Source organism: Pseudophryne corroboree, chromosome 10, assembly GCF_028390025.1.
Source record: "Pseudophryne corroboree isolate aPseCor3 chromosome 10, aPseCor3.hap2, whole genome shotgun sequence".
NCBI lineage: Eukaryota > Metazoa > Chordata > Amphibia > Anura > Myobatrachidae > Pseudophryne > Pseudophryne corroboree.
Window position 1 is genome coordinate 254,964,412 of NC_086453.1, and position 144,179 is coordinate 255,108,590.

The following is a 144,179-nucleotide window of genomic DNA, read 5'->3' on the forward strand; positions in this document are numbered from 1 at the left end:
CCTCCTTGTGGGGTCACTGGTGAAGACCAGTGCCCCATTAGTCTCCATACTTCTGGGTAATCTGCGTCAAACCAGCACTGACAGAAAAGAATCCTTCATATTACTATGACACCCTGACAGGTGATTGATAATGGGGGTAATTCTGAGTTGATCGCAGCAGCAAGTTTGTTAGCAATTGGGCAAAACCATGTGCACTGCAGGGGGGGAGATATAACATTTGCAGAAAGAGTTAGATTTGTGTGGGTTATATTGTTTCTGTGCAGGGTAAATACTGGCTGCTTTATCTTTACACTGCAGTTTAGATTTCAGTTTGAATACACCCCACCCAAATCTAACTCTCTCTGCACGTTATATCTGCCCCTCCTGCAGTGCACATGGTTTTGCCCAACTGCTAATAAAGTTGCTGCTGCGATCAACTCAGAATTAGGCCCAATGACAGTTGATAACTTTTGAGTTGTACTGTGTTATTTAATTTATTGCTACATTATTTTTGTTCCCTAAGCACTTTATAGCACTTAAAGACCATACACACTAGCCGATTTTGAGCTCAAACTAGCTCACTTTTGGCATTTTGAGCTCAAACCTGGCAAGTGTGTATGGCCGGGCGAAACATTGTTGAACCCTGCTAAGAACATAATATTATTGTGAATACACCAAAATAACATGAAAAAAATGCAGCGTTCATCATGCATGTAAAGCCAACATTTCTCTTTAAATATTCATAAAATCCTGCACACATTGTGGATTTTGGGGGTTATTCAGGTTTGTTAGCAACTGGTCAAAACCATGGTGCACTGCAGGTGGGGCAGATGTAACATGTGCAGGGAGAATTAGATATTGTTTCTGTGTAGGGTAATTACAGTCTGCTTTATTTTTACACTGCAGGTGTGGCAGATGTAACATGTGCAGAGAGAATTAGATATTGTTTCTGTGTAGGGTAATTACAGTCTGCTTTATTTTTACACTGCAAGTGTGGCAGATGTAACATGTGCAGAGAGAATTAGATATTGTTTCTGTGCAGGGTAAATACTGTCTGCTTTATTTTTACACTGTAATTTAGATTTCACTTTGAACACACCCCACCCAAATCTAACTCTCTCTACACATGTTACATCTGCCACACCTGCAGTGCAACATGGTTTTGCCCATTTGCTTGCTTTTCTGGTTTGCTAGTAAACCTGAATAAGGAACTTTATTAGGTGTGAAGAGGGACACATGTTTTACAGCAGTGGTTCCCAACCTCGGTCCTCAAGTACCACCAACAGTTCACATTTTCCAGGTCTCACATAATCACAAGTGAAATAATTTGCTCCACCTGTGGGTCTTTTAAAATGTATCAGTGAGTAATGATACACCTGTTCAACTGCTAGGTGGCCTGGAAAACATGAACTGTTGGGGGTACTTGAGGACCGAGGTTGGGAACCACTGTTCTACAGTATGCATCTGATTAATATTGGTATACAGTCTGAAGCCTGGAAGAGACAGCGACACACATAGGGTGGAATTCAATTAGCTGCAATCTGTTTTCACTTTAAAAAATTGGGGTAAATTCCCGTTTTACCATAATCTATTTTTGAGGTAATTCGAACACACTCCTCCCCCCACGACACACACATTCACAGAGCAAACTGGCAATGGAAAGAACAAGGTGTCCAAGTCAAAAATATTACATAGAAAGAACAAACAGACTACATGCATTATGAGTCGCTATGCTTGCAAATACGCTCAGCGAGCACAGCAATATATGGTAACACACGCATTTACACGGACATGCCACAGAGATGGATTCGACACTTATTTCATACAGCACATAATTATAATAATATCAAGCACCTGACATCATAATGATTTAAAATTATATAATGGAGTAATGTCATGTATGTGTATTTTTGGAACGAAGCAAGATAGACCTGTCATATTTGGTATTAAAGCAACCAGATTAATGTGTAGATTCATTTGATACTTGTTATTAAGTTGTAGGACATTGCAACAAGTAGTTATGATTAAATGTATGAAAGCTAAAATCACTCTTATTAGGACAATAGACATTTACAGAAACAGGTGGTGGACAGGAAACTCAGGCCAGCCCCTTTTGATGTCTTCAAGGCTGAACCTGTTTAGCAAACGAACAAACCAGTGACTCATCATGAATTAGAAAGTTCCCTCCCTTAGACTAGATGTGGGCACTGCCCCAAAACTAGATAACACATTTGCTGAAGAGATATACAGGAGTCTATGTCCTTCCCTGGGTACTGTTCGAGATGCTGTCTGCCCAGTTTCTGTATTTATTTACAGAGAGAGAAAGAGTGATATAGAGGGACAAATTTATATGAGAAAGATATGGTAATTGTATCGCTGGCCTGTAACTGTATGTATTAACTGCTTACTGTATAAATGGTAACCATGTAACTATATGTATACTGTACATTGTGATATATTGAATACATATCCTTTTAATAACAAATATATACATCAATGAGCTTTGGAACTCAGATAATGTGTGGGTGTATTGTTTTCTCTTATGGAATGCAGTGTTTTGCGATGTATAGCGCACATTCATGGCACATGGTAATAAGATGTGCAGGCGTCTACAATATATATTAGAGCGGTCATTTTAAATATTTGTGTGTAGATAATGGTACCCCTAGAAGTAAGAGCAAAGCTTGAAATTGTACTATTGTGATCATAGATACTGCCACTAGTATTATGTAGCATCGGAACCACTCCCAGATCTTCACTTAACGAATCACCCTCTTCAAAATTTGTTTTGGTTTTGGTATTTGTGTTTTTTTTTTTGGAAGACAACCTCATGTCATGATTGATCCGCACAATGATCAGAAATACACCAATGAGGTGACAGTACAGTACTTTATCGAGATGAGCCAGCATTTGAGAACTTGACAAAAGAACTTGAAACTGTTGATTGCTGGTATGCCAAATACTAACTGTCTTGATTGTGAACCAAGAGACTGTGTGATTGTTCTTACGCTCAGGTTTATGAGTGGCTCTCCCCGAACTCCGAAGGTTTATGTTATTTAGGAAGGACACTACTTATAACCCTTGTTCAATTATTAAACAGACCTAGCATACGTTCCAGAAATGGAAACAATGTTCAGAAAATGATAGGAATATGTAGATCATGAAAATGTTATATGTCACTTTCACGATTTATTTGTGTCTTCTTCATCTACCCAGCAGAACCTCAATCGAATCCAAACATCAGTGTACAAAGATGTAGGTACATGTATGTGTGAAATGTTTGTCGCAAATCAGACATTATAGGCCAAAGCACTGTCCCAACATACTCTATAGGTTGAATGTTGTCCCACACCCAACCAGTGGTCCTGTGACCGTCGAGTGCATATAGAGGATGTCTCGTCCTCCTCCCTGTCTTCCCCAAATATAGTGAAGTGTCTGATTTGCAAAATGAATACATACTTGTGTCTAGGTCACCGATTATTGTCTGAAATATTTTTTTTCTTATGTTAATAATTGATGGCAGTTATTGTTTACTGCCAAAGGGTGGACTGACGAAGTCAAAAATATTACATAGAAAGTACTAGTGATGTGCACCGGACATTTTTTGTGTTTTGTGTTTTGGTTTTGGATTCGGTTCCGCGGCCGTGTTTTGGATTTGGACGCGTTTTGGCAAAACCTCACCGAAAATTTTTTGTCGGATTCGGGTGTGTTTTGGATTTGGGTGTTTTTTCAAAAAAAACCTAAAAAACAGCTTAAATCATAGAATTTGGGGGTAATTTTGATCCCATAGTATTATTAACATCAATTACCATAATTTCCACTCATTTCCAGTCTATTCTGAACACCTCACACCTCACAATATTATTTTTAGTCTTACAATTTGCACCGAGGTCGCTGGATGGCTATGCTAAGCGACACAAGTGGCCGACACAAACACCTGGCCCATCTAGGAGTGGCACTGCAGTGTCAGGCAGGATGGCACTTCCAAAAAATTGTCCCCAAACAGCACATGATGCAAAGAAAAAAAGAGGCGCACCAAGGTCGCTGTGTGACTAAGCTAAGCGACACAAGTGGCCGACACAAACACCTGGCCCATCTAGGAGTGGCACTGCAGTGTCAGGCAGGATGGCACTTCCAAAAAATTGTCCCCAAACAGCACATGATGCAAAGAAAAAAGGAGACGCACCAAGGTCGCTGTGTGACTAAGCTAAGCGACACAAGTGGCTGACACAAACACCTGGCCCATCTAGGAGTGGCACTGCAGTGTCAGGCAGGATGGCACTTCCAAAAAATTGTCCCCAAACAGCACATGATGCAAAGAAAAAAAGAGGTGCACCAAGGTCGCTGGATGGCTAAGCTAAGCGACACAAGTGGCCGACACAAACACCTGGCCCATCTAGGAGTGGCACTGCAGTGTCAGGCAGGATGGCACTTCAAAAAAATTGTCCCCAAACAGCACATGATGCAAAGAAAAAAAGAGGCGCACCAAGGTCGCTGTGTGACTAAGCTAAGCGACACAAGTGGCCGACACAAACACCTGGCCCATCTAGGAGTGGCACTGCAGTGTCAGGCAGGATGGCACTTCCAAAAAATTGTCCCCAAACAGCACATGATGCAAATGAAAAAAGAGGCGCACCAAGGTCGCTGGATGGCTAAGCTAAGCGACACAAGTGGCCAACACAAACACCTGGCCCATCTAGGAGTGGTACTGCAGTGTCAGGCAGGATGGCACTTCAAAAAAATTGTCCACAAACAGCACATGATGCAAAGAAAAATGAAAGAAAAAAGAGGTGCAAGATGAAATTGTCCTTGGGCCCTCCCACCCACCCTTATGTTGTATAAACAGGACATGCACACTTTAACGAACCCATCATTTCAGCGACAGGGTCTGCCACACGACTGTGACTGAAATGACTGGTTGGTTTGGGCCCCCATCAAAAAAGAAGCAATCAATCTCTCCTTGCACAAACTGGCTATACAGAGGCAAGATGTCCACCTCATCATCATCCTCCGATTCCTCACCCCTTTCACTGTGTACATCCCCCTCCTCACAGATTATTAATTGGTCCCCACTGGAATCCACCATCTCAGGTCCCTGTGTACTTTCTGGAGGCAATTGCTGCTGGTGAATGTCTCCATGGAGGAATTGATTATAATTAATTTTGATGAACATCATCTTCTCCACATTTTCTGGAAGTTACCTCGTACGCCGATTGCTGACAAGGTGAGCGGCTGCACTAAACACTCTTTCGGAGTACACACTGGAGGGAGGGCAACTTAGGTAGAATAAAGCCAGTTTGTGTAAGGGCCTCCAGATTGCCACTTTTTCCTGCCAGTATACGTACGGACTGTCTGACGTGCCTACTTGGATGCGGTCACTCATATAATCCTCCACCATTCTTTCAATAGTGATAGAATCATATGCAGTGACAGTAGACGACATGTCAGTAATCGTTGGCAGGTCCTTCAGTCCGGACCAGATGTCAGCACTCGCTCCAGACTGCCTGCATCACCGCCAGCGGGTGGGCTCGGAATTCTTAGCCTTTTCCTCGCACCCCCAGTTGCGGGAGAATGTGAAGGAGGAGCTGTTGACGGGTCACGTTCCGCTTGACCTGACAATTTTCTCACCAGCAGGTCTTTGAACCTCTGCAGACTTGTGTCTGCCGGAAAGAGAGATACAAAGTGGGTTTTAATTCTAGGATCGAGCACGGTGGCCAAAATGTAGTGCTCTGATTTCAACAGATTGACCACCCGTGAATCCTGGTTAAGCGAAGTAAGGGCTCCATCCACAAGTCCCACATGCCTAGCGGAATCGCTCTGTTTTAGCTCCTCCTTCAATGTCTCCAGCTTCTTCTGCAAAAGCCTGATGAGGGGAATGACCTGACTCAGGCTGGCAGTGTCTGAACTGACTTCACGTGTGGCAAGTTCAAAGGGTTGCAGAACCTTGCAAAACGTTGAAATCATTCTCCACTGCGCTTGAGTCAGGTGCATTCCCCCTCCTTTGCCTATATCGTGGGCAGATGTATAGGCTTGAATGGCCTTTTGCTGCTCCTCCATCCTCTGAAGCATATAGAGCATAGGTCTTCAACCTGTGGCCCTCCAGCTGCTGCGGAACTACACATCCCAGCATGCCCTGCCTCAGTTTTACCATGCCTTAATAGCAAAACTGTGGCAGGGCATGGTGGGATGTGTAGTTCCGCAGCAGCTGGAGGGCCACAGGTTGAAGACCCATGATATAGAGGGTTGAATTCCACCTCGTTACCATCTCTTGCTTCAGATGATGGCAGGGCAGGTTCAGGAATGTTTGGTGGTGCTCCAGTCTTCTGTACGCGGTGCCTGAATGCCGAAAGTGGCCCGCAATTCTTCGGGCCACCAACAGCATCGCTTGCACGCCCCTGTCGTTTTTTAAATAATTCTGCACCACCAAATTCAATGTATGTGCAAAACATGGGACGTGCTGGAATTTGCCCAGATGTAATGCACGCACAATATTGCTGGCGTTGTCCGATGTCACAAATCCCCAGGAAAGTCCTATTGGGGTAAGCCATTCTGCGATGATCTTCCTCAGTTCCCGTAAGAGGTTGTCAGCTGTGTGCCTCTTATGGAAAGCGGTGATACAAAGCGTAGCCTGCCTAGGAACGAGTTGGCGTTTGCGAGATGCTGCTACTGGTGCCGCCGCTGCTGTTCTTGCTGCGGGAGGCAATACATCTACCCAGTGGGCTGTCACAGTCATATAGTCCTGAGTCTGCCCTGCTCCACTTGTCCACATGTCCGTGGTTAAGTGGACATTGGGTACAACTGCATTTTTTAGGACACTGGTGACTCTTTTTCTGAGGTCTGTGTACATTTTCGGTATCGCCTGCCTAGAGAAACGGAACCTAGATGGTATTTGATACCGGGGACACAGTACCTCAGTCAAGTCTATAGTTGCCTCTGAATTAACGATGGATACCGGAACCACGTTTCTCACCGCCCAGGCTGCCAAGGCCTGAGTTATCTGCTTTGCAGCAGGATGACTGCTGTGATATTTCATCTTCCTCGCAAAGGATTGTTGGACAGTCAATTGCTTACTGGAAGTAGTACAAGTGGTCTTCCGACTTCCCCTCTGGGATGACGATCGACTCCCAGCAGCAACAACAGCAGTGCCAGCAGCAGTAGGCGTTACACTCAAGGATGCATCGTAGGAATCCCAGGCAGGAGAGGACTCGTCAGACTTGACAGTGACATGGCCTGCAGGACTATTGGCTTTCCTGGGTAAGGAGGAAATTGACACTGAGGGAGTTGGTGGTGTGGTTTGCAGGAGCTTGGTTACAAGAGGAAGGGATTTAGTGGTTAGTGGACTGCTTCCGCTGTCACCCAAAGTTTTTGAACTTGTCACTGACTTATGATGAATGCGCTGCAGGTGACGTATAAGGGAGGAAGTTCCGAGGTGGTTAACGTCCTTACCCCTACTTATTACAGCTTGACAAAGGCAACACACGGATTGACACCTGTTGTCCGCATTTGTGTTGAAATAATTCCACACCGAAGAGGTGATTTTTTTTGTATTTTGACCAGGCATGTCAATGGCCATATTCGTCCCACGGACAACAGGTGTCTCCCCGGGTGCCATACTTAAACAAACCACCTCACCATCAGAATCCTCCTTGTCAATTTCCTCCCCAGCGCCAGCAACACCCATATCCTCATCCTGGTGTACTTCAACAGTGACATCTTCAATTTGACTATCAGGAACTGGACTGCGGGTGCTCCTTCCAGCACTTGCAGGGGGCGTGCAAATGGTGGAAAGCGCAAGCTATTCCCGTCCAGTGTTGGGAAGGTCAGGCATCGCAACCGACACAATTGGACTCTCCTTGGGGATTTGTGATTTAGAAGAACGCACAGTTCTTTGCTGTGCTTTTTCCAGCTTGTCTTTTCATTTTTCTAGCGAGAGGATGAGTGCTTTCATCCTCATGTGAAGCTGAACCACTAGCCATGAACATAGGCCAGGGCCTCAGCCGTTCCTTGCCACTCCGTGTCGTAAATGGCATATTGGCAAGTTTACGCTTCTCCTCAGACGATTTTAATTTTGATTTTTGGGTAATTTTACTGAACTTTTGTTTTTTGGATTTTACATGCTCTCTACTATGACATTGGGCATCGGCCTTGGCAGACGACGTTGATGGCATTTCATCGTCTCGGCCATGACTAGTGGCAGCAGCTTCAGCACGAGGTGGAAGTGGATCTTGATCTTTCCCTATTTTAACCTCCACATGTTTGTTCTCCATTTTTTAATGTGTGGAATTATATGCCAGTATCAATAGCAATGGCCTACTACTATATTTACTGCGCACAACTGAAATGCACCACAGGTATGGATGGATAGTATACTTGACGACACAGAGGTAGGTACAGCAGTGGCCTACCGTACTGCTATATATAGTATACTGGTGGTCACTGTGTCAGCAAACTGCAAAACTAAAATGCACCACAGGTATAGAATGTAGATGGATAGTATACTTAATGGATGACGACACAGAGGTAGGTATAGCAGTGGCCTACCGTACTGCTATATATAGTATACTGGTGGTCACTGTGTCAGCAAACTGCAAAACTAAAATGCACCACAGGTATAGAATGTAGATGGATAGTATACTTAATGGATGACGACACAGAGGTAGGTACAACAGTGGCCTACCGTACTGCTATATATAGTATACTGGTGGTCACTGTGTCAGCAAACTGTAAAACTAAAATGCACCACAGGTATAGAATGTAGATGGATAGTATACTTAATGAATGACGACACAGAGGTAGGTACAGCAGTGGCCTACCGTACTGCTATATATAGTATACTGGTGGTCACTGTGTCAGCAAACTGCAAAACTAAAATGCACCACAGGTATAGAATGTAGATGGATAGTATACTTAATGGATGACGACACAGAGGTAGGTATAGCAGTGGCCTACCGTACTGCTATATATAGTATACTGGTGGTCACTGTGTCAGCAAACTGCAAAACTAAAATGCACCACAGGTATAGAATGTAGATGGATAGTATACTTAATGGATGACGACACAGAGGTAGGTACAACAGTGGCCTACCGTACTGCTATATATAGTATACTGGTGGTCACTGTGTCAGCAAACTGTAAAACTAAAATGCACCACAGGTATAGAATGTAGATGGATAGTATACTTAATGAATGACGACACAGAGGTAGGTACAGCAGTGGCCTACCGTACTGCTATATATAGTATACTGGTGGTCACTGTGTCAGCAAACTGCAAAACTAAAATGCACCACAGGTATAGAATGTAGATGGATAGTATACTTAATGAATGACGACACAGAGGTAGGTACAGCAGTGGCCTACCGTACTGCTATATATAGTATACTGGTGGTCACTGTGTCAGCAAACTGCAAAACTAAAATGCACCACAGGTATAGAATGTAGATGGATAGTATACTTAATGAATGATGACACAGAGGTAGGTACAGCAGTGGCCTACCGTACTGCTATATATAGTATACTGGTGGTCACTGTGTCAGCAAACTGCAAAACTAAAATGCACCACAGGTATAGAATGTAGATGGATAGTATACTTAATGAATGACGACACAGAGGTAGGTACAGCAGTGGCCTTCCGTATCGTACTGCTATATATAGTATACTGGTGGTCACTGTGTTAGCAAAACTCTGCACTGTACTCCTCCTATATAATATTAATTATACTGGTGGTCCCCAGTCCCCACAATAAAGCAGCACACTGAGCACAGATATGGAGTGTTTTTCAGGCAGACAACGTATTCTGGTGGTCACTGTCAGCAAAACTCTGCACTGTACTCCTGCTATATAATACAGCTGCTCCCCAGTCCCCACAATTAAGCAGTGTGAGCACAGATATATTATGCAGCACACTGAGCACAGATATGGTATGGAGCGTTTTTTTCAGGCAGAGAACGGATAAAAACTGGTGGTCACTTATCAGCAAAACTCTGCACTGTACTCCTCCTAACAGCTGCTCCCCAGTCCTCCCCACAATTAAGCAATAAAGCAATCAAGTTCAACAATAAACGGAGAAGACGCCAGCTACGTCCTCTCCCTATCATCTCCAATGCATGAGTGAAAATGGCGGTGATGCGCGGCTGCTTATATAGAATCCGAATCTCGCGAGAATCCGACAGCGGGATGATGATGTTCGGGCGCGCTCGGGTTAGCCGAGCAAGGCGGGAAGGTTCGAACCTGCCTCGGACCCGTGTAAAAAGGGTGAAGTTCGGGGGGGTTCGGTTTCCGAGAAACCGAACCCGCTCATCTCTAGAAAGAACATACAGACTACACACATTATGAGTCACTATGCTTGCAAATACGCGCAGCGAGCACAGTGATATATGGTAACACACACATATACACGGACATGCCACAGAGATGGATTCAACACTTATTTCATACAGCACATAATTATAATAATATCAAGCGCCAGACATCATAATGATTTAAAATTATATAATGGAGTAATGTCATGTATGTGTATTTTTGGAACGAAGCAAGATAGACCTGTCATATTTGGTATTAAAGCAACCAGATTAATGTGTAGATTCATTTGATACTTGTTATTAAGTTGTAGGACATTGCAACAAGTAGTTATGATTAAATGTATGAAAGCTAAAATCACTCTTATTAGGACAATAGACATTTACAGAAATAGGTGGTGGACAGGAAACTCAGGCCAGCCCCTTTTGATGTCTTCAAGGCTGAACCTGTTTAGCATACGAACAAACCAGTGACTCATCATGAATGAGAAAGTTCCCTCCCTTAGACTAGATGTGGGCACTGCCCCAAAACTAGATAACACATTTGCTGAAGAGATATACAGGAGTCTCTGTCCTTCCCTGGGTGCTGTTCGAGATGCTGTCTGCCCAGTTTCTGTATTTATTTACAGAGAGAGAAAGAGTGATATTGAGGGACGAATTTATATGAGAAAGATATGGTAATTGTATCGCTGGCCTCTAACTGAATGTATTAACTGCTTACTGTATAAATGGTAACCATGTAACTATATGTATACTGTACATTGTGATATATTGAATACATATCCTTTTAATAACAAATATATACATCAATGAGCTTTGGAACTCAGATAATGTGTGGGTGTATTGTTTTCTCTTATGGGATGCAGTGTTTTGCGATGTATAGCACACATTCCTGGCACATGGTAATAAGATATGCAGGCGTCTACAATATATATTAGAGCGGGCATTTTAAATATTTGTTAGAAAGCAATTTAATATTTACAAAGGTTACCTCCCCCACCCCTCAACTAAATTACAGTTAAAAATATCAAATATAATACTAATATCATCAGTAGTCTCTTCACTCCTCTAACCAGACTCCTGCGCTTGCATCGTCTATTGACTCACCGCACTCGCCACGCAGCGGGCTCGGTGGCTCACTGCGCTCGCCACAGATTCTATTCCCACTCTATAAGTGGGAATAGTCCCTGTTGGTCGGCGTGCCAACCGGCAGGATTTTCAGATGCCGGGATCCCGGCATCGCCATTGTGATAGACCGCCGGTCACATAAACGTATCCTGTACATACACAAAGTGGATCACATACAGAGATACACACAAACTGTATACACAGGGAGGGGAGTTATTTATAGAGACAAATATAGGGCCGGATTCAAATTATATCGCACCCGCTATCTCCTGTCTAAAGTGATGGAAGATAGAGGGGCGATATTCAAATGTGCCCCGCTATCGTGCTGATCGCGCTCATTACAGTCTGGGTTAGGCGCATAAAGCACATAAACCTGACTAAAATAATGGGGGTAGCGAGCTGTAATGAAGTTGTCGCGCCCGTCGGCAGTAACATTAGAATACCGCCGGCGGACACAATAGGGGGTAGGAGGGAGGAACATTTGAATCCTGCCCATAGTGTACATACACAAGGTGGGTCACATACAGAGAAATACACGTATACAGAGAGGAGGGGGTAACATATAGAGAAAACATACATACAAGGAACTGTCACATATAGAAACATATTCTGTACATGGAGGGTCACGTACAGAGACACACATATACCGTACATTGAGGGTCATATATAGAGACACACATATATATATATATATATATATGGGTATGGGACTCAGAATCGACACCCATTAGGTCAACACCCATTGGTCAACATTGGCAAGGTTGACACTAGAAATAGGTCAACACTGCCATTAGGTCGACATGAACAAGGTCCACATGAGTTTTTTTTATTTTTTTGGTGTCGTTTCTTCCTTCAAGTGACCGGAACCTCAATTAGTGCACCGCGTCCCCTTGCATGGCTCGCTTCCCATTCGTAGTCCACGTGGATCATAAAGTATGAAAAAGTCCAAAAAAAGAATGTGAAAAACTCATGTCGACCTTTTTGCATGTTGACCTTGTTCATGTCAACCTAATGGCCGTGACGACCTATTTATAGTGTCTACCTATCCACTGTCGACCAATGGGTGTCAACCTAATTGGTGTCAACCCAGAGTCTGGAAACCATATATATATGGAGGGTTACATTTAGACCATAGGTCTGCAAACTCGGTCCTCATTACCCCACGCAGTGCATGTTTTGCAGGTCTCCTCACAGAATTACAAGTGAAATAATTAACTCCACCTGCAGACCTTTTAAAATACGTCTGTGAGTAATTATTACACATGTGCACCTGCTGGGTTACCTGCAAAACATGCACTGTGTGGGGTAATGAGGACTGAGTTTGCAGACCTATGATTTAGACCATTGTCAATTTTGACAAGGATTTTCAATTTAGTTTTCGTCTTAGTATCTGACTAGGGTAAATTGTAGATTAAAGTCACATTTTACTCTTTTTTTTTTTTTTCATTTTAGGCAAGAGTTACAGTAGTTTGTGGATCTCTGTTTTCATTTTAGCCTAAGTTTAGTCCATGTTTTAGTTCTGTTTTGCAAACAATTTAATGATACTGTAGTGAATTATGCTGAATAACATCTTATATATAACATTCATTGGACTGTTTGTTTGACACCCCAGCACCGATTGGGATGAAACAAATGCAAGCTGGTCCAGCTGGATCCTGGCCAGGTATTAGGGGTATTGGGGTCCTGGTCGGACCTCACGGTGGAAAGTGCAGGCCAGAAATTTGACCCAGGGAGCCTGTTCTGGGCCTTGCACTGGAAGGATTTGGAAGAGTGGTAATATTGGATCCCAGTAGATATATTAGGGGGTTCGAGTTCCAGTCAGAAAATGCAATCAGGCTCCTCTCTTGACCCCAGCCACAGCAGCCAGAGGAGGAAGTGTCATGTGGCGTCATGACGTCTCCGTTGCGCTCCCATTAACCCTGACAAACATGTTGCCAAGTACCATGGTCTTGTTACTTTGTGGTGCATTATAATTGTGGTAATGGCGGTCACAGGTGCAAAGTGTGTGGCAGGTGGTACTGAGTACCCGCTGCCATATTCTTAAGTGTACTCCGTACCCGAGCGTACCCGCATACTTGCACCACTGGACCTAATGGCAGAATGCGCAGGGCAGAACTTTGACCCTGGGAGCTTGTTCCCAGAAGACATACTAGGGGTTGGGGTCAGACAGACCTCATGGTGGAATGCGTCAGTCAGAACTTTGACCCAGGGAGCTTGTTCAGTGCCTGCCACTGGATGGATTTGGAAGAAAACTTCACAGAGTGGTAACATTGTATCCCATAAGACTTACTAGGTGGTTGGGGTCAGTCAGACCTTATGGTGGAATCCGCTGGGCAGGACTTTGACTCAGGGAGCCTATTCTTGGCCTGCCACAGGATGGATTTGGAATAAAACTACACATTGGATCTCAGAAGATATATTAGAGGTTTGAGTCCCAGTCGGATCTCCCGGTGGTATGTGCAGGCCAGAACTTTGACCTGGGGTGGCTGTTCAGTGCCTGCCACTGGATGGATTTGGAAGAAAACTTCACAGAGTGGTAACATTGCATCCCAGAAGACATACTAGGGGGTTGGGGTCAGTCAGACCTCATGGCGTAATGCGCAGGGTAGAACCTTGACCCAAGGAGCTTGTTTTGTGCCTGCCACTGGATGGCATATTTATTTTCTGCAAATATCTAGAACACATAATTTTTCTTTAAAAATGTAAAACCTTACTTCCAGTGTTCATTTCAACATGGATTTTAAATGTAGTTTTAGACTTCTACTCCATAGTACCCCTTTGACGGTACCAAATCCCTCAGTTTTCAGCCAACCTGATACTTATTTCAGTGTCGTCTGCTGATGTAGCTGTGTTTATATACCCTGTACTTGTCCTATACGGTCATCAACTGTAAGTCACTGTTTTCTTGTTTGGCGTATTTGTTTATGTACTCTGTAAATGGACGCTACAGATCCCTTGTGGTGCTATATACATAAAGGATAAAAATAATAATATTGACACACACACATATACATGAAGGGTCACATATAGAGACACACATTCATGAAGGAACATATATAGAGACACACAAATATGCATATAGAGTCACATTTGGTTAAACACATATAGAGCCACATACACTGAGGGTCACAAATAGAGACATACACAGGAAGCATTATTTATATATATATATATATATATATATATATATATATTATATATATTCCAAGTTGTTCGCTCGTTGCCGATTTTTGCTATGCTGCAATTTGCTGCTAAATGCGCATGCGCATGGTACGCAGAGTGCATGCGCTAAGTTATTTAACACAAAACTTAGATTTGCTGGTGTTCGTGCGACGCTTTTCAGTCGCACTGCTGATCGGTGAGTGATTGACAGGAAAGGGGCGTTTCTGGGTGGTAACTGAGCGTTTTTACCGGGACTGTAGGCGTGTCAGGCAAAAACGCGGGAGTGTCTGGAGAAATGGGGGAGTGGCTGACCGAACGCAGGGCGTGTTTGTGACGTCAAAGCAGGAACTAAACGGACTGAGGTGATCGCAATCTAGGAGTAGGTCTGGAGCTACTCAGAAACTGCAAAGAATTATTTATTAGCAGTTCTGCTAATCTTTCATTCGCTATTCTGCTAAGCTAAGATACACTCCCAGAGGGCGGCGGCCTAGCGTGTGCAATGCTGCTAAAAGCAGCTAGCGAGCGAACAACTCGGAATGAGGGCCAATGTGTTTTGGTTTTGGTTCTGGTTCCATCCTCGTGTTTTGGATCTGGATTGGTTTTGCCAAAGCCACCCTTTCGTGTTTTGGTTTTGATTTTTGGAAAAAAACAAAAAACATAAAGACAGCTAAAATCAAAGAATTTGGGGGTAATTTTGATCCTACGGTATTATTAACCTCAATAACATTCATTTCCACTCATTTCCAGTCAATAATTATTTGGAGTAAATAATATACAGCACAGGACACCATCACTGGACTTATGGCAGCACAAGACACCACAACTGGACTGGACTTATATGTCAGTACCCCTGAACTGATAAGGCAGTACCCCTGGAGTTGTACTGCAGGGTCAGACAGGATGGCACTTTAAGAAACTTATCCCCAAACAGCACATGATGCAAAGAAGAAAAAGAAGTGCAAGATGGAATTGTCCTTGGGCCCTCCCACCCACCCTTATGTTGTATGTACAGGACATGCACACTTTAACAAACCAATCATTTCAGCGACCGGGTCTGCCACACAACTGTGGCTGAAATGACTGGTTTGTTTGAGCCCCCACCAAAAAAGAAGCAATCAATCTCTCCTTGCACAAACTGGCTCTACAGAGTCAAGATGTCGACCTCATCCTCATCCTCTGATTCCTCACCCCTTTCACTGTGTAAAACCCCCTCCTCACAGAGTATTAATTCGTCCCCACTGGAAACCAGAACCTGTGTACTTTCCGGAGACAATTGCTGGTCAAGGTCTTCCCGGGTGAATTTATAATTCATTTTGATGAAATTCATCTTCTCCACATTTTGTAACCTCCTATGCCAATCGCTGACAAGGTTACCGGCTGCACTAAACACTCTTTCGGAGTACACACTGGAGGGGGGGCAACTTAGGTAAAATAAAGCCAGTTTGTGCAAGGGCATCCAAATTGCCTCTTTTTCCTGCCAGTATACATACGGGGATGCAGTCAGTTTACCTCCAATTAAAATCCCGACGTTTAAAATCCCGACACCTATTGACTGATGGTCAAAATCCCGACATAGTTAAAATACAGACAAGGTAAAAATACCGACATGGGTTTTTCATGATTTTTTTCATTGAAACCGACTTGTTCATACTTTACCATCCCAGTGGACCAGGCGGGGGAATATAATAGTGTGCCGAGCGCAGTGAGGCACCGTGCCCGAAGCATGACGAGCGCAGCAAGCCATGCGAGGGGACGCGGTACACTTTATATGGTGTCTATGTTGACTTATGTCGACATACACACACAAAAAAACAACAAAAAATGCATGTCGGTATTTTGACCAGTCAGCATTTTACATGTCGGTATTTTGACCTTGTCGGTATTTTAAATGTTGGGATTTTGACCTTGTCGGGATTTTGACCATCGGTCAATTGGTGTCGGGATTTTGAACATCGGCATTTTGATTGGAGGTATTTCATACCGATTCCTACATACGGACTGTCTGACATGCCTACTTGGATGCTGTCACTCATATAATCCTCCACAATTCTTTCAATGGTGACAGAATCATATGCAGTGACAGTAGATATGTCAGTAATCGTTGGCAGGTCCTTCAGTACGGATCAGATGTCAGCACTCGCTCCTGACTGCCCTGCATCACCGCCAGCAGGTGGGCTAGGAAATGTTATCCTTTTTGCTCGCAGCCCCAGTTGCGGGAGAAAGTGAAGGAGGAGCTGTTGACGGGTCACATTCCGCTTGAGTTGACAATTTTCTCACTAGCAGGTCTTTGAACCTCTACAGACTTGTGTCTGCCGGAAAGAGAGATACAACGTAGGCTTAAACCTAGGATCGAGCACGGTGGCCAAAATGTAGTGCTCTGATTTCAACAGATTGACCACACTTGAATCCTGGCAAAGCGAATGAAGGGCTCCATCCACAAGTCCCACATACTTTGCGGAATCGCTCCGTATTAGCTCCTCCTTCAATTTCTCCAGCTGCTTCTGCAAAAGCCTGATGAGGGGAATGACCTGACTAAAGCTGGCAGTGTCTGAACTGACTTCACCTGTGGCAAGTTCAAAGGGTTGGAGAACCTTGCATAAGACAGAAACAATTCTCCACTGCGCTTGAGTCTGGTGCATTCCCCCTCCTTTGCCTATATCATAGGTGGATACATAGGCTTGAATGGCCTTTTGCCGCTCCTTCATCCTCTAAAGCATATACTATAGAGTGTTGAATTCCACCTCGTTACCACCTCTTGCTTCAGGTGATAGCAGGGCCGGTTCAGGAGTGTTTGCTGGTGCTCCATTCTTCGGCACGCGGTGGCTGAATGCTGAAAGTGGCTCGCAATTTTCGGGTCACCGACAGCATCTCCTGCACTCCCCTGTAATTTTTAAAAAAAATTCTGCACCACCAAATTAATTGTATGTGCAAAACATGGGACGTGCTGGAATTTGACCAGATGTAATGCACGCACAATATTGGTGGCGTTGTCCGATATCACAAATCCCCAGGAGAGTCTAATTGGGGTAAGCCATTGTGCGATGATGTCCCTCAGTTTCCGTAAGAGGTTGTCAGTGGTGTGCCTCTTACAGAAAGCGGTTATACATAGCGTAGCCTGCCTTGGTACGAGTTGGCGTTTGCAAAATGCTGCTACTGGTTGCTGCTGCTGCTGTTGTTGCTGTGGGAGGCAATACATCTACCCAGTGGGCTGTCAGTCATATAGTCCTTAGTCTGCCCTGTTCCACATGTCCACATGACCGTGGTTAAGTGGACATTGGGTACAACAGCATTTTTTAGGACACGGAGGACACTTTTTCTGACGTCTCTGTACATTCTCGGTATCACCTGCCTAGTGAAGTGGAACCTAAATGGGATTTGGTACCGGGGACACACTACCTCAAACAATTCTCTAAGTCCCACTGAACTAATGGCGGATACCGGACGCACGATTAAAACACCAACATAGCTGTCAAGGCCTCAGTTATCCGCTTTGAAACAGGATGACTGCTGTCATATTTAATCTTCCTCACAAAGGACTATTGGACAGTCAATTTTTTACTGGAAGTAGTACAAGTGGTCTTCCGACTTCCCCTCTGGGATGATGATCAACTCCCAGCAGCAACAACAGCAGCGGCAGCAACAGCAGCAGCAGTAGGTGTATCACTCAAGGATCCTCCGGAGGAATCCCGGTTAGGAGAGGACTCCTCAGTCTTGCCAGTGACATGGCCTGCAGGACTACTGTTGTTCCTGACTGAGAAGGAAGTTGACGTTGAGGGAGTTGGTGGTGTGGCTTGCGGGAGCTTGGGTACAAGAGGAAGAAGGGATTTAGGTGTCAGTGGACTGCTTACACTCTTACCCAAAGTTTCACAACTTGACACTGACTTCTCATGAATGCGCAGCAGGTGACGTATAAGGGAGGTTGTTCCTAGGTGGTAAACGTCCTTACCCCTACTTATTACAGATTGACAGTGGCAACAAACGGCTTGACACCTGTTGTCCGGATTTGTGGAGAAAAATTCCACACTAAAGTGGTGGCTTTTTTGGTATTTTGCCCAGGCATCACAATGGGCTTATTCATCCCATGGACAACAGGTGTCTCCCCCTGTGCCTGATTTAAACAAACCACATCACCATCAGAATCCTCATCGTCAACTTCCTCCTCAGCGCCAGCAACACCCATATCCTCATCCTGGTGTACTTCAACAGTGACATCTTCAATTTGAATATCAGAAACTGGCCTGTGGGTGCTTCTTCCAGCACTTGCAGAGGGTGTGCAAATGGTGGAAGGAGCCACCTCTTCCCGTCCAGTGTTGGGAAGGTCAGGCATCGTAACCGCTGACACACTTGGACTCTCCTTGGGGATTTGTGATACCATTTTAGAATGCACAGTTCTTTGCTGTGCTTTTGCCAGCTTAACTCTTATCATTTCTCTAGCAAGAGGATGAGGGCTTCCATCGTCATGTGAAGCTGAACCACTAGTCATGAACATAGGCCAGGGCCTTAGCCGTTCCTTGCAACTCTGTGTCGTAAATGACATATTGGCAAGTTTATTATTCTCCTCAGACCATTTAAATTATTTTTTTTGGGTCGTTAAACTGAACTTTGGCTTTTTGGATTTTACATGCTCTCTACTATCACATTGGGCATTGGCCTTGGCAGACGACGTTGATAGCATTTCACCGTCTATGTCATGACTAGTGGCAGCAGCTTCAGCACTAAGAGGAAGTGGTTCTTGATCTTTCCCTATTTTATCCTCCAAATTTTTGTTCTCCATTATTTTTCTGGAGCTATATAACAATATGCAGTACAGGAGAGCATACCTCTACATCACACAGGACAAACCCTGTGAAAATTATTTGGATTACATATTAATAACCCCTTTATTCGGAGTAAATAATATACAGCACAGGACAGCACCACTGAACTTATATGGCAGCACCGCTAGACTGTACTTATATGGCAGTACCACTGGAATTATACGGCAGTATCATTGGATTTATACGCCAGTACCACTGGAATTATACGGCAGGATCACTGGAATTATACGGCAGTATCACTGGAATTATACGGCAGTACCGCTGGACTTATACGGCAGTATCACTGGACTTATATGGCGGTACCACTGGACTTATACGACAGTACCACTGGACTTATACGGCAGTACCACTGGACTGGATTTATACAGCCGTACCACTGGAATTATAGGGCAGTATCACTGGAATTATTCGGCAGTACCACTGGATTTATACGGCAGTATCACTGGACTGGATTTATACGACAGTACCACTGGACTTATACAGCGGTACCACTGGATTTATATGGCAGTACCACTGGACTGGAAGTATATGGCAGTACCACTGGATTTATACGGTAGTACCACTGGACTTATATGGCAGTATCACTGGACTGGATTTGTATGGCATTACCACTAGACATATACGGCAGCATCACTGGATTTATACGCCAGTACCACTGGATTTATACTGCAGTACCACTGGACATATACAGTAGTATCACTGGATTTATATGGCAGTACCACTGGACATATACGGTAGTATCACTATACTGGACTTGTACGCCAGTACCACCGGATTTATACTGCAGTACCACTGGACATATACAGCAGTATCACTGGACTGGATTTGTACACCAGTACCACTGGAATTATACGCCTGTACCACTGGAATTATAGGGCTGTATCACTGCAATTATATGGCAGTATCACTGGAATTATATGGCAGTACCACTGAACATATATGGCAGTATCACTGGACTGGATTTATACACCAGTACCGCTGGAATTATACGCCAGTACCACTGAAATTATACGGTAGTATCACTGGACATATATGGCAGTATCACTGGACATATATGGCAGTATCACTGGACATATACGGCAGTATCACTGGAATTATATGTCAGTACCAATGGACATATACGGTAGTATCACTGGACTGGATTTGTACGCCAGTACCACTGGATTTATACTGCTGTACCACTGGACATATACGGCAGTATCACTGGAGTTATACGCCAGTACCACTGGACTGGATTTATATGCCAGCACCACTGGAATTATACTCCCGTACCACTGTAATTATACGGCAGGATCACTGGATTTATACGGCAGTATCAATGGACATATACAGCAGTATTACTGGACTGGATTTATATGCCAGTACCGATGGAATTATACGCCAGTACCACTGGAATTATACGGCAGTATCACTGGATTTATACGGCAGTACCGCTGGACATATACGGTCGTATCACTGGACTGGATTTATACGCCAGTACCACTGGAATTATACGCCAGTACCACTGGAATTATATGGCAGTATCACTGGATTCATACGGCAGTACCGCTCGGATCCGGGTTCGGGACATGAAGTTCGGTAGGGTTCAGTTCTCAGAGAACCGAACCCGCTCATCTCTAATATATATATATATATATATATATATATACAGTATATATATATATATATATATATATATATATATATATATATACTCTAAGTGTATGCACAAGCAGGAGATCACAGCCAGACAGACCGGGGCACACAGCACTGTGTTTCCTCCTACAGTGCTCTGCTGATGGCAGCAGCTCACTCCTCATCTATGATGTCTGTCTGATGTAACCACAAGCCAGTGTAGCCCCACCCCCTGCTTGGGCAGAGAAACATGCACTGGGCTCTGCCAATCAGGGTTAAGCACATGATCATGGGTGTCTTAACAATAGTGCACTGCAGCAAGATGGAGCTGTTATAAGTTGTATCTTCCAACATTACTTCTTCAGGCACTCCAACATGTCCCCTTCCACTAGATATTCTCTGTTGCTGTACAGCCCACCAAATTTATGATTACAGTCATCTGTGTTAAAAAAAAAAATCCTTCTCGTCAATTAATCAGTTCAACATAGGTGCCTGCAATCCTAAATTAAGTGGGAAGTCCAGTAACAGAGCATTTTGCACCTAGTAGAAGGGGTCATGTTAGAGAATATGCTTCTTCTCTAATTCAGTTCTCCCAAAATTGGGGAAACTGCATGCCCCCTGATACTTGGAACAAGAAATGTTTTTATAAGTCTTGGTGGGGAAATAATGGCTTGTAGCGGGAAAGCTCCCTAGGGCTTGTACTGCCTTACTAGTAATCCGGCTGTGCAGCGCAGGCCCATTCTGGTGGCAAGCATTCAGCATAGAGGCCATTATTTGGTTTGTCCCAACAACAATCATGTAATGAAGAACACCTCTTGCAGATACGTTGGATAGAGCATTGCAATGCCCTAACTTATGCTGGTTACATGGCACGCATCTGCTAGTGTTCAGTGAAAGACATTACATTATAATTGTGCCATCATGAAATCTGTCTCGAAAACTTCATTACAAAATATAGGTCTAAGGGGGCAGCTGAAATGACACACCCTACAAAATCTGAATTAGTATAGATCACATTATAGAATCCAAATATTGTTACATTAATCATTATGAGACCTGCCAATAAGATATATATCCTAAATTAGGAACAGTAAATGTACATTTTAATCACTGATATCCGGAATCGTGTTACCGCCCTGAAGCCCAGCCTTCTAAAACTGATTGCCGGTGAAGGGTAAATAAAGGAATGATGACAGCTGCAAATTCACAGAAACGAAACTTAGCCGTTTAGTTGTTTATAAACCTCTCTGGTATGTCACTGCTCTTACTGTCCTGCAGCAGATGTGTACTGTCTGGTGAGTACATTCCAATACTTCATTCTTGGATAATGCGAAGACCATAAACTTATAATTATTTCCTCCTATTAGTAATAATGTAGATATTGGAGAACATAGTGTTTATTTATTACATTACTTTGTTGCTGAATTTTAAATGAATGTTTTTAAATATGAAATAATCTTGGACAACATTAATGTAAGCTTTTGTGTGGTCCTGAGTATTTATGTGTGGTAGGGTGAGTAACAGTGTGAAAAACTCAATTCAAGTCTTGTACTTCAACAAATCTCGCTAGTAACCGTTTTCCTTAGCCAGGTTCTCTTCTTCAGGCAGAGAGGTGAAAGAGTAAGGGTGTGTACACACGGTGAGATATTTTCATCCGATTTTGACTATAAAGTTAAAAATCACAAGAAAAGTTAGTGCAGATCGCTAGGTGAAAGTCACCTTACGATCCCGATGCGCGGTCCCGCCAGGTCGGCATCGCAAGAAAAGATAGACTGTGCAGGCAAGTCAATCCTTGCTAGATCGGTGTACTATCTAGTTCATCTCACATGTCAATGACATCTCACATAAGCCAAAATCGTAAGCACACATAGTCCATATCTCAAGAAAAGTAAGTCAAAATCTGTGCTATCTGGGCTCCAGGTTGTTCAAGGGAAATTGCAAGTGAAAATCGGGCATAACAAAGAACTCACCGTGTGTACACACCCTAACTCTCTCAGGCATGGAAGTTCAAGTTTGGAAAAAAATGGAGTGTTCAACGCTTGGTTTTTCCCCACTTTTTAATTTTCCATGTTTGAACAGGTTTGGTTATCCTAGGGGATTTCCTGCTGCTGGACTTTTAAATGGGAAACACAGGGTATATATCTGTGTTGAATAAAAAAAGGAAATTACTGTATGATAGCTGCAAATTCACAGAAACGAAACTTAGCCGTGTAGTTGTTTATAAACCTCTCTGGTATGTCACTGCTCTCACTGTCCTGCGGCAGAAGTGTCTGTCTGGTGAGTACATTCCAATACTTCAGTCAGGGATAATCTGAAGTATATAAAGTTATAATTTCCTCTTATTAGTAATAATGTAGATATTGGAAAGCATAGTGTTTATTTATTACATTACTTTGTTGCTGTATTTTAAATGAATGTTTTAAAATTTGAAATAATCTTAGACAATATTAATTTAAGCTTTTGCGTGGTCCTGAACATTTATGTGTGGTATCTCCCCTCATTCCCAGTTATGTTTGACTCCTTAGTCAGTGTAATGCTATAGTAGATATCAACTCTGTGGGGGTTATTCAGAGTTATTAACAAACCAAAACAAGTTAGCAATTGGGCAAATCCATGTTGCACTGCAGGCAGAGCCGTCTTAACAGCAGTGTAGGCCCCTGGGCACAGCAATGCACTGGGGCCCCTACCCACCCATCAGCGGTAGGAGTGGGGGGTGCTATCAGCGGCAGCTTTGATGTCCGCAGGCGGTAGGGGGTGTTCTATCTTTTGATCAGCATGTAGGACCTGGAGAAATAATTTCTGATAATTATTCCTTTTTTGCACAAATGGGGCGGGAAGGAGAACACTAAACTGTAGAAGGGGACATTGGGCTGAATGAAGGGGCCTGGTACATGACTTCCAGGGTGGTAGGGGGTGTTTAATACACAGAGGAGGGGTGGATAGTGGAGTGGGCTTAATATTCATAATTTTCCTGGGGTCAGGGCAGCTTGCTTTACTGCAGATATCTCCAGTTCCTGGAAATAGATTTCTTAGCTTTAATGGGATAAAAAAACTAGAGAGTCCCACCTTTCAGGAGTTACTGGGGACTTGGGGAACAGAGTTTAGGAGCCAGAGCAATCCACCAACAAAAATATAAAACTGCATATTAAGCGTGTGGAGCTGGAGCAGGGACCAGCTGCTTGAAGGCTGATATCTCTGGTTCTGGGCATAGTAGAGACAAGAGGCCAGTGTCCACTATGTCAGACAGAACCCGAGATATCTGGCTGGTAAGAACAATTAACAGGCTTGGATGGGGACCACTGCTTTGAAGTGAGATATCTCCGGTTCCCCAGGGCCGATTTTCAAAAAACTGGTACCCCTGGAAAGAGGGGACCCTCAGCTATCAGCCTAGGACCCTTTTACTCCTGGGGCCCTTGGGCAAGAGCCCATTGAGCCCATACGAAAAGACGGCCCTGACTGCAGGTGGGGCAGATGTAACATGTACAGAGAGAGTTAGGTTTGGGTGGATTATATTGTTTCTGTGCAGGGTAAATACTGGCTATTTTTACACTGCAATTTAAATTTCAGTTTGAACACACCCCACCAAAATTGAACTCTCTGTGCACATGTTATATCTGCCCCCCCTCCCCCCCCCCCTGCAGTGCAGCATGGTTTTGCCCAACTGCTAACTTTTTTACTAACTTTGGTTGCTAACAACTCTGAATAACCGCCTGTGTCCCTCTCTTTGCACCACCAGTGAGGGGGCAAATTCTCATCAAATTGTTATGTTAGAGGTGGTTGATGTTTCTTCTACATCAATGAAATTTAAAACAAACTTGAAGCAAATAATAAAGAAAAATGGATATCACTCCCTTAAGTTAGCAAAATCAGGGATGTCCAATGCTTGGGATTCAAATGATTCGCACGGGAGGAAATCAAGGATACTGACGCCGGCATACGGACACCTGGTGAAATTTGCCCGGTATCCCCACTCAGGTGGTGGTCCATGCCACCACCCAAGGGGGAATATAACCCTGTGGTGACTGAAGCGTGGCGTGCGCAGCAAGCACACGTGGGGACTCGCTGTGCTCGCCGCCGGGATTCTGGCTGTCAGGATCCCGGCGTCGGTTTCCTGACCGCTGGGATCCCGACAGCCAGGATATCATGCTGAATCAGATTCGCACCTGTGTTGAATGTTGTTTATATGATTGATTGCAAAACTGCTCCATCTGTCCACTTACTGTATGATTACAGTTGCCCAAAGTAGAATATATACTGTACTTTCAAATTGTGACATATTTTTAATCCTGAAAAGCAAGTGTTACCAGGGCAGGAAGGGGGCACTATGTCAGTTGGATTAAAAAAAGGGGAGGGGTCGGGAATGGTAATGTTTTTGTTTTCCAAGGCTTTCTTCAATTTAAAAAAAAATGGAGAAAACAATACATTTTATTCTTTGTTTTTTATTTGTCAGTTTTTGTATAATTTCCTTCGAAACACACAAACATAACACATGCAGCAATACAGTCCATTCACTGATATACTGTAGTCAATTTGCAATATATATGAGTCTAATTGGTCAGGAACATCTTACAACTCAAAATACAAATACAAATAAAACCCTAAAGCTGTATCTCACATAACATGTGACATCACATTATGTGGCGCTGGCACTGTGTGGAGGCAGTAGTCATTTTTACTCTTCACAATAGTCATTGTTAACTGTGTTTAAAAGCATCATATGAAAGACTGACAGATACTACAATAAGCATGTAGCCCTAATGTAGAGAATAGAATAAGTCATGGAAACATAGAATTTGACAGCAGAAAATAATCTCTTGGCCCATCTAGTCTGCCCTTTAAAGTCCAACTAGTAGGTGACATTTGGCCCTTGGTAAAAACATGCTGTGCTGCTTGTGGGTGGGGGAAATGGAAATGGACAGACTTAGGGGCAATCCAGTTGTAGCAAGTTACCGGCATCCAGGGTAGGCCTGGCCCACAGGGGTACGAGGGAAACCACCGGTAGGCCCCACTGCCTGGGGGCCCACTCCTTCCTCTAGGGATCAGGTTCCAGACTCTGCACTTGTATTATACATGGTAGATATGTTGCATTGCACTGCACTAAACTATTGTGTATTTTAAGCCTCTGTGGAGGCTGGCCACACCCCCTTTGTAAGCTGGCCACACCCCTAAGTATGGGCCCCATTCACTGCATTCCCCCGGTGGGCCCTTCATGCCCCAGTCCGACACTGCTGGCATCCAGATAGTTTCTCCAACAACTGGAGGTTAGTAACTTTAAGAGTTTTCCTTCACAGTTCATAGAACTCAGGAGCAGTTCTTGGTGCGGGCAAGCAGTGCCTGCGCCCGGAGCGTTGCGGCCTGGGGATGCGTCCTCAGTCACCCCGTAGGCACCGCCGCCTACCCACACCCCGCTTCCCGGCTGCAGCAGACGCCGTGGGCTGTGTGGGCGTCCGCTGCAGCCGGCTCCAGTGACAGACACTAGAGGTCAATATTGACCACTAGTGTCTGTGCGGCGCTGCTATGGGAGAGACGTCATGATGTCTCTCCCATAGAGTTGAGCCGCGGGAGGCCAGACGGAGCAGCAGCAGCAGCAGCGGTCGGGAATCAGGAGCGGGGCAGTGGTAAGTATTGTTTTTTTATTGTTGTGTGTGTTTGTAAGCGGATTATAAGGGGCACAGAGACAGGGGGCACAACTACTGGGGCAAAGCAAAGGGGCACAGCAACAGAGGGCACAACTACTGGGGTCACAGCGACAGGGGGCACAACTCCTGGGGACACATCAACAGGGGGCACATCAGCAGAGGGCACAACTACTGAGGGCAAAGCAACAGGGGGCACAACTACTGGGGCAAATCTACTGGGGGCATAGCTACAGGGGGCACAACTACTGGGGGCAAAGCAACAGGGGGCACAGCGACAGGGCACAACTACTGGGGAAAATCTACTGGGGGCATAGCTACAGGGGGCACAACTACTGGGGGCACAGCTACTGGGGCATAGCTATAGGGGGCACAACTACTGTGGCAAATCTACTGGGGGAATAGCTACAGGGGGCAGAGCTACTGAGGGCACAGCTACAGGGGGCAAAGCAACTGGGGGGCACAACTGCTTGGGGCAAATCTGGGGGCACAGCTATTGGGGGCATAACTGTGGCCACGCCCCTCCCCTCCCCTATGAAAACATGCCCCTATTTTTTGCCGTGCGCCGGGGGGGCGCCATTGGAAACTTTCTCACTCGGCGCCACAAGGTGTAGAACCGGCCCTGATAGAACTGAATAGAATAGAATACTAATTTTTATAAATAGGCATATATATGATAGTATGTTAATTGCTTTAGTAATCAGCAACATCATCACCTTTGTGGTACCATTGGTATCCCTTAGTTATCTGTACTTTGATAGTATTCTGTAAGTCATTAATAGCAAGGATATGCCAGTTATTATAGAATTACTGTATAGTAGTTCATATATAACTTAAATGGTTTGACAATGTGACCTGTTTGTGAATTATTGTGTTAAATGTTTTATTTTTGTAGTGTCAAAGTGGAAATTAGTATTGTGATTGAAGTGTGAGATAGATATCCTAACATTGGAATCTGAAGACCCACAGAAATACAAAGTAAGTTTTAACTGCGTAATTGTAAATGTGTATTTTTTTTTTATTAATAGTGGTAAGGAAATTCATGTTACTGAAACTGTGTCCTCTCAAAAATGAATGTAAAAATAAAAAAAGAAGAAAACATTTTTTTAAAAATTTTGAACAATGTTTATTTGGGATACGTTCAGGATGCTGGCGGTTGGGATGCCGTCAATATAAATCCCGACGTAGGAATCCCGACATACGGCCAAAAGAGCAGCGCCAGAATTGTGACATCTGTCGAAGTGCCCACGCCAGAATCACAACAGCCAGCATCCTTATCTTAAGTATGCCGGGGACTGTTAGGTTTAGGCCACAGGGTGGGAGGTTTGGTTTAGGCACCACCGAGGATGGTTAGGGTTAGGTTGCGGGGATTAGGATTTAGGGTTAGGAGGGTAGGGAGAGAGGGTTAGTATACTTACCAAACCCTAATCGGGATTGTCTCCATCAGGGTGCCGCTCTTCTGACCACCGGCATCCCGATCACCGGTCACGCATATCACGCCCATTTATTTGCAGCCAAGTTCAGGCACCTGTGATTTAGATTATACTATATTTTAACACACCAAACACAATGGTCATTATAAAAACATGAGTGTCAGGAATTACATACCTTCCAACATTTTATTTACTATTTCTGTGGGACAAGCCTCTTATACAGTAAATCAGTACAAAGGGTAAAGGTTTGGCATTTATTTCATGTGGCCAAAGTAAATTTGGGACAAACTATACAGGGATCGACTGGAAGTGTTCAAGTTTCCAAATTGTGAGGTAAGACATATTGAGGGGGAATTCAAATGTTTGAAAAGTCGTTCGGTGTCTGTTTTTTCCTGTCTATTAGATAGGAAAAACACAGACTCCCAACTGACTTTTCAAACAATTGAATCTCCCCCATATCTGATATTAGAGATAAGTGAGCCATATTTCCTAATGTATAAAAGCGTCATAAATAGCATTCTAGCTATGCAATGGTATAAAATAAGTTATACCCCTTTTCCACCAAAATCCTGGGTCTGACCTGGGAATTGAAATATGGTTCAAATCCGGATTAGTACTGGGTACAGACCCCATTCACACTGCGGCTCTGACACTGCATATCGGTGCGGTTCACACTGCACATGGGTGCAGCCTCTCTTCTTCCAGCTCTTGGGGATGACATTATCTCCATGTGCCAGGAAATCTCAGCATGCTGTAGATGGGACCTAGGTCGGATGACCCGGGTTACCCGTTTACACTGAGCTTTACCCGGATCCTTTCTTTGACCAATCCTGGTAGCTACCAGGGAAGGAATGCCAGGTAACTGGACCTAGGGCAGGGGTTATCAGCTACCTTTGATAGTTATTTGGTTATGTAACATACTGTAATGATGACATGCAGTGATTAATTTAAGTAAATCCATCATGTGTCATATAGTCTGTATATGGAATAATATGTGTACTCAATAGAATATTCAAAGGTCAAAACAGCATAAAAAGTTTGATGCAATGAGTATAAATGAGTATAAACAAACATGCTACTGTAGGTATTTAATCTACAGTATACACCCCCCCCCATCCCGAGTTTTCAACTCACTTATTATTATTATTATTATTATTGTATTTTCATTTTTATGTTGATTGGAAGTGGCTATTATATTGTACTAACTGTTCTACCCATTCTTCACACGGGAATTTCTGATTTTCATGGTTGTACATATAAATGAGTGTTAATAATCTGGTAAACCTATAGAGCTGTAAATTTGAGACGTCTTAATGTAAGTAAATATTAATCCATGGTTCTTGGCGTTACCCGAGGAGCACCCGTAGCAGATATGGTAAAAAGTGACAGGACCATTTTTGTAGTTTACTAATTCTACCCACAGGAGGTGCAATCCAAATTTTGATCCAATTGTCCATTTGGGCGTTATCATTCACGCAATGCAAGCCAAGCATCGGTAATGACGTCAATATGTCAACTCCATTTTCATCCCCTAAGGGGAGGTTTATTAAATTTCTAATGACGTACTTTTCCTATTTCCCACCGGTTGAATACCTATGTTAAATTTCAGCTTCCTAACATAGTGGGAAGTAAGTTTTAAGGTGATGATGGATGTGACCAAGCCATGGCGAAACGTACGTCATCCTCCACCTAGACGTACACCTTCTCCAGATGGGCGGGACACAAACCCGATCCGGCATCTAGCTTCTTAGCGGCTCCCTGCTTCAGATGCGGTTTTTCCACTGCAGCAATTCATCACTATATGTCCGTCTCCACACAGGTATTCAGAGCGGCTCTCTCATCCCTCATTGTGTGCCTGCCCCCCTGCAATATGTTTTCATATCAGGGGTGGGGGCATGTGATTGCGGGACAGCAGAAGCCGCTCGCTCTGCACCTATCTTTCTGTCACGGTGCCGGTATCGCTCCCCACTCTCATTGACCTCATTCACTGCCCAGGCACATGAGGCAAAAGTAGAAGGGGGGTCCGCCACACGCATCAAGACACCTCTGCATTTTTCTCTGGTATATTTCTTTTTGATGCTCTATAACTTCTTGCAAGCATCAGGTTAATGGATACACCAGCATACAATATTGTACAGAAGTTGATGTGACAAGTGTATTATTTATCAATCCCTGCTGGGATATAGATTCACATGACCTATTCTGCTATTTGAAAAAGTGCACACAAAGGTTGCATGAGTTAAAACATTTTGTTTATTTTGAACATATATTACGCAAAAGTGTCTTCTAATCACTGTGTTGATAGATGCAATAACTTTGGATGCAAAAGTGATCATAGCTTTACACTAGAGTTACTGGGATACTAAATAGGCCCTGAGGGGATCAAAACTATATACTATAACTACTGGGAAACCAACAGGCCCTGAGGGAATTTGATCTCTCTCACCACAGGTTGCCATAGGCCATTTAGGGACATGTGCAATATATAGCACTTTCTTGTGGATATATGACCAAACGGGCATCCACTTTGAAATTTGCCCGAATGGTTGATGTAATTTCTGTCACTGCTTTGGTAAAACATTTAGTAAGCAAGATGCATGTTTTGAGCAGCACAATCATCACTCTCATTTTGTGCTAAACAGATGACAAAATAATAATTTATCATCACAGCTTTAATAAGCAGTAACAGTTCAATTCTCAAATGTGATCATTGGCAACGTCTATGTACATAAAGTGGCAACATTTTTGTGTAGAGGTTCCCATTGAATGGCAACAATTGTAACTGCGTAGTGCTTTCCAACTCTAATCAATTTACTGACATTGTCTTTGTCAAACAGTAACCATTTCACTGGAGTTTGAACTCTTGCATCAATTTGACTGTTATCTGTGTCCCTATTAAAGGGCAAATATCAATAATTGTATAGTGATTTTCAGCTGGCTTATTATGTGATTAATAATTGATACTATTATTAAGAGGATTACCGCTCAGGAAGCCGCAGGCAAAATTCTATTTCTGGAGCAAAAAATGAATTACAACAATTTCTCCAGACGTTATTGAATACAGAATATTGCCACTACCTACATTTATGTATTTATTTGTCAATCTTATATTTTGCTGTATTTATATGGCTCTCACCCTTACTTCATACATGTATATAATGAGGACCAATTATGGTCAAGAAGTGTATTGAATTTTGATATTACAAGAGGGCCATAGCACATTGTTATATGTCATTTTTCTATCATCATATATAGATTTTTTCTGAAAAATAAAAAAATTATATAAAAATAAAAAATAATGATAAAAAAATTTAATATAAAAATGTATCACAGTATAAAATAATATTTCTGGATTAGCAGGAATGTTGAATTTCACAGTTGGTCACAGTATCGCTGTGGGGTACCCCAATCTGGACAGTGGTGGGATGAGGTGAGCAGGGTGAAGGTAAAATTAAATATCCCCGGACTCCCCGCTAACCTCCTCCGTCCTGTGCAGCAGGAGACGTCCGCAAACACAGACGTCTGCCAGTGTTCAAAACCGGAGGGACGCGGTCATTCCTGCTAATCCAGAAATATTATTTTATACTGTGATACATTTTTATATTACATTTTTTTATCATTATTTTTTATTTTTATATAATTTTTTTATTTTTTATTTTTCTTTATCATCATTCTTTGCCTAACTTCATGATTATCACTATCATTTTTTTCATGTATTTGGGTAAATGAAAATTTTGACCCTATACTATTTATATACAAATAAACGTCAGTTTTTTTCATACTACATATTATTCCGTGGTTCTTTCACTTAAACTGACAATTTATTTTGCAAGCAGGCGCAGTTGTGTAAATCCTGTTTGAACTTTAATTACTGGAGGTTTCTGGGTTTAACCTCTCACACGTACTGCTGCCACCCCAGTATTACTTATATAAGTAGAGCGTTGGTCACATTTACAAATAAACAGCCTCTACATATTATATATAACTTAGTGGCGCACCTCCAACCATACACAATCTTTTGCTCTTTAATAAGACTAAATTATATTTATAGGTTGGTTCTCATGTAAATAATCCTCGTATATCATCGAACAGACCTGTGCATCGTCCCTTTGGACGGGTTGCCTTCCCCAGAAGCAGTCATTATATCACAACAGGATGCTCTAATTATCACATAAGATAATTGAGAGTCCCAGAAGCAGACTGGGAGCAACCCATCATGTACTTTGTGACAGAATCAGCTTCTCTTATAAATGGGGGATTTAACCCTGCACCTGGCAAAGGAACCAATGTACATACAGGAATGGGGTGCACTGGAAATAGAGAAAGGATTTAATATATCAGAGTACTGTACAGTATGTCTAACACCTTTATCAATGTAGCAATTGCACCAGCTAGACAGGAAAGGGCATATGAATCAACTGGCCAGAACCATGTGTCCTCCTCTGCTACAGAATGTATTTGGACAATTCCCTTTTTAGGTGATTTAAGCCTCTTTCTGACATACTGTTGGGAATTTGTCCAAACCCTGGTAAATAGCAGGGTTTAGGACCCGTACACACTAGAAGATTTTTTCCAGCTATTTGAGCGATAACTACGGCTTTGAACGATCTATCATTCAAACCATCTAGTGTGTACACAGCCAACGATGAACAATCCGCGCACCCGAGCTCGTTTGAAGTGGGTCGTCAGTCGTCCATGAAGGCAGCTCAGTCCCCTCAATCTCAGCAGGTCGTTCGTCATTCAGACCATTTGTAAAATCGCTCAGTGTGTACACTCAATATTGTTTGTCAGGGAGTTCAAGGGAAATCGCTCATCTTCCAAATTGTCCATCTTTCACATCTTTCAAGTCTTCTAGTGTGTATGGGCCTTTAGTCACGGGTAGTTTGCATTCAGACATGCAGAAATCCCAGGTTGATGCATGTTCATGTTTAATACATTAAGGGAACCATAGATATTCTTTTTTTACCCTGGTACCCACCAGCCACAAGTACCAGGATGGGAACAATGGTACTTAGCATTGGCCTACGTAACACTAGGTGCAATGGCCCAAATACATGAACTCTTCACCTAAAACAGCAAGTGATTAGTATTTCTAATTTTCACTCATTGATGCTCATCAACAGTCATTTGCATTTTTTAATTTAAAAATGTTTCTAATGTCAAAGATAACGCATAGAAAGTAAAAACAGTGAAACAGCAAAAATGTGCAATACAAACCTACAACACATTTTGTGAAGAAGAAAACTGGAAATACTTTTACTGTAAATGAGAGGGAGGAGAGAGGAGTGGTAAGGGAGATTGGCAGCAAATTAATGAGGGAAGGATGGGGGTTACGGAGAGGGAAGAATCCAAAGACAGAGGAATAGTTGTGTTTAAGAAGTAAAGAAGACCTCAGAATTACAGATTTTTTTTTAAAAAAGGACATTTCAAGGTTGTGAAGTAGAGACCAGGGCTCCCAGACTTCTTGAAGGAGTGGGAGGAGTTCTGTAAAGACACTCATGATAAATTCCAGGTGATTTGCATTTTAAGCATACAAATAGATGGATTCAGTGTTTTAGAGGGCAAAATTGAGTTGGTGCAACAATTAGAAAGTGAAACGCTCCAGACAAAACAGCTTTGATGAACTATGCCCATAGTTGGTAATACCCCTTTTAGACATCAGACTCGGGAAATTGCTGGGTATATCACGCCGGCAAATTCCCCGGTCTCAGCTCATTGACCCTGGTCGGGAGCAGAGTCGCGGTCCCGGACTTAGTCTTGGGTCATTTGCATTCAGACCTACCTAGATCCCAGGTTGATGCGCATTCACGAGCAAAAACCTGGATTTTGAAGTAAGCCTGAGAAGGTTATAAGACAGCCAGGGCCTGCGCCACCACTAGGCAGCTTTAGGTAACTGCTTATGGGCGCCGGCACTTGGAGGGCGGTGCTGAGTGAAGCAACAAAATCAATGATGTCACAGACTCACAGGATCTGCACTGCGCTCACCATGAGGGATGTATGGCGCCTGCTCACCCGGTGTCATTGTTTTTTGTGTGGAGGAGCCGGAGCTGCTGCAGTGCAAGCTGTGTAACGTTGCAGCTGCAACCATGGAGGATGTAGCAGGGGAGGACAAATCCTGGCCCTGCCTGCTCTGCCCTGGTTGGCTCTCGATTTGCGGGTATTTAGGGGACGGGGCCTAATGCCACGAAGTCCCAGCCCCATCATAGACCTGTGCACCTCTAGTCGGTATCCTCCTTTACAGATGTGAGTCTCTAGTTATATATGTGCTGCAGTGTGATTACACCGTGTGTCCTGCCGACTTATACTGTATACAGGATGTATATATCACCCAGTGCATTATATGTGTGCATTATATCTTATATTCTGTACTGTGTATATTATATATGCAGCAGTGTGATTACGCTGTGTGTCCGCTGTGTTATATACTGGGGTGGTCTTCAGGTTGCCGGCGGCCGGGCTCCCAACGACCACCATACTGGCGCCGGAATCCCGACCGCCGGCATAAGTCAACTTTCTCCCTCTTGGGGGTCCACGATCCCCCTGGAGGGAGAATAGATAGCGTGGCGTGCGTAGCGCCACTGTGCCCGCATCGTGGTGAGCGCAGTTGTCGGTATGCTGGCGGTTGGGATTCCGCCGCCGGTATGCAGGTCGCTGGGAGTCCGACTACCAGCAACACATACTACACCCATATACTGTGTGTATATATAATACATATATAAGTAATATGAAGATATGCACTCTCCAGGCTCTCATTAGAATTTTAAATATTTTATTAAGGCATAGATACAATCAGTATTGATGACGTTTCGGTCCTCACAGTGAAGACCGAAATGTCAGCAATACCGATTGTATCTGTGCCTTAATAAAAGATTTGGATTCTAATGAGAGCCTGGAGAGTGCACCCCTTCATATTACTTATGCACCTGGAATGAGGAGTTTATCTTCTGAACATGGTAAGTAGCTCTCCAGCACATTGTTGGATTTACTGTGTGTGGACATTTCTCACATATATATATATATATATATCTCTATCTCTATCTCTATCTATCTATCTTTCTCACCCAGCGTACTGTAAGTGTACATTATACTATATGTACTGTGCATATTATGGGGGTCATTCCGAGTTGTTCGCTCGTTATTTTTTTTCACTACGGAGCGATTAGTCGCAAACTGCGCATGCGCAATGTACGCAGTGCGCCTGCGCCAAGTAAATTAGCACAAAAGTTTGGTATTTTACTCACAGCCTAACAAAGTTTTTTCATCGTTCTGTCGATCGTAGTGTGATTGACAGGAAGTGGGTGTTTCTGGGCGGAAACTGAGCGTTTTCTGGGAGTGTACGGAAAAACGCAGGCGTGTCAGGGAAAAACGCGGGAGTGTCTGGAGAAACGGGGGAGTGGCTGGCCGAACACAGGGCGTGTTTGTGACATCAGACCAGGAACGAAACTGACTGAACTGATCGCTATTTGTGAGTAGGTCTGGAGCTACTCAGAAACTGCTAAGAAATTTCTATTCGCAATTCTGCTAATCTTTCGTTCGCTATTCTGCTAAACTAAGATACACTCCCAGAGGGCGGCGGCTTAGCGTGTGCAATGCTGCTAAAATCTGCTAGCGAGCGAACAACTCGGAATGACCCCCAATGTGCACTGCAGGGGAGGCAGATTTAACATGTGCAGAGAGGGTTAGATTTGGGTGTGGTGGGTTAAATCTGCAATCAAAATTGCAGTGTAAAAATAAAGCAGCCAGTATTTACCCTGCACAGAAACAAAATAACCCACCCAAATCTAACTCTTTCTGCACATGTTATATCTGTCTCCCCTGCAGTGCACATGGTTTTGCCCAACTGCTAACAAAGTTCCTGCTACGATCAACTCAGAATTACCCCCACTATATCCCATCCACAATCTCATATATTTGCCCAGATCTGTGATTCTGTGTATAATGCTGGGCGGGGCTCTAGCAGGGTCTGCCCTTCTGAATCACATATCACTGTGAGCGAGAAACAACCCCCCCTTACACACACACACACACACACACACACACACACACACACACACACACACACACACACACATCATTACTAGCCCTGGGCCAGATACACAGGCTGCAGCCATATGCCACGGTGGTGACAGCTCCATAAGCAGGGGGGGAGGGGGGGGGGGGGGGAGTGTAACTTGTAACTGTGCGGTTCCCCCTCCTCTACCCCCCTTCCATTGGTTACATAGCCAATGGGCCACATACACAGGCTGCAGCCTTACCTGTGGGTTACAGCGCAGCTCCCCATCCCGGGAACAATTACGGCAGCTGTTAGATGTGGCATGCAGAGGGCGGCAGCGGTGTTGCACCGTGCCACTGATACTTGGCCCAAATCCCAGTGGAACACACAGCGCGGAAGCAGCGACGCGAGGGCCGGCCGCAGCCAATGGCTTTTCAGCGGCGGCCAGTGATGTCACGGAGTAGGGCCTTCCGCTGTGCTCTGGCGGCTGCTGCTGTACACACAGTGTGGTGGCTGCCGGGTGCTGCTGGGGGCAGCGGTGACATCATGGGGGTGGGGTTTCCAGTGTGCTCTGCCTGCTGCTGCTGTATACACAGCGTGGTGGCTGCCGGGGCTATGGTGTAGTGGGGACAATATCATCACTTCAGGTACTATTAGATAGCAAACATGTTATTGCATAGTCTTTGTACTGCTGTGGTACAGCCAATGGGGTGCAGTTGTTAACAGGGTGTCACACAGTGGCGTAACTCCCGGAGGCAATGGAGACTTTCGCCGCCGGGCGTCAGCCATCAGAGTGGCACAGACGAGCAGGCACTGAGGTTCTAGATGAATCCATAGATGAATCCATCTATAACCGCTGTGTGTTTAACCGGCGCTGACCATGTAGCGCATCTGCCGCTGCTGATGCTGTCTCACAGCATCAGAGTTCTGGGATCCCGTCACCGCTGCCGCGCCGCCGCTGTCACAGCAGAGTCGTGCATAGACAAACTAGGCTTTTGCATTGCCTAGGGTCTGGCTCTGCTTAGAGTGATGGTGGTTCGAGGGACAGCGGCTCTGCAGTGATTTCAGCTGTCCGTCTCAGCTGAAATCGGGCAGCAGGATAGCTCTGCAGGAGGGAGGGAGTGCTAGCGCCAGCTGGCTGGCTGCCTACTATAAACATGCCGTTCCGTTCGCATGGCCGCCAGCAGTACAGATCGCTGGGATTGGACACAGCATGGTGAGTGACCGGGTTGTCCTGTACCCATCTAACCACCCCCCCACCACCACCACCACCACCACCCCTGTGTGTTACCGCCCTGTACCCCTATCAGTCTGTGTGTGAGTGACCCCCCTGTATTCCTCAACCCCTGTGTGTGACACCTTGTGCCCCCTAGTCCTTCCCCCGATGTTTGACACCCTGTACCCACTACCTTTGTGTTTATGTCACCCTGTACCCCCTACCTTGTGTTTTGACATTTTGTACTCCCCTGTATGACAGTTTACACCCCCTACACCTGTGTGTGTGACCCTGTGCCCCGAACCCACCATGTATGACACACTGTACACCCTCTACGTCTGTGTGTGTGTGTCACCCTGTAGCCCCCATCCCCCCTAATGGTGAGTATATTTTTTTATCTGTGGAAGGGTTAAATTGGCTTTTTTATTGTATTTTTTCCATGCCCTTCTCTCCCCCATTCATATAATTTGTCCCTGGCTCCTAGTCAGCATCCACCAATTCCTCTGTCCCCTGGTCACTGCCCGTCACCCACACCCATTGTCCCCAATCAAACAGCCCATTACCCCACACCCTTTGGCCCAGCCTTCTAAGCCTGTCACCCCAAAACTTCTGCCTCACAGTCACTGCCCGGCACCTGTGATCAAAATATACTCACCCCTGTCCCCCGCTCACAGACCATAACCCCAAAACCTCTGCCTTACAGTCACAGCCGGTCATCCTACACCCTCTAACCCTGCTCACAGGCTATAACCTCACACAATCTGCCACGCGTTGGGTATGGGTGACCGGTGGCCGGGATATCGGCGGTCAGCATACTGACACCGGGATCCCGGCCGCCAGAATGCCTGCAGGGGGCGATCGCAATGAAGTGTCCAAGTCCAGTGAGGAACGCCACACAGATGAATATGTCTGTAGTATCTGGGGCCCCTGGGTCCAGAGGGGGCCAACACCACACACATTGCACCCATTTCTTCTATACTTACCTTTCTGGTGTCCATGTGTGGGCCCCTCATCTCCCGTAGCCAGCAGCGCTCTGAGCAATAGAGACTTTAGCACAGTGCCAGAGTTTACAGCGCATGCACAGGTCTCTGAAAAATTGGCTGCCGCGCAATTTTTTCGTAGACCTTCGCATGCGCTGTAGACTTTTGCACTGTGCCAATCTTTAGTGCTCAGAGCGCTGCTGGCTACAGGAGAGGAGGGGGCCCACACACGGAGATTGCACATGGGTCCCCTCCTCTCTAGATACGCCGCTGACAGTAGCATATGGGGGTCACCATTGCTGTGGGGAGGAGGGGGGGGCACCACCGTCTATATCGCCTCCGGGCATTTGGTATGAACTTACGCCACTGGTGTCACACATAGTATTGTGCCAGCCGGCAGCCCAGGTGTATGAGGCATTACATAAACATTACCAAACACTACCCTGCTGCATGCATGCCCACAGGGTACAGGGCAACCCCGGGTGGGTCCCACTGCCAATGGCCAGCCCTTTCTCTATGGATCAGGGTCTGCATTGTGCAACTATACATATGATACATTATACTGCACAGGACTAGGGTGCATTCTCTACAGTGCATTGCTGCTACTAATCTGAGACTTTATCATGCATACACTACTAACTCATTTTATAACGCTGGCCGGGCCTGTAGCAGGGACTGCCCTTCTGCGTCACAAACCAGCGACTATACTACACTATGTGTTTCATCGTGGCCTGCAGCCACTACTCGCGCTGTTACAAAGAGCTACACCCCGGCCCATAACCATCGCACGCCCTTTGTCCATGCAATATTTAACCACTAACACAATTATGATTGCAGGTAATACTCCATATAATACAAATATAGCACGGCCAAAGGGCGTGCAGGGGTTCAGGGGGTGTAGCCTGCTGCATAAGATACAAAAAGTTCAAACACAAGGGTGTGCAGGGGTTAAGGGGGCGTAGCCCCTTACGACAGTGTGAAGAGCGCCCGTAGGGCATGATGAATCACCTAGTATGTTATATATCTTCTACAGGTAGTTTGCAATATGGGTGTAAGACGAGACACCTGAAAAAAATTATATATTTTAGCATCAAAGACACGTCAAAGATTAAAAAAAACTAAAGATAGAAAACAAAAAATACTACACATACTTTATATAGACATGTCTCTGGAACACAGAATGCTAACTAGCATTGCATGAGGTTTGTCCTTTGACAAAAGGGGAGTGGGATAAATTAGCCTTTTAAGGAATTCAGAGTTTGTATATTCTCCCCGTGCTTATGTGGGTTCCTCTGGGTACTCCGATTTCTTCCTACAATCCAAAAATATACTGGTAGGCTAACGGGCTTCTGACAAAAAAGTTAGCCCTAGTGTATAAGTTTGTATTTGTATGTACATGTGTTTAGGGCAGACTAGATGGGCCAAGTGGTTCTTATCTGCTATCAAATTCTATGTTACTATGTTTCTAAAAAGCATTCCATACATTCCCACCAGTTACAGTGGAATACATATGTTTGTTTATAGGTAACATGGCCTGTGCATATGATGAAGATTTTTGGGAAGAGGAGACCTTGCCACACTTTCGTGAAGTTACCCTTCAAAGTAATGCGAAGCCAAAGAATGGGAAGATCTATGTTATGTACCATGGCACTACTTTATCTTCAGCAATTCAAATCATTGAGAATGGGTTCCAGAGATCAAGAAATGGCATGTTAGGGAAAGGTATCTACGTTAGCAGAGATATAGACAAAGCAGCACGGTATCCTCTGGATGATCATTGGGATCAGGTCATCCTAAAGCTGAGAGTGAATGTAGGTAAAGTCAAGAAGATAGATTACCAACAACATCCACTGCAGAAAAGATGGCACAAAGAGGGGTATGATACGGCCTGGGTACCCGAATACTCTGGAATGGTTAATAGTGGGTTAGAGGAAGACTGTATCTGGGACCCTGAAAGAATCAAGGTGGTGGGATTTGCTAAAGTCCCACCATTGTCTGTACATAAATATCTTCACAGATTGCTTTCGGAGTACACAGAGGATGATGATGAATAGTGATTACTGCCAAATTGTATATTTTCTCTATAATCCTTGTTTTGTACCTCTTGAGCATGCCTTATATATCTGTCACTTGAATGTACTTATTAAACAGTTCTGCCCATTTGTATCACTAGAATCATTTTGAAAGGGGAATTCATGGTGTGGATGTCGCTGATGCTTAAACACATCACAAATTTTATTCACCTCATGTAGTATAAGCAACCCGTTATATGTAATGACCATTGCTAGTTTTCAGCAGGAACTGCAGATGTAACATGTGCAGAGAAAGTTAGATTTGGGTGTGGTGTGTTCTAACTGAAATCTAAATTGCAGTGTAAAAATAAAGCAGCCAGTATTTACCATCCACAGAAACAATATAACCCACCCAAATGTAACTCTCTCTGCACATGTTACATCTGCCCCACCTGCAATGCAACATGGTTTTGTCGAATTGCTAGCTTTTTTGGTTTGCTAGCAACTCTGAATATCCCCCATAATCAGGAACTGGGTTTCTGAACCTGTCCTGTGCCAAAATGTATTATAGATAAATATGTGTCAAGTGAATCCATAGTAGTTTGATGCATGGAGTGTTTCAGGGCTTGATGGTAAAAATGTTTTAGGAAAATAAAAACCAAAGTTTTACTGTAGACTGTTGCAGGTAATAGGAAGCACTGGTCAGTACACATGTATAACGAACTGGGGGAGTTTTATCAAAGCTTTGAGAAAGATAAAGTGGAGAGAGATAATGTACTAACCAATAAGCATCAGTCACTTTACAGGCTGTGCTTAAAAAAATAGTTAGGGGCTGACTGGATGGTACTTTATTTCTCTACACTTTATCCAACTCTAAGCTTAAAAAACATTCTTAGATGGGGAGAATGTTTGCTGCCTACACTTGATTTTATTTCATAGCTGTTTCATAACTACTACAGTCAAACTAGACTTGAGGGGAGGGAGGTGTAATACTACTTAGCAGGAGAGTAATGCTTGAAGTGACAACTTTACTAACTAGTGGTCAGTCACACTAGTTACTAGAAGCAAGTAGAAACCAGCCTGAGTCATCAGTAATTGTGTAGTACCCCCAGATTTTGTGGAACTACAAGTCACAGCATGTCTGCTTGAGAATTGCTGGGTGGTCTGTACATAACCCAGCACAAACTTTTCCCTAGGAGAAAGTACAGGGACAGCATGGGATAATGCAGCTGAGAGTGTTATACTGCTGATCATGAACTGGTCTCCTAGTTTGCACCTGATTGGCTCCTCCAAAAGCGGCAACCCTGTATATGGAATGTTGGCCCAGACAGAGGGAGATCATATATTACAGAGCAAGATCATATATTACAGATCATGGGATTACAGAGCAAGGTCCCGTGTCCTAAGTGTACAGCAGCGTGACTCAGGGAGAGGTGATAGAGTGTGGAGTGTCAGTGGTAACTGGTGGTGGAACGGAGGGGACAGTGTGCCAGGAGAAGGGTGACGGCGTCCTCAGTGTTCCATGCCCCGCGGTCCTTGCTAGCAGCAGTGTCAACGTGACCATCGGAGAGCAGCCTCAGAGGTATGGAGCAGAAAACAGGGGAAACCACTGTATCAGCATGCAGCTGGTATAGAGTGGGAGGCCCTGCACACACAGAGAGATCCCGCAGCTAGATGCAGCAGTGTGTGGGAGGCCAGAGTAACCAGTACATACGCTGAGTACCTGCCTTCACCATATAGTATAAGCCCGGGGCCAGTGCCGTAACTAGGCATTTTAGTGCTGTGTGCAAGAAACGGCATTGGCGCCCCCCCCCACCACCACCACCTTATGCAAAACATGGGCAGTGCGCACCTTAGGCGTGCGCAAAAAAATTAGGGACGTGGCTTCATGGGGAAAGGGTGTGGCCACAAAATAATACCAATTCATACTACGGTGCACAGTAGTCTCCATTATTCAAATTACACCGCACAGTAGCGCCACTACACCAGGTAGAGCCCCTTTTACACATTACGGCAGACAGCGTCCCCCTTTTTACACATTACAGCAGACAGTCCCCCTTTTTACACATTACGGCAGACAGCGTCCCCTTTTTACACATTACGGCAGACAGCGTCCCCTTTTTACACATTACGGCAGACAGCGTCCCCTTTTTACACATTATGGCAGACAGCGTCCCCCTTTTTACACATTACAGCAGACAGTCCCCCTTTTTACACATTACGGCAGACAGCATCCCCTTTTTACACATTACGGCAGACAGCATCCCCCTTTTTACACATTACGCCAGACGGTGTCCCCTTCTTACACATTATGGCAGACAGCGTCCCCTTCTTAAACATTACGGAAGACAGCGTCTCCCTTTTTACACATTATGGCAGACAGCGTCCCCTTCTTACACATTACGGCAGACAGCGTACCCCTTTTTACACATTATGGCAGACAGCGTCCCCCTTTTTACACATTACGGCAGACAGCGTCCCCTTTTTACCATTACGGCAGACAGCGTCGATAGAGACAGACACTTACTATCTCTCCCCGCTGTCCTCTGTGACACTGGCTGGTGCTGCTGTGCTGTGCTGGGGCGGGATGCGGCTCGGCAATTGAGCTGAGCGGCGCTGGCGGCTGGAGCATGCTTGCGGGTCCTCCCCGCTCTGAAGCTCCGTACAGTGGAGCTGAGGCAGAGCTGGATTAAGGCTTTGGGGGGCACAGGGTACTTAAGACAGGGGGGCCCCAAAGCCTAAAATAAAAATAAAACAGATTGCAATGGTGGCGGGCACTCACGGTTATGCAAGAAATGTAATGCAAAATGCAACTTTTTTTAATAAACGAAAATTAGAAGCATTTAACATTACATTTCTTGCATGACCATGAGTGCCACTGCCATTACAATCTATGTATGTATCGTGTATATATATATATATATATATATACACACACATACACACACACACACACAGTGTATATATATATATATATACACATACACACACACAGTATATATATATATATATATATATATATATACAGGTTGAGTATCCCATATCCAAATATTCCGAAATACGGAATATTCCGAAATACGGACTTTTTTGCGTGAGAGTGAGATAGTGAAAACTTTGTTTTTTGATGGCTCAATGTACACAAACTTTGTTTAATACACACAGTTATTAAAAATATTGTATTAAATGACCTTCAGGCTGTGTGTATAAGGTGTATATGAAACCTAAATGAATTGTGTGAATGTACATACACTTTGTTCAATGCACAAAGTTACAAAAAATATTGGATAAAATGGCCTTCAGGCTGTGTGTATAAGGTGTATATGTAACATAAATGCATTCTGTGCTTAGATTTAGGTCCCATCACCATGATATCTCATTATGGTATGCAATTATTCCAAAATACGGAAAAATCCCATATCCAAAATACCTCTGGTCCCAAGCATTTTGGATAAGGGATACTCAACCTGTATATATAAAACTCATAACCTAAACTTTAAGGGCAGCCAGCCTTACTTTTTTTTTTACTTTGCTGGCAGGCTGCTAGCACACATAGGAGAGCAGCAGTTCTTCTCTCTGGCTGCACACCACAACCCCTCGCTCCAAAGCTCCAGAGGCCGTCCGACTCCTCCTTGTTCCCTGCAGCCTTCACAGATGATTGGGCAGCTGAGCCGTCGCTCAGCTGCCCTGCTTGTAGCTCAGCTCCCTTGTGGCATCACTGGCGTGCGGCGCTGCGCCAGTGTTTTGTAGTTGCAGACGTCACAGGAGCCAGGAGAGCCGGGAGCCTGGGACAGCCATCGCCCAGCTGCCTGCCCTGCTTGTATCTTGCAGTGCAATGGGAAGCCGCTGCCGGGAGCACAGCACCGCAGATCGGATCAAAGATCCGCTCTGTGGTAGGTGGCGGGGCTTCGGGGCGGATCCTTTTAAAAAATCGGTCTCTGAGCTGAGGCGGATTGCAGATGGGGCATGTTGGTGGGTCCTCCCCGCTCCCATGCTCCGTAGTGCGGAGAGAACCCGCCAACATGCCGCAAGCCGCCTCAGCTCCACTGTACAGATGCTCCGTACAGTGTTCAACAGGGCCGTGACTGCGCTCCCCAGGGCTCTGCGCTGTGTGCGAGGCCCCCCTCGCACACACCTAGTTACGGCCCTGCCTGGGGCCCTGGTCAAACCATTCACAGGGAATGTTTGGGACAGTTATGGGACAATCAGTCTGTTATTAAATTAAAGGAGACTTACACCAATTTATGGAGAAGCACTTACCAGTTTGGGAGGAAAAGTGTATTATTATTATTACCGCCCGGGACCACGCCTGTCACTGTGTTCATTCTCATAATTAACTTTATACTTTGGGGCTTTATATACTGTATATGCATATATATCCCTATTTCAGCCACTTTGCCATATATTGGGAGACTGTTATTCTACCCTGAGCTCAGGTATATTTGAACTCTGCCCCAGGAACATTGGGGGTCATTCTGAGTTGATCGCTAGCTGCATTTGTTCGCAGCACAGCGATCAGGCTAAAAAAATGGCAGTTCTGCGCATGCGGCGCAATGCGCACGCTCGACGTACGGGTACAACAAACAATGTATTTTCACACAGGGTCTAGCGATGCATTTCAGTCGCAATGGCTTCCGCAGAGTGATTGACATGAAGTGGGCGTTTCTGGGTGTCAACTGACCATTTTCAGGGAGTGTTTGAAAAAATGCAGGTGCGCCAGGGAAAACGCAGGCGTGGCTGGGCGAACGCAGGGCGTGTTTGTGATGTCAAATCCGGAACTGAATGGTCTGAAGTGATCGGAAGCGCTGAGTAGGTTTTGAGCTACTCTGAAACTGCACAAAAAATTTTTGCCACTGCTCTGCGATCCTTTCGTTCGCACTTCTGCTGAGCTAAAATACACTCCCAGTGGGTGGTGGCATAGAGTTTGCACGGCTGCTAAAAACTGCTAGCTAGCGAACAACTCGTAATGACCCCCATTGATTCAGAGAATTACTTCAGTGTTATGCTAAGAGACACTTATAAACTACATGGTTAAAGTACTATTAGGTTGGGAAGCTACCCATGACCATAGAGTGGAATATTTGCATTGTGATATGTGCTATTGTATGTGGTATTTTCAGAGTGACATGTGTTATTGACCACCAGTATTTCGAAGTGGTATATGTGCCGTACTTATCAGTATTACAGAGTTACAGACATCATTGGCAGAATTGTTAAGAAGGATTATTGCTGCACTCAGATCTTCTGCATAAACATGTTACATTTGATTGTTGTGAACCCGGCATACGGGTAGCGTTCCCTCATCTAACTTACCTCTTCCATATTCAAATAAACTGGCTTCAGTGAGGCCGGAAGTGTCATCGCACACAGTTTTGGTCCGTGTCTTAATACCACGTTACTATCTAGCGAACCTGAAGCAGGAGCCATCTTTCAGGTGACTCAGCAGAAGTGCCGGGAAGATCAAGAAAGGTCAGTGAGTAACCCCTATACCGTGAACCGTACTTACCAGTGTACCACAATTGGGTCTGGCTAAGGAATTGGGAGGATGGCATGCTGCACTATTTTAAATAATGTATTTTATTTTCCTACTTTACTCGGTGCATGTGCACACAGGAACTTTAAGAGAGGTAGGAGCCCGTGTGAACTCTCCGATTGGGCCCGCTCCTCTCCGGCGGTGCAGTAGACTTTGGCATTGTGCCAGAGTCTCCTGCGCATGCGCAAGACCCCGGTAACATGGTGCCCACGTCGCATTCCCGGGGACATCTCAATCGTGCTTGCATGAATCACCGGAAAATAGCTGCGGCAGCCATTTTCAGAGTGATATTTACAGCTGCGCCGCAAGTAATGGGCCGACGGATAGGTGAGTATAGTTAAATGGGTGAACCCATTATAGATATGCCAGTGCACATGCATCTAAACTGTTTTGTGTCGCTAAGTATAGGATGAAGCCTAGTGAAAAATTTAATAGTCTGTGACTTGCAAACATCGGCAAGATTTCTGCAAGCATGCCCAATGTTTGGAAGTGGCAATCAGTTATAAGGCAAGACCAATTGAAAACATTGGGCAGACTCACCAGAACCTTGTGGATACTGTCAGGCCCGTCATCAGGGGGGTGCTGGGTGCACAAGTGTGCCGGGCCCGGCTTCTCTTAAGAGAGAGGAGGGCCCGGGATGCTCATGCAGCCGCCTGCCTGCCCGCCGCCATACCGTTGTCATCCCTGCTGTTCTGACGATGCCCCCGATCCTCCAGCAGCTCTGTACTGAAAAAGTCTCTCCCAAAATGGCCACTGCAACAGAGGAGCCCTCTAGTATCTTTAATAACTGTCTCCTTTGAGGCGGCGGACATTTTGAGAGGGACATTTTCAATACAGAGCTGCAGGAGGACGAAGGACAGCAGCAGAACAGCGGGGACAGAGGCAGGCAGGCAGCAGCATGAGCATCTTGGGCCCTCCAGACAGCGGCACATGTATGTATGCATGTGTATATAATATATATGAAAGGAAGAATGTCATTCCCAAAGCAATGGGTGATGATCAAGCCGGTGCCCTCACATATACAACGTGTAGCAGAATGGAGGTGCGGCACTCACTGCATTAATAACGGACAAACAGCGGTCACGTATCTCAAACAACGTTTCAGTGACCCAGCACTGTCGTCAGGCTTTAATGAAGAATTAAAAACAAGAACATACCTTTATAGTGAACAGTGTACAGGTGAAAACCACGCCGAACTCCGAGATCGGGACCAAACACCCGCCCAGTGGCGGCATATAATGACGTCATTACAAGAGGACCATGCAACAGAGCGTCATATGACAGAAGTAACCATGGTGATACAATAAACAGTAAGCTGGCAAGGGATTAAATAATAGAAAATGAGGCTAGCATATACAAAATATACATAGCAAAAATAACATGAACATAAACACAATGCAGCATTGAAAAATCAATAAAAGCGTGCATAAGAAATGGCATCGTTAAGACCTTTAGGAGCAAGTACTCCCAATCGCATGATCCAACGTGTTTCACACTGCAATAATTTACAGGATCTATCACCCCCCATAATAGAAGGAGGAATGTGGTCGATCATGCCCAAAGCATCAGCATCCTGGGATAAGGATGAGACAGCTTTCTATACATGTGGGATTCTCCTGATGACGGTCTGTGTGGGACCGAAAACGTTTGAGAGGACTTATGATATAACTTCTTGGACTGCAGTGAGCAGTTGAAATTGTGTTGTCTATTTAATAAAAATCGGCGATGTTTACTGAGCCTGGTGAGTGCTCCATCTTTTGTCTCTATAAGTGGATGCTCGGGAGAGCACTTGCGGATGACACCCCAGCTGATGATTTCTGCTATGTACGTGATTGCGACCTATCTTTATATATATATATATATATATATATATATATATAAAGAAAAATGAGGTGAGATCTTAAGGTGTCTGATGGCAAATTTAAAAGTTTCAACAAGAATATATGAATAAGTAAATAGATATTTGTATTTATTATTTTTGGAATATATATTTATTTTTATTTAACTTTTTTTTCAGGAAGGGGGTCCTTCCTATTTTGTCAGTCCCGGGCCCCACAGTTTCTGATGGCAGCCCTGGTTACTCTACCTGCAAGTCGCAGGCTATTACATTTTCCCGCTAAACTCCTCAAGCTCTGAAGTATGTCTTTGCATTCAACAATACAGTATTATTTACCAAGTCAGCTTCATGACAAAATAGACTTGTTGCCAAATGTTTAAAAACGTTCCTTGCAAAACATATACATTCAGTAACACACAGATTATTGCACAAGGTATATTTTATACTTTTGTAGTTGGAGGTATATGAATTACATAGCAGCAGATATATTACAAAAGCATATAGCACAGGAGAGAGTAGGAGCCTAAATGCAATGCAACCTAGTGGTCCAATTTAAATTGGGCAGCAATATCTTATATGTAACTCCACCCATTTTGTCATAAATGGTGGAGTTTTCATCCCAATGAGGACATAAGCCCTTTCTCACTTGTGTATCTTTTTCCTTCGATGGTTCCAACATCAATAGTAGATTTCTAATTATCATTGGAAACCCATGACTTTGCATGCACAGACTGTGGCCACGCATGCTTAAAAATCCACAATAAGACTTCCACAACAGATGTGCAGCAGCAGTCCTCATACATCTATGGTAAAAACCGTTGACAGCAAACCATCAATAATCGCGGATACTGTGAGCTCCTACCGCTTTGGTCACAGGGGCTGCACAGACTGCAGATCGCATCGGCCCCAGCAGCTATAATTGAGTAGGACTTATCTAGTGCACATGTGTGAAAAACTCTGACAGTGAAGAGGAAAAAAAAAAATTTGATGAAAACCCAGCTTCTAGGAACTGCATCATCTGCAGCCCCTAGAAGCCAGGTAATGCTGGTGTACTGCTGTAGCATCAGAAGCAGCTCCTATTGGAAGTGCTTTCTGCTAATGGGAGTTGGGGCTGGCAGTCCCTGGGGTAGAAAGCATCTCCCCCTGGGATTGACAGTCTGGCATGCATCTAGCAGAAGAAAGGGCTTCCAATGTGAAGAAAACGTTCAAAGAGTGTAATATATTTAAACATCCAGGTGTGTATATGTAACTCCAGCACTAACACCAAAGTCCCCTGAGAGTAAGAAACAGACCCTGTAATCAACTTTGGTGAACTTTTACAGAAAAAGGTTCAGAGGCTGAAGGGGTCTCATTATCTAAGGTGGCACACAGACGTCTTCATGATTAATAGGGAAATTCACTTACCAGTGATGTATATAGCCGCAATGTACATATTTGAATATGAGTGGTCATTCCGAGTTGTTCGCTCTGTAAATTTTTTCGCATCGCAGCGATTTTCCGCTTAGTGCGCATGCGCAATGTCCGCAGTGCGACTGCGCCAAGTAAATTTGCTCTGCAGTTAGGAATTTTACTCACGGCTTTTTCTTCGTTCTGGTGATCGTAATGTGATTGACAGGAAGTGGGTGTTACTGGGCGGAAACTTGCCGTTTTATGGGTGTGTGCGAAAAAACGCTACCATTTCAGGGAAAAACGTGGGAGTGGCTGGAGAAACGGAGGAGTGTCTGGGCGAACGCTGGGTGTGTTTGTGACGTCAAACCAGGAACAACAAGCACTGAACTGATCGCAGATGCCGAGTAAGTCTGGAGCTACTCAGAAACTGCTAAGAGGTGTGTAATCGCAATATTGCGAATACGTCGTTCGCAATTTTAAGAAGCTAAGATTCACTCCCAGTAGGCGGCGGCTTAGCGTGTGCAATGCTGCTAAAAGCAGCTTGCGAGCGAACAACTCGGAATGAGGGCCATGATCACTAATCTTGTTTAAAAGCTGATTCTGTAGCAAAGAAAAAGGGAATATGACTGAGATCAGGTGTTTAAATTACCTGAACCCCCTGCTGCTGTTTTACAAGGGATACTCCTTCCTTCAAATATGGCTATAGTAAACCAAAAATACAAACAGTGCCTGGGAGTAGTTAATTTAATAATATATTATATTTAATATTAAAAACGCAACATACATACACCGGCCGGTATACAGTAAAATACAATTATCAGAGAAAAATATATATATATTAAAAAAATTAAAATAACCTTGTAAGCCAACAAGTAGAATTTTCCTTGTTTTTTTTTTTTTTTGTCAAAGAACAACTATTTTATATTCGATCCAACATAGCGTAAAGGCAATATAGATGTTAATAATAACTTTTCTCCTTCATCAGCAACGATGTTAGTAACAATATAATATTGTTGCAGTAATTAACAAGCACATGTAAATACCAACAACCATTGACCGACGGACAAAATAACGACAAGGTCAAAATACTGATTTGGTCAAAATACCGACATTTAAAATGTCGACAGGTCAAAAAGTCGACATGAGCTTTTCATGATTTTTTTTCATTGAAACCAACTTCTTCATACTTTACCATCCCAGTGGACCTGGAGGGGGAATATAATAGTGTGCCGAGCGCAGCAAGGCACCGTGCCTGAAGGATGGCAAGCGCAGCGAACCATGCAAGGGGACGCGGTACACTTATACGGTGTCTATGCCGACTTATCTTGACATACACACCAAAACAATGGAAAACTTGTGCCGACTTTTTGACCTGTCGACATTTTAAATGTCGGTATTTTGACCTTGTTGGGATTTTGACTGTCGGTCAATTGTTGTTGGTTGGTAGTTTGTCCGTCTGGATTTTGATTGTAGGTATTTCATACTAAACCCCTTTAAACCATATAGTAGCAATATACCGTAGGTACATGCAGACAGTCTTATTGCAGCTAACCCTGTCAGGAATCGACATACTGCAGCTGCATCTGTCCGCCGGTGCGGTGTCCGTCTGGGGCTTCCGTGTCTCGCTGCCACTGGTCACCTTGTCGCCAGATGTCATCCTGGGCCTGGGGACACTCCTGTTGTCAGCAGGCGTACATGCACGCCGCGTTCCCGCCGGGCCACGGCATGGGCACCGCCATGACAGTTCCCATCAGCTCCTTCGCATCGGCCAATCCGGAGCTTGACCGCACCTCCCCATTCACTCCCAGCCAATACCTGCAGACCGGGGGGTATATCAGGAGCAGCATGGAGAGTCAGTCCTTGCCTTGGACTTCGTGTCATTCCTCTGACCTGTGTCACTGGCTCCGTTCTCCAGTTCCTCTGAGTTCCTACTCTGCCTTCCAGTCTGAACCTGCACTGCCGTGGAACTACAAGCACCAGCAACCTGGGTACCTGTGATCAGCAGTGCCAGATTAAGGTCCACTTGGGCCTGGAGCTGAAATTTATGAAGGGCCTATTGTGTGCCTCGCCAGGAGGTGTGACAAGCGCTGCGGCGTTGTGACCAGTGTGGTGTGGTTTACAAAGTGGGTGTGGCCTGTGCTGTGTGTGTCGCTATCCCCGTGGAGGTCATAGCTAGTGCCTACCTTCAACTACTTAAGTGAAGATATAATAACAAAAAGTTTGTGACCATATATACAGATCCATCAGTGACCGCCATATGATACAGACAGCATCACAGTGACCACCATATAATACAGAGACCATTGCAGTGACCGCCATATGACACAGAAAGCTTTACAGTCGCCATATGATACAGAGAGTATTGCAGTGAACATCATATAATACCAAGAGCATCGCAATGACTGCCACATAAAAAAGATAGAGTAACAGTGTCCACATTAGAGAGCATCCCAGTGACTAACATGTAATACACAAAGCATTCAAATGACCTCCACACACTAAAGAACATTACAATAAATGCCATATTATATAGAGAGCTCCAACCACCACCATAAAATACAAAGGACACCACTCCCATGGGGTAAAACTGAGAGGAGATGACTTTGAGGAGACGAGTGTGAGGATAGGAACAGAGATCTGAGGCATAGGTAGTCTAGGAGATTGCTAGACTGGGTGTTGCTATAGATGTGAGCAGGTATCTGGATGAAATGACACTGTGTATAGGTGAGGGTCTCTGGATGAAAGGATAGAGTGTAGGGATGATGGTACCTGGATGTATGGACAGGGTGAGGGTACCTGGGTGTAGGAACAGGGTGTGGGTACTGGGATGCAGGGACATGGTGTAGGGGTGAGGGTACCTGGATGTAAGAACAAGGTGTGGGTACTGGGATGCAGGGACATGGTGTAGGGGTGAGGGTAACTGGATGTAGGAACAGGGTGTGGGTACTGGGATGCAGGGACAGGGTGTAGGGGTGAGGGTACCTGGATGTAGGAACAAGGTGTGGGTACCTGGATGTAGGAACAGGGTGTGGGTACTGGGATGCAGGGTCAGGGTGTAGGGATGAGGGTACCTGGATGTAGGAACAGGGTGTGGGTACTGGGATGCAAGGTCAGGGTGTAGGGATGAGGGTACCTGGATGTAGGAACAGGGTGTGGGTACTGGGATGCAGGGACAGGGTGTAGGGGTGAGGGTACCTGGATGTAGGAACAAGGTGGGTACCTGGATGTAGGAACAGGGTGTGGGTACTGGGATGCAGGGTCAGGGTGTAGGGGTGAGGGTACCTGGATGCAGGAACAGGGAGTGAGTACTGGGATGCAGGGACAGGGTGTAGGGGTGAGGTTATTGGGATGCAGGGAGAGGATGTAAGGGTGAGGGTACCAGGATACAGCGACAGATTGCAGGGGTAATGGTACCTGGATGGAGGGACAAGGTGTAGGAGTTATGGTATCTGGATGCAGGAACAGGGTGTAGGGATGACTGTATTTAGATGCAGGGACAGGGTGTAGGGATGACGGTACCTGGATGCAGGTACAGGGAGTAGAGGTGAGTCTATCAGGACGTAGGGACAGGGTACAGGGGTTATGGTACCGGGATGCAGGGACATGATCTAGGGGTGACGGTAGCTGGAAGCAGGGACAAGGTATAGGGGTGAAATAAATGGAGGGACAATACAAAGCTCCTGTAGATCACCCTGAGTGCCATAGGCTGCCTGTGCACAGCTGCGTGTAGTGGTTTAACTCAGACCATCATGTTAGAGGGTCCCCGGACAAATGACTAGGGAAACTGAAGCACCTCTGATAATTGGGCTCTTACCCACTCTGCCAGCAGCAGGTGGTCTTTGCAAGAGCTCAGGAATTCCTTTCCTGGGAAGATATCTAAATTCTCAGATGGCAGATTGGGTTGCCCAAGGCTGCTCCAGGGTCGTCCACTGAGGTCAGTGTCAGACTAGGACATCAAGGGCCCACAGAGGAATGCAAAGGCTGGGGCCCACTGAAGGGACATAACCAAACTTAGGTAAGTGTGGCCATCAATAGGAGGGGTGTGGTCAACCCACATTATAATATAAATAAATGTGCCCCTTTTATTAGATTAACATTAATCCATGCCCCTTTTACTAAAATATCATTAATCTGTTCCCCCTTAAAAAAATATCAATAATCGGTGCCCCTTTTAATAGATTAGCAATAATACACGAGGCAGTATGTAATGCTGTCCGAGTTTGCCGGACGTGCAGGTTGCCGGCCGAACTCGGACGTTTTTCTGAAGGGGCAATCACTAAGGCATGGTTTTGCCTTGTAAATGAATGCCCCTTTAAAAAAAACATTCAACTTTGGCCGGCAACCTGCACATCCGGCGAACTCGGACGACCTTACATCCCTCCCATAGTTTACACATAACGGGAAGAATACAATTGCAAGTGATATTCTCATTCCCGCAAATTAGTAATTTATGCCTTCTGTGACTTGTACAATTTTGTAAGCAGCTTTTTGGGTCTGCGTGCAAAATTGTTAAAATTCGGGATGGGAGTGTGCCATGAATGGTGCAAGATGCAGTGCCATTACTGCCGTCTCCACACCACTACAACAGGCAACTTGCACCATTAGCCCGCAGTAGGACTGACCCCTAAGCTAGAGATAGTGTACATACATAGTATACATATACATGGTGTACATAAACATAGTTAACATACCTAGATTAAGGGGGGAATTCAATTGTTGCTCCATTTGGGCACGCTGAGCCGTGGGAAGATACAGTTCAGCTCGTAGCCTGCAGTGTGGCAAGCTGAAGTGTGTGAAAAGTGATCTGTTTCAGCGTGCAAACAGCACCTTTCACGTCACGCCCAGCATTTTGGGTGGGTTTACCAATTTTATGTGGCTAAAAATGGCCTGTCTGGGCGAGATTAGTGAATTAAAAATAAAACTATTGAATTGCGCCCCGCGATCTCCCATCATTTTAAATGGGAGAATGGGTGTGCAAAACAATTTGAATCTCCTCCACAGTGTACATATACAGTATCCATATGTATAGTATATGTGCATATAAATGGTATGGGATGCAATCATTGGGATCCCGGCAGCCGGTCACGCAGCCACAACCCCACAGTATACATGTACAGTATATATACAGCAGGGATTGGCAATGTCCGGCCCTCCAGATGCTGTGGAATTAAATATCTCAGCATGTCCTTTAACAGTTATAGTTTGCCCTAACAGCAAATCTGTGGCAATGCATGCTGGGATGTATAGTTAAACTGTAGCTGGAGTGCTGAACATTGCCTACCCGATATACAGTGTACATATATATATACCTATATATTATGCATATGTATACATGGGATCAGTACGAGATCCCGGCATTTGGTATACCGGCGGTCAGAAGACCGACGCTGGGAGCCCAACAGCCGGGATCCCGACGGCGAGTGCAGTGTGTCCGCTCGCCACGCTTCGGGCCCGGACCACAGGGTTCTGCTCCCCTCCAGGTGGTGGCATGGACCACCACCCAAGAGGGGTAACCAGCCGGCGGTCGGGAATCCTACCGACGGTATTTCAGCTGGTGTCGGGAAATGAGCACCTTGCGGGCTCGCTGCGCTCACTACGCGCGTCACGCTATTTATTCTCCCTCCAGGGGGGTCGTGAATCCCCAAGAGGGAGAAAAGTTGTCGGTATGCCGGGTGTCGGGATTCCGGCGCCGGTATACTGTGCGCCAGGATCCCAACAGCCGGAAAACTGAAGACCACCCTGTACATATATAGAGTATGTGTATATATATCTGCATGCACATGGAGCTGCTCTCATCTAGTGCGGCTCTATCATATAGGTGCACTCCCGGCAGGACTAGGCGATCAGGCCGCCTAGCTCAACCGAGAGTGAACAGAGATGCTCCCATTCTTGTGAATGGGGTGCATGCGCATCACGGACGCGCCTGGGCGCAGACGGAGCCACGATTAGCGTGGCTCCATCTGTATGTTAAATATGCTGTAGTTAAGCATGAAAATGTGTCGGCACTCAATTCCACAGCTCTCCAATATTGCCTGGGTGCCCTCCCACGTGTTGCTCAATGAATAAAAACATATAAACAGGCTGATTTGTTTATATATATATTTACACATATAGCACACAAACACATGGTATACATGTACATAGAATATACACACAGTATATACATATTATATACAGCTATACATACTGTAGAAAAGGCAGCCGGGAGGGAGGGGGTTACATAAGGGGGCTGCTACATCCAGGGGATAAGGCTATAAGGAACATGTAGGCTCTGGGGAGAAGAGGGGGACGGGCCTCACTTATTACAGTTATTACTCTGTACAGTGCTATACACATATAGTACATAGTATGTGACACACTGACACTACACTTACCATTTGTGCCGTGTTAGTGTTGAGCTTCAGCCCTCAGTTTCATGCAGAGTCAGACTAGCAAGCCTCCTGTCTGGGAAGGGTGTGGGGTTGTCTGTGCTCCGATTGGCTGAGTGACTGAGTGATGTGTCACTCTGCCAATCGGAGCACAGCAGACACTGCTGGGGAGTTCCTGCACCGAGCAGGAATCTCCTCAGCGTTACATTATGCAGCACAGCAGCAGCTGCTGAAGTAGTGACTGCTGTATACAGCTTCACCCTGACAGTCATCAGCCGACCCTGCCTTGGCCACGCCCCCCGATGATAGTGGGCGGGGTTACAGAGCAGGGAACTGGGAGCTCACTGGTGATTTATCCAACTGTGCGCAGTCCGAGTCTGAGGTTAGCAGACGATCGTGGGGGCGGGGATTCGGACGGGGTGGGAGGGGGTCAGGATAATGTCAGGTGTATTCGGGGGAGAAACGGCAGTTACAGATAGGCCTTTGGGTTGGGGTCGTGTGGGCCTATTTACAATGGGGGGCCTGGAGCTGCAGCTCCATCCGCCCCATTGTTAATCCGGCCCTGGTGATCAGGCTTCATACCTTTACCAGCTACAGTGTGCTCCAGCCCTCTGCAGTAGAGACTTCCTCCAGGTGTATCTCGCTATCTACACCTGTTAATCAGCCTGCAAGCTGCCAGTGTTATTCAACCTGCACTGAGGATTTCAACACTTGTCTCCTGCAGCGGTTACCTGGTTTGCTAATCTCACCATCATCCCTGCCGTGTTCCATGTTTCCAAACCGATACATCGATCCCCTGATCGATTGTTACATACCATACAGACTTTGCCATAAGACTTTCAACTTCTTTACTACTTATCCATTATTGCATATCCTCTGTTACCATCAAGTATTCCTGCTGCCATACTATCTGTGAAAACTGTTTAATAAACAACTTAGCGCACATGTACAGGAATCCTATTCGGCCTCCTCGTTTTCTCCATCCTGTCTCCACTGGCCCACTAGCGTCCCCTCCGGGAACACAAACTAGACAGAACCTGACAGTAAAGTCCAAGGCCGATGGACTCGGATGGTGGTCAGAATGTGGGGTCAGGGGCCTTACAAAATCTGGTCTCCCGCTTGGATGGTCAAGAGGCTGCGCAGCAGCAGATGTTCCAATTCCTGCAAGGAATGTCCTCCCATCTCGATACACTACAACAATCTCTGCCCAGTGCTCTCGTTCCTTCATTTCCAGTAACCCCTGCTCCTGCAAGTTCAGTGGGTTCTCCTTCACCGGTTGCATCAACTCCAGTGTCACGCTTGCACCTGCCCGTGCCTAGCAAATATGATGGCAGTCCCAAGTTATGTCGCGGGTTTCTTAATCAATGTGAAATTCAGTTTGAGTTGTTATCACACAATTTCCCCACGCCAAGATCCAAGGTTGCTTACATTATATCTCTGCTCTCTGGACCCAGGGCTGTCTTAACAACAGTGTAGGCCCCTGGGCAAAGCAATGCACTGGGCGCCCTACCCATCCTCCAGCGGTAGGGGTGGGGGGTGGTATCAGCATCAGCTTTGATGTCCCGTGGACAGTAGGGGGTGTTCTATCTTCCGCTCAGCATGTAGGACCTGGAGCAGTAATTTCTGCTAATTGCTCCTTTACTGCACAGATGGGACTAAACTGTAGAAGGCGGCATTGGGCTGAATGAAGAATCCCTGGTACATGACTTCCAGGGTGGTAGGGGGTGTTTAATACTTAGGGGTGGGGTGGATAGTGGAGTGGGCTTAATAGTTATCATTTTCTAGTGGGAGAGCAGCTTGCTTGACTGCAGATATCTCAAGTTCCTGAAAATATATTTCTTAGCTTTGAAATGGATAAAAAAAACTAGAGAGTCCCATCTTTCGGAAGGTTCTAGGGACTTGGGGATCAGAGTGCAGGAGCCAGAGCAATTTACCAATGAAAATCTAAAACGGCATAAAAGGCGTGTAGAGCTGGAGTAGGGACCAGCTGCTTGAAGGCTGATATCTCTGGTTCTGGGCATAGTATAGACAAGCTGCCAGTGTCCACAGAAAGGGGAGAGTCACAGCTTTTGGAGTATACCCTCAAGAAAACTCTAGATTAGACAGAACCCGAGATATCTGACTGTGAGGAGCAATTAACAGGCTTGGATGGGGACCACTGCTTTCAAGTCGTATATCTCAGGTTCCCCAGGGCCGATTTTCAAAAATCTGGTACCCCTGGAAAGAGGGGACCCTCAGCTATCAGAGTAGGGCCCTTATACTCTTGGGGCCCTTGGGCAAGAGCCCATTGAGCCCATACGAAAAGACGGCCCTGTCTGGACCAGCCTTGAGTTGGGTGTCTCCTCTGTGGGAGCGTGCTGACCCTCTTATGAATAACTATACCGAATTTGTGTCAACCTTCAGACGCATCTTTGATGAACCAGGTCGCGCAACATCAGCCTCTGCAGATCTTATCCAACTCCGTCAAGGTACCCTTGCATGGGTCAATACATCATCCAGTTCCAGACGTTGGCCGCAGAGATTCAATGGAATAACCAAGCGCTGGTAGCAGCCTTCTGGCATGGACTCTCTGATCGAATTAAAGATGAATTAGCCACTCGTGACATTCCTGAGCAATTATCAGATTTAATTTCTTTGTGTATCAAGTTGGACTCTCACATTCACGAACGCAACAGTGAGCGTGCTCGTAGTGAGCCCCGCAAACCGAGAATGGTACCTCTAACACAAGTTCAGCCTCCATGTTCTGATGAGCCTATGCAAATTAATAGGTCCCGCTTAACCCCTGAGGAGCGGTCAAGAAGACTTCGAGAGAGACTGTGTCTTTATTGTGCGGCTACGGGTCACCAAATTAATTCTTGTACAGCGCGTTCGGGAAACGCCACATCCTGACTTGTAAAGGAGGAGTCAAGTTGGGATCTTCTAGACAAGCTCCTTCAAACCAAGACCTTATCCTTCCTGTGACTTTAGAGACTAGTGCTGGACTCCAGTCTGTATCCGCGTTAGTGGACTGTGGAGCTGCTGGAAACTTCATTACTCAAGCTGCAGTTGATAAGTTCCGTCTGCCTATGTGTGAACTCACATATCCAGCCTATATCACTGCAGTGGATGGTAGCCGAATTTCCAAGGGTTCCATCTCTCATCAAACCAAGCCAGTTGTTCTGGGAGTCTGGTTTCTGCATTCTGAATGAATTGAGTTCCTAGTCATCCCTCAGGTAACCCAGGAGATCGTTTTGGGTATGCCCTGGCTCCAGCTACATAATCCACAGATTGACTGGTCCATGTTACAACTGACTTCTTGGGGATCTCATTGCCATCAGTCCTGTCTAGCCCAAGTTCGTCCTGTAAGGTCTTCAGAAGTTAAAATTCAGTCAAGTCTCCCTGTGGCCTACCAAGGGTTCTCTGACGTCTTCAGTGAAAAGGCAGCCGATGTTCTGCCGCCCCATAGAGAGTGGAATTGTCCCATCAATCTCATCCCCGGCAAGAAGCCACCTAGGGGGCGTACTTATCCGTTATCTGTACCTGAAACCGAGGCAATGAGTGAGTACATCAGGGAGAATTTACAGAAAGGATTCATCCGCCCTTCGTCCTCGCCCGCCGGAGCGGGTTTTTTCTTTGTTAAAAAGAAAGATGGAGGATTACGTCCGTGCATCGATTATCGGGGGCTCAACGATATTACCATCAAAAATAGTTATCCATTACCTCTCATCACTGAATTATTTGACAGAGTCAAGGGAGCCCGCATTTTCACTAAGTTAGATCTCCGCAGTGCCTACAATCTCATCAGGATCCGAAGTGGCGATGAATGGAAAACTGCCTTTAACACTCGGGATGGTCATTACGAGTACCTTGTTATGCCGTTCGGGTTGAGTAATGCCCCAGCAGTGTTCCAGCACTTTGTTAAAGAAATTTTCTGTGATGTCTTGTATAAATATCTTGTAGTCTATTTGGATGATATCCTTATCTTCTCTCAAGATCTCTCCTCGCATCGCCTTCAAGTTCGTGAGGTCCTCCGATGTCTTTGTGAGAACTGTCTCTACGGCAAGTTGTCTAAATGTACCTTCGAAGTTCCTTCCATACCCTTCCTGGGGTATGTAATTACCGGATCAGATTTCCAGATGGACCCGACAAAATTAGAAGCTATTGCTAATTGGTCCATTCCGCGTACTCTCAAGTCCATTCAGCGATTCCTGGGGTTCGCTAATTATTATAGGAAGTTCATCAGAGGATTCTCAACTCTCATTGCTCCTATTACCAGCTTAACTTTGAAAAGGGGCAGATCATTCCAACTGGTCAGAAGTTGCCTTGGCTGCATTTCAAAAAATCAAGCAGGCTTTCATGTCCGCCCCAGTTCTGTCACAACCAGATGTTAACAAGCCGTTCGAGTTGGAGGTAGATGCTTCTACAGTGGGAGTTGGAGCTGTTCTCTCCCAAGTGGGGGTTGATAGAAAGATTCATCCCTGTGGTTTCTTCTCTCTCAAGTTCCTTCCTGCGGAGGCTAATTACTCCATCGGTGACCAAGAATTATTGGCGATCAAGCTGGCCCTTGAGGAGTGGAGGTATCTCCTGGAAGGGGCAAAGTATCCATTTAACATCTACAGGAATCACAAGAACCTGCTCTACTTAAAGGCAGCCCAGTGTCTTAATCCTCACCAGGCCCAGTGGGCAATGTTTTTCTCTCGTTTCAACTTTAAGCTTCATTTCCATCCAGGTTCTCAGAATACCAAAGCTGATGCCCTGTCCCGTTCTATGGGATCCAAAGAGGAGATTTCCGATCCAGTTCCTCATTCCGTTTTGAATCCAGTTGTGTTTGCCTCATCTCAAGTTACTCCTGTTCCGCCTCCTGGCAAGATTTTTGTTTCCCCCGAGCTTCGTTCTAAGTTGTTGTCTTGGGCTCATCAGTCTAAGTTCACAGGGCATCCTGGTGTCCTAAAGACTTTTAAGTTCCTGTCTGAAACCTACTGGTGGCCTAAAATGAAGGTCGACATCAAGGACTTCGTGGCATCCTGCCCCAAATGTGCCCAGCATAAGACTCTCCGTCAGTCTTCGGCAGGTCAGTTACAGCCATTATCAATACCCAGCCGTCCCTGGTCTCACCTGTCCATGGACTTCATCTCCGATCTACCCTCCTCTCAAGGATTCAATACCTTCTGGGTAGTTGTCGACAGGTTTACCAAAATGGCCCACTTTGTTCCACTCCAGGGCCTTCCCTCGGCTCCAAAACTTGCTCAAGTCTTCCTACGGGAGACCTTTCGTTTACATGGACTGCCTACTGAAATTATATCTGACCGAGGAGTTCAGTTCGTAGCAAGGTTTTGGAGAGCCCTCTGTTCTGCCCTACAAGTTAAACTTAAGTTTTCGTCAGCCTACCACCCTCAGACGAATGGACAGACAGAAAGGGTAAATCAAGAATTAGAGACCTTCTTGAGACTTTATATTTCCTCTTCCCAAGATGATTGGGTAGACCTGCTTACCTGGGCTGAATTTGCTCACAACTTTCGCTATCATACTGCCACGGAGACCACCCCGTTCTTTGCTGTATATGGGCAACATCCTCGTGTTCCAGATTTCCAAGATCTACCAAACATCGATGTTCCTGCAGCCACTTCTGTTCTAAAATCAGTTTTCGTCTACTTGGAGGAAAATTCATGTTTCCCTTAAAAAGGCCTCAAGTCGTTACAAGTTCTTTGCTGACCGCAAAAGACGTGCAGTTCCCAGCCTAAAACCCAATGATAAGGTTTGGCTTTCCACTCGGAACCTTCGTCTCAGAGTGCCATCAATGAAGTTTGCACATCGCTTTATTGGTCCTTTTCCCATTGACAAAGTCATCAGTCCTGTAGCGTACAAGCTCAGATTGCCTCCTTATTTGCGAATACCTAATGTCTTTCGTGTCTCTCTCCTTAGACCCTTGATCCTGAATCATTTCCAGAAAGCTCTTCCTGTTGGTCCCAAAGTACGAACTCAAAGGGGCATTGAGTTTGAAATAGAGAAGATTCTGGATTCTCGTTGCCGGTACGGTCATCTGCAATACCTTATCGACTGGTCCGGCTATGGTCCTGAGAAAAGGAGTTGGGTAAATGCTACAGATGTCCATGCTCCAAGGTTGATCCATGTTTTCCACAGAACTCATCCTTCCAAGCCACGTGGGTGTTCGGTGCCCACCCATAAAGGGGGGGGGTACTGTCAGGAATCGACTTACTGCAGCTGCATCTGTCCGCCGGCGCGGTCTCCGTCTGGGGCTTCCGTGTCTTGCTGCCACTGGTCACCTTGTCGCCAGATGTCATCCTGGGCCTGGGGACACTCCTGTTGTCAGCGGGCGTGCATGCACGCCGCGTTCCCGCTGGGCCGCGGCATGGGCGCCGCCATGACAGTTCCCATCAGCTCCTTTGCTTCGGCCAATCCGGAGCTTGGCCGCACCTCCCCATTCACTCCCAGCCAATACCTGCAGACCGGGGGGTATATCAGGAGCAGCATGGAGAGTCAGTCCTTGCCCTGGACTTCGTGTCATTCCTCTGACTTGTGTCACTGGCTCCGTTTTCCAGTACCTCTGAGTTCCTACTCTGCCTTCCAGTCTGATCCTGCATTGCCGTGGAACTACAAGCACCAGCAACCCGGGTACCTGTGATCAGGCTTCATTGTTACATACCATACAGACTTTGCCATAAGACTTTCAACTTCTTTACTACTTATCCATTATTGCATATCCTCTGTTACCATCAAGTATTCCTGCTGCCATACTATCTGTGAAAACTGTTTAATAAACAACTTAGCGCACATGCGCAGGAATCCTATTCGGCCTCCTTGTTTTCTCCATCCTGTCTCCACTGACCCACTAGTGTCCCCTCCGGGAACACAAACTAGACAGAACCTGATATAACCCGCTGAAAGTTTAATGCTTAATGCATACATCCGCACTGTCCCGATTCCAGTGGGACAGTCCCGCTATTCGGACACTGTCCCACAGTCCCACCCGCGAGCCGCAGTTTCCCGCGGGCGAGGGGCAGTTTGGGGGAGCATGTGATTACAGCTGCTCTGCCCTGCAAAGCAGCCAGCAATCACTGAATAGATGCCGTGCGCAGCCTGCCCCTCCTCCCAAGGCCACACCCCCTTTTAGGTCCCTCACACCAGGTCCCGCCTTAGAATCTTAAGAAGTTGGGAGTCATGCTTAATGCTCATTGAGGAGATTAATAGGTCACCTTCACCAATTGTTGATGTCTAGCCAGACAGGTTTATAATCAAATATATTCAGCATCCAGAGACCTAGTACACTGTAACCCCACCTTAGCATCCGTCTGTTATTGTTATCTGTTTCTCCCATCTACTGGTGCTTATTCAGTCATGCAGTCATCTCCAGAAGGGAAGCGGTTAAAATAACGCTAGTCGGGATCCCGGAGGTTACAGTGCCAACGCCGGAATCCTGACTAGCGGTGAAATGCTGCTGCTGGAATACCAGCGACACAGACTATTCTCCCTCTGTGGGTGTATACAGCGTGGCAAGCACAACAAGTCTGCAATGGGCTTTCTAGCGCTTGCCCCTCTGCCAGCATTGTAGCTGACAGGATCCCACTGTCAGGATAAAGACAGGCGGGATCCCATCCACCGACAATTCATACTGAACCTCTCCAGAGTACACCTTTATAAACTCTTAATGCATTCCCCCACCTCTTATAAGTGTCAGCGGCTTCAACGGCTAAGAATGCTAGAGAGAATATTTAAGATTTACATTGCTCCTCTCCAACAGTACAAGTATCCTAGGTTACCACTAGAAAAGTGTACCACCTGTACCAACAGCCAATAATATTACATACTGTTAGCGAGTTGGTTACAATTTTATTAGAATACGTTAGGGAGATCTACATTTGGTATGCATTGATCTGTGAGTTCAGGTGAGTTACCTATGCAGTGAGAGTCACCATTCTGATAACAGCTCTAGTATTTAACTGTTATCTATTGCTTTATTTAACCAATGCCTTTAATAATTATTATTTATGCCCTATTCCAAATTTTATTTACAATTGTCTACATACTGTAGTGCCAATTTTGTTACTTGCATTTCCATCACAAGGACGCCACTTCCCCACTTCCATATTAATAAATGTTTATGTGTGGTTCTATAAGTGAGACTTGATGACAGATGCGAGGGATCTCCCACATAGACCACAGGCGGAGGTATTTCTCCTATATGCTTAAACTGTGAAAATTCAGATGGAAGCATTGTGCCAGAGATAAGAAGGTGATATCACATATACTCCAACAGTTCTGAGTAAGAAGTCACGGGGCATGTTAAACCAGATGCCATAGGAACACATCTTGTAAAATGAACACCTGAGCTTTACAATTGTGTTTACATAGATAAAACTCAGAGGGAAAGTACAAATAGTGTGGCATGTTTAAACATCAGGGAGTGTGGGCTATTTTAAAGCTGTATACATTTAAAGTCATATTATTTGCAGTCAGTGTTCTGAGCCTCTGAAAGGTAATTGTGGATTGGTGCTAATAGAGACCGGAGGTAAAATTACCCCAGTATTGGGGTACATTTCAGTATGATAGCTAACATGGGGGGGTAATTCTGAGTTGATCGTAGCAGCAAATTTGTTAGCAGTTGGGCAAAACCATGTGCACTGCAGGGGGGGGGGGGGAGATATAACATTTGCAGAAATAGTTAGATTTGGGTGGGTTATTTTGTTTTTGTGCAGGGTAAATACTTGCTGCTTTATTTTTACACAGCAATTTAGATTTCAGTTTGTACACACCCCACCCAAATCTAACTCTCTCTGCACATGTTATATCTGCCCCCCTGCAGTGCACATGGTTTTGTCCAACTGCTAACAAATTTGCTGCTGCGATCAACTCTGAATTAGGCCCATGAACTCTAACCCTTCCCACCAGTGTCCATGCCAATGCCTGTGGGAACACGCAGGACACACACGTACAGCAATCATATACCAGTATATTTTCCTGAAATGAAATGAAAGTTATGGAAGGGCAACACATTGCATAGTAAAGTCATACCTCCCAACTTTCCCGATATCAGCGGGACAGTCCCGCTATTCGGACACTGTCCCGCTGTCCCACCCGTGGGCAGCATTGTCCCGCGGATGGGGGGGAGGGCAGTTAGGGGAGGCTTTGATCACCCGCTGCTCTGTTAAGCAGCGAGTCATCTTTGCATAGATGCCGTGCGCGCATCTATTCAATGCTGGGAGGGAAGCAGGGGGCTGCCCAGCTGCCTGGGGTGCGCTGGGCACGCCCCCAAAATGATGAAAACCGGGTCCGTGATGCTCGACCATGCCCTCACATCAGAGGCCACACCCCTTTGATCACAAGCCAGGGCCTCTTTTTGGGTCACGCGCGGCATAGCTGACCCAGGGATATGAAAACGTGGGAGGTATGGTAAAGTAAAGGTAACTTATACTACACTGGTTCAAAAATAGGCTTATCTATGAGAGAGAGCCTTCTATGAAAGAAGCCACAAAGAAAATTACAGCATTAATTCAGAATTCCCACTTACTGAGAGACGGCTTCATTAAGTGGGACGGAAAACATTTCATATGCATGGAGGTAAACACCCGAGCCTGGGAGTGCCTACCTCCAGGCAGGGAAAGGTAAATGATTTCTGTAGGAGGCTTTGTTGTGGGGTGAGGTTTGGTTAGGCTATGGAGTAGGAGTTAGGGGGTGGGGTTTCAGGGCCATTTCAGAATTCCTGCAAGCATCCATCGTAGGATTTTTCCTCTTGGATGTTACCCGCCCTCCGTCCCTTGTGTGGTTGTTAGTTGCTGGTGTCAGCTTCTTGTGGCAGAGAAGAACAGTTGCAGTTGCAATATGTCTTCGGCTTGAGGTGCTCTCCCCTACAATACATGTCTTAGACTGATTCTACCTTACCTGGGGTCAGCAGCGGTCCAGGTGGGCCTCATGTTGTTGTGTCATTGGGGTGGGAGGTGAATACCTTGGGCATGGTTATGGGCTGGCTGCTCACCTCTCATGTGGTAGATCAGTGCGAGTACACAGTTGGTGATATTGCATTGTGGGGCCATTCTTTCTGTGCCACCACACTTTCTCTGTTTTCCTTTCTTCCTCTTTTAGTATTCTAGTTACATATAGGCTAATTAGATATCATTTTAAATAGTTTCATTTGTTTTAAATAGTTTAAATAGTTATTAATAAATAAATCTGACCTTCATTTCCCCTTATACAAGTCTCTGTCGTCATTTATTTGTGATTTGAGGTGTATTGTTTTACATTTCACTGTGGGGAGGGGGCATTGATCAGGCGATGGGGAGTTTATAAACTCCAAAGTGGATTGAACCCTCTGGACTTCAAAATTACACACAATGCCAAATAATCATGCAAGTCACTAAAAAGTGGCACAGCACTTCCTTCCAATGGTATATACAGTGTCGGACTGGGGCACGTAGGGCCCACCGGGGAAATGCAATGACAGGGCCCCATGGTTAGAGGCTTGGCTAACCATTAGTGCATGGTCTGGGACCCTTGATAAATATATATAGTAAATACTGCTAGTGCAGTCATGATATTCTACCAGATTAATAGCAGCAATGCACTGTAGAGAAAACACCATAGCCTTGTGCAGTATAAGGTAACATATGTATAATGTATAATTCATGTGCACAGTCTGGAACCTGATCCCTAGAGGAGAAGAAGGGGCCCCTGCAGTTGCAGGCAGTGGGGCCCACCAGTGGTTTCCCCTATACCCCTGTGGGCCAGTCCAGCCCTGGGTATATATATGAGAGATGCATAGTTTCAGAAATGTATTTGACGTTCCTGTGCAGTGACTGGGAGGTGGCCAAGCAGATGCACGGAAATGGTCCATCTTGTTATGGGACTTATGGGAGTGTCACAGGCCTGTCACATACTTGGTTGCAAACTGTTGGCTATTAGGTGTTGCTACTTACCTTGGACATCATTCTGTTGATATACTTACCTGCAGCTCTGTCTTTCTGTTATGAGGTTGAGCCATACATGCCTACTTTGCTGCCCCCTGCACCGGGAGGGGGCAGCCTGGTCGGTGCATAGAAGGCATGGCCAGCGGGAAGGTCGATTGTTGGGGGGGAGGGGGGCATCATTGTGACTCTCCACCCTACAATTCAGTGTTGTATAGCATGGGCAGGGCTATGATGACAGGACTTGGAAAGAATCATGTCATTCGGTCCCCCCTTGGACCGCCCACTTGTCCTCTGTTGTGGGCAGCAAAGAAAGGGGGGGGAGGGCTGGTGGAGCTTGTGGGAGACTTGCCTATCTTTCAGGGGAGCCGGGAGTGCCACCTGATATTTGGGAGCCTCCCGACCACATCGGAAGGGTAGGCAAGTATGGATTGAGCATTCCAGAACATTTTAACAGATAAATCTTTAATATACCACCTTTCTGTATGTGCAATATACTTTTTTTAAAATTAAATTCTGTTTGTTTTTAATATTGTTTTATATGTACTCCACTAAGCTTGTGTGTTTTCTGAGCTTCACCCAAGACACATAAGGAAGTGTATAAAGACACAAACAACGGATAAGCTCCTATTCACCTATTTTCTGGTATGATGCTTGTTTGAATATTTATTTGTGATATCACTGCATCTGATCTTGTTTAACCCTGATGGGACCACACTAAATATTTCCCTTGATCACCAGCACAGAAGGATCCCAAAGACAAGTTCTCAAAGATTTTATTGGCATGCAGGGGCAGACTGTCCATATGGCAGGGCCGGTGGGTTGGTCCGGTCACAAAGAGAGCAGGGAAGGCTGCGCACAGCTCAGCTCCCGTCTCTCAGTTTGTCCCCTGCCGCCCGAAGTGTCTGTTTCTTTGAAATATGGGGGCATGCCGCGAGTCCACCACCCCTGACCCGCGGCATGTCCCAGTGCGCTGTTGGCACACCCCTGCCCCCCGCTCGTAGTGTGCATTTCATTTAAAAATAGGGGCGTGCCACAAGTCCACTCCCCCAACTCGCGGCATTCCGGGTGAGCCACACCTGTGAGCCCCCTCTGCCATGCGCATGCCCCCCATACCATACTTGCCCACTTTTGGAAAAGCATTTCAGGGAGATTGTGAAAGTAACACCTATCAGCGCGGATGTCACTGCTACCTCTGAGACTGACAACCAAATGTAAATGAGCCCCAAAGTTTACTTCAGAGGTGGCCAACCAGTCAGTGACAAAGAACCAAAAAACCTTGTTAGATACGTCAAAGAGCCGACATCGAGCCGATGGCGCGCATGCAATAATGGAATGTGGCCTTGTGGCTGCTAGACCACACCCCTGGTATAAAATACATTGAAAAAGCCAGAACGACATAAAATAAATTTTTTAAAGCCAGATCCATTGAAAAAGCCACTTTCACAAAAAATAATTGAAAAAGGCAGATTCACATAATAAACTTCAGCTCCCCCATGTGTCACTCCAGCCATGTGTCACTACTGCCAAGACCCTGCTGTGTAACTCCAGCCAGGTCTCCCATGTGTCACTACTGCCAAGACCCTGCTGTGTCACTCCAGCCAGCTCCACCATGTGTCACTCCAGCCAACACCCTTCTGTCACTCCAGCCAGCTCCCCTATGTGTCACTCCTGCTGCCACTCTCCTATGTCACTCCAGCCAGCTCTCCCATGTGTCACTCCTGCTACCACCCTCCTATGTCACTCCAGCCAGCTCTCCCATGTGTCACTACTTTCAGCACCCTCCCACATCACTCCTGCCAGGACCCTCCTGTGTCTCTCCAGCCAGATCTGCCATGTGTCACTCTAGCCACCATCATGTATTCCTACAGCACCCCCATCCTCTCATGCCATTGCAGCAGTCCCTAATGTGTCCTCTGTTTGCTTGTGGGTGTCTCACCTATAGTATCTGATGCCTTCAGTTTTCAATCCCTGTAGTGCTGCTGCGTGTCTGGCTGGAGTGCAGTGATTTCTGTATCTGTTGTGGTCACATGATTTAGAGTGTTAGGAGCCACATTTGAATAAAGAAAGAGCCACATGCGGCTCAAGAGCCACAGGTTGGCCACCGCTGATCTACTTGTTGAAGAAAAGACACTGATATTTTTCAGGATTGTTTGTGTATTGTGTTTTACAAGAGGTTCCATATACTGTAAGTGGCTCTGAGAAACCTTATTTAAAATGCATGTAGCCATAGGGATCATTGTGCCTTATAACAATGCAGGGAAATGGCACTGATGAACTCATTTGAATGTATGTATCTGATTTATTTTTATTCCCCAACAATGTAAAGTAAAATCAGGGAGATTGCTGGTTTATTCAGGGAGTGAGGGAGATTGCTACTATTTCAGGGAGTCTCCTGCAGAATGAGGGAGGGTAGGCAACTCTGCCCCATACCAAGCACTGAAGCACCTTTGCGCGCATGTTTCGAGAATGCCAATGGATGAATTGTGGACCAGCATGACTGTGTCTTTATAATCAGTGTTTGCCTATGAAAATCCTGTAACACTCAGAGCACACTGTACATGAGGGGGATCTGGCCACACCCTGCACAGTTATAAGAAAGTCTGACTCACTCTCTGTGAAAGTGAAACTAAATCCATTCTATTTGTTTTCTGGATTTGAATGTAGCAGACAACGTAAGTTCCTTGTTAAAGTTACTATTACGATTTTTGGGGAAAATTTAACTATACAGATAAATGTCGGCTAAATACTAGAATCAGAACATTCTTAGAATAATTGTATTGAGTAAAATGTACTGTATGTATATACTGTTTGCAGTGTTTTATTTGATGAGAAATGGTGCCAATACTCACCTAAAGTTACAGGCTGATTGTAGGAGCAGCTAGACACTTATGCTGCTTTCACATCGTAAAACCTGCTTTTGAAACGGTTCTTTAAACGGTTCTTAAAACGGGATAGAGCAGTTAAACCCCCTTCACATCGCATGTTGTAACCAGTATATTACCATTTCATTACCGTTTTGGTACCTTTCACACTGAACCCGTTTCACCCATACAAAACAGTGGTTGTCATTATAAATGGACTTTTCTGGCCCACACATTATTAATAATTATTAATTAATTAATTATTATTAATTTGGATAGTCGTACGATGGAACCCAGCAGCTTGAAGCATTTTAACCATGTTTTTATATATGAGTGCATCCTTGACTGTCCCAGTTATTTGTCTGCAGATTTCCTCATCCCCTCTGATTCTTAGCAGCTCCCTCACCTCTTCATCACTCCAAGTTGCCATTGTATAATATATTTTCAGTAAGAAAACGCTTCTAAACCCTCTCTCATGTGTCTGATGTGTTTTTCCTCCAGCTTCCTGCTTCTGCCTGGTGACATCACACATGGAGACAGCCTATTACCGTTTCTGAGCCTTTCACACTGCATAGTGAAACGGTTCTGAACCGGGTAGGACCCTGCTTTTTAACCGTTTCAAAATACCAGTATTTTGAAAACGGTAAATTCAAGGTGGCCCTTTCACACCGCAGCTAGAACCGTTTAGGAAGGCTGAAAGATCAGCAATTTACCGGGTTAAAGCTGCGGTGTGAAAGGGGTATTATTTTACTTGCTCTGAAATAATTTCACCAATTTTTTTTTTTTCTTGTTTCTGGATGCAGTTACCAGAATAAAATATTAAATATAAAAAAACAAAGTTGCGGGTACAGCATTCCACTCTGTACCACACTTGCCTACCTGACCCCATACTTGCCTACTTTTGAAAAAGCATATCAGGGAGATGTGAAAGTAACACCTATCAGCGCAGGTGCATACTGCTACATCGGAGAGGCGTGTCATGAAAATGACTTACATCCAAATGTAAATGTGCCCCAAAGTTAGTAAGATCTATTTGCTGAAGAAAAGACACTGATATTTTGCAGGATTTGTTTGTGTATTGTGTTTTACTTGAGGTTCCATACACTGTAAGTGGCCATAGGGATCATTGTGCCTTATAACCAATGCAGGGAAATGGCGCTGATGATCCCATGTGAATGTATGTATCTCTGATTTCTTTTTCCCCCAAGAATATAATAGCTGCATAATGGGGGTAAGGTGCAATCAGGGAGATTGCTGGACTATTCAGGGAGTCAGGGAGATTGCTGCTACAGTATTTCAGGGAGTCTCCTGCAGAATGAGGGAGGGTAGGCAACTATGCCTGACCCTCTCCGTGAGGAAGAAAATGCTCTGTTCCTGGACTTTCCTGGTAATGTATGATTGCCATCACCTGTGGAGAAACACCTTTCTTATCAATTAACTAGCTCACCACAGGTGATGGCAATCATACATTACCAGGAAAGTCCAGGAACAGAGCATTTTCTCCCTCATGGAGAGGGTCAGGTAGGCAAGTATGCTCTGTAGCCTCAGGAAAAACTCTGCATGCGTGCTACATTTATTGAGCACCCAACTGATAATTGATTCCGTAATCTTCTGTCTTTGTCTTATGATATTCTTGTTGGTATAGGACCAGAGGCGGATTGGCCATAGGCTTTACAGGGCAGATTCCCGGTAGGCCGACGCACGCGTGGGGCCTGTTTTGTTTGAGGACATGTGGTTCTATTTATAGACATAATGAATAAGATGTAAAATAATTTGCATATATGAAAATGACTTTGCCACTTAGCCTGTGATTGCAGATGATCTAGTGTATGCTCTGCCTGCTTGGCTGACATATAAGATTGAGTGAATAGTGATTGGGATACGGTTGGTGTAATAAGTAAGAAAATATATATTTCTAAAGAATTCTATAGTTTCCTAAATTCTAAAGGTGTATCATATAATGTGCTCATAATATTTAATTTTATTTCCTTTTAACTTCCCCCTTGAATATGCACAAGGAGAAAAGTATGACTCTTGTTTGGGCGCACTCTTATTTTATTATCTAAGTGTTAATTGATGAGTGATGTGCCTAAAAGTTAATAGTGTAGTCTTTATTTCTGCTCTTTAAAATACATGGGAAATCAACAAAACAAATTAACCATAAATAGCCATTGATATGCCAGATGGGAGATATGTCTCCCAAAATTGTGAAATGTTCAGATCTTAATTATGCCTGGATAAATGCATATCGGAAGATAGCTACATACTATGCTGCTTCCGTCTGCCAAAGATCTGTACAAACTGTGTTTGTATTAATGCAGCCCTGAATTGGGTTAAATTCGTGAGTGGGAGAGCCCACACACTAATTAACAATTTTAATAATTAACCACTATCATGGATAAATTGTGACGAATAAAGGTTCAAGAAGTAGTAGGATTAAGTATAAGTGGTGATACTGCTGTTGGTGTTGTTTCTATAGGGAAGGGAGTCTTCCTACTTCACTGGGTATTCCCTAGCAGTCGCCTGTCTAGGTACTGACCCAGCCCACCTCCGTTTAGCTTCCAAGATCGAACGAGATTGGGCGTGAACGTAGGGGTATGGTCGTAGGAAGATTTGACCCTATACCACCAATGAGAGTGCACCGAAACGGAAGGATTGATTCCTCCTCAGGAAAAGAATGATAGGACTACGTGGGGAAGGGGAATGGCAGCAGTTGGGTAGGTGTGAATCTGCTGTCCACGTTAGACTGAAGAGACGTGTCTCCTGAGGGGACACGCTCCCCAGAATTGTGGATGAGAGTTCACAGAAGGAAGAAAAGCAGGAAGATAGTTACATGGTGGAGGAGATGTTGAAATAGACAATTAAATTTAATTACAGTGGGTCCCTTTCGGTCACCTCAATTGTTTAAATACTGATGGATCCTGGTTCAAATAAGTCACTGTGACAGATGTCAAGGCAAATACCAAAAATAAAGATAGAAAATGAAAATAAAAATAAACATAAAAATAATAATAAATTCTTGTAATTGGTGGCCATTCACTAAGTATGGTATAGCGTTACTTGTACATAACAGACCCTAATAGTATTTTGTACCTGATGAACTTATATGGTACACCAAAACCTTAAATGTCACTTGTGATAGTGGCAGAGAATTTTTCTGTCAAACCAGTTATTGCTTTTTAACATGAAACAATGTGTGAGGCAAATGGATTATCACCTATATAATAATCACTTAGTGACATGCCCTCAGAGAAACAGAAACGTAATACACACAGTTTGAAAATGCCTAGGGCAGACTAAATGCGGGATCGCACAACACCTGTCCCTGTTCCATTGAATGTGAGGAAATAATATTTCACAATGTACTTAAACAAAGAATTAAGCAGATATGCTATACTCATTCACTGGGAACACCAGCAATATAAATAGCAGGAATACTTTCTGAAACACACAATATTTTGCTAGAGCATGAAGGCTTAATCAGATAAAGCAGATAAGTGTTAAGTGTCACCCCTTCAATCGGTAGGCAGACGGGGTGCCCGCAGGAAATGCGGGGCCACAAATTATTCGCCCCTATCACAAGGTTGTATCACAATGTACCCACGTGAGAGAGTACACACATATGCAATACAGCCTAGCTGGAAGTACCAGTAATATTAGTGACAGAGATTCTTTCAGAGGCACAGAAATATTCTGCTAAAGCACAAGATCTGGATCAATAAGGCATTAAATATCACCCATTCAAATGTCAGACAGGCAAGGTGCCCACAAGGAAAACGCGTTTCACCCGGTCACGGGCTTGTACACTTCCATTCTGAGCTCAGAATGGAAGTGAACATCACCTTGTGATAGGGGCGGATAATTTGTGGCCCCGCATTTCCTGCGGGCACCCCGTCTGCCTACCGATGCCCAGGAACAAAAGTCCTCCCCGGCTGCTCCAAAACCCGCAGCATGACGCTGGGGCTCCCCTGAGGGAGTCCGCACCGGTGGGGGCACGTCTTCGACTTTTCAGTCAGGCCTGGGTCAGTTCGGACCTGAATCCCTGGGTGTTGGAAATAGTTTTCCAGGGTTACAAATTGGAATTCGAGGAGGTGCCCCCGTGCCGATTTTTCAAATCGTCCCTACCAGCTTCCACATCGGACAGGGATGTAGTGTTAGCTGCAATTCAAATGCTGTGTATACAGCAAGTGATAATCAAGGTTCCCCTGCACCAGCAGGGAAGAGGTTACTACTCAACCCTATTTGTGGTCCCGAAACCGGACGGTTCGGTCAGACCGATTTTGAATCTGAAATCCCTAAACCTGTACATAAAAAGATTCAAATTCAAAATGGAATCACTCAGGGCGATAATAGCCAACATGGAGGAGGGGGAGTTTATGGTGTCTCTGGACATAAAGGATGCGTACCTTCATGTCCCCATATATGCCCCTCATCAGGAATACCTGAGATTCGCTGTACAGGATTGTCATTACCAATTTCAGACGTTGCCGTTTGGACTTTCCACGGCCCAGAGGATTTTCACCAAGATAATGGCGGAAATGATGGTGGTCCTGCGCAAGCATGGGGTCACAATTATCCTATACTTAGACGATCTCCTGCTAAAAGCGAGATCAAGAGAGAAATGGCTGAGCAGTGTGGCGCTCTCTCTGAGAGTGCTCCAGCAACACGGTTGGATTCTAAATCTACCGAAGTCACAGTTGATTCCGACAACTCGACTACCGTTCCTAGGTATGATACTGGATACGGAACAAATGATGGTCTTCCTCCCAATAGAGAAAGCCCAAGACATTTAGAACATGGTCAGAGACCTGCTAAAACCGAAAAGGGTGTCAGTTCACCAATGCACTCGAGTTCTGGGGAAAATGGTGGCGGCCTACGAGGCCATTCCCTTCGGAAGGTTCCATGCAAGGACTTTTTCAATGGGACCTTCTGGACAAGTGGTCCGGGTCCCATCTGCATTTACATCGGAAAATAACTCTGTCCCGAGGAACCAGAGTGTCCCTCCTGTGGTGGTTGCAAAGTGCTCACCTGCTGGAGGGTCGCAGGTTCGGGATTCAGGACTGGATCCTGGTTACCACGGACGCGAGCCTCCGAAGATGGGGAGCGGTCACACAGGGAAGGACTTTTCAGGGTCTTTGGTCAGACCAGGAGTCCTGTCTACACATCAATGTGTTGGAACTCAGGGCAATTTACAACGGCCTTCGACAAGCGGAGAGTTTTCTTCGAAACCTTCCGGTTCTGATTCAATCAGACAATGTCACAGCAGTGGCTCATCTGAACCGCCAAGGCGGGACAAGAAGCAGAGTCGCGATGGCGGAAGCCACAAGGATCCTTCGCTGGGCGGAAAATCATGTAAGCGCTCTGTCGGCTGTCTTCATTCCGGGAGTGGACAACTGGGAAGCAGACTTCCTCAGCAGACACGATCTCCATCCAGGAGAGTGGGAACTTCATCAAGAAGTCTTTGCAGACGTAACACGTCTTTGGGGAACTCCTCAAATAGACATGATGGCGTCACGCCTCAACAAAAAACTTCGGAGGTATTGCGCCAGGTCTCGGGACCCTCAGGCAGTAGCAGTAGACGCACTGGTAACACCGTGGGTGTTCGACTCGGTCTACGTGTTCCCTCCTCTTCCTCTCATCACGAAAGTGTTGAGGATCATAAGACGAAGAAGAGTACAGACGATACTCGTGGTCCCAGACTGGCCTCGAAGGGCTTGGTACTCGGATCTACAAGAGATGCTCACAGGAGACCCCTGGCCTCTTCCTCTGAGGGAAGACCTGTTGCAGCAGGGGCCCTGTGTATTTCAAGACTTACCGCGGTTACGTTTGACGGCATGGCGGTTGAACGCCGAATCCTAGCAAAAAAGGGGATTCCGGAAGAGGTCATCCCTACTTTAATAAAGGCTAGGAAGGAGGTGACGATAAAACATTATCACCGTATCTGGCGAAAGTATGTGTCTTGGTGTGAGACCAAGAATGCACCTACGGAAGATTTTAATTTGGGTCGTCTTCTCCACTTCCTACAGACAGGAGTGGATATAGGCCTGAAATTAGGCTCGGTTAAGGTACAGATTTCGGCCCTCTCGATTTTCTTTCAGAAGGAATTGGCTTCTCTTCCAGAAGTCCAGACGTTTGTAAAGGGAGTGCTGCACATACAGCCCCCTTTTGTGCCTCCAGTGGCACCATGGGACCTGAACGTGGTGTTGCAGTTCCTAAAATCACAATGGTTTGAACCGCTTAACAAGGTTGAGTTGAAATTTCTTACCTGGAAGGTGGTAATGTTGTTGGCCTTAGCATCAGCAAGGCGAGTGTCAGAATTGGCGGCTCTATCACACAAGAGCCCCTACTTGATTTTTCATGTGGATCGAGCTGAATTGAGGACACGTCCGCAATTTTTGCCTAAAGTGGTTTCGTCGTTCCATATGAATCAACCTATTGTGGTGCCTGTGGCTACTGGTGACCTGGAGGATTCCAGATCCCTGGACGTAGTCAGGGCCTTAAAAAATTATGTAGCCAGGACGGCTAAAATTAGGAAAACAGAGGCTCTGTTTGTCCTGTATGCGGCCAATAAGATTGGCGCGCCTGCTTCAAAGCAGACTATTGCTCGCTTGATCTGTAATACGATTCAGCAGGCTCACTCTACGGCTGGATTGCCGGTACCAAATTCGGTTAAGGCCCATTCCACTAGGAAGGTGGGCTCTTCTTGGGCAGCTGCCCGAGGCGTCTCGGCTTTACAACTTTGCCGAGCGGCGACGTGGTCGGGATCAAACACTTTTGCTAAATTCTACAAGTTTGATACCCTTGCTGATGAGGACCTAGCGTTTGCTCAGTCGGTGCTGCAGAGTCATCCGCACTCTCCCGCCCGATTGGATGCTTTGGAATAAACCCCATGGTCCTTACGGAGTCCCCAGCATCCTCTAGGACGTAAGAGAAAATAAGATTTTAAACCTACCGGTAAATCTATTTCTCCTAGTCCGTAGAGGATGCTGGGCGCTCGTCCCAGTGCGGAAACTCTGCAAGACTGGAATATAGTTGTTGCTTACATAAGGGTTATGTTACAGTTGACATCGGTCTTGGACCGTTACTGTTATTTTTTGTTCATACTGTTAACTGGTTATGTAGGTTCCAGGTTACATGGTATGATTGGTGTGGGCTGGTGTGAATCTTGCCCTTGGATTGCTAAATCCTGCCTTGTATTGTACATCTCCTCTGGGCACAGTTCTCTAACTGAGGTCTGGAGGAGGGGCATAGAGGGAGGAGCCAGTGCACACCCATAGTCAAAGTTCTTTTTAGGTGCCCTACCTACTGCGGAGCCCGTCTATACCCCATGGTCCTTACGGAGTCCCCAGCATCCTCTACGGACTAGGAGAAATAGATTTACCGGTAGGTTTAAAATCTTATTTTTACAGATATTATGCCAAGTAGAGCTCCTGTCACGCATTGCTCCAGGCAGAGTCCCCTTTTACACATTCCGGCAGACAGAGTCCCCTTTTACACATTCCGGCAGGCATAGTCCGCTTTTACAGATTTCGGCAGGCAGAGCCCCTTTTACACATTCTGGCAGGTAGAGCTCTCTTTTACACATTACTGCAGGTAGAGATCCCTTCTACACAGTACGGAAGGTAGAGTCCCCTTTTACACAGTACCCATATAGCAGTCACTATCCCCCCTCCCATGGACCCATATAGCAGTCTCTACCCCGCTCCCCCTGTGGACCCATATAGCAGTCTCTATCCACCCCCCTGGATCCATATCGCAGACTCAATCCTCCCTTTCCCCTGAACCCATATAGCAGTCTCAACCCCTCTCGCCCCCCCCCCCTCCCCTCTCCCCATATAGCAGCTTTTAAACACCCGACTCCCTCCCTCCCTGGACACAGATTGCTGCTTCCTCCCCATACTCTGCACCCCAGCCCCCCTCACCAGATAGTGCCAGCTATCCCTTTAACAACCTTATATGTTTTCTTTTTTTAACAATGATCATCTGGGCAGCTGCACAGATGATCCGCTGCCCAGATCCGCTGCTGCTCGCTGCACAGATCCACACTCTTGCTGTGGCTTCGCCCCCTGCGACGCCCAGTGCGTGACGTCGGAAATGAAAACCCGGTCAGCAGCCCCTGTGACGTGAGCGGTCTTTCCTCAGTGGCACCATGTCTTGGAGCTACTGTAGTGCAATGACAAGTGGCTCAGCCATTCGGGCCGCTTGTCATTGCACACTGGTGGAGGACAGCGGGCCAGGCAGGATTAGTTTGAAGGCTGCATCTGGCCCACGGGCCGCATGTTGCCCACCCCTGCACTAGGGGGAGGTTAGGCTGTGGAGAGGGAAGGGGGGGGTAAGGCACTAGGGGGAGGTTTTGGCCATGGGGGGTAGGGTTAGGCACTAGGGGGAGGTTAGGCTGTGGAGAGGTAGGTTAGGCAATAGGGGAAGGTTGGGGGAGGTTAAGGTTAGGCTGTGGGGTGGGTTAATGGTAGGCACTAGGGGGAGGTTAGGTTGTAGAAGGAGTAGGGTTAAGCACTAGGGGGAGGTTAGGCTGTGGGGGAGTATGGTTAAGCACTAGAGGGAGGTTAGGCTGTGGGGGAGTAGAGTTAGGCTATGGGGGAGGTTAGGCTGTGGGGAGGTAGGGTTAGGCACTAGCAGGAGGTTAGGCTGTGGGAAGGTAAGGTTAGACACTAGCAGGAGGTTAGGCTGTGGGGAGGTAGGGTTAGGCACTAGCAGGAGGTTAGGCTGTGGGGAGGTAGGGTTAGGCACTAGCAGTAGGTTAGGCTGTGGGGAGGTAGGGTTAGGCACTAGCAGGAGGTTAGGCTGTGGGGTGGGTTAGGGATAGGCACTAGTGAGAGGTTAGGCTGTGGTGGGAGTAAAGTTAAGCACTAGGGGGTGGTTAGGCTATGGGGGCTAGAGTTAGGCACTAGAGGGAGTGTTAGGGGAAGGGATTAAGGGTAGAAATACTCACCAGAATGCCGTAACATCTGAGGTCTAACTCGGAAGTGATGTCAGATGACTGCCAAGACCCAGAAGATAATCCGTCCACCTGGAAAAAGCAAGTCACCACTCAGCCACCAGGGCAGATATGTTGACAGTCTAACATGGCCACATTTCATCACTGTCTACATGATGAATGTCAACATGGTTAACGTTGACATAATGATCATGTTGACATTCTCATAGCAACATGATGAATGTTTATATCTATATACATAAAAATGCTAAAAGCCCTTACAAATGTGACTTAACCAGGCCACTTAACCAGGTCATGAATATAAACACTGTCTGTGGGGTCTACCTATTAATATCTGTGAAGCCCATTCGGTATTGTGGGTCCCCTATTGCCAGGTTTAGGTAATGTCATCTGAAGATGGTGTTACACCTTCTGCCATTTGATAAATTGAACAGACACTGCAGTCCTCATAGTAGGCTATTGAGACATGGGGGGTCATTCCGAGTTGATCGCTAGCTGAAAATGTTCGCTGCGCAGCGATGATGCAAAAAAAGACACTTCTGCGCATGCGGCGCAATGCGCACGCGCGACGTACTTTCACAACGGCCAACTTTGTTAAGGTCTAGCAAAGCTTTTTAGTCGCACTGCTGGCCGCAGAGTGACTGACATGAAGTGGGCGTTTCTGGGTGTCAACTGACCGTTTTCAGGGAGTGTTCGGAAAAATGCAGGCGTGCCAGGAAAAACACAGGCATGGCTGGCCGAACGCAGGGCGTGTTTGTGACATCAAAACAGGAACTGAACAGTCTGAAGTCATCGCAAGCGCTGAGTAGGTCTGAAGCTACTCTGAAACTGCACAAAATTATTTTGTAGCCGCTGTGCGATCCTTTCGTTCGCACTTCTGCTAAGCTAAAATACACTCCCAGTGGGAGGCGGCATAGCGTTTGCACGGCTGCTAAAAACTGCTAGCGAGCGATCAACTCGTAATGACCCCCATAGTTAACTGAAAAATAATCCCTGTTCTCAAATAGATGATAGCAGTGATAATCCCTTACTTCCGCAAAGGCCAGAAAAATAAGTTAAGCCTTCTTCCCAAATAGACACCTAAAAAAGCTATGGCCCTCATTCCGAGTTGATCGCTCGCTAGCTGCTTTTATCAGCCATGCAAACGCTAAGCTGCCGCCCTCTGGGAGTGTATCTTAGCTTAGCAGAAGTGCGACCGAAAGGATCGCAGCGCTGCTACAAAAAAAGATTGTGCTGTTTCTGAGTAACTCGAGACTTACTCTTAGCTAGCGATCACTTCAGACTGTTTAGTTCCTGTTTTGATGTCACAAACACGCCCTGCGTTCGGCCAGCCACGCCTACGTTTCCCCAGCCACTCCTGCGTTTTTATCCGACACGCCTGCGTTTTTACACACACTCCCGAAAACGGTCAGTTACCACCCAGAAACACCCACTTCCTGTCAATCACTCTGCGGCCAGCAGTGCGACTGAAAAGCGTCTCTAGACCTTGTGTGAAACTGCATCGACTTTTGTAAAAGTACGTCGCGCGTGTGCACTGCGACCCATATGCATGCGCAGAAGTGCCGCTTTTTTACCTAATCGTCGCGCTGCGAATGAAAGCAGCTAGCGATCAACTCGGAATGACCACCTATGTACCAGTATAACCACTTCCCAGATATTTATTATTCTTAGCCACTCTGGAATAATTTGATTATAGGGTGACCCAGCGCTTCGTTAATTACTGTTTTATTTCATTCCAGGTGTCAATCACTAGAACTCTCAGCTACAAGCCTGATGAAAATTACAGAGTTTTTCTCTTTTTCAACATCCTCCAGTGGCAAAGGTACTGCACTTGTTTGGTTTATCAGGATATATTACTATAGAACATTAGATTAATCTGCACGTTTAGTGAAAAAATATGTTTTTAGATATTAAATCTTTATATATGGAGCAAGGTTTGTTTTGTACAGTTTTACATTGTCTGATAGACTTTTGGTCCAAACAAATACATATGCATTAACAAATCTCATCAGGGACAGGACACTGCCTGAGAGCTGGTAGGGCCAGGCAGCGGTCTATTCAAACTCCTGTAGTGCAAGACTACACTGACAGGATCATTGCATTAAATTGAGCTTGTGGTAAAAGGACACTTAGAAACATAAGTCTGGCGATCATCACTTTCACCCTTGTGGCACAAGATACATTAGGTTAAAGTTAGAATGAGTAAAGTCTTCACTTTATTTACCATATCCATGTTTGTCCCTTCATAAGATGGATCTATTCGTCCCATCCATCCATATGACACCTCTAATATGATGTATCCTCTGATACAATGCATCCTCAACAAAACAGGAAAGGGAAGTTTTGGGCTGATTTACAGTATAAATATATATATATATATATATATATATATATATATACTAGTGATGTGCACCGGAAATTTTTTGGGTTTTGTGTTTTGGTTTTGGGTTCGGTTCCGCGGCCGTGTTTTGGGTTCGGACGCGTTTTGGCAAAACCTCACCGAAAATTTTTTGTCGGATTCGGGTGTGTTTTGGATTCAGGTGTTTTTTTCAAAAAACACTAAAAAACAGCTTAAATCATAGAATTTGGGGGTCATTTTGATCCCATAGTATTATTAACCTCAATAACCATAATTTCCACTCATTTTCAGTCTATTCTGAACACCTCACACCTCACAATATTATTTTTAGTCCTAAAATTTGCACCAAGGTCGCTGGATGGCTAAGCTAAGCGACACAAGTGGCCGACACAAACACCTGGCCCATCTAGGAGTGGCACTGCAGTGTCAGACAGGATGGCACTTGAAAAAAATAGTCCCCAAACAGCACATGATGCAAAGAAAAAAAGAGGCGCAATGAGGTAGCTGTGTGACTAAGCTCAGCGACACAAGTGGCCGACACAAACACCTGGCCCATCTAGGAGTGGCACTGCAGTGTCAGGCAGGATGGCCCTTCAAAAAAATACTCCCCAAACAGCACATGATGCAAAGAAAAATGAAAGAAAAAAGAGATGCAAGATGGAATTGTCCTTGGGCCCTCCCACCCACCCTTATGTTGTATAAACAGGACATGCACACTTTAACGAACCCATCATTTCAGTGACAGGGTCTGCCACACGACTGTGACTGAAATGACTGGTTGGTTTGGGCCCCCACTAAAAATGAAGCAATCAATCTCTCCTTGCACAAACTGGCTCTACAGAGGCAAGATGTCCACCTCATCATCATCCTCCGATTCCTCACCCCTGTCACTGTGTACATCCCCCTCCTCACAGATTATTAATTCGTCCCCACTGGAATCCACCATCTCAGGTCCCCGTGTACTTTCTGGAGGCAATTGCTGCTGGTGAATGTCTCCACGGAGGAATTGATTATAATTAATTTTAATGAACATCATCTTCTTCACATTTTCTGGAAGTAACCTCGTACGCCGATTGCTGACAAGGTGAGCGGCTGCACTAAACACTCTTTCGGAGTACACACTGGAGGGAGGGCAACTTAGGTAGAATAAAGCCAGTTTCTGCAAGGGCCTCCAAATTGCCTCTTTTTCCTGCCAGTATACGTACGGACTGTCTGACGTGCCTACTTGGATGCGGTCACTCATATAATCCTCCACCATTCTTTCAATGGTGAGAGAATCATATGCAGTGACAGTAGACGACATGTCAGTAATCGTTGGCAGGTCCTTCAGTCCGGACCAGATGATGGCAGGGCAGGTTCAGGTATTTTTGGTGGTGCTCCAGTCTTCTGTACGCGGTGCCTGAACGCCGAAAGTGGCCCGCAATTCTTCGGGCCACCGACAGCATCTCTTGCACGCCCCTGTCGTTTTTTAAATAATTCTGCACCACCAAATTCAAGGTATGTGCAAAACATGGGACGTGCTGGAATTTGCCCAGATGTAATGCACGCACAATGGAGGTCATTCCGAGTCGTTCGCTCGGAAAATTTCTTCGCATCGCAGCGTTTTTCCACTTAGTGCGCATGCGCAATGTCCGCACTGCGACTGCGCCAAGTAAATTTGCTATGAAGTTTGGATTTTTACTCACCGCTTTTTCTTCGCTCAGGCGATCGTAGTGTGATTGACAGGAAATGGGTGTTACTGGGCGGAAACAGGCCGTTTTATGGGCGTGTGGGAAAAAACGCTACCGTTTCCGGAAAAAACGCGGGAGTGGCTGGAGAAACGGAGGAGTGTCTGGGCGAACGCTGGGTGTGTTTGTGACGTCAAACCAGGAACGATAAGCACTGAACTGATCGCAGATGCCGAGTAAGTCTGAAGCTACTCTGAAACTGCTACGAGATGTGTAATCGCAATATTGCGAATCTTTCGTTCGCAATTTTAAGAAGCTAAGATTCACTCCCAGTAGGCGGCGGCTTAGCGTGTGCAATACTGCTAAAATCGCCTTGCGAGCGAACAACTCGGAATGAGGGCCTATATTGCTGGCGTTGTCCGATGTCACAAATCCCCAGGAGAGTCCAATTGGGGTAAGCCATTCTGCGATGATCTTCCTCAGTTGCCGTAAGAGGTTTTCAGCTGAGTGCGTATTCTGGAAAGCGGTGATACAAAGCGTAGCCTGCCTAGGAACGAGTTGGCGTTTGCGAGATGCTGCTACTGGTGCCGCTGCTGCTGTTCTTGCAGCGGGAGGCAATACATCTACCCAGTGGGCTGTCACAGTCATATAGTCCTGAGTCTGCCCTGCTCCACTTGTCCACATGTCCGTGGTTAAGTGGACATTGGGTACAACTGCATTTTTTAGGACACTGGTGAGTCTTTTTCTGAGGTCTGTGTACATTTTCGGTATCGCCTGCCTAGAGAAATGGAACATAGATGGTATTTGGTACCGGGGACACAGTACCTCAATCAAGTCTATAGTTGGCTCTGAATTAACGATGGATACCGGAACCACGTTTCTCACCGCCCAGGCTGCCAAGGCCTCAGTTATCCGCTTTGCAGCAGGATGACTGCTGTGATATTTCATCTTCCTCGCAAAGGACTGTTGTACAGTCAATTGCTTACTGGAAGTAGTACAAGTGGTCTTCCGACTTCCCCTCTGGGATGACGATCGACTCCCAGCAGCAACAACAGCAGCGCCAGCAGCAGTAGGCGTTACACTCAAGGATGCATCGGAGGAATCCCAGGCAGGAGAGGACTCGTCAGACTTGCCAGTGACATGGCTTGCAGGACTATTGGCTTTCCTGGGTAAGGAGGAAATTGACACTGAGGGAGTTGGTGGTGTGGTTTGCAGGAGCTTGGTTACAAGAGGAAGGGATTTACTGGTCAGTGGACTGCTTCCGCTGTCGCCCAAAGTTTTTGAACTTGTCACTGACTTATGATGAATGCGCTGCAGGTGACGTATAAGGGAGGATGTTCCGAGGTGGTTAACGTCCTTACCCCTACTTATTACAGCTTGACAAAGGCAACACACGGCTTGACACCTGTTGTCCGCATTTGTGTTGAAATAATTCCACACCGAAGAAGCTGATTTTTCTTGTATTTTGACCAGGCATGTCAATGTCCATATTCCTCCCACGGACAACAGGTGTCTCCCCGGGTGCCTGACTTAAACAAACCACCTCACCATCAGAATCCTCCTTGTCAATTTCCTCCCCAGCGCCAGCAACACCCATATCCTCATCCTGGTGTACTTCAACACTGACATCTTCAATTTGACTATCAGGAACTGGACTGCGGGTGCTCCTTCCAGCACTTGCAGGGGGCGTGCAAATGGTGGAAGGCGCAAGCTCTTCCCGTCCAGTGTTGGGAAGGTCAGACATCGCAACCGACACAATTGGACTCTCCTTGGGGATTTCTGATTTCGAAGAACGCACAGTTCTTTGCTGTGCTTTTGCCAGCTTAAGTCTTTTCTTTTTTCTAGCGAGAGGATGAGTGCTTCCATCCTCATGTGAAGCTGAACCACTAGCCATGAACATAGGCCAGGGCCTCAGCCGTTCCTTGCCACTCCGTGTCGTAAATGGCATATTGGCAAGTTTACGCTTCTCCTCAGACGCTTTTAATTTTGATTTTTGGGTCATTTTACTGATCTTTTGTGTTTTGGATTTTACATGCTCTGTACTATGACATTGGGCATCGGCCTTGGCAGACGACGTTGATGGCATTTCATCGTCTCGGCCATGACTAGTGGCAGCAGCTTCAGCACGAGGTGGAAGTGGATCTTGATCTTTCCCTATTTTTTTAACCTCCACATTTTTGTTCTCCATATTTTAATGCGCACAACTAAAAGGCACCACAGGTATACAATGTAGATGGATGGATAGTATACTTAACGGATGACGAGTGACGACACAGAGGTAGGTACAGCAGTGGCCTACCGTACTGCTATATACAGTATAATGGACCTGGTGGACACTGTCAGCAGACTGCTAAACTACTAGTATAAAAAAAAGCCACCAGAGGTATACAATGTAGATGGATGGATAGTATACTTTATGGATGACGAGTGACGACACAGAGGTAGGTACAGCAGTGGCCTACCGTACTGCTATATACAGTATAATGGACCTGGTGGACACTGTCAGCAGACTGCTAAACTACTAGTATAAAAAAAAAGCCACCACAGGTATACAATGTAGATGGATGGATAGTATACTTAATGGATGACGAGTGACGACACAGAGGTAGGTACAGCAGTGGCCTACCGTACTGCTATATACAGTATAATGGACCTGGTGGACACTGTCAGCAGACTGCTAAACTACTAGTATAAAAAAAAAAGCCACCACAGGTATACAATGTAGATGGATGGATAGTATACTTTATGGATGACGAGTGACGACACAGAGGTAGGTACAGCAGTGGCCTACCGTACTGCTATATACAGTATAATGGACCTGGTGGACACTGTCAGCAGACTGCTAAACTACTAGTATAAAAAAAAAAGCCACCACAGGTATACAATGTAGATGGATGGATAGTATACTTAATGGATGACGAGTGATGACACAGAGGTAGGTACAGCAGTGGCCTACCGTACTGCTATATACAGTATAATGGACCTGGTGGACACTGTCAGCAGACTGCTAAACTACTAGTATAAAAAAAAAGCCACCACAGGTATACAATGTAGATGGATGGATAGTATACTTTATGGATGACAAGTGACGACACAGAGGTAGGTACAGCAGTGGCCTACCATACTGCTATATACAGTATAATGGACCTGGTGGACACTGTCAGCAGACTGCTAAACTACTAGTATAAAAAAAGCCACCACAGGTATACAATGTAGATGGATGGATAGTATACTTTATGGATGACGAGTGACGACACAGAGGTAGGTACAGCAGTGGCCTACCGTACTGCTATATACAGTATAATGGACCTGGTGGACACTGTCAGCAGACTGCTAAACTACTAGTATAAAAAAAAAGCCACCACAGGTATACAATGTAGATGGATGGATAGTATACTTAATGGATGACGAGTGACGACACAGAGGTAGGTACAGCAGTGGCCTACCGTACTGCTATATACAGTATAATGGACCTGGTGGACACTGTCAGCAGACTGCTAAACTACTAGTATAAAAAAAAAAAGCCACCACAGGTATACAATGTAGATGGATAGATAGTATACTTTATGGATGACGAGTGACGACACAGAGGTAGGTACAGCAGTGGCCTACCGTACTGCTATATACAGTATAATGGACCTGGAGGACACTGTCAGCAAACTGCTAAACTACTAGTATAAAAAAAAAAGCCACAGGAGTGTTTTTCAGGCAGACAAACGTATACTGGTGGTCACTGTCAGCAAAACTCTGCACTGTACTCCTGCTATAGCTGCTCCCCAGTCCCCACAATTAAGCAGTGTGAGCACTCAGCACAGATATATCATACAGCACACTGAGCACAGATATGGTATGGAGCATTTTTTTCAGGCAGAGAACGGATAAAAAACTGGTGGTCACTATCAGCAAAACTCTGCACTGTACTCCTCCTAACAGCTGCTCCCCAATCCTCCCCACAATAGTAAAATAAACAAGCAAAGCAATCAGATCAACTGTCTCGTATATAAACGGAGAGGACACCAGCCACGTCCTCTCCCTATCAATCTCAATGCACGTGTGAAAATGGCGGCGACGCGCGGCTGCTTATATAGAATCCGAATCTCGCGAGAATCCGACAGCGGGATGATGACGTTCGGGCGCGCTCGGGTTAACCGAGCCATACGGGAGAATCCGAGTATGGCTCGGACCCGTGTAAAAAGGGTGAAGTTCGGGGGGGTTCGGTTTCTCGGAAACCGAACCCGCTCATCACTAATATATACCAGACGTTGGGTCCACACTTACGTGTTAGGATTTCTGCTGGGGTGCCATCCAACACTGGAGACCTATTGGGGGTCACCAGTTCAATCCACAAGCAAAAAATGGGAGCACTCACCAGTCTTCATTAAGCAGAATTTTAATTACAGTCTCATACCAGACTCTGGTATGAGACTGTAATTAAAATTCTGCTTAATGAAGACTGGTGAGTCCCATTTTTTGCTTATATATATATATATATATATATATATATATATATATAACGAGACTTTCAGCAATTCTCAAATGGTGCTCCATTAAGTCCGTTCCTTCGCAGGTACAGGATATTTAAATTTTGTAGTCAAAGGGCACTCAAACTTCTTAATTAATATATGAAAGTTTATTATTTCCAAAAAAGACACTTTTTTAAAAAACCATATCAAATGGCAATGGTGAAGGAAAAATGCTTATATATCCATAAATTCTTAAGCAAAAAAAGCAAAAATGCTTCTCTCCAATCTAAGAGATTTTCAACATCAATGCAGCACTTTAGAAATATATGATAAAAAATCAAACTTATCCGTTGTCGACCTCGGTCATTTAATGACCGTCAAAGACTCCTGCATCCAAGCACAGATCACCCCGTTGCCACTGCCATCCACCAGGTGGATATATACACGAGAGCCCTCACTCCGACTCTCACTAAATGACTGACTCATCACTGACTCTCTTACCTCCCGATATGTTAGGGAGATGAAATATAACATAGGTATTCTGCAGGTGGGAAATAGGAAAACTATGTAATTAGAATTTTAATAAACTGCCGATAAGGGGATGAAAATGGGGCTGACATAATGACGTCATTACCGATGCGTGGCTTGCGTTGCGTGAACGGTAATGCTCATACTTTGAATTGCACCTCCAGTGTGTAGAATTTAATAAACTACAAAAATGGTCCTGTCACTTTTTACCGTATGTGCTATGGGTGCTCCTCTGGTGACGCCAAGAACCATGGATTAATATTTACTTACATTAAGATGGCTCAAATTTACATCTCTATAGATTTACCAAATTTTTAACACTCATTTATATGTACAAACGTGAAAATCAGAAACTCCTGTGCGAAGTACGGGTAGAACAGCTAGTAAATTTTAAAAGTATGAATTCATACGCTTATGTTTGAGGATTGTTACCCAATTAGTCAGGAACTGGCTGTGGGTGATTGGTGGAGTCCGTTCCAATAATGTTCCCCTGTGGCAGAGGTGCTTGTCCAAATGCCTAGATCACTGAAATGAATGTGAGTCCATATGGAGGTGTGTACGTCGCCATTAGAGGATGTTGTGCTCCATTGTCTTTGAGACAAGCTCCTCATGCATTACGGTATAAACAGTCCTCCTTGAGGCAAATGTTTGGATGTTATGTCCTCCAAAAATTGGGTCAGTGAAGGGTGATGATCAGGGAATGGTCCGTTTCTCCATTCCTAACTGAGGTAGGTGAACAACTGACGCGTTTTGCTGCGTTCAGCTAGCAGATTTTTCAAGCATGGTCTATGAATTTTTTTATATTTACTTAAATTTATTATTTCATGTTATTAATAAATTGTACAACTTAGTGCCTAAATATCGCTCTGGTACATTGTTAATTTCTTGAAAACATCAAAGCGCAGCCTCCTTTTCCTTTTTGTATATTTCAGGTGTCGTCCTAGTCACTGTCAACCAATAGTGGTTGACCTAATGACTGTCGACCAAGTTACTGTCGACCCTATGATCCACACCCTCTATCATAATTGGTGTACTGAGGCAGGCACAGGCTTTACTATGCAGGAAGAATAAAGACCACCAGTTCCCTCTGGTGGGGCACACTGTTCGGTGCATGGCGCCATGTTTAAGTAGGACTCCATGCTGCGCATGTGCTGTCAGACCCGAGCAGCACCATGGGACGCCATTATGCACTGTTGTCCGATGGCGCAAACCCGGAAGCACTGTGAATGATGCCAGATGTGGTGCTTCCTCACAGAAGCAGGCTCCCACCGTATGCAACCTGTCTAGCCGTCTTTCAGCGGCAAAAGGCAGGATTCTCATATAGGCCACCCTCCCATAACATGTTATGCTATTTCTTCCACCGGGGAACCACCACACCAGGGGCTGCGGTTTCAGGCAAGGCCATTGGTAAATATAAGAGGTAAGCCCTGGAGAAACAAATAACAAACTTCCTGCTCTAGCCTAAACTAAAAAATGAGACAGGATAAAAGACAAAGGGGAAGAGGAGGAGTGAGGATATATACCAGCAGGTGGGCAGCCCCTGGAAAACTTCCTGTCTAAACAATTGTCATGATCCGTGCCATATTTCCTTTCTGCCTCTAGGTGTCACTCTCTGCCTCCTGGTCTGTCTAGCAGTTTTCACTCTGTGACCTGGCAGGGTTGATTTACCTAGTTATGTGCAGCCGTGGTTTGTACCTGGGAAGCTGCTATTTATTCTCTGTTCACAAGCATTCCTGTGCCAGTTCATCAAGTCTACCTTTGAGGCTGCAATCTCTCAGCTCATTGTTAATGGACTACTGAGTAGCTGGCCTGCATTCTCCCAGTACTCAGGTAACCTGCATTCTCTCAGCTCATTGTTAATGGACTACGTAGCTGGCCTGCATTCTCCCAGTACTCAGGTAACCTTCATTCTCTCAGCTCATCGTTAATGGACTACTGAGTAGCTGGCCTGCATTCTCCCAGTACTCAGGTAACCTGCATTCTCTCAGCTCATTGTTAATGGACTACGTAGCTGGCCTGCATTCTCCCAGTACTCAGGTAACCTGCATTCTCTCAGCTCATCGTTAATGGACTACTGTGTAGCTGGCCTGCATTCTCCCAGTACTCAGGTAACCTGCATTCTCTCAGCTCATTGTTAATGGACTACGTAGCTGGCCTGCATTCTCCCAGTACTCAGGTAACCTGCATTCTCTCAGCTCATCGTTAATGGACTACTGAGTAGCTGGCCTGCATTCTCCCAGTGCTCTGCTATCCTGCATAGCTGGCCTGCATTCTCCCAGTACTCAGGTAACCAGTATAGCTGACCTGTATTCTCCCAGTACCCTGCTATCCTGCATAGCTGACCTGCTTTGTCCCAGTTCATCACTAATGGTCTACTCATGGTAACTACAAGTAACAGAGTAGCTGGCCTGCATTTTCCCAGCACTCTGGTATCCTGCATGTTCACAGCTACTTGCTTACATACCTGGGGGTAAATTTACTAAGATTCGTATTTTCCCGTTTCAGGTCAAAGTTCAATCACGAATGACATCGAAAGTGTAAAACTGCAACTTTTTGAATTGATTACGACTAATTTACTAAGCTGTCGTATTCGGGTTTTTCTTTTGTTCCGATGTCGATGTCATTCGTGGTTTTTTTTCTATTTTTACGGCAGTGATTAGCAAAACACTGCCGACTTTTTTTACAATCAATCTCGGCCGGATCTGTGTGATCCGTGCTGGGGTTTATTTATTTATTTTTTTAATTAAACACTGTAAAATAATAAAAAAAAATGCGTGGGGTCCCCCCTCCTAAGCATAACCAGCCTCGGGCTCTTTGAGCCGATCCTGGTTGCAAAAATATGGGGGGAAAAATGACAGGGGTTCCCCCATATTTAAGCAACCAGCATCGGGCTCTGCGCCTGGTCCTGGTCCCAAAAATACGGGGGACAAAAAGAGTAGGGGTCCCCCGTATTTTTAAAACCAGCACCGGGCTCCACTAGCTGGACAGATAATGCCACAGCCGGGGGTCACTTTTATATAGTGCCCTGCGGCCGTGGCATCAAAAATCCAACTAGTCACCCCTGGCCGGGGTACCCTGGGGGAGTGGGGACCCCTTCAATCAAGGGGTCCCCCCCCCCAGCCACCCAAGGGCCAGGGGTGAAGCCCGAGGCTGTCCCTCCCCATCCAATGGGCTGCGGATGGGGGGGCTGATAGCCTTTGTTGTAAAAGAAAAGATATTGTTTTTAGTAGCAGTACTACAAGTCCCAGCAAGCCTCCCCCGCATGCTGGTACTTGGAGAACCACAAGTACCAGCATGCGGCGGAAAAACTGGCCCGCTGGTACCTGTAGTACTACTACTAAAAAAATACCCAAAAAAAGACAAGACACACACACCGTGAAAGTATAATTTTATTACATACATACACACATACATACATACTTACCTTAAGTTCCCACGCAGGTCGGTCCTCTTCTCCAGTAGAATCCAAGGGGTACCTGTTGAAGAAATTATACTCACGAGATCCAGGGGTCCAGGCTCCTCGGGAAATCCAGGGGTAATCCACGTACTTGAAAAAAAAAAAAAAAACGGTGTCCCGACCACGAACTGAAAGGGGACCCATGTTTGCACATGGGTCACCTTTCCACGAATGCCAGAAACCCACTCTGACTTCTGTCTAAGTGGGTTTCTTCAGCCAATCAGGGAGCGCCACGTTGTAGCACTCTCCTGATCAGCTGTGTGGTCCTGTCCTCACTGACAGGCAGCACACGGCAGTGTTACAATGTAGCGCCTATGCGCTACATTGTAACCAATGATGGGAACTTTCTGCCCTGCGGTTGACCTAAAGTGACGTCACCGCTGAGCAGAAAGTTCCCATCATTGGTTACAATGTAGCGCATAGGCGCTACATTGTAACACTGCCGTGTGCTGCCTGTCAGTGAGGACAGGACCACACAGCTGATCAGGAGAGTGCTACAACGTGGCGCTCCCTGATTGGCTGAAGAAACCCACTTAGACAGAAGTCAGAGTGGGTTTCTGGCATTCGTGGAAAGGTGACCCATGTGCAAACATGGGTCCCCTTTCAGTTCGTGGTCGGGACACCGTTTTTTTTTTTTTTTCAAGTACGTGGATTACCCCTGGATTTCCCGAGGAGCCTGGACCCCTGGATCTCGTGAGTATAATTTCTTCAACAGGTACCCCTTGGATTCTACTGGAGAAGAGGACCGACCTGCGTGGGAACTTAAGGTAAGTATGTATGTATGTATGTGTGTATGTATGTATGTAATAAAATTATACTTTCACGGTGTGTGTCTTGTCTTTTTTTGGGTATTTTTTTAGTAGTAGTACTACAGGTACCAGCGGGCCAGTTTTTCCGCCGCATGCTGGTACTTGTGGTTCTCCAAGTACCAGCATGCGGGGGAGGCTTGCTGGGACTTGTAGTACTGCTACTAAAAACAATATCTTTTCTTTTACAACAAAGGCTATCAGCCCCCCCATCCGCAGCCCATTGGATGGGGAGGGACAGCCTCGGGCTTCACCCCTGGCCCTTGGGTGGCTGGGGGGGGGGGACCCCTTGATTGAAGGGGTCCCCACTCCCCCAGGGTACCCCGGCCAGGGGTGACTAGTTGGATTTTTGATGCCACGGCCGCAGGGCACTATATAAAAGTGACCCCCGGCTGTGGCATTATCTGTCCAGCTAGTGGAGCCCGGTGCTGGTTTTAAAAATACGGGGGACCCCTACTCTTTTTGTCCCCCGTATTTTTGGGACCAGGACCAGGCGCAGAGCCCGATGCTGGTTGCTTAAATATGGGGGAACCCCAGTCATTTTTTTTCCCATATTTCTGCAACCAGGATCGGCTCAAAGAGCCCGAGGCTGGTTATGCTTAGGAGGGGGGACCCCACGCAATTTTTTTTGAAAAAATAAGCACTTTCCCACCCCTTCCCACTGATATACATGCACGGATCTCATGGATCCGTGCATGCCTAGCCAATCACGAATAAAAAAAAAAGGTCTGTTTTTTTTTTAGCACTTTTTAACGAGTTGTAATTTTTCACGGCAGTGTTTGTTTGTTTTTTGCTTTGCACTTCTTAGTAAATGACCGAGATTCATACTTAAACAGCCGCGTTTTGACCGATGGTGTATTCATTCGTAATTTTTTACTTGGACTTGCAAAAAATTACGAATGCCCTCATCTCTGCCGTGATTAGTGTTAGTAAATTACCGAGATGACACTTTGATGAAAAAACGGCATCTCGGTCAAAATCGGGAGCTTAGTAAATTTCCCCCCTGGTCTCTTATCTGTTGATAACACAGTTTATGCCTATGGATTCTGTTATTTTGCATTTAAAAATCTATATATATTTCCTTTTGTCTCTGTATACCTCATTTCATGTACCTCCTGTGCACGCACACACAGAGAAGCCTAGTATCCGTGATAGTATGAACTGCCCATAAAAACGTGTGCAGAAGTTTTGAGGTTATACAGGACTTCAGGAAAATGGCTACATCACTAATTAGTTGTATGTCTTCCGAGTTAATGCCTTTTCTGGACCCTACATTACTGGCAGATTTCAGGATGAAACTGATTAATTTACAAGCTCTGTCTTCTGATATATTATCCACTCTGCCAAAATCTATGAAGCTGTCTTCAGGTAAAAGGAAGAATTGTGAATCTGAAGTTCTTGATTTTGAACATACTGTAGCTACCCTGTATCAAGCAAAGGCAAGTTTCGGAGCTTCCCATGACCCAGTCTTTCTGAAGCAGAGAGAAGCTATAGAAGGGTTAACAAACTCTGCTTTTATTGCGGTGGGTCTGTTTCGTCCCACCCGCAAACCCAAGAAAGGTTCAGTGTCCGCAGCCCGAGAGGGGGCTTCCGAGTGTTCAGCCCGAGAGGGGGCTTCCGAGTGTCCAGCCTGAGAGGGGGTTTCTGAGTGCCCAGCCCCAGGAAGGGATTCCGAGTGTCCAGCCCCAGGAGGGGTGTCCAGCCTTTCCGGTTCCATGGAGCAGTGCCGTTTCTTGCGGCGGGCGAGCCGTGCAATCGCGTCATTCCACGAAACTCTGCCCCCCGAGCTGGGTACTCGAGAGGAGGGGAAGCCAAGCCGGCGGCGCCACGAAGAGGAGGGAGAGGCGGAGAAGAACGGGAAGAACTGCTTAAACTGTAAGTCAGCCTCTCCCTCTCTCTCCCCCCCCCCCTCTGCCACCTGCCATCATGTATAAAAAGGGGACACTTGCCTGCCATAATGTGTTAAATGGGGACACCTGCCTGCCGTAATGTGTAAAATGGGGACACCTGCCTGCCGTACTGTGTAAAATGGGGACACCTGCCTGCCGTACTGTGTAAAATGGGGACACCTGCCTGCCGTACTGTGTAAAATGGGGACACCTGCCTGCCGTACTGTGTAAAATGGGGACACCTGCCTGCCGTACTGTGTAAAATGGGGACACCTGCCTGCCGTATTGTGTAAAATGGGGACACGTGCCTGCCGTACTGTGTAAAATGGGGACACGTGCCTGCCGTACTGTGTAAAATGGGGACTCTTGCCTGCCGTACTGTGTAAAATGGGGACACGTGCCTGCCGTATTGTGTAAAATGGGGACACGTGCCTGCCGTATTGTGTAAAATGGGGGCTCTTGCCTGCCGTAATGTGTAAAATGGGGGATCTTGCCTGCCGTAATGTGGAAAATGGGGACACTTGCCTGCCGTATTGTGGAAAATGGGGACTCTTGCCTGCTGTAATGTGGAAAATGGGGACTCTTGCCTGCCGTAACGTATAAAATGGGGATTTAATGTATCAAGGGCATTGCGGTGTATGGCGTAATATATATATATATTTTTTTTTTCCTGTGCTCGCTGTGATCTGTCTGTGCAAGGTCAAAAACTGGGTTGTAAGGTAGTCTTTTCAGATGAGGCCACACCCATTTTACAGAGACCACACCCATTTAGAGGCCACACCCCCTTTGCCAGCGCGCGCATACCTTTTACTTTTTATATCTATGGGGGTGGGGCGCATTTTTTTTGTTATGTCAAGGGGGGGCGCATTTTTAAATCTCGCACTGAGAGCCAAATTGGCTAGAAACAACCCTGCATGGAGGAACCATCTGATAATCTTCACTGAGCTGCCCAGCCAGAGTCTCTTCACGGAGCTGCCCGGCCAGAGTCTCTTCACGGAGCTGCCCGGCCAGAGTCTCTTCAAGGAGCTGCCCGGCCAGAGTCTCTTCACGGAGCTGCCCGGCCAGAGTCTCTTCACGGAGCTGCCCGGCCAGAGTCTCTTCACGGAGCTGCCCAGCCAGAGTCTCTTCACGGAGCTGCCCAGCCAGAGTCTCTTCACGGAGCTGCCCAGCCAGAGTCTCTTCACGGAGCTGCCCAGCCAAAGTCATCGCCAGACGGAACAATCATCCTTTCTGCCTCTAGGTGTCACTCTCTGCCTCCTGGTCAGTCTAGCAGTTTCCACTCTGTGACCTGGCAGGGTTGATTTACCTAGTTATGTGCAGCTGTGGTTTGCAACTGGGAAGCTGCTGCTTATCCTCTGTTCACAAGCATCCCTGTGTCAGTTCATCAAGTCTACCTTTGAGGCTGCAATCTCTTAGCTCATTGTTAATGGACTACTGAGTAGCTGGCCTGCATTCTCCCAGTACTCAGGTAACCTGCATTCTCTCAGCTCATTGTTAATGGACTACGTAGCTGGCCTGCATTCTCCCAGTACTCAGGTAACCTTCATTCTCTCAGCTCATCGTTAATGGACTACTGAGTAGCTGGCCTGCATTCTCCCAGTACTCAGGTAACCTGCATTCTCTCAGCTCATTGTTAATGGACTACGTAGCTGGCCTGCATTCTCCCAGTACTCAGGTAACCTGCATTCTCTCAGCTCATCGTTAATGGACTACTGTGTAGCTGGCCTGCATTCTCCCAGTACTCAGGTAACCTGCATTCTCTCAGCTCATTGTTAATGGACTACTGAGTAGCTGGCCTGCATTCTCCTAGTACTCAGGTAACCTGCATAGATAACCTACATTCTCCCAGTACTCTGCTATCCTGCATAGCTGACCTGCATTCTCTCAGCTCATCGTTAATGGACTACTGAGTAGCTGGCCTGCATTCTCCCAGTACTCCGGTAACCTGCATTCTCTCAGCTCATCATTAATGGACTACTGAGTAGCTGGCCTGCATTCTCCCAGTGCTCTGCTATCCTGCATAGCTGGCCTGCATTCTCCCAGTACTCAGGTAACCTGTATAGCTGACCTGCATTCTCCCAGTACCCTATTATCCTGCATAGCTGATCTGCTTTGTCCCAGTTCATCACTAATGGTCTACTCATGGTAACTACAAGTAACAGAGTAGCTGGCCTGCATTCTCCCAGCTACTCTGGTATCCTGCATGTTCACAGCTAGTTGCTTACATACCTGGTCTCTTATCTGTTGATAACACAGTTTATGCCTATGGATTCTGTTATTTTTCATTTATAAATCTATATACATTTCCTTTTGTCTCTGTATACCTCATGTCATGTACCTCCTGTGCACGCACACACAGAGAAGCCTAGTATCCGTGACAACTATGGGGGAAGGGATGATATCCCACTGTTAAGGCTGCCATGGGGGAATGTAGAAGAAATAGAAACATAACTTTTCATGTCATTTTTTTCTAAAAATCAGAAAAGAGCAAATTATACTCACCGATAATTCCATTTCGTCATAGTAACCCCTTGGCCTAAGAATGGGATTACATCCCACTCCCCTAATTTATACAGGATGTTTTTTCAGGGACCGCCCACCTGAGGGTACATAGCCTCACTCCTCCCCTTCCTCACTGTCTTTCGAGTGTCTCCACCTATCAGTCCCTGGAAAACACCAGAAAGGCAGGGTATTCTAAAGACTGCCATGGGATCACTGTGATGAAATGGAATTATCGGTGAGTATATTTCGCTCTTTTTCTTCTACACTCCCCCATGGCAGCCCTAACAATGGGATATACCAAAAAAGAATAAAGGGTTGGATCAATAATAGTAAAATAAAATGATGACCGCGCTTATGTTTATGATAGCAGCTCCATCCAATAAAAGACAAAAATACACACTAAAAAGGAGCGCTTAATTTGGTTGGAACGCACATACCTGTAAAGAAATTGTTTTTAGTTAGTAAAATGTTTAGGCTCTTTTGTGAAATGGTGGTGGAACGGAGACAATTATTATTGTAACTGTGAATTGTGCCGGACAGTCTTTTTGCCAAACTATCCCTGCTGTCCCTATCAGTACCTTTTGCGGCTTGCTGTTAGATGGTCTCAGCACGCTTCAGCATGTGTCACGGGTGTTATGTATTCCGTCTTCCCCGTTGCTTGCGGCTGGTCCGGCTCCGTGTCTCTCGAGCGGCTTGATTGCTTGGACGCGTGTCAGCGTCTCGGCTGTCAGTGTTTGCATACACTGTTCTCCGTCTCTGCACCAAGTGTCTCCTCAGTGTTTGCATACACTGTTCTCCGTCTCTGCACCAAGTGTCTCCAACGCGTTTCGGGTTAAAACCCTTTTACTAGGATATTTTTTCTGTCAAATTAACTTCCTATTTATACTAAAAAAACTTTATTAAGATTCAATTAAAACAGGAAATGTTCCACAGGAAGTTATAAATAAAAAGCGGCAACCAAGTGCCCCTATATACTCTATAAGTAAAATTTATTTTTTTACATAAATTATTGGTATGGCGTTCAGTGAAATTGATCAATTATGTTAATGATTATTAAGTATGATGTTCAGTGAAATTATTTTAATGTTTTAATGAATGAAATTAATTGTCAATTAAAAAAGCATTTACATCTATTTCCACGTTAAGTCCTTCTGGTTGTAAAGTCCTCATGTAATATATCCATTTTGTTTCTCTCTTTCTTAGTTCGAGACTTATGTCTCCCCCCCTCCAGTTTTTGAATACTTTTTGTATTCCTATGAACTTTAAACTTGATGGATCGCTGTTGTGACAGTCTTTATAGTGTTTTGAGACACTATGAGTTTCCAGTCCTTTCTTTATATTATATATATGCTCCAAAATTCTTATTCGCAATTTTCTCTTGGTTTGACCAATGTACTGAAATCCACATGGACAATGAAGGAGATAGACTACTCCTTCTGAGTCACATGTGATTCTTTCTTTGATGTTATATGTCTTTTTAGTTATATTATATTCAAATTCAAGGATGGGCTTTGTAGATTTATTGCCAGTTATTTTGCATGGACAGCAACATAAGCAGTGGAAGTTTCCTTTTCTTTCTTCTTGATTTGTTGTTTCTATCTGTGTATAGCTTTTTACTAAGTTCTGCTTCAAGCTCCTTGCCTTTTTATACACAATTTGTGGTTTATCCTTTATATAAGGCTTCAATTGTTTGTCCAATTGCAGAATGTGCCAGTGCTTATGTAATATTTCTTCAAACTGTTGGTGTTGACTATTGAATTGTGTTATAAATAATGTTTTATTATCAAGGCTGTTTGTTTTTTGTTTATATTGATACAGTGATTTTCTGTCCATTTTTTCTATATGTTCTATCTCAGTTTGCAGACGTTCTTCTTTATACCCTTTGTTCACGAATTTTTCTTTCATCATTTGACATTGTTGTATATAGGTTTCCGAGTGTGTACAGTTCCTCCTAAGCCTTCTAAATTGTCCATTAGGTATGTTCTTCAGCCAGTTGTTATGGTGATTGCTGGTCCGACTTAGTGTATTGTTTCCACTGCATTCTTTTATATGGTTTCGGGTACATATATTGTTTTCTTGGATAAAAATCTCCAAATCCAAATAGACCACCATGACTTGGCTTATCGTAGATGTGAATTCCAGCCCATAACGATTATTCTCCAAGTATTGAAGGAATTCTGATAATATGTCTTTCGGTCCACTCCAAATGAACATCAGGTCATCGATGTATCTTCTCCAGATGACAATATGTTCCTTAAAGGGGTTGTCTCCCCAAATGTTTTCCTCCTCCCACTTCGCCACAAATAAATTTGCATAACTCGGTGCGAAGGAGGAACCCATCGCTGTGCCTTTTCTCTGATTGTAGAACACTCCTTGGTTCCAAAAATAATTCCTGTTTAATATGAACTGTATGCAGCTGATGATGAAGTTTATTTGAGAGTTTGTTAATTCTGTGCATTTTGATAAGAAAAATCTGCTAGCCTCACTTCCTATGTCATGGGCTATGCATGTGTATAATGAACGGACATCACTTGTGCATAAGATGTAATTGCTTTGCCATTCTACAGCGTCCAGTATTTGTAGTATGTGTAATGTATCTTTCACATAGCTTTTTTGTTCATGCACCAGTGTCTGTAAGAAGGAATCTACATATTTGGATAGTCTTGAGGAGAGAGAGCCTATCCCCGAGACTATTGGGCGTCCCGGAGGATTAATTGGATCCTTGTGTAGTTTGGGAAGTTGGTAGAACGTTGGAATTTTTGGATGAGGGATATAGATGTAATCTCGCTCTTTCTGTGTCAGGATACCAATTTCCAAACCTTCTTGAAGTAGTGTCTCTAATTCTTCTTGATATGTTTTTGTTGGATCTGCTTGAAGTATTTCGTAGGTGTCTCTTTCTCCCAAAAGCTTTTGGACTTCTTCTTCGTATTTTTCTTTGTCCATGATTACCAGACCTCCACCCTTGTCGGCCGGCTTCACTATGATGGATTTGTCTTCTTTTAGCTCTTTCAAGGCTTGCGTTTCTTCCTTCGTCAGGTTATACTTCTTCTTTTGTGTGTTATGTGCCATCTCTCGGATATCTTTCTCAACAAGTTTTTGGAAGGTCTCAATATGGGGCCCTTTGATGTAAGAAGGATTGAAGGTGGATGTCGGCTTAAGTTTACTATGTGTGAACTGGTCTTGTGATTCTGTAATTATTTTATTTTCATCTTTTCCGTCAAAGAACTTTTTTATGCATAGCTTTCTGACAAATTTCTGGGTATCAATAAAGAGGTCAAAATTGTTCATATTGGAATGTGGGGAAAATTTCAGTCCTTTATTTAATAATGACAATTGCTGTATTGTCAAGATCTTTTTACTGAGATTAAAAATTCCATCAATCTGAATGGCTGGTGTTATCTTTTTGTTTTTCCCACCCCTGACACCCCTTCTCCTGGTGAAAGGGCCTGACGTTTCGTTCTTTGCTTCCATGGAGTTTGCTCCCATGTGTGTTCTTGTTCTTCCTCCAGGAGCTCTCCTAAAAAATGCTCCTCAATTTCGTCTTCCTCTTCCACGTTGTAAGATCTCTTTCCATTTCTGATTACCTTCTTCTCTAGATGTTTTTTGTCCTCAATGTTTTTCATAAGAGTTTGGGAAGTAGTTTTTTCCTCTCTCTTTGCATCTGCTCTTCCTTGATTGTATGATTCTTGTTCTATTGATCTGTATTGAAAGTTTCTAGAATTGTACGGTGGATATTTCTTCTGCTGTGATGGTAGTTGTGGTTGCTTCTGAATTAGAGGTGTTTTCTGAACTTGATCCTTATTATAGTTCTTTTTTTGATAATTTGGGTTCCTATATCTATATTTCTGAGTATTTGCTGATTGGGTTTCTGATTTTTGCTGATTACTGTTTGGTAGTCCATTTTTTCTTCTATCTATCATTGAATAATGAGATTTCTCATTATGATCTCTGAAGAACTTTCTCTGTTTTTGTGCTATAATTTCATTTTCTAGTTTTTCCATTTTTTCATTTGTTAATTTCATCAAATTTATGTAGTCTGGCATTGTTTTTAAAGGTTCAAACTTCTTTTCTGTGGTATTGATTTTTTCTTTTATTAATTCCAGAGAGATTTTTCTATCTTCCACAATTAATGTTATTAATTCTTTGGAACATTTATCCAGGATCTGATTCCACTTGGCAAAGAATTTTGGATCTATGGGGTCAAAGGTGGGATTTTTTTGTACCCTTAAACCTCTGGGAATCATATCCATTTCCAGATATTTTGTAAGGGTAGCCACCTCCCACCAGTTTTTTATTTCTTGTGTATAATTTTTTTCCAATAATAAGAATTGGGCACAAAAACCTTCATTTTGAGGATTTGGTTCTGGAGAGGGCTTATCTAAAGTGAAAATATTACTAATATTATCTCTGCTGTGATGTGTTATATTCATATTTTTATTTATTTTTTTAGCAGCGGTAATAATAACGAAGTATATAAATAGTAAAATAGAATGATGACCGCGCTTATGTTTATGATAGCAGCTCCGAACTAAGAAAGAGAGAAACAAAATGGATATATTACATGAGGACTTTACAACCAGAAGGACTTAACGTGGAAATAGATGTAAATGCTTTTTTAATTGACAATTAATTTCATTCATTAAAACATTAAAATAATTTCACTGAACATCATACTTAGTAATCATTAACATAATTGATCAATTTCACTGAACGCCATACCAATAATTTATGTAAAAAAATAAATTTTACTTATAGAGTATATAGGGGCACATGGTTGCCGCTTTTTATTTATAACTTCCTGTGGAACATTTCCTGTTTTAATTGAATCTTAATAAAGTTTTTTTAGTATAAATAGGAAGTTAATTTGACAGAAAAAATATCCTAGTAAAAGGGTTTTAACCCGAAACGCGTTGGAGACACTTGGTGCAGAGACGGAGAACAGTGTATGCAAACACTGAGGAGACACTTGGTGCAGAGACGGAGAACAGTGTATGCAAACACTGACAGCCGAGACGCTGACACGCGTCCAAGCAATCAAGCCGCTCGAGAGACACGGAGCCGGACCAGCCGCAAGCAACGGGGAAGACGGAATACATAACACCCGTGACACATGCTGAAGCGTGCTGAGACCATCTAACAGCAAGCCGCAAAAGGTACTGATAGGGACAGCAGGGATAGTTTGGCAAAAAGACTGTCCGGCACAATTCACAGTTACAATAATAATTGTCTCCGTTCCACCACCATTTCACAAAAGAGCCTAAACATTTCACTAACTAAAAACAATTTCTTTACAGGTATGTGCGTTCCAACCAAATTAAGCGCTCCTTTTTAGTGTTTATTGTTGGATCAATAATGACAATAAAAAACATATAATGCAATGATAATTTATTCCACAAGAGCTTCTTGCAAAGCATGACCCCAAAGGTAGGCGGCAGAAATATTCAGGGCATAATGCTTGTAAAAAGTGTGAATAGAAGACCACGTGGCTGCTTCACATATCGCCTTCACTGAAGCTTGAGCCTTCCTTGCCCATGACGTTGCTAATGCCCTTGTGGAGTGTGCCTTAATTATAGCTGGAACATCTCGATCTTCATTCTTGTAAATGAACACAATCAATTCTCTGATCCTTCTAGAAATTGTTTGTTTTGTAGGAGAGCATCCCTTCTTAGCTCCCTCTGGAATGGCAAACAGCTGTTTGGTTGCTCTGATTACCTTCATTCTGTCCAGATAAATGGAAATCCCTCTAACAAGAACAAGCATATGCAACTTCTCCACATCTCTCGGATTAGGAAAAAATGAAGGTAAAATGATGATCTGATTCATATGAAAAGATGTCACTACTTTAGGCAAAAATTAGGATTTGTTCCCAAGATTACTTTATCTGGCATAATATTCAAATAGGGCTCCTCTACCCACGAGGCATGTAACTCACTCACTCTTCTCGTTGAGGTAATTGCCACAAGAAAGACTATTTTCCAAGACAAAAACTTCAAAGAGTTTCCTGTAAGGGTTCAAATGGTGGTTCTGTCAACGCATTTAAGACTAGATTCAGATCCCAGAGAGCCACCAGAGATCGGATGTATGGATGAATTCTCTTGATTGCCAGGCAAAATCTCCTTATTAGCTTTTTGTTTGCCAGTTTCCTGTCCAATAGAACACTTAGAGCTGCCATTTGACTCTTGATTGTCGCGAACGCAACCCCTGGGGAAACCCAGTTTGTAAAAATGCAAAACTTATGGTGCACTGGACTCCATAACACTTTCATCCGATCCCCTCCAAGAAATTAATATTCTCCACACTTTATAGTACGCCTTTGAAAAAACTTTTTTCCTTGCTTAAGGATTTCAATCACTTGATCTGACAAACCCTTACACTGCAGGATATTCCACTCAATCTCCATGCACTCAAATGCAGTGCTTGAGGTTCTGGATGGCATACTGGACCTTGGTGTTACAGATCTGGCTTCACTGGTAAAATCCAGGACTCCTGCATCATCAGCTTTTTGGCTGTGTCAAACCACGCTCTCCTCGGCCAGTAAGGAAGAATCCCGATCACTTCTACTTGATCTTCCATTATTTTCTTTAGAACCCTTGTTATCATCGAGAATGGATGGAAAATATACCCCAACTGGCATCTCCATTGAACTGAAAGTGCATCTAGGGCCTTGGCTTTGGGATGATAGTATCTGGAAAAGAAGTTCTTCACCTTTCTGTTGCTACTTGATGCCATCAGATCTATATCAGGTTGCTCGAACTGGTCTACCAGTTGATGAAAAACATTGTTGTTTAATTCCCATCTCCAGGAAGAATCTTTCTGGCTCAAGTAGTCTGCTACTAAGTTCTCCTTCCCGGGCACATACAATGCTGTTAAAGATTTTAAGTTCTCTTCGGGCCAAGTCATAGTACTTGCTGTTATCTGCATCAAGGAGCTGCTCCTCATGCCTCCTTGATGATTCAAGTGAGCCCATACAGCCACATTGTTGGAAAAGATTCTGAGATGCATTCCACCGACCTGATCTTGGAAAGAAACAATCGCCTTCCAGACCGCCGTTGCTTCTCTTAAATTTGAAGACATCAGACCTTCTTTTCTGGAGCAGCTCCCTTGTTTGACTTCTCCTGCAATATGAGCTCCCCATCCTATAGCGCTTGTGTCTGTTGACATCACTACAAACTGGGGTTGATCGAGACATGTTGCTCTGTTTCTCAAATCTTTGCTCATCAACCAGGCCAAATAATTTTCCGTCTTTCGATTTAATGTTACTAAGCTTCCAACGGGTAGCCTTGCCAGGCATGCTCATCATATTCCATTGAAGAGCTCTCATTTACCACTGGGCCCAAGGAACTACGCCTATCGTGGATAACATCATACTCGGAAGACGAAGGCCCATTCTCAAATGAAACCTTTTCCCTTTCACCAAATATGCTGATAGACACCGAATCTTTGTACATCTTTCTTCTGAAATGGAAACCTTGTATTCCTGCGTAGCTATCTCCGGTTCCAAAAACTGCAACTGTGTTACTGGAAGTAGATGACTCTTCTCCCAATTCAGGATCCATCCATGACTTTGTAGGAACTGAATTGTATACTCCAAACTTGCCTTTACGATCTCTTCTGTTTTTCCAGAAATCAGAATGTGGTCCAAATATGCCCTGATTTCTATGCCCCATTGTCGAAGGCATGCTAACAACATTATTAGCACCTTGCTAAATACCCTTGGAGATGATGTCAGTCCGAATGGGAGGCAAGTAAATTGAAAATTACTGCTCTGGATGCATAATCTTAGATATTTTCTGCTTCCTTGACTTATAGGAACATAAAAATATGTGTCTTTCAAATCGATTGAAGCCATAAAATCTTCTTTCTTTAGCCCTGCCAGGATTGATTTCAATGTCTCCATCCGAAATTTCTTTACCTTGATATGGCTGTTTAAATCCCTAAGGTCCAGGATCCTGAATCCTCCTAAACTTTTTTCCACCAAGAAAAGATGTGAATAAAAACCTTTCTTTCTCTGCTCCAAAGGAACTGACTCTATCGCCTGAAACCTTATCAATTTCTCCAGACTGGCTTCCAGAGCATTGATCTGGGTTTCTGATCTTGGTAGATTTGACGCCACAAATCTGCTCCTTTCTGGAAGTGGTAAAAATTCTAGATGATATCCATTGTGTATTAAATCCAGCACACGTCTGCTTTGACCGAAACATTCTATTCTTTGATGAAAAGAGAAAGTCTTGCTCCCAACACAGGAGGACTGTCACAGTCAGGGCCATCTTAACAGCAGTGTAGGCCCCTGGGCACAGCAATGCACTGGGCACCCTACCCATCCTCCAGTGGTAGGGGTGGGCGGTGCTATCAGCGGCAGCTTTGAGGTCCCGCCGGCGGTAGGAGGTGTTCTATCTTCCACTCAGCCTGTAGGACTTGGAGCAGTAATTTCTTACAATTACTCCTTTACTACACAGATGGGGCTAAACTGTAGAGGGGGCATTGGGCTTAATGAAGAAGCCCTGGTACATGACTTCCAAGGTGGTAGGGGGTGTTTAATACGTATGGGAGGGGTGGATAGTGGGGTGGGCTTAATATTTATAATTTTCCGGTGGGAGGGCAGCTTGCTTGACTGCAGATATCTCAAGTTCCTGAAAATATATTTCTTAGCTTTGAATGGGATACAAAACTAGTGACTCCCACCTTTCAGAAGGTTCTGGGGACTTGGGGATCAGAGTTCAGGAGCCAGAGCAATTCACCAATGAAAATCTAAAACTGAATATTTGGCAGAACCCTAGATATCTGGCTGGGAAGAGCAATTAATAGGCTTGGATGGGGACCACTGATTTCAAGTCAGATATCTCCGGTTCCCCAGGGCAGATTTTCAAAAATCTGGTACCCCTGGAAAGAGAGGACCCTCAGCTATCGGCCTAGGTCCCTTATACTCCTGGGGCCTTTGGGCAAGAGCCCATTGAGCCCATACAAAAAGACGGCCCTGGTCACAGTCTTTGCTTTTTATCCTTCTTGTATGACTACCGAAAGGACTGTCTAGATGTTCCAGAGGAGTATCTACTGTTGTACTGCCTGCCAGGCCTATATGTTTTAGCTTCTCTGTACTGTTGTCTGGAAGAAGGACGTGCAAAGAATTTCTTATGTCTATCTTGTGGTAGCCTGACTGATTTTCCACCAGTCAATCTGTGTATCATGGCTTCTAATTTAGCCCCAAACAATGGAGACCCCTCAAAGTGTAATGTTGCTAGCTTGTTTTCCACTGCCCACAGTCACAGCCACAATGACCTCCTTGCTCTGACCGCTGACGCCATTGACCTGGCTAAAAAAAGACACCACATCCAACGAAGACTCACACAAAACTCAATAGCCTTCTGCATGATCTCAAGATTCCATATCAAATACTGCTCAGAATATTTTTCCTCGAAATCAGTATGCATAACATTTCTCCATATCCTTAGGGCTTTTGACACTGAAGCAATGGCTACCCCCGCTTTCAGTGATACAGCAACTGAAACATGTAAGCGTTTAAGAGAATTCTCAGTTCTTTTATCCATGGCATCACAGAAAAAAAAAACATCCTCCAAAGGTATAGTTGTTCTGGAGGAAATCTCAGCCACAGCTGCACTCTGGGTACTGTGCACCAATTCGGGAAATGATCATCTCTGACTGGATACATGTGATCTATGCGAGATCATCTTCCTTGATGCTTATCCAAACTTTGCCACTCTTTGGTAATCAATTCCTTCATTACCTTATGTATCGGAAAAACTCTCCCTTGTTTCACTCTATCTTCAAATAACAGATCCTGTTCCTCTGCTGGCTCTACAGATTCTTTATACATTGATAGTTTTATAAATGTTTCTCAGCATACTCTTTACTAGGTCCAAATTAAACATCTTAGATTCTTCTTTTATCTCACCAAACTCCTCACTAGAGATATCATACGATTCATCTTGCGATCATTCGTCAGATGAAATAGCTTCACCAAGCAAACTTGATTGAGAACTTGCTCTTTTAAATCCCTGCATTTCCAGGAAGTCCTCCTTAGAGACAAAGGACTTCTTCATTCATTCCATTAATTCAGCTAATTGATTAGACTGTTTACATGCAGATGATTGATCCTTTTCACAATTCTGACAGACATTCTTATTCTGAGCACCAGAAAATTCTTTATCACATACAGTATTGCACATATCAAATTAAGATGCTTCTTCTTTGCCAGTCTCTTCCTAGAGGCTGCAGTATCAGATTGCACACTGAAAACAACAATAACAGCATACAGTATAACTATCTAAACTTAAAAACGAATAGACAAGTCCATCATAACCAAAGGACTTACGTTCCTAGAGCATTTGTAGGGTTATGGGGGGAAGGTTCGTTCTCCATATTCACCAGAATGCTGAAACAGCTGCCAGTGCATGCTGCTGACTGGCGGCGCCATGTTTAAATAGGCTTCATGCCAAAAAGCGTCCACCGTGCATCCTTGAACGAACCCACACAGCCTCCTGGGCCCATGTGACCCACTGTGCACCATGGGTCCTCCATGATCCCAGAAGCGCTCTGCAACCTGAGGCCGCTTCCTCCAGCTGGCGGAGACTCCGGGAGCAATCGACCGCTGCTTTCCAAAATCCGGAAGTGCGGTGCCGCATCTCTGCTGTCCATACACCCGATCCGGGATGTAGCAGAAACAAAGGCAGGATTCCACTCAAGGGCCACGCTCGCCAGACGATACCAGCATACTTGGGCAGGATTCTATACAAGGCCACACTCCCATATGCTGTCAGCTTTCCCCGGGGCTCCTATCCTGGAGGCAAGTCCTATAAAAAACAAACAAACGTCCCTACTCTGCCTAAGCTATGAGAGACAGGAAAAAGCCAGAGAGGAAAGGGAGGAGTGAGCCTATGTACCCTCAGGTGGGCTGTCCCTGAAAAAACATCCTGTATAAATTAGGGGAGGGGGATGTATCCCCATTGTTAGGGCTGACATGGGTGAGCGTAGAAGAAAAATGTGTTTATTTATGACAGATGTTTATGTTGAGGTGTTGTTTAGATGGGAAGGAGCTTAAGAACTTGCAGATGGCAGTAGCAAGTGTTTATTTTTTACCCATATTTTACTACTTCTATATAAACAATTATTTAACAATTCCTCTGGAGTTCACTCTCTTGCCAAGTCAGACATGCCTCCAGTCTTGCCAGGTTTAAATAGTATTTTCGGGGGCTATCCGCAAACTTACGTTATCCTCTGCATGTAGCTAGCGAGGAACCACAGAAAATATTGAAGATGTCTGCTGTGGTCCCTTGTTGTCACTCACAAAAGCAGCCCACATGTTACATGTGTTGTCAGCATACCGCGCATGCACAGTAGCACTGAAGAAGTGAAGGAATCCCATTACCGATCCTTACACTTCTACAAGACCACGGGGATGGGCTGCTTTCAGAGCCCTCATCCTGTACCTGAAGGTGTTTGCTTTACCTGTAATAACAAAACAAAAAAACTTTCAGTAGGTAATAAAAAGGTGGTCTGACTTGTCCAGAGTATGGATGCTACTATACATTTTGTATCCGCTTGTGACTTTAGGTGAGTACCAGTAGCTTTTTCATAGAATAAAATCACTGCTTCCATCCCTTTTTACGCACAATTCAGTTTTCGTAAAGGTATTGAACATTCAAACCCTTCTCTGTTACCTTCTATCTACACCTTCTTTATCTTACTCCTCTGTCCCAACTTCAAATACTGTATATCCCTATGCTCCCCATCAGTCCTCACATACATTCATATTCTAAGCATCATCACTGCTCTCTTAAGGGTTTATTTACTAAAGGGTAGTTTGTTAAAGCTGCCGATGATTGATAGCTTTGACCGATTTAAAATGGCAACAGTCCATCAACTAGTCTGATCAACAACTGCTTTGATAAACCACCCATTTTTAAATATACCCCTAAGTCCCCCTCTCCATTCCATTGTACTCCTCAAAGTTCCCCAGTCAGCATTTTGCTTTCATCATCACAGCTCCACAAAATGCAGGCCCAGCAGGTTTCCTCACCCATTACTTCTCCCACATCATGGTTCTCTTACACCAACCCACCATTCTCTCACTCCACCTCCAAGCGACCAGGCAGTGTATTTAACATTATACTGTATCCAGGGTCGGACTGGCCTACAGGGGTACAGAGGAAACCACCGGTGGGCCCCACTGCCTGAGGGCCCACTCCGTCCTCTAGGGATCAGGTTCCAGACTGTGCACTTGTATTATACATGGTAGAAATGTTGCATTACACTGCAGTAAACTATTGTGTTTTTCAAGCTTCTGTGGAGGCTGACCACACACCCTTTGTAGGCTGGCCACACCCCTAAGTCTAGGCCCCTATCATTGCATTCCCCTGGTGGGCCCTTCATGCCCCAGTCCGACACTGACTGTACCAGCAGTACACTAAGGTGAATAGGTCTACTGGAGCCAGGAGTGTGCCTTCTGATGGACCCCTCCAACCACCATGGAAACTCTTCCAAAAAGCAGTAATATATTTTATTTTGTAACATGTTTGATCCAGTTGGGTGCAGAAAGGAGGAGGGATACTAATTACCCGCGCCAGGTCTTATGGAGAGGTCCAGGTCCCCGCCCACCCTTTCTTGGCATCAGCAGCTGCATCTTTTCTCCTCAGCCCAGCACACGCTGCTGTGTGCTGGATTGCAGTGTGGCCAGGGATGCGCTTAAAAATACATTTTTTCTTTATTTTTCTCTAAGAGTACATGGCCACGCCTCCTGTGATTAGGCCATGCCCCCTGAAAAGTACCTGGGCCCAGCCAAGCTCTCTACTGCCCTGGGTTCAGTGCTCTACGTCCATTTAAATTTAAGTTATGTTCACGGTTCTGGTTCATGTATTAGTCTTATTTCTTATTTTACAGCAAAAAGAACTGTCACACCGATCACTGACAACACAGAAGAGAAGGATCAAAGTATGTTTCAAAGTGGCATCAGTGTATGTACGACAATCCAAACACCTAAGAAGAGAAAGGAACGGTTTACTGACCCCGAGCTCCATATACTTGTTGACACAATTCTAGCCCACGCTGAGCAATTGTTTGGACGTAAATCTCTTAATGCCTCGGGGAAAGCTGCCCTCTGGGATATAGTAGTGAAAAAAGTCAATGAAGTAGCCGGAATGAAGCGCACAGTTGTAGAATGCAAGAAGAGATGGCATGACTACAAAAGGAAAGTCCAGCAATGTATCGATAAAAGAAAACTGCAGGTTCCCTTGCCCGGCAAGATGGAGTCACTAGAAGATTATCTGTCCAAAAGACAGATAAATGTAGCTATGTTCTTTAAAATGGATGCAGAAGGGACAGGTGCAATTCAAGTATCTGATGACTCTTCAACTGATGACGGTAAATATACTGTATTACCAATCTCTACAATATACGGTTTTGTTCTCTTTTTTTTAAATATAAGGAACAACAATGACTTTTGCTACACAAGAGTGACATCTCTCTGCGATCACCAGGCATTGCCTAAAGCTGGCATGTGGGGCTTCATTCAAATGAAAGGAACCTGCTTAACTGCCCACGCTCCTCTTTAAGTCTAAGCCAATATTAATATATTTACTGACTAATTTAAGTTTGATATTTGCATATTATACTAGGCTACATATGATGTCCCTTTTTTTATTTTTAAGACCCTAGGGGACCAATATCTATTTAAAAATGTGCCAACCTACAACAAAGAAAGTGCGAGGACCTATTTGGTACACTCCCAGTCACTACTATTAATTGCAGCACACTACTCCTATGGTAATATGCACAATCTATCAGCCCCATTGGGGCATCACTATGCATGCCCCAGCCCTGCCCATACTTAAAAGTGCAACGGCTGGATACAATGGAGTCATAGATTGCCGGAGGTGCGGGATGCTGGCCGATCTCAGACATTTTTTTAAAGGAGCAAACACTTACAAGGCATGGTTTACCTTGTAAGCAGTGGTGGCTCCAGAGGTGGGGGGCCAGCTGATCTCGGATGTTTTTTTAAAGGGTCAAACACTTACGCAGTGGTGGCTCCAGAGGGGCTGCAGCGCAGTCCAAAGTTCAAATAGGGGGGCCACACCTACTGCCAGTGAGTTTGGGATGGCAGTTGGTGTGTCTCCCCTATTTGAACTTTGGACTGCGCTGCAGCCCCTCTGGAGCCACCACTGCGTAAGTGTTTGACCCTTTAAAAAAACATCCGAGATCAGCTGGCACCCCGTACCTCCGGCAATCTTGGACTTCATTACATCCCGCTGCAGGAGTCAAGGGACTGCATCACAAGATTTGCTATGGAGCAATTCACCGTTGGGCTCCTTCTATACTTTTTTTTTTTTACAGATCTTAGTTGTACTAATACAACTTTCATCCTGAATGTGTGAAGCAGTGACTTTGATTTATGTTTACACTATTCTGGCATTAAAGCTTTATATTAATTATATGTATCACCTGCACAGTTATTTATTTACCTAAGGCTTGATTAAGATGTGGATGGAGCTGCTATAACTGCTGCTTACATGGAAGCAGCAGTGATAGCACAAATATGTTAGTGCAGCAGGAGGCATCACACCTCCTGCTTGCATTAGTGATCCAAGCTGCATCCTAGGATGCAGTATCGGGTCACCTGCGGCACCATCACCCAGCTGCGTGACCCATGGCTCCTGCAGATACAACAAAGAGACCAGGAAATCTCCATCTTCCTTGGAGATCCCGGCCTTGTCACATCCCCACCCCCAAACGGCAGTAACCTGTCAACCACTAACAGTCTGCTGCTGATCTGCATTTCACTTCACAGCCCCATACTGCACATCCATAGAGACCTGAATCGGGCACCTGATGCCTAAAATACATAACTTTTTGGAATGACGCAGACTTGGCGTGTAATTCCCACTCAAAAGCTGCTTTTAAAATTTGCTGTTCCACAGTAGTCATACAAAGAAGGCTGGTCCCTGGTGATGGGTTCAGAGATAGGAAACAGACTCAGAGAAGGCCCAAAAGGCCTTACCACGCAGACCAGTGCATATAGTGCAGAAGGAAAGCTCTATGTTAAAGAATTAAATTCTACTAAGCAGCCCCCTGAGCTACTGTTGCACTGGAAAAAGTGCTGGTGGAGCCTAAGGCCAATTTGCCCCAGAATGGCTGTAACAATTACAAACATGTTCATGTGCACTGATGATGTAAGTAAGGCACCTGGCTAGAGTGAATGTGATCTAATTACTAAGGCAGTTTATCCAATATGGAACTCTGCACAATTCGGAGGCAATAGTCCCCATAGAAGTCTCTGTTTCTTTGATTATATTAAGCCTCCTTGCTAGAACATTTGAAGTGCTGCTCAAGATTATTATGTCATTATCTATATCTTTTATTTGATAACTTTTGTGTTCCAGGGGATTGTGCTTCTTCAAGTCACAATGTAGTGACCCCCTCTACTCATATTCATTCTGAAGATGAGTTTATTGGTCAGACGGAAAAACAGTCACTTTCAGCATGCTCAGTCAAGAACAGTCCTCAGGATGGATCCATCTCACAGTCCAACAAAGCAAAGGTATCAGGGAGATCCATAGATCACAAACCCAGTGAGACTCAGCTTCAATTAACAAACTTAGAAACTAAGTTAGACCAATTAATTACCCAGCAAAAGAATACAAATGAGATTCTTCAAGGCATACGTAGTGGAGTTGTTGCAAGCCTGGACCTGCAGAAGAAGATGAATCGTCTTCTGAAAAGCAACTTTTTGGAGTTGCAAAACTCTATCAGAGCTAGTAAGGAGGCATCAAGCAATCAGAGTAGCATTCTGGAAATCACGCTGAAAGGTCTCCAGGCTAAGATGGATGAGGTCACCAACAGTCTTCAAGCTAAACAACTGCAAGAACTGATGTCCAGCGATGAGTCCGAGTGCTATTCACAAGATATGGGATCTTCTCCATTAGCTGCAAAGACTACACCAGCAAAGAAGAAGAGATGTAATCAACGCCCTTCATCAACTGGTCTAATAAAGAAGAAAAAAATGTAAATGAATGTAATATATAATGATAATAATTTCTCAGCGCTGGTAATGAAGCATAATCTTAAGGTCTGAAAAGTCCTGCCAAGCATGCCTAAAAGTTAGGAAGTACTCCAGTATTCATTTTACATTTGTGTATGATCAAATACTAGGAAATATTATTTTAAACTAGGGTCAAATTTATGTATTTAAAGCAACTTGGCTTTACCTCAAGCATTTGTATCAAGTATATACTTTAGACAAAGGGGCTAATCCAGACCTGATCGCTAGGCTGCGTTTTCGTACAGCGGGAGAACAGGTCTAAACTGCGCATGTGTATGCACCGCAATGTGCAGGCGCATCGCACAGGTACAAAGCGGATCGCCGCTCAGCGATGGGTTTGTGTGAAGGATCCGTTTGCACGGGCGTTAGCAAGGAGATTGACAGGAAGAAGGCGTTTGTGGGTGTCAACTGACCGTTTTCTGAGAGTGTTTGGAAAAACGCAGGCGTGTCCAAGCGTTTGCCGGGAGGGTTCCTGACATCAATTCCGGTCCCAAACAGGCTGAAGTATTCTCAGCGGCTGAGTAAGTCCTGGGCTACTCAGAGACTGCACAATATCTGTTTGTACAGCTCTGCTACACATGCGTTCGCACACTTGCAAAGCGAAAATAAACTCCCCTATGGGCGGCGACTATGCGAACGCAGGACTGCAAAAAAAACCTAGCGAGCGAACAGGTCTTAATTAGCCCCAAAATTATTATAACAACCCTCATAGTGGGTTATGCCCAAGCATTACAAAACAAAACAGGATAAACACCACATAATCCTTCAGTTATTTAAGTGACTGTGTGTAGATCATGTCGGCAGGACCGAATGAGTAGTTAAGGGGGGTACACACGGAGCGATAATCTAAGCAATCTGACTAGATTGCTTAGATTTTCAGCAACATCGCTCCGTGTGTAGCCCCCTCAGCGATAGCGATGCGTGGCCCCGCACAACGCTATCGCTGCTGCTAGATTGGCCTGCATGCAGGCCAATCTAGCGGGTCGCTCACTTCACCCGCTGGGTGAAATGAGCGCCCCCCCCGTCTTCCCCCGCACGCTCAGCACAGATCGCGCTGTGCTGAGCGCCGGGAGAGATGTGTGCTGAGCGGTTCGCTCAGCACACATCTCTCCCAAATCGGGCCGTGAGTACTGGCCTTTAGTCCCTACTTTGGAACATTAAAAAAGAATACTAACTACTTGCTGAGCTAGTTAGAGAGAAGGTGCTGGGGAAGAGGACAAGCTCCATTATATAGCATCTGGGGTAGGGGGTGTAGGGAATTCAAAGTGAAATAGCAAGGGGCAGCAAGGATGTTATATGAATATATTCCCTTGTACAAAAGTAAGCAACAGATAAAAACTGCCTAATCATCATGGATACAGGGGGACATTCTGAGATGATCGTAGCTGTGCTAAATTTAGCACAGCTACGATCATTCACACTGACATGCGGGGGGGACGCCCAGCACAGGGCTATCCCACCCTGCATGTCCGTGCCGGACCCCCCCCCCCCCCCCCGCAGAAGTGCAAAAGCATCGCACAGCGGCGATGCCTTTGCACTTCAAGAGTAGCTCCCGACCAGCGCAGCTTTAGCGTGCTGGCCGGGAGCTACTCATCGCTCCCCGGCCCGCAGCGGCTGCGTGTGACGTCCCGCAGCCGCTGCGGCCCGACCCCCGTTCGGTCCGGACACGCCTGCGTTGGCCGAACCGCGCCCACAAAACGGCAGCCAAATGCCGCCGTTCCGCCCCCCCCCCCCTCGCACAGCGACCGCCTCTGCCTGTCAATCAGGCAGAGGCGGTCGTGCCTTCAGCCATCTGGCATGCGCCGGCGCACTGCGGTGCATGCGCAGTTCTGACCCGATCGCACCACTGCGATAAACTGCAGCGTGTGATTGGGTCAGAATGACCCCCACAATTCAATAATGGTAAATATGACCAGTTGGTAACCTATAGTGCAAAAGTTTTTCAATGCTACACAGCTAAATACAGGTGTCTCCTAATGGCCAATGTATTTATGAGGTGTAATTCCAGACTACAGTATAATCCAGTGATTGCTTAGAACATAGAAAAGTACATTAGAAATGCACATTATAACCGAAATTATGAAAAGAAATAGAATAAACAAGATATCAAAAAGCGTGTTTGGGACTGTAACCCAATGAGAACCTGTTACCTACAAACAGTGGAGGAACCCATTGTGTGGGCTGAAGGTGTATGCTAGGTACCAGTAACATGAACCAGGCACTGTCTGGCTAATATTTAACAGGTACTGCCTGAAAGCACAAAAACATGTTGCTACCATTGGTTGGTGGATAACACATCCACTTCCAATACTGCCTAAAAGGTCACTTAAAGTTTCACCAAACAGAAATAATACACGGAGTATAAATGAAAACAATTATTATAAGATACTACAATGATTAATGGGGTCAATCGCCCATACCCCTTCACTACAGAAACAAGAAAAGGTGGCTGTAGCCACGCTGTAAAGTATAAATAGTAATGATCAATTTAAATGAATCCAAGTAACATTGAGATACTAAAATCAAATCTAATAAAAAAAAAAATATTATTATAAAAGTAAAAATGAAAACAAACATATAGAACAGGAATAGAACTAAAATAGGACTGTGCAACATATACAATTACAGAAGGTAAGTAATCAGGACTCTATACCTATTTATATTAGGAGAGCAAAATCTACTTTAATGTCAATTGCAGGCCCCCATCTACTAGCGCGATATGGGCACTTTTCATCGGATTCCGAGCTTTCGAATTGATGGATCAGATGAAAAGTGACACATCGCATGTAATTTTCCTCCGACTCTGATCCGTGGTGCATTCTCGTGTACCTCGGGTCGGAGTCGCAGATCGTCATGGCTGTCATGATTATTTATCGCAATCGGAGAAAAGGTGCACATCAGAATGCATTTGTACACAATCGGATGTGATATATCGGATGTAAAAAAAACACTCAAGTTGAAAATCGTAATCGCAGGACTCCCAGGAAGGTCAGGGGAAAATCGAATCAGACTTTCAGTTCAGATGAGTCTCACTAGTGGATGGGGGCCATTAGTCCAACAATTAATTAATCATTCATTCATTCCAGTGAACAGCCAGCAAATGTGCAGTTTGTTATCAAAATGTTCACAGTAAGGGAGCTAAAGCCAATAACTTTCCAAAGTGTTAAATATCCCAAACAAGTGCTCCTTTGGTGATTTTGCAAAGAACGGAAAATGACAATGTCTGAAGCTGTGTCTAAAGCTGGATACACGCCATTGACCCATCGTCGCGCCAACAGAGCGGCCAATACAGATAAGTATACACACTTACCTATTGGCCTCATGATGTGTCAATCAAGACACCCAGCTGGATGGCGTTTGAATTTGGCCACCTAGCTATGATGTTATTCCCTGCAGCAAATGCACGGGCGATCAGCGGACCACCCGTACACACAACCAGATGTGCCGATTATATATCTATATCTTTATTACAGTCCTATGTATGTTATTCTGCATAATACAAGAATATAAAAAATGTGCACATTATTACTGATTACAATCTATGGGGGAAATTTACTAAGCTCCCGATTTTGACCGAGATGCCGTTTTTTCATCAAAGTGTCATCTCAGTAATTTACTAAACACTAATCACGGCAGAGATGAGGGCATTCGTAATTTTTTGCAAGTCCAAGTAAAAAATTACGAATGAATACACCATCGGTCAAAACGCGGCTGTTTAAGTATGAATCTCGGTCATTTACTAAGAAGTGCAAAGCAAAAAACAAACAAACACTGCCGTGAAAAATTACAACTCGTAAAAAAGTGCTAAAAAAAAACAGACCTTTTTTTTTTATTCGTGATTGGATAGGCATGCACGGATCCATGAGATCCGTGCATGTATATCAGTGGGAAGGGGTGGGAAAGTGCTTATTTTTTCAAAAAAAATTGCGTGGGGTCCCCCCTCCTAAGCATAACCAGCCTCGGGCTCTTTGAGCCGATCCTGGTTGCAGAAATATGGGAAAAAAAATGACAGGGGTTCCCCCATATTTAAGCAACCAGCATCGGGCTCTGCGCCTGGTCCTGGTCCCAAAAATACGGGGGACAAAAAGAGTAGGGGTCCCCCGTATTTTTAAAACCAGCACCGGGCTCCACTAGCTGGACAGATAATGCCACAGCCGGGGGTCACTTTTATATAGTGCCCTGCGACCGTGGCATCAAAAATCCAACTAGTCACTCCTGGCCGGGGTACCCTGGGGGAGTGGGGACCCCTTCAATCAAGGGGTCCCCCCCCCCCAGCCACCCAAGGGCCAGGGGTGAAGCCCGAGGCTGTCCCCCCCCATCCAATGGGCTGCGGATGGGGAGGCTGATAGCCTTTGTTGTAAAAGAAAAGATATTGTTTTTAGTAGCAGTACTACAAGGCCCAGCAAGCCTCCCCCGCATGCTGGTACTTGGAGAACCACAAGTACCAGCATGCGACGGAAAAACGGGCCCGCTGGTACCTGTAGTACTACTACTAAAAAAATACCCAAAAAAAGACAAGACACACACACCGTGAAAGTATAATTTTATTACATACATACACACATACATACATACTTACCTTAAGTTCCCACGCAGGTCGGTCCTCTTCTCCAGTAGAATCCAAGGGGTACCTGTTGAAGAAATTATACTCACGAGATCCAGGGGTCCAGGCTCCTCTGGAAATCCAGGGGTAATCCACGTACTTGAAAAAAAAAAAAAAACGGTGTCCCGACCACGAACTGAAAGGGGACCCATGTTTGCACATGGGTCACCTTTCCACGAATGCCAGAAACCCACTTTGACTTCTGTCTAAGTGGGTTTCTTCAGCCAATCAGGGAGCGCCACGTTGTAGCACTCTCCTGATCAGCTGTGTGCTCCTGTCCTCACTGACAGGCAGCACACGGCAGTGTTGCAATGTAGCGCCTATGCGCTACATTGTAACCAATGATGGGAACTTTCTGCCCTGCGGTTGACCTAAAGTGACGTCACCGCTGAGCAGAAAGTTCCCATCATTGGTTACAATGTAGCGCATAGGCGCTACATTGTAACACTGCCGTGTGCTGCCTGTCAGTGAGGACAGGACCACACAGCTGATCAGGAGAGTGCTACAACGTGGCGCTCCCTGATTGGCTGAAGAAACCCACTTAGACAGAAGTCAGAGTGGGTTTCTGGCATTCGTGGAAAGGTGACCCATGTGCAAACATGGGTCCCCTTTCAGTTCGTGGTCGGGACACCGTTTTTTTTTTTTTTTTTCAAGTACGTGGATTACCCCTGGATTTCCCGAGGAGCCTGGACCCCTGGATCTCGTGAGTATAATTTCTTCAACAGGTACCCCTTGGATTCTACTGGAGAAGAGGACCGACCTGCGTGGGAACTTAAGGTAAGTATGTATGTATGTGTGTATGTATGTAATAAAATTATACTTTCACGGTGTGTGTGTCTTGTCTTTTTTTGGGTATTTTTTTAGTAGTAGTACTACAGGTACCAGCGGGCCCGTTTTTCCGTCGCATGCTGGTACTTGTGGTTCTCCAAGTACCAGCATGCGGGGGAGGCTTGCTGGGCCTTGTAGTACTGCTACTAAAAACAATATCTTTTCTTTTACAACAAAGGCTATCAGCCTCCCCATCCGCAGCCCATTGGATGGGGGGGGACAGCCTCGGGCTTCACCCCTGGCCCTTGGGTGGCTGGGGGGGGGGGGGACCCCTTGATTGAAGGGGTTCCCACTCCCCCAGGGTACCCCGGCCAGGGGTGACTAGTTGGATTTTTGATGCCACGGCCGCAGGGCACTATATAAAAGTGACCCCCGGCTGTGGCATTATCTGTCCAGCTAGTGGAGCCCGGTGCTGGTTTTAAAAATACGGGGGACCCCTACTCTTTTTGTCCCCCGTATTTTTGGGACCAGGTCCAGGCGCAGAGCCCGATGCTGGTTGCTTAAATATGGGGGAACCCCTGTCATTTTTTCCCCCATATTTTTGCAACCAGGATCGGCTCAAAGAGCCCGAGGCTGGTTATGCTTAGGAGGGGGGACCCCACGCATTTTTTTTTATTATTTTACAGTGTTTAATTAAAAAAAAAAATAAACCCCAGCACGGATCACACAGATCCGGCCGAGATTGATTGTAAAAAAAGTCGGCAGTGTTTTGCTAATCACTGCCGTAAAAATAGAAAAAAAACCATGAATGACATCGACATCGGAACAAAAGAAAAACCCGAATACGACAGCTTAGTAAATTTGTCGTAATCAATTCAAAAAGTTGCAGTTTTACACTTTCGATGTCATTCGTGATTGAACTTTGACCTGAAACGGGAAAATACGAATCTTAGTAAATTTACCCCTATGCCTTCTTTAATTGCATTTTGTATTTGCCTCTATGTGCAACAATCTCCAATAAAGTTTTTATTTCTGGAAAAAAACACACATTCATTTTCTACATAGGATCTGGTACCTGAATATGTATTGGTAGCAAATCACTGATCTTATAAATAAATGTATGGTAAGCATACAGGGACATAAAGCCAGAGAAGCATCATTAGCAATAGATTGTGCTCAATTAGCAATAAAACAATGTATTACAGAATAGGCCCTTATTTATGCAGTACTTGTTAGTCATGCAATTATTAAATGCAATGTAAATATGAAACATTTAGTAAGTGAAAGCTAACAAACACATACTGTACATGTAGTCCTCAGTCAATTAATATCTAGAACCATTTAAGTTCTGAACACTGCATTTAATGTGCTAAAGCCCTGCACCCCCCAGAAAGCCATCCTGACCGCACACATAGAGTAGTGTATCCGGAAAGTATTCACAGCGCTTCACTTTCCCCCCCCCCCCACATTTTGTTATGTTAAAGCCTTATTCCAAAATGGAATAAATTAATTTTTCCCTTCAAAATTCGACACACAATACCCCATAATGACAACGTTAAAAAAAGTTTTTGGTAGATTTTTGCTAATTTATTAAAAATACAAAACTAAGAAATCACATGTACATAAGTAATCACAGCCTTTGCTCAATACTTTGTTGATGCACCTTTGGCTGCAATTACAGCCTCAAGTCTTTTTGAATCTGATGCCACAAGCTTGGCACACCTATCTTTAGGCAGTTTGGCCCATTCCTTTTTGCAGCACCTCTCAAGCTCCATCCGGTTGGATTGGAAGCGTCAGTGCACAGCCATTTTCAGATCTGTCCAGAGATGTTCAATCGGATTCAAGTCTGGGCCACTCAAGGACATTCACAGAGTTGTCCTTAAGCCACTCCTTTGATATCTTGGCTGTGTGCTTAGGGTCGTTGTCCTGCTGAAAGATGAACCGCTGCCCCAGTCTGAGGTCAAGAGCGCTCTGGAGCAGGTTTTCATCCAGGATGTCTCTGTACATTGCTGCATTCATCTTATCCCTCTATCCTGACTAGTCTCCAAGTTCCTGCCGCTGAAAAACATCCCAACAGCATGATGCTGCCACCACCATGCTTCACTGTAGGGATGGTATTGGCCTGGTGATGAGTGGTGCCTGGTTTCCTCCAAACATGACGCCTGGCATTCACGCCAAAGAGTTCAATCTTTGTCTCATCAGACCAGAGAATTTTATTTCTTATGGTCTGAGAGTCTTTCAGGTTCATTTTGGCAAACCCCAGGCGGGCTGCCATGTACTTTTTACTAAGAAGTGGCTTCTGTATGGCCACTCTACCATACAGGCCTGATTGGTGGATTACTGCAGAGATGGTTGTCCTTCTGGAAGGTTTTCCTCTTTCCATAGAGGAATGATGTAGCTCTGACAGAGTGACCATCAGGTTCCTGGTCACCTCCCTGACTAGGGCCATTCTCCCCCAAGCATTCAGTTTAGACAGACGGACAGCTCTAGGAAGAGTCCTGGTGGTTCCAAACTTCTTCCATTTACGGATGTGCTCATTGCGACCTTCAAAGCAGCATATATTTTTCTGTAGCCTTCCCCAGATTTGTGCCTCGAGACAATCCTGTCTCAGAGGTCTACAGACAATTCTTTAACTTCATGCTTGGTTTGTGCTCAGACATGCACTGTCAAGTGTGGGACCTTATATAGACAGGTGTGTGCCTTTCCAAATCATGTCCAATCAACTGAATTTACCACAGGTGGACTCCAATTAAGCTGTAGGAACATCTCAAGGATGATCAGTGGAAACAGGATACAACTGAGCTCAATTTTGAGCTTCATGACAAAGGCTGTGAATACTTATGTATGTGTGATTTCTTAGATTTTTAATAAATTTGCAAAAATCTCATGTCATTAATTATGGGGTATTGTGTCTAGAATTTGGAGGGAAAAATTAATTTATTCCATTTTGGAATAAGGCTGTAACATAACAAATGTGATAAAAGTAAAGCGCTTTGAATACTTTCCGGATGCACTGTATATGGTGTGGTTACCGAGATGTGTAATAAGGCACTGCTGCAGCAACTTCAAGCAATAACAATTGCAAGTGATTGGATCGTGACACCCAGTTCAACAGAACAATAATATCCTATGCCTGTGACATTGCACCCAAGTCTCAAATTCCACCCTTCATAACACCACACACCTCAACAACATCCATCATCAGCCTTCATTATCACTCTTGAAAACTAGGTGCAACACTGACAGAAAACATGGTATGGAGTAGTGTTGGAGCAGGCTATAGTGTAACAACTATGGAATCTGTTTTCTTTGTGCGATGACATAGTATAGTTTGGTTTCCAAACCAAGTTTTGAGAAAGCCTATGCAACTGGGACACTATGCATACTCTAACCATTATTTCATATAAATCTTCAGTAAACTTAAGACACAAACACCAATGTTCACCATATTGGTAGCAGTAAGAGCTAGGGCTGATAAATGCCTTCTAACCTAGATTATTGTTTATACCAGGGTTCAGTCCTCGAGGCATGACAATACTGTAGGTCATGTTTTGTGAATGCACATGTGAGTTAGTTTATTTTGCTGGGTCAGTAATTATCTAGCCTGCTTCAAAAGACAGAAATCCACAAAGCATGACCTGTTTGGAATAACTGAGAGCAGAGGTTGAGAATCACTGGTGTATATGTATTGCTGCAGAGCAGTGTATGAGTTCCTGAATCAGACTGTGAGGAAAATTATCTTTTTTTTTTATCATCTTTTATTTCTAAGGTGCAATTAGGGGTCTGCAGCACCATACACTACAGAGGAACTTAGCAACATTAGAAAGGGTCTTCAGACAGAGTAGCTGCATAGAACATATTACAAATATACATGATTCAAATCTACAACTGAAGTAATTACATAGCAGAACAATCCTAGAGGGGCTGTGGGCAAAGACAAGGGGTAATGTGGAAAAAAGTTGGTCAGAGAGAAGTGATGGATCCTTGGCTAAAGAGAGGAGGTTAAGGAGCACGTTTAACGGTATGGTGGCTGAATGAAGGTCTGATGGACATTCTATAGTATAGGAATAATATATTAGAAATCCTGGTGTTTGGTGATGGATGAGGTGATCAGGATGAGGCAGCAATCACTGGAAGAGAGAACGGTGGGAGGGTTAATGTGTAGGAATGAGGCTGGAAATAATAGTAGGGAAGTGGTTGAGAGCTTAGAAGTTGAGCGAAATGCTTTTGAATTATATACTGTACAGAAAAGGTTAGAATACTCCAATACGCTGCAATGGACAAGCAAGAGATTTATATCCTACATGATAATAGAAATGCAAGATCTCAATTACACACATTTGCATCTAGTTAATCTAGACTAGAATTTTTTTTTATTGCTGATCCTTGTAGTGCCATATTAGAGGTTCCTAAGGTACCGCCAGGAGAGGCGGCTCTCAAATTAGAAAAATATAAATGTATGACTGAAAGAGGTGCTATTATCTTGTAATGTAGGACCACCAGAGAGCCTCGCTGCGACATATTATATGTTTGCAAATGTATTTGACCAAGATCTCTGCATTACTGTTTTCATGTAGGATGTAAATCTCATCTGTTGGCCTATCCAGTGTGCTGGGGAAACCTGTATTGTTTATGTATGACCATATGTGCATACTGTACTATGAAATCTGAGAGAACGTTAGCAGCGTTATATCAGTAGGAACTAAGTTTACCTATTGTGACCAACACTGATGGATAAACCTACTTAAATTAGGATTTTAATACCTACCAGTACATCCTTTTCTCTCAGTCCGTGGAGGATGCTGGGGACGCTTCAAGAACCATGGGGTATCCGCAGGAGACATGGGCACTTTAAGACTTTGAATGGGTGTGAACTGGCTCCTCCCTCTATGCCCCTCCTCCAGACTCCAGTTTAAGTAACTGTGCCCAGGGAGACGGACATTTCGAGGAAATAATTTATTGATAAACCACGGTGAGCATTTTACAAGCTCACACCTCCAGTATGCCGCAGAACGTGGCATTCAATAGAACACCAGCCGACGGCATAAAGAATATGCAGCAATATGCTGACATAAAGCATAACACAACCTGTGTGTAAACACAACCAATAACAGCATAACGCATGCCACGGCATGAATAACGTCAGCAACAGGCAGACTTAAACGCAACCCACCACGTGTGTAACCATACCCAATAACTGCAGATATAATACGCACTGGGACAGGCGTCCAGCATCCTCTACGGACTAAGAGAAAAGGATTTACCAGTAGGTATTAAAATCCTATTTCTCATACGTCCTAGAGGATGCTGGGGATGCTTCAAGAACCATGGGGTATAGACGGGATCCGCAGGAGACATGGGCTCTTTAAGACTTTAAAAGGGGTGTGAACTGGCTCCTCCCTCTATGCCCCTCCTCCAGACTCAAGTTAGATTCTGTGCCCAGTGAGACTGGATGCACACTGAGAGGCTCTCCAGAGTTTCTCAGAAAAAGACTTATGTTAAGTTTATTATTTTCAGGGAGACCTGCTGGCAACAGGCTCCCTGCACCGTGGGACTGAGGGGAGAGAAGCAGACCTACTTCTGTGAGTTTCAAGGCTCTGCTTCTTAGGCTACTGGACACCATTAGCTAGAGAGGGTCTGATCGCTAGGTACGCCTAGATGCTCGTTCCCGGAGCCGCGCCATCACCCCCCTTGCAGAGCCAGAAGTCAGAAGCTGGGTGAGTAGAAGAAGATCAGAAGGCGGCTTTTGAGGTACCGTGCAGCGGCCGCGCTGCACACCATGCTCCCACACACAAAACGGCACTGCAGGGTGCAGGGCGCGGGGGGGGGGGGGGGCGTCCTGGGCAGCATAAAACCTCATTTGCTACTGGCACAAGTCTATACAGTGCCTGTGCACTAAATACAGACCCTCGCCAGTATAAATATATTAAATTAAGTGGGACTGAAGCGCGCCATTAAGGGGGCGTGGCTTAGCCCTCACAGCTCAGACCTGCGCCATTTTCTGTTCACAGCTGCAGAGATGCTGAGCCTGGCCTCCCACACTACTGTACAAGTAACAGGGTGCAAAACTGGGGGGGAGGGGGGGCACAAGAGATTTGGTGCTATTTTATTAACTATAAGCGCTAACAGGTCTGGGCTGTATTTTACACGCTTCAGTACCGGGATAGGCGCTGGGTTGTGAGCTGGCAGAACTCCCTCTGTGTTTCTCTAACAGGCTCTGCTGTGGATCTGTCCCCTATAGCCCAGTGTGGTTGTGGGTGTCGGTACGCGTGTCGACATTTCTAAGGTTGAGTGCTCTACCCAGGAGAAGCCTGGAGTGGGGACAGAAAAGACTGTGGGAGTGACTGTGTCGGCACTGACGACGGCTGATTGGGTAAATACGTTGAGTGTTTTGAATGCAAATGTGGCTCGGTTGACTAAAAGATTAGATAAATCTGAGTCTAGGAACCAGACATGGAGAAAATCCATGGAGGATGCATTGTCACAAACTCAGACCCCTTCGGGGTCATAGAAACATGCATTTACCCAGATAGTAGATACAGATACCGACACGGACTCTGATTCCAGTGTCGACTATAGTGATGCCAGATTGAATCCTAAACTGGCTAAGAGCATTCGGTACATGATTGTGGCGATAAAATACGTATTACATATCACGGAGGACCCTGCTGTTCCTGATACAAGGGTCTGTATGTTTAAAGGAAAGAAACCTTAGGGAACGTTTCCTCCCTCTCATGAACTGAACGCTCTTTTTGATAAGGCTTTGGAAAATCCTGACAAGAAGGTACAGGTCCCCAAAAGAATTCCGGTGGCATATCCGTTCCCCTCTGGGGACAGAGAAAAGTGGGAGTCAACACCCACGGTGGACAAAGCTCTCTTGCATCTGTCCAAAAAGGTAGCGCTTCCGTCTCCTGACAAGGAAGCTCTAAAGGATCCTTCGGATCGTAAGCAGGAAAATACACTAAAATCCATTTATGTCACTACAGGTTCGCTACTCAGGCCTGCCGTTGCTTCGGCATGGGTGAGTAGCGCTATTGAAAAGTGGGCAGATAACTTGTCATCAGAAATAGATACTCTGGACAGGGATAGTGTACTTTTGACTCTGGGTCATATCAGGGACGCTGCAGCAATTTTAAAAGAAGCTGCAAGGGATATTGGCCTTTTGGAATCACGGGCCAATGCTATGGCAGTCTCGGCTGGGAGGGCATTGTGGATTCATCAATGGAATGCTGATGCTCACTCTAAGAAGACTATGGAGTCTCTACCGTTTAACGGTAGTGTTTTGTTTGGTGACGGCCTCACTGACCTGGTATCTCCTGCACAACAAAAGAAAACGCCCCACTATCAGATGAAGTCCTTTCGGCCCAATAAATACTAAAAAGGATGAGGGTCCTCCTTCCTTGCTACGAGAGGAAGAGGAAGGGGAAAAAAGGTCACAGGCTGTGGCAAGTTCCCAAGAACAGAAGTCCTCTCCGGCTTCTACCAAATCCACCGCATGACGCTGGGGCTCCTCTGAGGGAGTCCGCACCAGTGGGGGCACGTCTCAAACTCTTCAGTCAGGTCTGGGCTCACTCGGCCCTGGATCCGTGGAGTTTCAGGACGTGCCCCTCACCGATTTTTCAAATCGGCCTTGCCAGTTTCTCTTCCAGAAAGGGAGGTAGTATGCGCTGAAATACTAAAGCTGTGTCAAAATCAAGTCATTGTCACGGTACCCCCGTCACAACAGGGGGAAGGCTTTTATGCGAACCTGTTCGTGGTCCCGAAGCCGGATGGCTCAGTCAGACCGATTCTGAACCTAAAATCCCTCAATGTCTATCTAAAAAAATTCAAATTCAAGATGGAATCTCTCCGAGCAGTGATCTCCAGTCTGGAGGAGGGGGGTTTTATGGTGTCGGTCGACATAAAGGATGCCTACTTACATGTCCCCATATATCCTCCACATCAGGCTTACCTGAGGTTTGCGGTTCAGGATTGTCATTACCAATTTCAGACGTTGCCGTTTGGTCTGTCCACGGCTCAGAGAATTTTCACCAAGGTTATGGCGGAAATGATGGTTCTCCTGCGCAAGCAGGGTGTCACAATTATCTTGGACGATCTCATAAAGGCAAGATCCAATGAGCAATTGCTGAAAAACGTTGCGCTCTCACTGACGATTCTGTAACAACATGGGCCCTCATTCCGAGTTGATCGCTCGGTAAAAATCTTCGCATCGCAGCGATTTTCCGCTTAATGCGCATGCGCAATGTCCGCAGTGCGATTGCGCCAAGTAAATTTGCTATGCACTTAGTAATTTTACTCACGGCTTTTTCATCGTTCTGGCGATCGTAATGTGATTGACAGGAAATGGGTGTTACTGGGCGGAAACAGGCCGTTTTATGGGCGTGTGGGAAAAAACGCTACCGTTTCCGGAAAAAACGCAGGAGTGGCCGGAGAAACGGAGGAGTGTCTGGGCGAACGCTGGGTGTGTTTGTGACGTCAAACCAGGAACGACAAGCACTGAACTGATCGCAGATGCCGAGTAAGTCTGAAGCTACTGCTACGAGGTGTGTAATCGCAATATTGCGATTACTTCGTTCGCAAATTTAAGATGCTAAGATTCACTCCCAGTAGGCGGCGGCTTAGCGTGAGCAACTCTGCTAAAATCGCCTTGCGAGCGAACAACTCGGAATGACCTCCATGGTTGGCTCCTAAACTTGCCAAAATCACAGCTGGTTCCGACAACACGGCTGTCGTTCCTGGGTATGATTCTGGATACAGAATTGCAAAGAGTTTTTCTTCCAGAGGAAAAAGCTCTGGAAATACAGAACATGGTAAAACAGATTCTGAAACCGGCAAGAGTGTTGATTCTTCAATGCACTCGGTTGCTAGGGAAGATGGTGGCGGCCTACGAGGCCATACAGTTTGGCAGGTTCCATGCCAGAGTATTTCAGTGGGACCTGTTGGATAAGTGGTCCGGGTCTCACCTGGACATGCACCGGAAAATAATCCTATCTTCCAGGACCAGAATCTCCCTTCTGTGGTGGCTGCACGGTTCTCACCTCCTGGAGGGACGCAGGTTCGGGATTCAGGATTGGATCCTAGTGACCACAAATGCAAGTCTCCGAGGCTGGGGAGCAGTCACACAGGGGAGAAATTTTCAGGGAAAATGGTCAAGCCAGGAAGCTTGTCTGCACATAAACATTCTGGAATTAAGGGCCATTTACAACGGCATTCTGCAAGCGGAACATCTTCTTCGTGGTCTGCCCGTCTTGATTCAGTCAGACAACATGACAGAAGTGGCGTACATAAACCGCCAGGGCGGAACAAAGAGCAGAGCGGCTATGGCGGAGGTCACGAAAGTTCTTCGCTGGGCGGAGAGACATGCAAGCGCTCTGTCAGCAGTCTTCATTCCAGGAGTGGACAACTGAGAAGCAGACTTCCTCAGCAGACACGATCTCCATCCAGGAGAGTGGGGTCTTCATCAAGAGGTCTTTGCAGGAGTGATAAGTTGTTGGGTAATTCCTCAAATAGACATGATAGCGTCTCGCCTCAACAAGAAGCTTCCGAGATATTGTTCCAGGCCGAGGGACCCTCAAGCAATAGCGGTGGACACCCTAGTGACACCGTCGGTCTATGTGTTCCCTCCACTTCCACTCATTCCAAAGGTGATAAAGATTATAAAAAGAACAAGGGTTCAGGCGATACTCATTGTTCCAGACTGGCCAAAGAGGGCCTGGTATCCAGATCTTCAGGAGTTGCTCATAGAAGATCCCTGGCTTCTTCCTCTACGGGAGGAACTGTTACAACAAGGACCGTGCGTGTTTCAAGACATACCGTGGCTGCGTTTGACGGCATGGCGGTTGAACGCCAAATCCTGGCCCGAAAGGGTATTCCCAGTGAAGTCATTCCCACACTTCTTCAGGCTAGAAAAGAAGTAACGGCAAAGCATTACCACCGGATTTGGAGGAAATATGTATCTTGGTGTGAATCCAAGAAGGCTCCTATGGAGGATTTTCAGCTGGGGCGTTTGCTCCATTTTTTGCAAGCAGGTGTGGATGCGGGCCTAAAGTTGGGTTCCATTAAAGTACAAATTTCGGCCTTATCAATCTTCTTTCAGAAAGAATTGGCCTCCCTTCCAGAAGTTCAAACCTTCGTGAAAGGCGTGCTGCACATCCAACATCCATTTGTGCCCCCTGTAGCACCGTGGGATCTTAATGTGGTATTGCAGTTCCTGCAATCTCATTGGTTTAAACCTTTGTGTAAGGTTGAGTTAAAATTCCTTACTTGGAAAGTAGTCATGTTGTTGGCCTTGGCAACCGCAAGGCGGGTATCTGAATTGGCGGCTTTGTCTCACAAAAGCCCCTATTTAATCTTCCATGCTGATAGAGCGGAGTTGAGAACTCGTCAGCAATTTCTGCCAAAAGTGGTTTCATCATTTCACGTGAACCAGTCTATTGTGGTGCCAGTGGCTACTGACGCCTTGGCGGAATCGAAGTCTCTCGATGTGGTCAGAGCTTTGAAAATCTATGTCGCCAGAACGGCTCAGATTAGGAAAACAGAGGCTCTGTTTGTCCTGTGGGCTCCCAACAAGATTGCGGCTCCTGCTTCTAAGCAGACTATTGCGCGCTGGATCTGTAATACAATTCAGAAGGCTCATTCTATGGCAGGATTGCCATTACTGAAATCGGTGAAGGCCCATTCTACCAGAAAGGTGGGCTCATCCTGGGCGGCTGCCCGAGGGGTCTCGGCATTACAGCTCTGCCGAGCCGCTACTTGGTCGGGATCAAATACCTTTGCGAAGTTTTACAAGTTTGATACTTTGGCTGAGGAGGACCTCTTATTTGGTCAATCGGTGCTGCAGAGCTTTGGTATAAACCCCATGGTTCTTGAAGCATCCCCAGCATCCTCTAGGACGTATGAGAAAATAGGATTTTAATACCTACCGGTAAATCCTTTTCTCTTAGTCCATAGAGGATGCTGGGCGCCTGTCCCAGTGCGGGCTGTATCTGCAGTTTAGTTATGGTTACACTCATGCGAGTTAAGTTCAGTCAGGCTGTGACTGATGTTGGTCATGCCGTTGCATGTGTTGTTGTTGAATGCCATGTTGTATGGCGTGTTTGAGGTGTGAGCTGGTATGTATCTCACCTTAGTTTTAAAATAATTAAATAAATCCTTTTCCTCGAAATGTCCGTCTCCCTGGGCACAGTTCCTATAACTGGAGTCTGGAGGAGGGGCATAGAGGGAGGAGCCAGTTCACACCCCTTTTAAAGTCTTAAAGTGCCCATCTCTCCTGCAGATCCCGTCTATACCCCATGGTTCTTGAAACATCCCCAGCATCCTCTACGGACTAAGAGAAAAGGATTTCCCAGTAGGTATTAAAATCCTATTTTTCTCATACGTCCTAGAGGATGCTGGGGACACTTCAAGAACCATGGGGTTTATACCAAAGCTCTAGAACGGGTGGGAGAGTGCGGATGACTGCAGCACCGATTGACCAAACAAGAGGTCCTCATCAGCCAGGGTATCAAACTTGTAAACTTCGAAATGTGTTTTAACCCGACCAAGGAGCTGCTCGGCAAAACCGTAATGCCGAGACCCCTCGGGCAGACACCCAGGATGCGCCAACCTTTCTGGTAGAATGGGTCTTCACCGATTTCGGTAACGGCAATTCAGCCGTAGAATGAGCCTGCTGAATCGTATTACAGATCCAGCTTGCAATTGTCTGCTTTGAAGCAGGAGCGCCAATCTTGTTGGGAGCATACAGGACAAACAGAGCATCCGTTGTCCTAATTTGAGCAGATCTGACGACATAAATTTTCAAAGCTCTGACCACATCGAGAGACTTCTAATCCGTCAAGACTTCAGAAGCCACTGGCACCACAATAGGTTGGGTCATGTTAAACGATGAAACCACTTTTGGCAGAAAATTGCTGACGAGTTCTCAACTCCACTCCATCCGTATGGAAGATTAAAGAGGGGCACTTGTGGAACAAAGCCGCTGATTCAGACACCCGCCTTGCGGATGCCAAGGCCAACAGCCTGACCACTGTCCAAGTGACGAATTACAACTCCACTTTACGTAAAGGTTCAAAACAATGAGATTACCGGAACTGCAACACCACGTTAAGTCCCCATGGAGCTCCAGGGGGGCACAAAGTAGAGATGAGCGGGTTCGGTTTCTTTGAATCCGAACCCGCACGAACTTCACTTTTTTTTTCACGGGTCCGAGCGACTCGGATCTTCCCGCCTTGCTCGGTTAACCCGAGCGCGCCCGAACGTCATCATGACGCTGTCGGATTCTCGCGAGACTCGGATTCTATATAAGGAGCCGCGCGTCGCCGCCATTTTCACACGTGCATTGAGATTGATAGGGAGAGGACGTGGCTGGCGTCCTCTCCATTTAGATTAGATTTAGAAGAGAGAGAGAGAGAGAGATTGCTGTGATACTGTAGATTAGAAGAGAGTGCAGAGTGCAGACAGAGTTTAGTAACTGACGACCACAGTGACCAGTGACCACCAGAGACAGTGCAGTTGTTTGTTTTATTTAATATATCCGTTCTCTGCCTGAAAAAAACGATACACAGTCACACAGTGACTCAGTCTGTGTGCACTGCTCAGCCCAGTGTGCTGCACATCAATGTATTGTATATAAAGCTTATAATTGTGGGGGAGACTGGGGAGCACTGCAGGTTGTTATAGCAGGAGCCAGGAGTACATGATAAATAATATTATATTAAAATTAAACAGTGCACACTTTTGCTGCAGGAGTGCCACTGCCAGTGTGACTAGTGGTGACCAGTGCCTGACCACCAGTATATTAGTAGTATTGTATACTATCTCTTTATCAACCAGTCTATATATTAGCAGCAGACACAGTACAGTGCGGTAGTTCACGGCTGTGGCTACCTCTGTGTCGGCACTCGGCAGCCCGTCCATAATTGTATATACCACCTAACCGTGGTTTTTTTTTCTTTCTTTATACATACATACTAGTTACGAGTATACTATCTCTTTATCAACCAGTCTATATATTAGCAGCAGACACAGTACAGTGCGGTAGTTCACGGCTGTGGCTACCTCTGTGTCGGCACTCCGCAGCCCGTCCATAATTGTATATACCAGTGACCTAACCGTGGTTTTTTTTTCTTTCTTTATACATACATACTAGTTACGAGTATACTATCTCTTTATCAACCAGTCTATATATTAGCAGCAGACACAGTACAGTGCGGTAGTTCACGGCTGTGGCTACCTCTGTGTCGGCACTCGGCAGCCCGTCCATAATTGTATATACCAGTGACCTAACCGTGGTTTTTTTTTTTCTTTCTTTATACATACATACTAGTTACGAGTATACTATCTCTTTATCAACCAGTCTATATATTAGCAGCAGACACAGTACAGTGCGGTAGTTCACGGCTGTGGCTACCTCTGTGTCGGCACTCGGCAGCCCGTCCATAATTGTATATACCAGTGACCTAACCGTGGTTTTTTTTTCTTTCTTTATACATACATACTAGTTACGAGTATACTATCTCTTTATCAACCAGTCTATATATTAGCAGCAGACACAGTACAGTGCGGTAGTTCACGGCTGTGGCTACCTCTGTGTTGGCACTCGGCAGCCCGTCCATAATTGTATATACCACCTAACCGTGGTTTTTTTTTCTTTCTTTATACATACATACTAGTTACGAGTATACTATCTCTTTATCAACCAGTCTATATATTAGCAGCAGACACAGTACAGTGCGGTAGTTCACGGCTGTGGCTACCTCTGTGTCGGCACTCCGCAGCCCGTCCATAATTGTATATACCAGTGACCTAACCGTGGTTTTTTTTTCTTTCTTTATACATACATACTAGTTACGAGTATACTATCTCTTTATCAACCAGTCTATATATTAGCAGCAGACACAGTACAGTGCGGTAGTTCACAGCTGTGGCTACCTCTGTGTCGGCACTCGGCAGCCCGTCCATAATTGTATACTAGTATCCAATCCATCCATCTGCATTGTTTACCTGAGGTGCCTTTTAGTTGTGCCTATTAAAATATGGAGAACAAAAATGTTGAGGTTCCAAAATTAGGGAAAGATCAAGATCCACTTCCACCTCGTGCTGAAGCTGCTGCCACTAGTCATGGCCGAGACGATGAAATGCCAGCAACGTCGTCTGCCAAGGCCGATGCCCAATGGCATAGTACAGAGCATGTCAAAACCAAAACACCAAATATCAGTAAAAAAAGGACTCCAAAACCTAAAATAAAATTGTCGGAGGAGAAGCGTAAACTTGCCAATATGCCATTTACCACACGGAGTGGCAAGGAACGGCTGAGGCCCTGGCCTATGTTCATGGCTAGTGGTTCAGCTTCACATGAGGATGGAAGCACTCAGCCTCTCGCTAGAAAACTGAAAAGACTCAAGCTGGCAAAAGCACCGCAAAGAACTGTGCGTTCTTTGAAATCCCAAATCCACAAGGAGAGTCCAATTGTGTCGGTTGCGATGCCTGACCTTCCCAACACTGGACGTGAAGAGCATGCGCCTTCCACCATTTGCACGCCCCCTGCAAGTGCTGGAAGGAGCACCCGCAGTCCAGTTCCTGATAGTCAGATTGAAGATGTCAGTGTTGAAGTACACCAGGATGAGGAGGATATGGGTGTTGCTGGCGCTGGGGAGGAAATTGACCAGGAGGATTCTGATGGTGAGGTGGTTTGTTTAAGTCAGGCACCCGGGGAGACACCTGTTGTCCGTGGGAGGAATATGGCCGTTGACATGCCAGGTGAAAATACCAAAAAAATCAGCTCTTCGGTGTGGAGGTATTTCACCAGAAATGCGGACAACAGGTGTCAAGCCGTGTGTTCCCTTTGTCAAGCTGTAATAAGTAGGGGTAAGGACGTTAACCACCTCGGAACATCCTCCCTTATACGTCACCTGCAGCGCATTCATAATAAGTCAGTGACAAGTTCAAAAACTTTGGGTGACAGCGGAAGCAGTCCACTGACCAGTAAATCCCTTCCTCTTGTAACCAAGCTCACGCAAACCACCCCACCAACTCCCTCAGTGTCAATTTCCTCCTTCCCCAGGAATGCCAATAGTCCTGCAGGCCATGTCACTGGCAAGTCTGACGAGTCCTCTCCTGCCTGGGATTCCTCCGATGCATCCTTGCGTGTAACGCCTACTGCTGCTGGCGCTGCTGTTGTTGCCGCTGGGAGTCGATGGTCATCCCAGAGGGGAAGTCGTAAGCCCACTTGTACTACTTCCAGTAAGCAATTGACTGTTCAACAGTCCTTTGCGAGGAAGATGAAATATCACAGCAGTCATCCTACTGCAAAGCGGATAACTGAGTCCTTGACAACTATGTTGGTGTTAGACGTGCGTCCGGTATCCGCCGTTAGTTCACAGGGAACTAGACAATTTATTGAGGCAGTGTGCCCCCGTTACCAAATACCATCTAGGTTCCACTTCTCTAGGCAGGCGATACCGAGAATGTACACGGACGTCAGAAAAAGACTCACCAGTCTCCTAAAAAATGCAGTTGTACCCAATGTCCACTTAACCACGGACATGTGGACAAGTGGAGCAGGGCAGGGTCAGGACTATATGACTGTGACAGCCCACTGGGTAGATGTATGGACTCCCGCCGCAAGAACAGCAGCGGCGGCACCAGTAGCAGCATCTCGCAAACGCCAACTCTTTCCTAGGCAGGCTACGCTTTGTATCACCGCTTTCCAGAATACGCACACAGCTGAAAACCTCTTACGGCAACTGAGGAAGATCATCGCGGAATGGCTTACCCCAATTGGACTCTCCTGTGGATTTGTGGCATCGGACAACGCCAGCAATATTGTGTGTGCATTAAATATGGGCAAATTCCAGCACGTCCCATGTTTTGCACATACCTTGAATTTGGTGGTGCAGAATTTTTTTAAAAACGACAGGGGCGTGCAAGAGATGCTGTCGGTGGCCAGAAAAATTGCGGGACACTTTCGGCGTACAGGCACCACGTACAGAAGACTGGAGCACCACCAAAAACTACTGAACCTGCCCTGCCATCATCTGAAGCAAGAAGTGGTAACGAGGTGGAATTCAACCCTCTATATGCTTCAGAGGTTGGAGGAGCAGCAAAAGGCCATTCAAGCCTATACAATTGAGCACGATATAGGAGATGGAATGCACCTGTCTCAAGTGCAGTGGAGAATGATTTCAACGTTGTGCAAGGTTCTGATGCCCTTTGAACTTGCCACACGTGAAGTCAGTTCAGACACTGCCAGCCTGAGTCAGGTCATTCCCCTCATCAGGCTTTTGCAGAAGAAGCTGGAGGCATTGAAGAAGGAGCTAAAAGGGAGCGATTCCGCTAGGCATGTGGGACTTGTGGATGCAGCCCTTAATTCGCTTAACAAGGATTCACGGGTGGTCAATCTGTTGAAATCAGAGCACTACATTTTGGCCACCGTGCTCGATCCTAGATCTAAAGCCTACCTTGGATCTCTCTTTCCGGCAGACACAGGTCTGCTGGGGTTGAAAGACCTGCTGGTGACAAAATTGTCAAGTCAAGCGGAACGCGACCTGTCAACATCTCCTCCTTCACATTCTCCCGCAACTGGGGGTGCGAGGAAAAGGCTCAGAATTCCGAGCCCACCCGCTGGCGGTGATGCAGGGCAGTCTGGAGCGACTGCTGATGCTGACATCTGGTCCGGACTGAAGGACCTGACAACGATTACGGACATGTCGTCTACTGTCACTGCATATGATTCTCTCAACATTGATAGAATGGTGGAGGATTATATGAGTGACCGCATCCAAGTAGGCACGTCACACAGTCCGTACTTATACTGGCAGGAAAAAGAGGCAATTTGGAGGCCCTTGCACAAACTGGCTTTATTCTACCTAAGTTGCCCTCCCACAAGTGTGTACTCCGAAAGAGTGTTTAGTGCCGCCGCTCACCTTGTCAGCAATCGGCGTACGAGGTTACATCCAGAAAATGTGGAGAAGATGATGTTCCTTAAAATGAATTATAATCAATTCCTCCGCGGAGACATTGACCAGCAGCAATTGCCTCCACAAAGTACACAGGGAGCTGAGATGGTGGATTCCAGTGGGGACGAATTGATAATCTGTGAGGAGGGGGATGTACACGGTGATATATCGGAGGGTGAAGATGAGGTGGACATCTTGCCTCTGTAGAGCCAGTTTGTGCAAGGAGAGATTAATTGCTTCTTTTTTGGGGGGGGTCCAAACCAACCCGTCATATCAGTCACAGTCGTGTGGCAGACCCTGTCACTGAAATGATGGGTTGGTTAAAGTGTGCATGTCCTGTTTTGTTTATACAACATAAGGGTGGGTGGGAGGGCCCAAGGATAATTCCATCTTGCACCTCTTTTTTCTTTTCTTTTTCTTTGCATCATGTGCTGATTGGGGAGGGTTTTTTGGAAGGGACATCCTGCGTGACACTGCAGTGCCACTCCTAAATGGGCCCGGTGTTTGTGTCGGCCACTAGGGTCGCTAATCTTACTCACACAGTCAGCTACCTCATTGCGCCTCTTTTTTTCTTTGCGTCATGTGCTGTTTGGGGAGGGTTTTTTGGAAGGGACATCCTGCGTGACACTGCAGTGCCACTCCTAGATGGGCCCGGTGTTTGTGTCGGCCACTAGGGTCGCTAATCTTACTCACACAGCTACCTCATTGCGCCTCTTTTTTTCTTTGCGTCATGTGCTGTTTGGGGAGGGTTTTTTGGAAGGGACATCCTGCGTGACACTGCAGTGCCACTCCTAGATGGGCCCGGTGTTTGTGTCGGCCACTAGGGTCGCTAATCTTACTCACACAGTCAGCTACCTCATTGCGCCTCTTTTTTTCTTTGCGTCATGTGCTGTTTGGGGAGGGTTTTTTGGAAGGGCCATCCTGCGTGACACTGCAGTGCCACTCCTAGATGGGCCCGGTGTTTGTGTCGGCCACTAGGGTCGCTAATCTTACTCACACAGTCAGCTACCTCATTGCGCCTCTTTTTTTCTTTGCGTCATGTGCTGTTTGGGGAGGGTTTTTTGGAAGGGCCATCCTGCGTGACACTGCAGTGCCACTCCTAGATGGGCCCGGTGTTTGTGTCGGCCACTAGGGTCGCTAATCTTACTCACACAGCTACCTCATTGCGCCTCTTTTTTTCTTTGCGTCATGTGCTGTTTGGGGAGGGTTTTTTGGAAGGGACATCCTGCGTGACACTGCAGTGCCACTCCTAGATGGGCCCGGTGTTTGTGTCGGCCACTAGGGTCGCTTATCTTACTCACACAGCGACCTCGGTGCAAATTTTAGGACTAAAAATAATATTGTGAGGTGTGAGGTATTCAGAATAGACTGAAAATGAGTGTAAATTATGGTTTTTGAGGTTAATAATACTTTGGGATCAAAATGACCCCCAAATTCTATGATTTAAGCTGTTTTTTAGTGTTTTTGGAAAAAAACACCCGAATCCAAAACACACCCGAATCCGACAAAAATAATTCGGTGAGGTTTTGCCAAAACGCGTTCGAACCCAAAACACGGCCGCGGAACCGAACCCAAAACCAAAACACAAAACCCGAAAAATTTCAGGCGCTCATCTCTAGCACAAAGGGTTGTTGGATGTGCAACACTCCTTTCACGAAAGTTCGAACTTTTGTAAAGGAGGCCAATTGTTTTTGGAATAAAACCGATAAGGCTGAATCGGAACCTTAATCGAGCCCAACTTAAGACCCGCATCCACACCATCTTGTGAAAAAAGGAGAAAACGATCCCACTGGAATCTTCCGTAGAAGCCTTCTTGGATTCGCACCAAACCACATACTTTCTCCAAATACGGTGGTAATGTTTTTACGTTACTCCTCTACTGGTCTGAAGAAAAATAAGATTTTAAACCTACCGGTAAATCTTTTTCTCCTAGTCCGTAGAGGATGCTGGGGACTCCGTAAGGACCATGGGGTATAGACGGGCTCCACAGGAGACATGGGCACTCTAAGACCTTTTAATGGGCGTGAGCTGGCTCCTCCCTCTATGCCCCTCCTCCAGACCTCAGTTATAGAACTGTGCCCAGAGGAGACGGACAGTACGAGGAAAGGAATTTTGTTAATCTAAGGGCGAGATACATACCAGCCCACACCACACACACACACACCGTACAACATGGTATATACTAAACCAGTTACCAGCATGAACAAACAGTATCAGCCAGAGACGGATCTCAACTGTAACATAACCCTTATGTAAGCAACAACTATATACAAGGCTTGCAGATTTAGTCCGCACTGGGAAGGGCGCCCAGCATCCTCTACGGACTAGGAGAAAAAGATTTACCGGTAGGTTTAAAATCTTATTTTCTCTTACGTCCTAGAGGATGCTGGAGACTTCATTAGGACCATGGGGTTTATACCAAAGCTCCAGACCGGGCGGGAGAGTGCGGATGACTCTGCAGCACCGATTGAGCAAACATGAGGTCCTCATCAGCCAGGGTATCAAACTTGTAGAATTTTGCAAAAGTGTTTGAACCCGACCACGTAGCTGCTCGGCAAAGCCGCCCAAGAAGAGCCCACCTTCCTAGTGGAATGGGCCTTTACCGACTTTGGTAACGGCAATCCAGCCGTAGAATGAGCCTGCTGAATCGTGTTACAGATCCAGCGTGCAATAGTCTGCTTAGAAGCAGGAGCGCCAACCTTGTTGGCTGCATACAGGACAAACAGTGCCTCTGTTTTCCTAACCCGAGCCGTTCTGGCTATATAAATTTTTAAGGCCCTGACTACATCAAGGGACTTGGAATCCTCCAAGGCATCCGTAGCCACAGGCACCACAATAGGTTGGTTCATGTGAAACGACGAAACCACCTTAGGCAGAAATTGAGGATGAGTCCTCAACTCTGCTCGATCCACATGGAAAATCAGATAGGGGCTCCTGTGAGACAAAGCCGCCAATTCGGACACCCGCCTTGCAGACGCCAAGGCCAACAACATGACCACTTTCCAAGTGAGAAACTTCAATTCAACTGTTTGAAGAGGTTCAAACCAGTGCGATTTAAGGAACTGTAACACCACGTTAAGGTCCCACGGTGCCACTGGGGGCACAAAAGAAGGTTGGATGTGCAGCACTCCCTTTACAAAAGTCTGGACTTCTGGGAGAGAAGCCAATTTCTTCTGAAAGAATATAGATAAGGCCGAAATCTGCACCTTAATGGAGCCTAACTTTAGGCCCATATCCACTCCTGTCTGTAGAAAATGGAGAAAACGACCCAGCTGAAAATCTTCCGTAGGAGCATTCTTGGCTTCACACCAAGACACATATTTCCTCCAGATACGGTGATAGTGCTTCGCCGTTACCTCCTTCCTAGCTTTAATTAGAGTAGGGATGACTTCCCCTGGAATACCTTTCCTAGCTAGGATCTGGTGTTCAACCGCCATGCCGTCAAACGTAACCGCGGTAAGTCTTGGAACACACACGGCCCCTGTTGTAACAGGTCCTCCCTGGGAGGAAGAGGCCACGGATCTTCTGTGAGCATTTCCTGAAGATCTGAATACCAGGCCCTTCGAGGCCAATCTGGAACAATGAGTATTGTCTGCACTCTTGTTCGTCTTATGATTCTCAATATTTTTGAGATGAGTGGAAGTGGAGGGAACACATAGACCGACTGAAACAGCCACGGTGTCACTAGGGCGTCCACTGCCACTGCCTGAGGGTCCCTCGACCTGGAACAATACGCCCGAAGCTTCCTGTTGAGGCGTGATGCCATCATGTCTATTTGAGGGAGTCCCCAACAACTTGTTACCTCTGCAAAGACTTCTTGATGAAGTCCCCACTCCCCTGGATGGAGATCGTGCCTGCTGAGGAAGTCTGCTTCCCAGTTGTCTACTCCCGGAATGAAAACTGCTGACAGAGCGCTTACATGATTTTCCGCCCAGCGAAGAATCCTGGTGGCTTCCGCCATTGCTGCTTTGCTCCTTGTCCCGCCCTGGCAGTTTACATGCGCCACGGCTATGATGTCTGATTGGATCAGAACGAGTAGGTTGCGAAGATGATTCTCCGCCTGCTTAAGGCCGTTGTATATGGCCCTTAATTCCAGCACATTGATGTGTAGACAAGCATCCTGGCTTGACTATATTCCCTGAAATTTTTTTCCCTGGGTGACCGCTCCCCATCCTCGGAGGCTCGCGTCCGTGGTCACGAGAACCCAATCTTGAATTCCGAACCTGCGACCCTCTAGAAGGTGAGCACTCTGGAGCCACCACAGGAGAGAGACCCTGGCCCTGGGGGACAGGCGTATCCTCCGATGCATCTGGAGATGGGACCCTGACCACTTGTCCAGAAGGTCCCACTGAAAAGTTCTTGCATGGTACCTGCCGAACGAAATGGCCTCGTAGGCTGCCACCATTTTTCCCAATACTCGAGTGCATTGATGAACTGACACTCTTTTTGGTTTCAGCAGGTCCTGGACCATGTTCTTGAGTTCCTGGGCCTTTTCCATTGGGAGAAAAACCCTCTGTTTTTCCGTGTCCAGAATCATGCCCAAAAACGACAGCCGAGTTGTCGGAACCAACTGCAACTTTGGCAGATTTAAAATCCAGCAGTGTTGTTGTAGTACTCTCAGGGAGAGAGACACGCTTTTTATTAAATGTTCTCTTGATCTTGCTTTTATCAGGAGATCGTCCAAGTATGGGATAATTGTGACCCCCTGCTTGCGCAGGAGCACCATCATTTCCGCCATTATCTTGGTGAAAATTCTCGGGGACGTGGAAAGACCAAACAGCAACGTCTGAAACTGGTAATGACAATCCTGTACAGCGAATCTCAGGTATGCCTGATGAGGAGGATATATGGGGACATGAAAGTATGCATCCTTTATGTCTAGTGACACCATAAAATCCCCCCCTTCCAGACTGGAGATCACTGCCCGGAGAGATTCCATCTTGAATTTGAACCTCTTCAAATATAGGTTTAGGGATTTTAGATTCAGAATTGATCTGACTGAGCCATCCAGCTTCGGGACCACAAATAGGGTTGAATAAAACCCCTTCCCCTGTTGCAATAGGGGAACCTTGATAATCACTTGCTGTTGACACAGCTGAAACTATTGCTCTCTCTGGGGGAGAAGCTGGCAAGGCCGATTTGAAAAATCGGTGTGGAGGCACATCTTTGAACTCCAGTTTGTAGCCTTGGGATACAATTCCGACTACCCAAGGATCCAAGTCTGACTGAACCCAGACCTGGCTGAAGAGTTGAAGACGTGCCCCTACCGGTGCGGACTCCAGCAGCGGAACCCCAGCGTCATGCGGTGGATTTGGTAGAGGCCGGGGAGGACTTTTGCTCCTGGGAACTAGCCGTAGCTGGTGTTCTTTTCCCTCTACCTCTGGCGAGGAAGGAAGAGCCACGCACCTTTTATGAGACCGAAAGGACTTCATCTGATATTGAGGTGTTTTCTTTTGCTGAGGGGGAACGTAAGGCAAAAAAGAAGACTTACCCGCGGTAGCTGTGGAAACCAGGTCCGCGAGGCCCTCCCCAAATAAAACTTCACCCTTGTAAGGTAAAGCCTCCATATGTCTCTTTGAGTCAGCATCACCAGTCCATTGACGGGTCCACAGGGACCTTCTAGCAGAAATTGCCATGGCATTGGCTCTTGAACCCAAAAGACCAATATCTCTCGCAGCCTCCCTCATATATAACGCTGCGTCCTTGATGTGACCTAAGGTCAATAAAATACTATCTTTATCTAGGGTGTCCATGTCAGATGACAAGTTATCTGCCCAAGCTGCAATTGCGTTACCCACCCATGCCGACGCTACTGCCGGTCTGAGCAGGGCTCCCGTAGTCGCATAAATTGCTTTTAAGGTAGTTTCTTGCCTGCGATCCGCAGGATCCTTTGGGGTCGCCGTGTCCGGGGACGGTAGGGCCACCTTCTTGGATAAGCGCGTCAAGGCCTTGTCCACCGTGGGTGAGGATTCCCACTGTAACCTGTCCTTTGAGGGGAAAGGATACGCCATAATAATTCTCTTGGGAACCTGCAGTCTCTTGTCTGGAGTTTCCCAAGCTTTTTCAAATAAAGCGTTCAGCTCATGAGATGGGGGAAACGTTACCTCAGGTTTCTTTTCCTTAAACATGCAGACCCTTGTGTCAGGGACAGAGGGGTCCTCTGTGATATGTAATACATCTTTTATTACAATAATAATGTATTGAATACTCTTGGCCACCCTTGGGTGTAACCGTGCATCATCATAGTCGAGACTGGAGTCGGAATCCGTGTCGGTATCAGTGTCTGCTATCTGGGTAAAAGGACGTTTATGGGACCCTGAAGGGTCTTGTGACACAGTAAAAGCCATGGATTGACTCCCTGCTTGGTCTTTGGACTCTGCCTTGTCCAATCTCTTATGTAATAAAGCCACACTAGCATTCAAAACACTCCACATGTCCACCCAATCCGCAGTCGGCTGTGCCGACGGAGACACTACCATCATCTGCTCTGTTTCCTCCCTAGACGAGCCTTCCGCTTCAGACATGTCGACACACGCGTACTGAGACCCCCACACACACTGGGATATATGGATATGGGGACGGACCCACAATAAGGCCCTTTGGAGAGACAGAGAGAGAGTATGCCAGCACACACCCAGCGCCACTTCGTTCTGAAACAAAGTCCCAGACCGGCAAGCGCTTTTTATAACAAATTTAGCACCAAATCAATGTGCCCCCCCTCGTTTTTGCCCCCTGTTACTTGTACAGCAGGGGAAGAGTCTGGGAGCAGCTTCTCTGCAGCAAGCTGTGGAGAAAATGGCGCTGGTTAGTGCTGAGGGATCAAGCTCCGCCCCCTCGATGGCGGGCCTCGGTCCCGCTATTTTTTTATACTGGCGGGGTTTTTATATATACTGCCTCCGCAGTGTCTATATATCTGTGCCAGTCTAATATGAGGCCATAATTGCTGCCCAGGGCGCCCCCCCTGCGCCCTGCACTTTTGCTGTGCCTTGTGTGTGTGTGGGAGCAATGGCGCGCAGCGCGACCGCTGCGTGGTACCTCACGAAGATCTGAAGTCTTCTGCTGCCTTTGAAGCCTTCTTGCTTCCTTTACTTACCCGGCTTCTATCTTCCGGCGCTGTGAGGAGGACGGTGGCGCGGATCCGGGACGAACAGCAAGGACGACACCTGTGTTCCGACCCTCTGGAGCTAGTCCAGTAGCCTAAGAAGCAGAGCCCATCAGTCCAGGAAAGTGGGTCTGCTTCTCTCCCCTCAGTCCCACGAAGCAGGGAGCCTGTTGCCAGCAGTGCTCCCTGAAAATAAAAAACCTAACAAAAGTCTTTTCTAGAGAAACTCAGTAGAGCTCCCCTAGTGTGCAACCAGTCTCCTCTGGGCACAGGATCTAACTGAGGTCTGGAGGAGGGGCACAGAGGGAGGAGCCAGCTCACGCCCATTAAAAGGTCTTAGAGTGCCCATGTCTCCTGCGGAGCCCGTCTATACCCCATGGTCTTTACGGAGTCCCCAGCATCCTCTAGGACGTAAGAGAAAGCAGGGATGACTTCACTGGAAATATCCTCTCGGCTAGGATCCTGCGTTCACCTGAAGATCCGGATACCAGGTCCTCTTAGGCCAGTCTGGAACAATGAGGATCACCTGAACCTTTGTTCTTCTTATGATCTTTAGCATTTTTGGAAGCGGAGGGGACGCATAGACCGACTGAAACACCCAGAGTCATTAGGGCGTCCACTGCTATTGCTTAAGGGTCCCTTGACCTGTAACAATATCTCTGAAGCTTCTTATTGAGGCAAGACACCCATCTTGTCTATTTTAGGAATCCCTCAACGACTTGTCACTTCTGTGAAAACCTCTGGATGAAGACACCACTCTCCTGGATGGAGAACGTGTCTGCCGAGGAAGCCTGCTTCCCAGTTGTCCACTCCTGGAACGAACATCGCTGACAGAGCGCGCATATGATTTCGTCGCCCAGCGGAAAATCTTTCTGGCTTTTGCCATTGCTGCTATGGTTTTTGTTTGTAGAAAACCGTTATAAACGGCCCTTACCTCTAGACCGTTAATGTGGTGACAAGTATCCTAACTTGACCGTCTTCCTTGGAAGTTTTCCTCCTGTGTGACAGCTCCCCCGCCTCTAAGGCATGCATCCGTGGTCCCTAGGATCCAGTCCTGGAACCCGAACCTGCGCTTTTGAGAACTGCGCAGCTACCACAGGAGTGAAATTCCGGTCTTGAAAAAAACAGGATTATCCCAGGTGGAAACCGGACCACTTGTCCAACTGGTCCAGCTAAAAACACACTGGCATTTAACCTGCTCACTGAATGGCCTTGTAGGCCGCAACAATCTTTTTACTCAACGGAATATAATGATGGATTGACCCTGTTGCAGATCTGACCCGACTCTGGATCCTCAGAGCTTTTTCCACTGGAAGAAACAAACTCTCAACAGTTCTGTATCTAACAGTATTTCCAACTCCGACAACCGCATCGTTGGGATCAACAGTGATTCTGGCAAGTTCAGGAGCCAACCACTTTGATGAAGAACTGTCAGGGAGAATGCAACGTTTTGCACCACTTGGTTTCTTGACCTCGCCGTAATCAGGAGAGCGTCCCAGTACAGAATAATAATGACTCTTTTACTATCAAAGGAAAACCATCATACCGCCATCACTCCGGTGAATTGGTAATGACAATCCTGAATAGCAAGCCCTGGTAAGCCTAATGCGGAAGAAACCGTAATTAGACCCCTTTTCTCCTTTTCCAGATTGGAGATCCCTGCCCTGAGAGATTCCAGCTCGTAGTTCAACTTCTTAAGTAGAAATTTTTGGGATTTTAGAGATAGGATTGTTCTGACCGAGCCGTCCGGCCTCGGGAGCACGAAAAAGCTTAAATAACAGCTTCTTGGGGTTTTTTTGGGTTTTTTTTGTGACCGGGACAGCAGGACAATGACCTGATCCTGACACAACTCTTGTATGGCGTCGCATACTACCTACCCGTCCAGAGGAGAATCGGTAAGGTCTATTTGAAAAAATCGGTGAGGAAAAACGTCTGGAAACTGCAGTATGTCCCCCTTGGGACTCTATTCTTAAACTCACTGGTCCATGTCCGTTCCAGGACTGACTAAAGAGTATTATACGTGGTCCCACCGGTGTGGGCTCCAGTAAGATAGACCCAGCGTCATGCGGTGGATGTGGCAGAAACAGAGGATGATTTCTGCTTCTACGAACTTGAAAAGACTAATGACCTCTTACCTTTTTACCTTCCTCTACCTGCAAAGAAAGGGAAATCCGTATCTATTCGGTCGAAATGACTGCATCCTACTATAATGCGTCACCAACCGTTGTGAGGGAACATAGGGCAAGAAGGTAGACTTACCAGTGGTATCTGCCGAGATCAACTTAACAAGGCCATCCCCAAACCAGGTTTCACCTTCATAGGGAAGAGACTCCAGTTCTTCTCGGAGTCAGCCTCAGCATTCCATTGGTGAATCCACAACGCCCTCCTAGTCGAGACCGCCATGGAATTGGCCCGCGAACCCAAGAGTCCTATATCCCTTGTGGTCGCACGGCAGTCTGCTGCAATGTTATAGATATGACCCAACTTAAGGAGTACCCTGCATACAACTACTCCCCCATGCGCACATAATGCAAGTATAATCAACGTTCACGCGGACACATAATTAGAGTATCACATATCTTCCTGTATACGATCCTTTGTGACAGGGCCCCGTGCAGAACAGGGGGTGACTCACTTTATTCTATCCACGGCGGGAAAAGAATAAGCACTCGGAATCCTCTTGAGGATTTGAAAACATCTTGTCACGGCCGCTCAGCACATGAGAAGGAATAACTTTACCTCAGCATTCATTATAAATTTATATATATATATATATATATATATATATATATAATTCCAATAACGGCCGGCACTCAAATCCCATAATCAGCTTGCTCCGGTGCCAGTTAGAGCAATTAGATACTGATCCAGACGAAAACGGCACTCGGAGAACTTGAAGAAGTGATGAAATTTATTTCAGGTCATTAA

General features: G+C 45.5%; 1 protein-coding gene and 1 pseudogene across 4 annotated transcripts; one reads left to right on the plus strand and one right to left on the minus strand.

The window, feature by feature from the left end:
- Positions 1-22,182: 22,182 nt before the first annotated feature.
- LOC134966441 (myb-related transcription factor, partner of profilin-like) lies at positions 22,183-113,320 on the plus strand. Of its 4 annotated transcripts, none has more exons than XM_063943192.1 (5): positions 22,183-22,290; positions 27,527-27,609; positions 79,844-79,926; positions 108,670-109,149; positions 111,165-113,320. In XM_063943192.1, exons 3-5 carry the CDS (start codon positions 79,878-79,880, stop codon positions 111,788-111,790), a joined length of 1,155 nt encoding a protein of 384 aa, XP_063799262.1. In that variant the 5' UTR covers positions 22,183-22,290; positions 27,527-27,609; positions 79,844-79,877; the 3' UTR covers positions 111,791-113,320. The 4 variants fall into 4 exon arrangements, 3 of the variants coding, with proteins under 3 accessions (XP_063799262.1, XP_063799263.1, XP_063799264.1); XM_063943193.1 differs by lacking the exon at positions 22,183-22,290 and adding an exon at positions 23,001-23,272; XM_063943194.1 differs by lacking the exons at positions 22,183-22,290; positions 27,527-27,609 and adding an exon at positions 68,873-68,959.
- LOC134968376 (5S ribosomal RNA) lies at positions 71,639-71,757 on the minus strand (annotated as a pseudogene).
- Positions 113,321-144,179: the final 30,859 nt, after the last annotated feature.

What these genes read in the sequence shown, in the direction of transcription:
- LOC134966441 (XM_063943192.1), top strand. Translation starts at nt 79,878, where the DNA reads ATGAAAATTACAGAGTTTTTCTCTTTTTCAACATCCTCCAGTGGCAAA. An exon ending in AACATCCTCCAGTGGCAAAG is followed by an intron (nt 79,927 to 108,669) that starts GTACTGCACTTG and finishes CTTATTTTACAG; the next exon opens with CAAAAAGAACTGTCACACCG. An exon ending in TGACTCTTCAACTGATGACG is followed by an intron (nt 109,150 to 111,164) that starts GTAAATATACTG and finishes TTTGTGTTCCAG; the next exon opens with GGGATTGTGCTTCTTCAAGT.